Raw genomic sequence first — 140,897 nt, forward strand, 5'->3', positions numbered from 1 at the left:
AACCACAGGCACAGAATTACCCAGAGAATTCATCCACTTATGTAAAGGGAAAGGAGAAACTGCTCCTACATCGAGGAGCCAGACAGCCCAGTCAGTCTAGAGAAGGCAGCCCAGACAGTCTAGAGTAGACAGCCCAGTGGAGAGGAGGGAGGGAGGGTGCTCATCGTCAGGAGACATTGACACAAACAGTGCGAGCGGTCTGTGAATGTGAACCTTGTAGCGTGTTGTGATTCCACCGCTCGTTATGTGAGAGCTGATTGTGCACCTGTGTGCGTACATGTGTGTGGGGTGTGTGTACGTACACATGTGTGTATATGTGTGTGTGTGTTCATGTGTGTGTGTCTGGGTGTGTATATGTGTGTATATGTGTGTGTGTGTGTGTGTATCATGTGCATGTGGGGTGTGTGTACGTACACATGTGTGTGTGTGTCTGGGTGTGTAAATGTGCGCGTGTGTGTGTGTGTGTGTTCATGTGTGTGTGTGTATATGTGTGTGTACGTACACATGTGTGTGTGTGTGTGTGTGTTATATGTGTGTGTGTGTTCATGTGTTTGTGTATATGTGTGTGTGTGTTCATGTGTGTGTGTGTCTGTGTGTGTATATGTGCGTGTGTGTTCATGTGTGTTGTGTCTGGGTGTGTATATGTGTGTGTGTGTTCATGTGTGTGTGTGTCTGGTGTGTATATGTGTGTGTGTGTTCATGTGTTTGTGTGTATATGTGTGTGTGTATATGTGTGTGTGTGTTCATGTGTTTGTGTGTATATCATGTGCATGTGGGGTGTGTGTACGTACACATGTGTGTATATGTGTGTGTGTCTGGGGTGTATATGTGTGTGTGTCTGGGGTGTATATGTGTGTATTCATGTGTGTGGCAGAAACGGAGAGGGTAAAGCCATCCAAGTGTCTCCAACGGAGCAGGTCCAGTTGAGGGGGGGGTGGGGACACCAGGTCTCGGCTCAGCAAGAACCAGGTAGACTGGGTTCCATCGAGAGGTTGTGAAGGAGATGAGGCATCAGTCAATGTGTAACGAGGTCTACAGGATGTGGCTGATGTTATCTACATTACCTGTGGTTAATTGGCACAAATGCAAATTCCCCAGTGTGTGTGTGAGACCCAGACTTACAGAGTTATCAGGCCCTTCGGCCCAACCGTTCCATCCCCACCAACATCAGGCACAGTTAGTCCCATTTGCCTGCATTGGGCCCATAACCCTCTTGGGTCACTCCCCAGGGGGAGGGGGGCACCACAACCCAGGCTGTCCGCCACTGCAGTGGGTAGTGTCCCTCTGTCCCTCCCTCCTTCCTTCCCTCCCTCCCTCCCTCCCTCCCTCCCTCCCTCCCCTCCCTCCCTCCTCCCCTCCCCTCCCCCCCTCTCCACCCCTCCCCTCCTTCCATCCCCCCTCCCTCCCTCCCTCCGTCCATCCCTCCCTCCTCCCTCCCTCCCCTCCGGTCCCTCCCTCCTCCCTCCCTCCCCCTCCCTCCCTCCCTCCCTCCCTCCCTCCCTGTCCTCCCTCCACAGATCCCTCCCTGCTCCCTCCTGTCCATCCCTTCCCTCCCTCCCCCCTCCCCTCCCTCCTTCCCTCCCCTCCCTCCCTGTCCAGAGGCTGGAGCATTGAGGTCCCCTCCCTCCCCCTCCCTCCATCACTGCCCTCCTCCCTCCCTCCCTCCCTCCCTCCCCCATCCCACCCTCCCTCCCTCCCCCCCCCTCCCCTCCCTCCCTCCCTCCCCTCCCTCCCTCCCTCCTTCCCTCAAGATCCTCCCATCCTTCCCTCCCCTCCCTCCCTCCTTCCCTCCCTCCCTCCCTCCCTCCCTCCCATCCCTCCCTCCCTCCCTCCATCCCCCCCCTCCAGTGGGAGATGTTCATGTCTCTCCACAGATGCTGCTGCTCCCTCTCTGTCAATGACCTTCACACAACTGGTTCAGAGGGACAGTGAGAGGTGGAGAGGGGGTTGTCAGAGGGCTGGAGCATTTGAGGGGAGGGGGTTCATGGGGGAGGGGTATGGGGTGTGCACTAGTTTTTTGGGGCTAAACACTGGGGGGCCACCGGAACGGAGGGGAACCCCCAATGTGAAGAGCTGGAGGCTTCAAGGTGACAGCTAATGAGAAGCAAGATGGGCGTGGGGGGGGGGGGGGGGGGGGGGGGGGATGTTACATGGAGAGGTGTTGTTTACCAGGCAGCTGGTGCAATGTTACACATGGTCCCTCATCAACAGGAAGAGCTACTCTCCCACAAACAGCACATTCTGGGACCGACCCTAATCCCAACACTACTCACCTCTTACACGCCATGGATCATGTAATTCACAAACTGCCTGCTCGCTTTTACAATTTTAGGAGTAGTTGGGGTCTGATTAGTTTTTGTGTCTTGTCTGAGTTTATGACCCTGAGAGGCTGCTGCCAGCAATGTTGTCACCGTACCTGAAGCTACCTGTACCTGAAGCTCAATGTACCTGGAGCTACCTGTACCTGGAGCTACCTGTACCTGGAGCTCAATGTACCTGGAGCTGGAGCTACCTGTACCTGGAGCTACCTGTACCTGGAGCTCACCGTACCTGGAGCCACCTGTACCTGGAGCTCAATGTACCTGGAGCTACCTGGACCTGGAGCCAGGGTGGAGGGAATCGGGCTGCAGGAAGGGGAGCCGCAGATGGAGGTTGCTCAGGTGACCCCAGAACCTGCGAGCTCCGTTCCAAAGAAAATAAGGAGAATTCTCTCCGGAGAGGAGAGGAAGGGGGACAAATGGAAATTTTCCAGGGGGGAGGTGAGTACTGTGGTGGAGGAAGATTCCCGCCCTCTGGAGGGGATTCTGGGGAGGGTGGCCATTGGGACCACTCGGGTGATATGGAGTCGGGGGAGTTTCCTGTTGGGGAGGGAGTCCTGCATCAGGCACCCGATGAAGTCCAGGAGCAACGCACCCAGGATGAGGCGCAGACCATGCCCCTGGAGGTGGAGATTGTAGGTGGGGAAACAGGACCTGGCTCCAGAGGGACTCCCTGAGTCTGATGTACCAGAGTCCACTCTGGACCCAACTGGGGGAGGGATAGTCGCCCCCACTGTTGATGGTCTTGACTCTCCGTGTACACCTGGGGAAGGTCCCTCTACCACTGGCCCTAGGGTTGGGACTAAGGTGGAGGTGAGACCAGCGGGTGGGGAAGAGGTAACCGCTGCGCAGGGTGAGATGGGAATATCGAAGATGGGGATGGTGACTCCATCTATAGTGGGTGGGCGGAGGGGGGGGGGGTCCTCGGACAATGAGTCAATGAATGTTCTCGCTCCCCCCCGAACCACTCCACTCATTCCAGTGGCGGTCGGTGTTGCCTTTCGGTGAGCCCCCCTCCCCCCGTGGGGTCCCTCTACGCAGGAATCCCCCCCCCCCTCTACATCGGGGACCTGGGGTGGAAGCCACTGCACCAATGAATCCCCTGCAACCTGTTTCTCTGGCGGTTCACACTCGCCAGCCGCCTGCACTGTTGCAGGCTGGAAGAGCCTGTGTTCCACGTGTATATGGAGTGTGTGAGGCTGCAGCCACTGCCCCTGACCTTCTCACCCACCATCCTCATCTTTGGACACCCTGTGCGTAGGGGAGAGGGTAGGGCTGAAGATGTCCTGGGCCTGGCCAAGCTGGCCATCCGTGAGTCACGGCGCCAGGCGGGAGAGGGCTCTGCTCGAGCCGGCTGCCCACCTGCCCCTTGTCCGGGGTTACGTCCGCGCCCGGGTGGGGTTAGAGAGGGACTAGACGCAGTCCACGGGCACCGCGGGGTGTGGATGGGGATTGTAACATCGTTGTATAGTTCACTTAGTGTCTTTGTTTGCCTCGTGTTGTGGTGGTTTTATTGTGAACTGGAAATATTATTTTAAATAATTCGTTAAATTATTGTTGGTTAAAAAAAATCAATGCGGCGCTCCCTCACTGCCTCTCCCACAGCGCGGCGCTCCCTCATCACTGCCTCTCCCACAGCGCGGCGCTCCCTCATCACTGTCTCTGGGACCGTGCGGCGCTCCCTCACTGCCTCCCCCACAGCGCGGCGCTCCCTCACTGCCTCCCCCACAGCGCGGCGCTCCCTCATCACTGCCTCTCCCACAGCGCGGCGCTCCCTCATCACTGTCTCTGAGGCCGTGCGGCGCTCCCTCATCACTGCCTCTCCCACAGCGCGGCGGCGCTCCCTCACTGCCTCTCCCACAGCGCGGCGCTCCCTCATTACCGTCCCCGGGAAGGTGCGGCGCTCCCTCTACCCTGAGCGAGCAGGTCAGGCCCAGGTGCGGGGCCGGCAGGTCTGTGCCTGTCGCGGGGGCGGGAGGAGGAGGGAACGGGGTGGAGAGGTAAAGGGCAGGGGGGAGGGGTAGGGGCGGGGTGGGGCGGGACGGGACGGGCGGGCAACACCGGGCAAGAGCAGCGCCCGCAGCCGCCAACAGCCGCGCCATGGCCCGCCTGCCCCAGCTTGCCCTGTCGGCAGCGCTCGGCGCCCTCGGCATCCTCGGTATCGTTCTGCTCGCTGCCACCTCCCGCGACCAGCCCCAGCCGCCCGTATACAAGGTGAGGCCGCACCTGCCCGCGCCCCGAGAGGGAGAGGGAGAGGGGGAGAGAGGGAGAGAGGGGCGTGTGAGGGGGAGAGGGGGGTTTGACGGAGGGGAGAGAGAGGGATGAGGGAGAGGATGGTGAGGGGGGGGCTCCGGCTTGGCGCCACCACGGCGGAGGGTCGCGGGGCGGATGGGCGAGCATCAGTTCTCGGGAGACGGGCCGAGTGTGGTCGCAGAGCCGGGGAAGCGGCCGCGAGCACCGGGAGAATCGCTCGCGATTTCCTGTCTTTGGCGATTAATTGGGTTTGTGCAGCCGGCGCCGCGCTTCCTGCTCGCCGCTCTTCTCCTCTCCTCTACTCTCCCTCTCCTGTCCTCTCCTCTCCTATCGTCTCCTCCCATGTCCTCTCCTCTCCTCTCCTCTCCTGTCCTCTCCTCCTCTCCTCCTCTCTCTCCTGTCCTCTCCTCTCCTCTCCTCTCCTCTCCTCTCCTCTCCTCCTCTCTCTCCTCTCCTCTCCTCTTCTCTTCCCTCCTCTTCCCTCCTCTTCCCATCTCTCCTATCCCTTCTCCTCTCTACATCTGCACCCTCCGGGCCCGACCAATTCTGTTCGCGCCGATTACCCGCCCCGCCCGGACGCCCTCAGCGAGCGGCCCGATAACCCCCTCCCCCAGTGAGGGAGGTCGTTCGGCCGGCACAGCCCGCCTGGCTCTCCCTCTGGGGAACACGGTCCCTCGGCGCGCGCGCCCTGTCCACCCCCAGTAGGGGGAGGGGAGGGAAGGGGGGTGCAGAGGCGGGGGGATGTAGGCTAGAGGTGGGGTGGGGGGAGAGGGGGAGTGGGGTGGGGGGTGTGGAGGGATGTAGTGTAGTGTCTCAGTCGGAGGGGGGTGGGGCTGAAAGACACCGGGTAGACAGCGAGGCAGCGCGGTTGGAGTTTGGGGTCGGAGGGCAGTGTGGAAGGTTCGCTGTGTCGTGGGGTCCGGGGGGGGAGATCGGTGGGTCGGACGGCGGCAGCCCCGCCCGGACTGTCTGACCCACCGCCACTGGAGGAGGGGGGGGGGGGCGCGCACGGGGCGTGACAACACCCCCCTTCACCCGGACCTTGTGTCCCCCGTGGTGCCGGGTTGTTATTCACGGATAATAATATCCAGAGACAGAGCAGGTGGAGGCTGTTATGTTGAAACGGTCCCGAGAGAGAACTAACTACAGGCGGTGTTGTTGGAATAACGGGACCAGGGGCGCACGGTGAACGCCAGGCCTTGGGGAGAGGGGAGGACATGTTGCCGGGTCCCGGAGAATGACCGCCCGGGGAGGGGGGGTCGTGAGAGACAGAGAGCGGGTAAACAAGCAACAGGAATGTCAGTCGCACAGGGCCTGGGTATACGGTGAGAGGGCGGGTGTTTCAAGGACATGGCGAGGTGACGAGAGGTGGGTGCAGGGACTGTGATGAGGGGAGGGGAGGGGATGGGAGTGGAGGTGAGGTGAGGGGAGGGGAGGGGGGGTGGAGGTGAGAGGAGTGGAGGGGAGGTGGGTGCGGGGACGGTGCTGCTGTTGTGGTAGGTGCAGCATACCCAGCACCATATCAGCATTGATGTATAAGAATATCACGGTGACATATCACCCATATGCAGCCGGGTGCAATTAGCTAGGACGGCACAGACACGGTGGGCCGAAGGGCCGTTTCGCTGCTGTACTGCTCCATCTCAGATGGTGAAGATGGAAACATAGAAACATTGAAAATAAGTGCAGGGGGCCATTTGGTCCTTCCAGCGAGCACCGCCATTCATTGTGATCATGGCTGATCATCCACAATCAATAACCCGTGCCTGCCTTCTCCCCATATCCCTTGACTCCACCAGCCCCTAGAGCTCTATCTAACTCTCTCTTAAATCCATCCAGTGAACCGGTCTCTACTGCCCTCTGTGGCAGAGAATTCCACAAATTTACAACTCTGGGTGAAAACGTTTCTTTTTTCTCATCTCAATTTTAAATGGTCTCCCCTTTATTCTAAGACTGTGTGTGTGACCCCTGGTTCTGGACTCGTCCAACATGGGGAACATTTTTCCTGCATCTAGCTTGTACAGTCCTTTTATAATTTTATATGTTTCTATAAGATCCCCCTCATCCTTCTAAACTCAAGTGAATACAAGACCAGTCTTTCCATCTATGAAGCCACTGGACTAATACATGATGCATCGTTACAGCGCCAGAGCCCGAGTTCGACCCTAACCACAGGTGCTGTCTGTATGGAGTTTGCATGTTCTCCCTGTGCCGTGTCAGTTTCCACCGGGTGCTCCAATTTCCTCCCACACTCCAAAGTTGTATTTGGCCATGTTTTGGACGTCACCATGGATGGTGCTTTAGTCCTTACAGGCGGTCCCATTCTCCCTCTCTCTCCCCTCCAGTGCCGGCTTTCTCGATGTCGTTGATCAGCGCGCCAGCTCCCTGCCACTGCATCGAAATAAAGCCCAAGGCAGGCCCTTCTCATCTCCTCCAACCATCTCTGTGGAATTCTCTGCCTCAGAGGGCGGTGGAGGCCGGTTCTCTGGATGCTTTCAAGAGAGAGCTAGATAGGGCTCTTAAAGATAGCGGAATCAGGGGATATGGGGAGAAGGCAGGAACGGGGTACTGATTGGGGATGATCAGCCATGATCACATTGAATTCGAAGGGCCGAATGGCTAATCCTGCACCTATTGTCATTATCTCGGCTCCAATTCCAACTCGCTCCCCTGTCTGCCTTGCATCATTCGCAAGACTGGGGCGTTCCCGGAGGCGCTGGGGGAGAAGGCGTTGAGGGGGATGGGGGGGGGGGGGGGGGGGGGGGGGGGTGGGGATGGGGGGGGGGGTGGGGGGGGGGTTGGGGGAGGGGGGGGGGGTGGGGATGGAAAAAACACGGACTGACAAACAGTTCCCAGCAGTTGCTTTGGGCGGGCGCCAGACGAGTGTAGAATGGAGAAATGAATGAACTGAGACCCATTGTATGAACTACAGTCATTCCTTCTCTCACTGAAGGTTGAGAGCCCGGGGGCTGGAAGCGTTGACCAAGGGTGGCGTGTGACCACGAGACACAGAGACTGGGTGGGGACAATAGCCGGCTCTGCTGGGACATCATTCATACACGACATCATTGGAGCAACCCCGTGCAATCCTCCAACACAACACGCTACAGAGAACCCGCTGGCCCTGTTCCACACGGCCAGTTACACATTGCCACACTGATGTAGTTCAGTTTAGTTTGGTTTAGAAATACAGCGCGGAAACAGACCCTTCGTTCCACCGAGTCTGCGCCGATCAGCGATCCCCGCACACACACACACACTAGCACACTTACACTTATGCCAAGCCAATTAACCTACACACCTGTACGTCTTTGGAGTGTGGGAGGAAACCCGGGTCTCCGGCGCTGCAAGGCAGCAGCAGATCCGGACATGGCCCTCAGTCCATGCATCGTGTGGCCGGAACGGCATGCCCACTGCTTGCCCTCCTCCCCTCCTTTCCCACTGCCCCACCCGGACCATCACAGTGACCACTCCCCACCCCACATGACAGGTTTAGAGGGATGTGAGCCAAACACGGGCAGGTGACTAGTGTAGATGGGACATGTTGGTCAGTCTGGACAAGTTGGACCGAAGGGCCTGTTACCGTGGGACTCCTGTACTAGCCAGTTTCCGGATTGTACCAGTGACAGCGTTGCTCGTGGGTGTCATACAAATGTTGACACAAAATGCTGGAGTAACTCAGCGGGACAGGACAGGCAGCATCTGTGGAGAGAAGGAATTGGTGACGTTTCGGGTCGAGACCCCTTCAAACAGCCTTGACGTGGTCATCAGCAGGCAGGCGAAGGGACTTTGGCCTTATGTCGGAACTGTAAAAGTGAGAACATGAGCACGTTGTCAGTTATGGATGGATCTAGTGAGAGCATCGTTGCCCGGGTAACGACGACTCGCACACGAAGGTGAGGCCGGAGCTGAGAAACTGTAGGTTTCCTGACCGAGCTGCACCCGGGTAGATGGGGTTCCAGCACTGGACACTGGACTCTGGACACTGGACTCTGGACGGACACGGCAGCTGCTGCACAAATGACCAAGTGCTGGAGGAAGTCAGGAGGTCAGGCAGCATATGTGGAGGGGCTGGATGGATGATGTTTCTGGCCGGGACCTGTCGTTGGACTTTAGAAGGCGAGACATCAGTGAGAGTAGAATGAGGGCGGTAGAGTTGCTGCCTCACAGCGGCAGAGACACCGGTTCAATCCTCACCTTGAATGCTGTCTGTCCGTCGTTTGTACATTCTCCCTGTGACGGCGTGGGTTTCCTCCGGGTGCTCCGGTCCCAGCCCCCCGTTAGTGTATTCCTGTTATGTTTCTGTATCTCCCTCTCTCTCCCATAGTGGTGGTTGGGCCGGCCTGCTCTGGTCTGGTATGGTCTAGTCTGGTCTGGTCTGGTTCGGCCTGCTCTGGTCTGGTCTAGTCTAGTCTGGTCCACTCTAGTCTGGTCTGGTCCACTCTAGTCTAATCTGGTCTGGTCTACTCTAGTCTAGCCCACTCTAGTCTGGTCTGGTCCACTCTAGTCTGGTCTGGTCTAGTCTAGTCTGGTCCACTCTAGTCTGGTCTGGTCCACTCTAGTCTGCTCTGGTCTAGTCTAGTCTGGTCCACTCTAGTCTGGTCTGGTCCACTCTAGTCTGGTCTGGTCCACTCTAGTCTGGTCTGGTCCACTCTAGTCTGGTCTGGCCTGGTCCACTCTAGTCTGGTCTGGTCCACTCTAGTCCGGTCTGGTCTGGTCCACTCTAGTCTGGTCTGGTCCACTCTAGTCTGGTCCACTCTAGTCTGGTCTGGTCCACTCTAGTCTGGTCTGGTCCACTCTAGTCTAGTCTGGTCTGGTCCACTCTAGTCTGGTCCACTCTAGTCTGGTCTACTCTAGTCTGGTCTGGTCTGGTTCAGTGTTTCTCTCTCCCCCCCACAGTACGGGGTGGTGATTGACGCCGGGTCCACGCGCACCACCATCTTCACGTACAAATGGCCGTCGGGGAAGGAGAACAACACCGGCATCGTCAGCGAAACCGGCAGCTGCCAGGTGAAAGGTAACGGCCGACCCCGACCCCGACCCCGACACACCGGCCATTCGCTGACGAGGGGGAGCCCTGGAGCAAGGGGCGCTGGAGTGACCGAGCCGGGAAAGGGGGGGGGGGGGGAGCGGGGTCCCGGGTTTGGCATGGATGGACACTGACCAGGATGGTCAATGAGCCTCCGGCCAATGGCAGCTCGGCATCGGGGGGGGGGGGGGAGACGGGTGGGGGCGAGGGACGGGGGTGGGGGAGAGTCTGGAGGAGGGTCAATGGGGTGGGAGGGGTCAGGAGAGAGGCATGCGGGGAGCGGACTAGTCAGACGCCTCCTTTGGTGGCCGGGGGTGGGGGGAGGGTTCTGGTTCTGGGGGGGGGGGGGGGGGGGGGGGGGGGGGCATTGCAAGGGGAGGAGGAAAAGGAGGTCGGGGGGTGTGACGAGGTCAGGGGACGGATGTGGGGGCGGACTGATTGACCGCTGCTGCCCACAGGCCCGGGGATCTCCAGTTACGCGGCGGATCCAGCGGCGGCGGGCCGCAGCCTGAGGGCGTGTCTGGAGCAGGCTGAGCGGTCAGTGCCATCAGTGAGGCTGGGCGACACCGTGCTCTATCTGGGGGCCACCGCCGGCATGCGGCTGCTCAAGTAAGTGACCATCCTGGTCAATGCCGAGTGTCCAGCCAGGACAAACCCCGGTCCCCGCACCCGCAATCACCACACTCTCTCCGCGGAGGAAGGAACTGCAGGTGCCGCTTTAAAACCGAAGATAGACACAAAGTGCTGGAGTAACTGAGCGGGACAGGCAGCGTCTCTGGAGAGAAGGAATTGGTGACATTTCGGGTCCTGCTGAGTTACTCCAACTTTCTGTGTGGGCTGATTCACTAATTTAGTTTAGTTTAGAGATACAGCAGGGAAACAGGCCCTTCAGCCCACCGAGCCCGCGCCGAATGATCCCCGCACACGGACACTATCCTACACACACTCGGGACAATTTACAGTTTCACAGAAATCCAATTAGTGAGTGCGAGAGGCAACCGGAGAAAACCCACGCATGTCACGGGTAGAGCGTGCAAACTCCGTACAGACAGTACCCGTGGTCAGGATCGACCCCAGATCTCTGGCGCTGTGAGGCAGCAACTCTACCGCTGCACCACCGTGCCGGTAATGTCAGAGAAACTTTATTGCCAGATGTACTCAAGACGGGGAAATGCTCTGTTTTTGCACAAAACCCGTAAACTTACCTGAGCGGGACTTACCTGTCGCCATGACCCCAGCGCCCACAACGTGACGTAAAGCTCATCATCACCCCCCCCCCCCCCCCCGTGTATTCGCCCCCTCCCCCACAGGCCCACCACCCCCCCCCCCCCCCCGTGTATCCCCCCCCCCCCCCCCCGTGTATTCGCCCCTCCCCACAGGCCCACCGCCCCCGTGATCTCCCCCCCCCGTGTCTTGCAGCCTGACCCCCCCCCCTCCCCGTGTGTTGCAGCCTGACCGACCCCGGCGCCGCGCAGGACGTCCTGACCGCCGTCAACAACACGTTACGCACGACCCCTTCAACTACCGCGGGGCGGCGGTGCTGACCGGGGCCGAGGAGGGGTTGTTCGGCTGGGTCACCGCCAACTACCTGCTGGAGAACTTCATCAAGGTGAGGGGGGTGGGTGTAGAGGAGGGGGGGGGGGGGGAGGGGGAAGGAAGAGAGAGATGGGGGGATGAGAATGGGGATGGGGGGGGATGAGAATGGGAGAGAGACGGGGGGGAGAGGAAAGGGGGGAGAGTGGAGTGGGGGGGGGGGGGGGGGGTATAAATAGAGTGGAGGAGGAGAGGGAGGGGGCACGGAGCCGGTGCGGGGTCGCGGGAGTGTGATTGTTACAGTACAAGGATAGACACATAATGCTGGAGTAACTCAGCGGGACAGGCAGCATCTCTGGAGAGAAGGAATGGGCGAGGTTTCGGGTCGAGACCCTTCTTCAGACTGAGAGTCAGGGGAGAGGGGAACGAGAGGTATAGACGGCGCTTTGGAGAAATGAATGGAAGAAATGCAGAACGCAAGATGATCAAGGAAAGGCGGAGCCTACAATGGTCCATTGTTGGCTGTGGGGAAGATGGTAACGAGTTATACAGACAGTGAAACTCAACAGGCCAACTCGCGGGAGGACAGAAGGATGTGTGTGTGTATGACTAGGATGCATAGGGACTGAGAGAGAAATAGAGGGAGAGCAAGGGTTATCTGAACTTAGAGAAGCCAATATTCAGACAGCTGGGATGTAAGCTGCCCAAGCGAAATATGAGGTGCTGCTCCTCCAATTTCCGCTGGGCCTCACTCTGGCAATGGAGGAGGCACAGGACAGAAAGGTCAGATTGGGAATGGGAGGGGAAGGGACAGGTGTTGCATCTCCTGCGGTTGCAGGGGAAGGTACCAGGAGAGGAGGTTTGGGTGGGAAGGGACGAGTTTACCAGGGAGTTTCGGAGGGAGCGGTCTCTGCGGAAAGCAGAAAGGGGTGGAGATGGGAAGATGTGGCCAGTTGTGGGATCCCGTTGGAGGTGGTGAAAATGGATACATACTGCTCGTTTCCCTCTCTCCTGTCTGCATGTAGAAGGGTCTCGACCCGAAACGTCACCCATTCCTTCTCTCCAGAGATGCTGCTGACTTGCTGAATTACTCGAGTGTAGACCGGCATTTGTAGTTCCTCCATATACATGTTGTCTGTTGCAGTGGGGGGAAGAGTGTGTGTGGGGGAGATTGGGGGTGAAACGGGGCTGGGGGGGGGGGGGGAGTGGGGGGTGAAACGGGGCTGGGGTACGAAGACGAGGATGGGGGACCCGGTGTGACTGACGCCCCCTCTGTTTACAGTACGGGTGGGTGGGCCGCTGGCTCGACCCCGCCCGCAGCACGGTGGGGGCGATGGACCTCGGGGGGTCGTCGACACAGATAACCTTCGTGCCGGGCGGGGCGGCGCCGGAGAGCGGACAGCGGCTCCAGCTACAACTCTATGGACGTCGCTACTCGGTTTACACGCACAGCTACCTGTGTTACGGCCGCGACCAGGCGTTGCGGAGTCTGTTGGCCGGGGCGCTGCAGGTGGGCGCCAGGAACGCGGGTCTGACCGCTCCCTCCCTACCCCCAAGGCTCCAAACACCAGCCCTGCCCGTGGGGGGCGGGTCACTGAGAGGGGGTGAGGGGTCACTGAGAGGAGGGGGGTGAGGGGTCACTGAGAGGGGGTGAGGGGTCACTGAGAGGAGGGGGGGTGAGGGGTCACTGAGAGAGGGTGGGGTGAGGGGTCACTGAGAGGGTTGGGGTGAGGGGTCACTGAGAGCGGTGGGGGTGAGGGGGTCACTGAGAGGGGTTGGGGTGAGGGGTCACTGAGAGGGGTGGGGGGTCACTGAGAGAGGTTGGGGTGAGGGGTCACTGAGAGGGGTTGGGGTGAGGGGTCACTGAGGGGTGAGGGGTCACTGAGGGGTGGGGGTGAGGGGGTCACTGAGGGGTGGGGGTGAGGAGTCACTGAGGGGTGGGGTCACTGAGGGGTGGGGGTGAGGGGTCACTGAGAGGGGTCGGGGTGAGGGGACACTGAGGGGTGGGGGTGAGTGGTCACTGAGAGGGGTGGGGTGAGGGTGAGGGTGAGGTGTGCCCGTGGGTCTGACCTCTCTCTCCTCTACTCTCCATCAGACCCAGGACCCCAACGCCACCGTTCTCATTCCGTGCATGCCGCTGGGCTACAACGTGTCGCTGCCACAAAGCCACGTGTACGGCAGCCCATGTACCGCGGACCAACGCCCCCCCGGCTACTCCCCCGACGCCACGATCACCTTTAGAGGCTCCTCCAACGCGGCGGCCTGCCGCCTCTCCGTCCTCTCTCTGTTCGACTTCGCCTCCTGTAACCACAGCCACTGTGCCTTCAACGGCGTTTACCAGCCGCCTGTGGCCGGGAACTTCATGGTGAGTTGCGGCCGCTCCGCTCCATCCCTGGGGCGAGGGTTCTATCCCACTGTGAGGTCCGTGTAGCTACACCCTCCATCTCGGTGTCCACTCGCTCCCCACCACTGACATCCGCTTGACCCATCGTTGGTGACCACCGTCTCTCCCTCCTCCCCTCGTCCGCGAGGTCACATGTTCCCCCCGCAGTTACACCACCAACCTCGGCGTGGACAGACTTGGCAGCTTGACCTCAAGAGCAAATCACCCCTCTCCCGACAACAACCCTGACCTTTATTACCTGACCTCCCCCCCGCCTGCGCTGCCCTTTCACCAATGACCTTCGGTGCCCTTTGACCAATGGCATTCAATGACCTTTGACCAATGGCATTCAATGCCCTTTGACCAATGACCTTCACTGCCCTTTGACCAATGACTTTCACTTCCTTTTGACCAATGACCTTCACTTCGCTTTGACCAATGGCATTCAATGCCCTTTGACCTTCACTGCCCTTTGACCTATGACCCTCTGTGTGCCAGGCTTTCGCCGCTTTCTACCACACGGTCAACTTCCTGGAGAAGACCACGGGTCAGCACGTGACGTCACCGGCCGAGCTGCTGGAAGCTGCGGACAGTGTCTGCAACATGGACTACAGCACGGTAACGGCTCAGTGGGGCGGGTCAAGCCGCGGCCTCGTGTGTGTCGGTCTGGTCAACCCCGTTACAGCAAGGGTGTGGAGGCTATGGCGAGGGTGCAGAGATTGACCAGGATAATGCCCATCCTAACCCTAGCCCTAATGCCTGACCCTAACCCGAGCGCTAACCCTAATGCCTGGATTAGGGGATATTTGCGGGAAGAAGAGGTTGCAAAAAATTGGTTGATTTCCCAGAAACATAGAAATTAGGTGCAGGAGTAGAGGCCATTTGGCCCTTCGAGCCTGCACCGCCATTCAATATGATCATGGCTGATCATCCAACTCAGTATTCCGTACCTGCCTTCTCTCCATACCCCCTGATCCCCTTAGCCAGAAGGGCCACATCTAACTCCCTCTTAAATATAGCCAATGAACTGGCGTCAACTACCCTCTGTGGCAGAGAGTTCCAGAGATTCACCACTCTCTGTGTGAAAAAAGTTCTTCTCATCTCGGTTTTAAAGGATTTCCCCCTTATCCTTAAGCTGTGACCCCTTGTCCTGGACTTCCCCAACATAGGGAACAATCTTCCTGTATCTAGCCTGTCCAACCCCTTAAGAATTTTGTAAGTTTCTATAAGATCCCCCCCTCAATCTCCTAAATTCTAGAGAGTATAAACCAAGTCTATCCAGTCTTGTTCATAAGACAGTCCTGACATCCCAGGAATCAGTCTGGTTAGCCTTCTCTGCACTCCCTCTATGGCAATAATGTCCTTCCTCAGGTTTGGAGACCAAAACTGTACGCAATACTCCAGGTGTGGTCTCACCAAGACCCCGTACAACTGCATTAGAACCTCCCTGCTCCTATACTCAAATCCTTTTGCAATGAAAGCTAACATACCATTCGCTTTCTTTACTGCCTGCTGCACCTGCATGCCTACCTTCAATGACTGGTGTACCATGACACCCAGGTCTCGCTGCATCTCCCCCTTTCCCAATCTGCCACCATTTAGATAATAGTCTGTTTTCCCGTTTTTGCCACCAAAATGGATAACCTCACATTTATCCACATTATACTGCATCTGCCAAACATTTGCCCACTCACCCAGCCTATCCAAGTCACCTTGCAGTCTCCTAGCATCCTCCTCACAGCTAACACTGCCCCCAGCTTAGTGTCATTCGCAAACTTGGAGATATTGCCTTCAATTCCCTCATCCAGATCATTAATATATATTGTAAATAGCTGGGGTCCCAGCACTGAGCCTTGCGGTACCCCACTAGTCACTGCCTGCCATTGTGAAAATGACCCGTTTACTCCTACTCTTTGCTTCCTGTTTGCCAGCCAGTTCTCTATCCACATCATTACTGAACCCCCAATGCCGTGTGCTTTAAGTTTGTATACTAATCTCTTATGTGGGACCTTGTCAAAAGCCTTCTGGAAGTCCAGATACACCACATCCACTGGTTCTACCCTATCCACACTACTAGTTACATCCTCGAAAAACTCTATAAGATTCGTCAGACATGATTTACCTTTCGTAAATCCATGCTGACTTTGTCCAATGATTTCACCACTTTCCAAATGTGCTGCTATCCCATCTTAATAACTGACTCTAGCAGTTTCCCCACTACCGATGTTAGACTAACTGGTCTGTAATTCCCCGTTTTCCCTCTCTCTCTCCCCCTCCCTTCTTAAAAACTGGGGTTACGTTTGCTACCCGCCAATCCTCAGGAACTACTCCAGAATCTAAAGAGTTTTGAAAGATTATTACTAATGCATCCACTATTTCTGGAGCTACTTCCTTAAGTACTCTGGGATGCAGCCTATCTGGCCCTGGGGATTTATCGGCCTTTAATCCATTCAATTTACCCAACACCACTTCCCGGCTAACCTGGATTTCACTCAATTCCTCCAACTCCTTTGACCCGCGGTCCCCTGCTATTTCCGGCAAATTATTTATGTCTTCCTTAGTGAAGACGGAACCAAAGTAGTTATTCAATTGGTCCGCCATATCCTTGTTCCCCATGATCAACTCACCTGTTTCTGACTGCAAGGGACCTACATTTGTTTTAAATAATCTCTTTCTTTTCACATATCTGAAGCGTCAGAGGCGATGGGGAGAGCGAGATACAGAGTCACAGAGACACAGATACACAGAGTCACAGATACACAGAGTCACAGAGTCACAGAGACACAGAGTCACAGAGATAGAGTCACAGAAACATATCTGAGGAAGGATGTGCTGGCTCTGGAGAGGGTCTCGAGGAGGTTTACAAGAATAATTCCAGGAATGAGTGGGTTAACATATGATGAGCGTTTGTCGGCACTGGGCCTGTACTCGCTTGAGTTTAGAAGAATGAGGGGGGACCTAATTGAAACTTACAGAATGGTGAAAAGCATGGATAAAGTAGATGCGGAGAGGATGTTTCTACTTGTGGGAGAGTCTAGGACCAGAGGTCATAGCCTCAGAATTAATGGACACTCGTTAATGGAGACGAGGAACTTCTTTAGTCGGAGGGCAGCTAATCTGTGGAATTCATTAGCACACGGGGCTGTGGAGGCCAAGTCAGTGGATATTGTTTAAGGCAGAGATAGATAAATTCTGAATTAGAACGGATGTCAAAGGTTATGGGGAGAAGGCAGGAAAATGGGATTAGGAGGCAGAAATCAGCCATGATTGAATGGCGGAGTGGTCTCGATGGCCGAAATTCTACTCTTATAACTTGTGAACCGCATCTCCTCCCCAGCCTTCCAGGACCATTCAATCGGGACATTTAGTTTCCGGGGAGTGGGGGGGTGGGGTGAGAGGTGGGGTCAGGGTTCACTGCCCCTGGTCCGGGCTGCCTTGCAGAGTTGCCGGTTGTCAGGGTTTGTGCTTTCTCCCATTTCTTCTCTCCAGAGATGCTGCCTGAATGCTGAGTTACTCCAGCATTTTGTGTCTATCTTTGTTGCTTTCTCCAACAGCTGAAGGAGAGAGCGGCCGGGACCCCGGGGAGGTGGTTGGCAGATTATTGCGCCATGTCCCAGTACGTACACGCACTCATCACCAGTGGATACAAGTTCGACAACAAGTCCTTCAGCAACATCGCCTTCCAGAAAAAGGTAGTGTGACCTCTCACCACAGCGCCGCCTTCAATCTCCCCCTCTCCCTCTCCCCCCTCCTCTCTCCCCCCTCCTCCCCTGTCCGTCTGCCGATGCCATTTGGACCCCATAGTGCGCCCAGCGCCTGACCCACCAATCGCTGCATGTCTGGGTCGGTGCCCCGGCCAGCCGGGATGGGGGGGGGCGATCGTGTCAGCTGTGCCCGGAGAGACGATGACCACCGGTTGGTCATGAACCAGCCGCTGGTTCTTGGGTCCTCCTGCAATAGAACAGAAGCAAACTCTCCCCCCCTCTCCTCCTCTCTCTTATTTTCTTTCTCCTGGTTCTCTCTAATCCGTTTCTCTCTTTATGATGGACCATCTTGGTCGGTATGGGCTTGCTGGGCCGAAGGGCCTGTTTCCGTGATGTGTTGACTGTGGCTCTCTTCCCTTAAACCCCCCCCCCCCCCCCCCCCCCCCCGCGTGTTGTTGTGGTGCCCCCCCCCCCTACGCCGTGTTCCGTGTTACAGGTGGATGGGGCCACTGTGGGCTGGGCACTCGGCTACATGCTGAACCTGACCAACATGATCCCACCTGAGCGGCCGGATTACCGCAAGGTGCAGCTGGTGGGCGCCTGGTGGGTTGTCATCGTCATCTTCATCCTCGTCATCCTCGCCGCCGTCCTCGTCTTCGTGCTCTTCTCCGGCTCCATGAAGAACGAGTCCGGCATGTTATAGCGGGCCGAAGGGCCGCACCCTCTCCCCACCACATATCCCCCCCTCCCCCCCCACTCTCTCGTCCACCCCCCCCCCCACATACCCCCCTTCCCCACATACCCCCCTCCCCCCACATACCCCCCTCCCCCCCACATACTCCTCCTCCCCCACATACCCCCCTCCCCCACATACCCCCCTCCCCCATCCTCTCGTCCACCCCCCCCACATACTACCCCCCTTCCCCACATACCCCCCTCCCCCACATACTCCTCCCCCCACATACCCCCCTCCCCCCACATACTCCTCCCCCCACATACCCCCCTCCCCCCACATACTCCTCCCCCCACATACCCCCCTCCCCCCACATACCCCCCTTCCCCCACATACCCCCCCCCCCACCAACCCCCCTCCCCCACATACCCCCCCCCCACATACCCCCCTCCCCCCACATACTCCTCCCCCACATACTCCCCTTCCCCACATACCCCCCCCCACATACTCCTCCCCCCCATACCCCCCCCACATACCCCCCCCCCCCCATACCCCCCCCCCCCCACATACCCCCCTCCCCCACATACCCCCCCCCCACATAAACCCCCCCTCCCCCCACATACTCCTCCCCCACATACTCCCCTTTCCCCACATACCCCCCTCCCCCCCACATACCCCCCCTCCCCCCACTCCCCCCTCCCCCCACATACCCCCTCCCCCCACATACCCCCCCCACATATGCCCCCTTCCCCCCCCCCCGTATCCGTCCAACCCCCCCCCCCCCCCTCCGCTGCTTTGTGCGGTCACTCCCCCGCCCGCTCCCGCTCTTCGGCCTGTGGACGCGGGTGGGGAGGGGAGGGGAGGGGGGGTTGGAAGAGACGGGCGGCCTCCGGACCCTGTTCCGTCCACTGGGTCACGGAGGCAACGGGCGAGGCAGCCCGGGTAACTCGGCCACTGACATCCGACCGCAACATTCCCGTCCGGGGCGGAGACCCCGAGCTCACTCGCCGCGTGTCCGTGTCGCGTGTCCGTGCCGCGTGTCCGGCGTAAATAAACTAAATCCTTGTTTGGAAACGTGAGGGTCTCTGCTCTTGTTTTGAACACGAACGAGGTTTGGCGGAGCGTCACATGGCACCATATCACTGGGGGAGGAGTGATGGGGGGAGTGATGGGGGAGAGGCAGAGGAGGAGTGATGTCCAACATACCTGCGGAGTTACTCGTCTTACGAAAGTCTCTATCAGAACTGCGTAACCGCCTTCATCAGATGATGAATATCCACGATTACTACAATTCCTGCTTCAATGTCATTCGCGCATCCACGTCTCCTTGGTAACGCCTCCCCGATTAATCCCCTCCCAATATCTCAAGTGCCAATTTTCCCACGAAGAAACAGAATCAGCGCCTCCATGTTCCCTCCAGAATAATGGCCTCGCCAGCAATCCATGCCTTGAATTACACGCTCTCTTGAATAACGTTCCCATCTATTAGCTTATTCCCAAAAGATTCCCTAAATAAATAACCCACTTCCATCGCTCCTCATGGAACCCACATCCAAGACAGTCCCACTAAATAAACTTGTTTTAATCTGACAAGATAACATATTCTCATTAAATATCCCACTCCCAAACAAACTGCCTTTAAACCACCACTGTTAAATTGCCTCTCCACAAGCCACCCGTAAGAAAAGCTCCCTCGCTGAACACGCTACCACCGACATCAAGCAACTCACCCCAAGCCGCATCCTATCCCGTCCACACACGCTCCACTCCTGGAATACCCACTAGATACCCTGCCAAAGAATCCCACAACAACCATTCTCCAAACGTCCCGAAGTATCCCATTCCAGTGGTGGTGCAGCGGGTAGAGCTGCTGACTCACACAGCGCCAGAAACCCGGGTTCGATCCTGAAATCGGATTCTATCTGTGTGGAGTTTGTACGTTATCTCTGAGACTGTGTGGGTTTTCCACATCCCATAGACGTGCGGGTTTGCAGGTTAACTGGCATCTGTAAGTTGTCCCCAGTGTACAGGGAGTGGATGGGTGAACAGATGGCCTGTTTCCATGATGTTTCTTACAGTAATTAAATCAGTATTATGTCGAACAACACTCTCATGTTAAAACAACCCACAAAGTAATCCACTCTAAAGATCAGTCCACAAACCACCTCCTGGCTAAATAATTCATGCCCAGTAAAAACCTCAAGCAAAGAATCCATTTCCCGAATCTTTCCCCAACAAGTTACTTCCCACAAAAACCATTATCCCCGCGCATGTTCCTGGGACAAGCCCTTTACAATCAATAACTTGCAGCCAAACCAACCTGAAATAGCCCAACCCCCAAAACATCCCCTCACTCAATCCCTTCTCCCGAGGGCTTGAGATCCAACTGCGGCTCCACAGACGCTGGCGATGACCAGAGAGTGAGACGGACACATGTGGGGGTCGCAGCTGGTCGTTGTCCGGTGCACGGGCTGTCCAGCAGCAGCTGTCTGTCTTTTCATCTTTTTATTTTAGTTAGTTAAGTGTTTTGTTTGGAGGTCTAGACTTGTTTATGTGGGGGGCGGGGGGGGGTGGAAGGGGGGAGGGGGGCGGGGTGTGTGGGGGGGGGGAGGGGGGTATGTGTGGGGGGGAAGGGGGGAAAGGGGGGGGGAGGGGGAAGGGGGGGCGGGGGGGTGGTGTGTGGGGGAAGGGGGGGAACTACCTTCCAGGGTCCCTACCCGGTCGGAGTGGCAGCTTATCTCCGGGCTGCAGCTTCGACCCGTCCTTGCGGCCTACCAGCGGGGCCTGGAGCGGGTTTTCCTGTCGGGGACCGCCCAGAACCTCGGCTTCGGCGGCGGCCCAGCGCTGGAGCAGAATGTGTCCGAGGGTCGAGGGGCCTGACGCCGGCAGGTGGGGCTAGTAACTGGGGCATGTTGGCTAGTGCCGAAGGGCCTGTTTCCATGTTGTATCACTATGACTCTGCCGGGGTTCGATGTGTACAGAGTGCGGGGATCCCACAATGGGGTGGAGGTGACGGCCGGGCCATTCCAGGGCGGAGGGGCCGAGCGGTCTCTGCTGTCACCCCGGAATAAACGAGGCGGAACCAGGAGCTCGGATCCGGAAGCAGCCCGGACCCGCGGCCACGACGGACCGGAAACACTGCGGCGGACCGGAAACACTGCGGCGGACCGGAAACACTGCGGCGGACCGGAAACACTGCGGCGGGAGGCGGTTGAGCGGCGGAGATGGTGAGTCGGTGCGCGGCCCCCGCGGGTGGGGGCGGGGGAATGCGCGGCCCGGATCGGGGCGCGGGGGGGGGGGGGGGAATGGGCGGCCCCCCGCGGGTGTGGGGGGGGGGGGAATGCGCGGCCCCCCGCGGTATGCTCCCCGCCCGGGGACTGGGGGGTGTTGCGCGCGGCTACCGCGGCGGTGGGGGGGGGGGGAATGGCCGGGGTGGGGGGGGGGGAATGCCGGCCCCGCGGGTGGGGGGGGGGGGGGAATGCGCGGCCCCGCGGGCCCGCGGGGGGGGGGGGAGGGAATGCGGAGCGCGGTGCGGGCGCCCCGCGGGTGGGGGGGGGGGGAATGCGCGGCCCCGCGGGTGGGGGGGTGGGGGGATGCGCGGCCCCGCGGGTGGGTGGGGGGGGGGGGGGGGGGGGGATGCGGGTGTGCCGGGGCCCCCGCGCCGGTTGGGGGGGGGGGGGAATGCCGGGCGGGCCCCCTCGCGGGGGGGGGGGGGGTCCCCTGCCCGGGCCCCGCCGGTCGGGTGTGGGGGGGGTGATGGCCCAGGGGGGGGGTCCCCCGGCGGGGCGGTGGGGGGGGGGGGAACCATGCGCGGCCCGTCTACCCGGTTTGGTGGGGGGGGAATGACGCGGGTGGGCCCCCCCCGCGGGGTTGTCGGGGGGGGGAATGCGCGGCCCCGGGGGGTGGGGGGGGGGGGAATGCGCGGCCCCGCGGGGGTGTGGGGGGGGTGGGGGAATGCGCGGCCCCGCGGGGTTGGGGGGGGGGGAATGCGCGGCCCCGCGGGTGGTGGGGGGGGAGGATGCGCGGCCCCGCGGGTGTGGGGGTGGAATGCCGGCCCCGCGCGCCCTCCCCCGGGCCCGCGCACCCGGCTTGGGGGGTGGGGGGAATGGTGGGTCGCGAATGCGGGGGCCCCGCGGGTGGCAAGGGGGAAATGCGACGCGGGGTGCGCCCCGTGGTTCGCGGGTGGGCCACCGGGGGTTTCTTTAAATGCGCGGCCCCGCGGGCCCCGCGGGGGTGGTGGGGAATCCTGCCACGCGCTCACTGTCCCCTCTCTCCAGCCCGCATTGCACCGACCGTCCCGCACCGACCCTCGGGGACATCAAGGTGGAACTGTTCTGTGAACGCGCACCCCCCCACCGGTTGAGCCTGCCAGGTGAGGTTGGTCACCCCCTCAGTTCCGCCCCTCCCCGACCCCCCCCTTCACCCCCCCCCCCCTCCCCCCCGACTCCCCTCACCCCGACCCCCTCACCCCGACCCCCCTCACCCCCCCCCCCCTACCCCCCCCCCAACCCCCTCACCCCGACCCCCCCCCTCACCCCCCCTCCTCACCCCTACCCCCTCACCCCACCCCCCCCACCCTCACCCCGACCCCCTCTCACCCCCCCCCTCCTCACACCCCCCCCCCCCTCACCCCCGACCCCCTTCACCCCCCCCCCACCCACCCCGACCCCCTCACCCCCTCCCCCCCTCCTCACCCCGACCCCCTCACCCCCCCTCCTCACCCCACCCCCCTCACCCCCCCCCCCCCCTCCTCACCCCCCACCCCCCCCCCCCCCCCCCCCCCCCCCCCCCTCACCCCCTCCCTCACCCCCCCACCCGCCCACCCCAACCCCCCTCCCCCCCCCCCCCTCCCCCCCCCCCCCTCCCCCCCCCCTCCTCCCCCCCCCCCCCCCCCCCCCCTCACCCCCCCCCCCCCTCCTCCCTCCCCCCCCTCACCCCGACCCCCCTCACCCCGACCCCCCCCCCCTCACCCCCCCCCCCTCACCCCGACCCCCTCACCCCCCCCCTCCCCCCCCCTCCTCACCCCCGACCCCCTCACCCCGCACCCCTCACCCCCCCCTCCTCACCCCCGACCCCCTCACCCCCCCTCCTCACCCCAACCCCCTCACCCCGACCCCCCACCCCCCCTCCTCAACCCCCTCACCCCGACCCCCTCACCCCCCCTCCTCACCCCGACCCCCCTCACCCCGACCCCCGCACCCCGACCCCCGACCCTCGCTGCTGCCCCCCTCCACCCTCTACAGCAACACCGATACTCCTTGTGTTTCTGTTTGTAGAATTTCCTGGCCCTGTGCGCCAGTGATTACTACAATGGCTGCCTCTTTCATCGCAATGTCAAAGGGTTTATTGTGCAAACTGGAGACCCCACAGGTAACTCCCACAACTCCCGATCCTCACCTTCTGTCCTCTCCCCGACCCCCTGCCCTCTCCCCGACCCCCTGCCCTCTCCGACCTCCTCCCCATGTCTGAGTTCTCTGTTCCTCTCCGCTCTCGTCCTCAGTGATGCTACGACGTGGCTCTGGCACAAACATTCAGAAACCGCCGATAGACGCAAAAAGCTGGAGTAACTCAGCGGGACAGGACAGGCAGCATCTCTGTAGAGAAGGAATGGGTGATGTTTCGGGTCGAGACCCTTCTTCAGACTGGATCGGGATAAGGGAAACGAGAGATTTTGGGCGATGATGAAGCTTCAGTGTTGTTGATGTAAAGCTCCTTGTATATATAACCCCTGATCCTTGTACATATAACCCCTGACCCGTGTGCATATAACCCATTACCCGTGTACATATAACCCGACCCTTGTACATATAACCCCTGACTCTTGTACATATAACCCCTGACCCGTGTACATATAACCCATGACCCGTGTACATATAACCCATGACCCGTGTGCATATAACCCCTGATCCTTGTACATATAAATCCTGATCCTTGTACATATAACTCCTGACCCGTGTACATATAACTCCTGACCCATGTACATATAACCCCTGATCCTTGTACATATAACTCCTGATCCTTGTACATATAACTCATGACCCGTGTACATCTAACCCCTGACCCGTGTACATATAACCCGACCCTTGTACATATAACCCCTGACTCTTGTACATATAACCCCTGACCCTTGTAATATAACCCCTGACCTGTGTACATATAACCCCTGACCCTTGTACATATAACCCCTGACCCTTGTACCTATAACCCCTCACCCTTGTACATATAACCCCTGACCCTTGTACTGCCCCTAAATGTAGATGAGTATTAGGGAGACGGCAGGCTACTGTTTTAGCTGGAACTTTGCCACATCGAACCCAATTTCCAGTTAAAATGTTGATGTCCATTTTACTAGATCCTATCTCGAGTCACACTACTGTAGCAGCAGGAATGTTCTTTTTAAAACCGTCGATATTATTTAAAATGTTGCTGCTATAAAATATTTTGAAAGAATGTTTTTACTATCCTGAGATAGGCTTCAGAATGGCAGAATGAGATTGAAAATACTTTGTGTGGGAAGGAACTGCAGAGATTTACAAAGCTCCTCCATACTACACATTCCTCTGGGTCAGTCCAGCTCTGCCACAGTTCCCCCTTACAAACTCTTTCTGTTTGGTTTGTTTTAATCAAAAAATAATTTAACAAATTATTAAAAATAATATTTACAGTTCACAATAAAACAAAACAAAACTAACCCACCACCACAACACGAAGCAAACAAAGACACTAAATGAACTCCTACACAACTATGTTACAATCCCCATCGAGGGGTTGTGTTCCACCCCACACCGTGCCCAACGGTCCTGTAAATCCCCCAGGGTGTCTGTGGACAGCGCATAGTCCCTCTCAACCCGGGCGTAACAAGAGGCAGGCAGCCGGCTCGGGCAGAGCCCTCTTCTACTTGGCGACTGGGGGCCCCCCTCGCGATCGGAAGGCAACACCGACCGCCACTTAGTGTGCGGACCAGGGCGAGGAAGTGCAGGTTGAGGAGGAGGAGCCCGTACAGACTGTTGGAGTGATGAGCATTGTCTAGTACGGAACACTGCCTTGATCCAGGGCGGAACTGTAGAGCAAGGCAGGAACAAGGTTAGGGCTGTCCCACCCAAGTAGCACTTGCACCCCCAGTAAGGTGCAGAATCCTGCTCTCTCAGTAACGTCACTGTTCCTCCGCCATTCTACGCTGTGCTCCCACGCAGGGTGTTTGTGGGTTCACTCTGCACCCTGACTTGGGACTGGAACCATTACCTTCTGATTTGGAAACGAGCCTTAATGAGCTGTCTCAATGAGCCTAAACCGTGAAAATCAGGAGTATTCCTTCTGGATTTGGTTTAGTTTAGACAGACAGCATTAAGAGCATTAAGGTGGATAAATCCCCAGGATCTGATGACAAAGATCTTTGCATCTTCTCTAGCCACAGGTGAGGTACCAGAGGTATGGAGAGTTACCAATGTTGTTCCTTTATGTAAGATGGGAAATAAAGAGATGGAGCTGATTGTGTCGTGTTGTCACATGTTTGATGGAGCCGTGTTAGCTATGTTTCACAGTGTTTGACAGAACTGTGTTGTCACATGTTGGCACGTGTTATCAACGTGTTGTCATGTGTCATCACGGGCAGTGTTTTCCTTCTCCCACAGGTACAGGGAAGGGAGGATCCAGCATTTGGGGCAGGAAGTTTGAAGATGAGTTCAGTGAACACCTCAAGGTAAGGGAAGACTGGACCAGAGACTCTCTGTGCTGACCGATACTACTTTGTGAGCCACTCTCCCTCACTGTCCATGCTCTGTTTCAGCATAGTGTCCGAGGAGTGGTTTCCATGGCCAACAACGGCCCCAACACAAATGCCTCGCAGTTCTTTTTCACCTACGGCAAGCAGCCTCATCTGGACATGAAGTACACTGTGTTTGGCAAGTAGGTTTGTCAATCCACACCTGTGTTGTCGGTTCTTAACCAAGACTCGATCTGTAAAAAATATGTGAAATACAGACCATCTGTTAGAGAAGGAAGAGGCTTATTGGATCGGGTAAATGTCTTTCCCCTCTCCTTCCCCAAAAGAGGAATAATCGTCAGGTCTACACGGAATGTGCCACCGATCTCTGGAGATTAGAACATTGTTTCTGGCATCCTGTGTGCTGGAGGACTGGGAGGCTGATGTGGTGGCAGAACTCACAGGGAGAGGGGATTTACGGAATATGTAGAAGCCAGACCCAACTAACCAGTGGGCAGGTGTGGACTTCAGTACGGCCTTTGATAAGGATAAGGCCCCTCACATGGGAGACTCACACACCAGTGTCCATGGGATCCAGATGACATATTGGCTCAGTAATAGAAGGTTCATGGTAAAGAACATACACTGGTTACTGTTCAGGATGGATGAGAACTAACGTCTCATTATGTATAGGCTGCTGATGATGATGAGGTGGGATTCACACACAGGTTGTTGTTTTAGGCCCGAGCTTGAATACTTCCTGCCCATAACATGAGTTTTATGTCTGAGTATTATTTTGAACAGAGTATTGTTGGATACCGAGAATGATGTGTGTGCACCTCTCTCTGTCAGGGTGTGTGTCCACCTCTCTCCCCCAGGGTGATGTATTGTCCTCTATTCCCCAGGGTGATCGATGGGCTGGAGACACTTGATGAGCTGGAGAAACTTCCAGTGAATGAGAAGACATTTCGTCCCCTGACCGACGTGCGCATCAAGGAAGTTGTTATTCACGCCAACCCGTTGGCGTTCTGAGTCAGGGTCGGGAGTGAGCGGTGACAGGTCGGGGCCAGGCTGGACGGTGGGGCTGACCCTGGGAGAGTGAAGATCGGCATGCAGATACCGGTGCCACCACTATTCACCGCCAGACATCACTCCATGTTTCCCCGGCAACGTTAATGTCACTCCATGTTTCCCTGGCAACAGACACTGACCTGCCTGTTCAGGGTGAGCCCCTACATCCCCTCCCCCCTTCCCCAGGTGCCCCCATCACCTATATCTCTGTGCCCCCTCTCTCCCTCCCCCACCTTGCCAGTGCCTGGTGATTCAGAGCCAGGTTTGTGACGTCTTGGTGGAACATCAGTAGTTTGTGTAAAACATTCATCATTTTGTCAGTGGTTTTAGTTTATAAACATCTTGTCACTGATTTTACCTTTTTTTAATGTAAAAGTGAAATAAAGACGTTATTTTTGTGAAGTTTGGGTGTGGTGACGTCGACATTGCCAGTTGCATGAGTCACACTGGTGTACAGGTCATAACCTGACCGGTCAGGGGGTGGGCAGTGGCCATACACTACCCCAGGAGGGTCAAACAACCTGGCATTTGATCCAGGACAAGATTGGACACTGACCTGCCCCGTTAATGCAGCCACGTTGGGGGGTAGAGAGCTAGTGGCATTGAAAACCTCGGCACACGTGACAATAAACTAAATTAAATTAAATTGCAAAGTCTATTATGCGGTAAGTTGGGAGGAAGTTTTAGAAGGTTTTCCATATGAGGCGAATTATTTGAGCGAATGTGCGGATGTTCTCATGAGAGAGTGGATGGTGCAAGACCTAATCGCTGGGGATGGAGCTACTACATTCAGTTTAGGAGCATATCAGGGGGTTTAACCAGAATACCAATGTTGTACAGAGAAGGATAGGAAATCAAGGACCAGAATTGTGGAATTTCATTATTTATTGTAAGGCAGCAACTGGGAAAATTAGACTGGGAGCATCTACTGATAGGTTGAGGAAGAGGGGTTAAATGTTCATTCTGAGGGGCATTTCGTTGTCTCTGTACTGTACACTGACAATGACAATTAAAATTGAATCTGAATCTGAATCTGATTAGTGTGTGGCGATGATTGAATTCTACAGCACCGTAGAGTTAAAGAGGTCTTGGGTGCCCTGATTCTAAAGGTGACATTTGAAGGAGGTACAGAGACCCGGACCTTGGATGCTATCTGCGTTGAATTTGCACGTTCTCCCTGTGACCGTGTGAGTTTCCTCTGGGTGCTCGGGTTTCCTCACACATCCCAAAACGTACAGGTTTGTAGGTTAATTGTCCCTATTGTGGGGAGAGGTGAGAATGGGCAATCTATGGTTAGCATAGACTCAGTGGGCAGAAGGGTCTGTTTCCGTCTTGTCTGAACTAATATCTTCAAGATGCACATGAGGCAAGGAAGGCCATGACTAGAGAGCCAACATGGGGAGAAAGAGGGGGCACAGCAACATGGGGAGAGAGAAAGAGGGGCACAGCAACATGGGGAGAGAGAAAGAGGGGACACAGCAACATGGGGAGAAAGGGGGGCACACAGCAACATGGAGAGAGGGGGCACACAGCAACATGGGGATAGAGAAAGAGGGGACACAGCATGGGGATAGAGAAAGAGGGGCACACGGCAACATGGGGAGAGAGGGGGCACAGCAACATGGGGAGAGAGAAAGAGGGGATAGAGAAAGAGGGGCACACAGCAACATGGGGAGAGAGAAAGAGAGGGCACACAGCCGCAACAAATGGGGAGAGAGGAGCACACGGCAACAGGTGGGGGAGAGAAGAGGGGCCACAAACACGGGCAACATGGGGGAGAGAGAATAGGTGTCTCTCCTCTGATGTCCCCTGGAGGCACAAAGAAAATGGAGATGCTTTCTATCTTTATACCCTTCTTCACTGTGGTCACTACCTCAGGTCTCCCCATCGAGTTTCGTCCAATCATAACATAAAGCCCACATTCACACGAGAAAGTCCAGGAATGTCTCGGACCATTTCCTGACGTCAAGACTCCCAAGGCCTTCTGCTGAAGTTGTTATCTGTTTGCTACTTTTTATCTAGAATTTCTCTCTGTTCTGTATATTGTTACTTTATTCTACTAGCAGTCTGGCTTCTGCGGATAAGCTCATTTCTTTCTAAGTTATATTTTTCAGAGTTCTAGTATAATTCAATCATCCCTATTAACCCTTCTCTCACAATCCACCATTTTTCTTTTTGCTACGCATCTTTTGAATTATACTATATCTTCCTTTTCTAGTGCTAGCAGCAGATTCTTCGCCTCCCTATCCTCCTCTCGCTAGTCATACTGTGTTCTGAAGGCCAGCGCAGGGAATAATACAACATCCGAATAGGCACAAAGTCAATGGTTCCTTCCCTTCACGCACAGTCTACGGGCTGATATTGTCTGGTGGGGCCTCCACAGGACCCTTAAATCGGTTTGCGTGTGTCCACCCTTTTTCTTTTGTTCGTACTGCTGTCTCGGTGATTAATAACGCAAGGTAGGGTCCAGTCCACTTTGGTTGCAGCTTTTCTTCCTTCCATGATTTTACAAGATCCCAGTTCTCTGCTTTCACAGAATGGATTGGCAAGTCGAGATGGGGACTCTGTGCCAACAGCTCCTTGGTTTTTAATTCTGTAATAGAATGAGATACTGCCAGTAAACAGTTCCTTAAGAAAACATCATTACCATGGTGGGTATTCCTTCTCTTTCCCAAATAATAAAAACCTAACTTGTTCAACCTTTCTCTGTATCTTAGTTGCTGAAACCCAGTCAACATTCTAATTGATCTCCTCTGTACTCTCTATTTTAACCTTTTTCCTATAATTATGCCTACCAAAATTATGCACCATACTCCACAATTGACCTCACCAATACCTTGTACAATTTAACATTACAACCCAACTTCTATACACAATGCTCTGATTTATAAAGGCCAACACACCAAAATCTTTCTTTACCATCCTTTCTACACGAGATTCCACCTTCAGGGAATTATACACAGTTGTTCCTAGATCCCTCTGTTCAACTTCATTCCTCAATTCACAATCATTTACCATGTAAGTCTAATTTGAATTTGTCCTGCCAAGTTGTATCACCTCACACTTATCAACATTAAATCCATCTGTCATGTTTCAACCCAGTCTTCCAAATGACCTAAATCTCTCTGTACATTTTTTAAAATCTACTTAATTATTCACAACACCACGTATCTTAGTATCATCTACATACTTCTTAATCTATCTTACCACACCAACATCCATATTATTGATTCACATGACAAACAACAGTGGTCCCAACACACATCTCTGAGGTACCCCTCTAGTCATTGACCTCTAACCTGCCAAACATCCATCCACCATTACTCTCTGACATTTCCCAACAGTCACTTTTAATCCATCTTGCTATTCCTTACTAACCACTTCTTAACCAACCTTATTTCCTTTATTGAACTTTGTCAAAGGCCTTACTGAAGTTCACCACTTTAACCTCATCAATTTTCCTAATAACCTCTTTTAAGAAAAATCAAGATTAGTCAAATGTCACAATCACAAATCCATGCTAATTCTTCCTAATCCTATCCCACTTATCCAAATTCCTATAATATTGTCTTTAGTATCCTTTCCATTATTTCCCACCACTGATGTCAAACAAGTTCTTGTTAAAACTCTACTCTTCTTTGTCCTCCTGTTCAATTACCTCAGGGCTATTGTCTATTCGTACCTGTGGGCCAGCCCTCATGTAATTATTGAAATCGTACTAGGTATCTCAACCTTCTAAACGAACATCGGTCGGTGATTTAGAAAACTCATACATACACCTTGTCTTCAGGTTTAAAGGGTCCTTCTTCCTGGTCCATCTCCGACAGCTTTTACTTTACCTGTTCATAAATAGACTTGTATATCATTATTAACTGTTTCATATACTTTTTAAATTCTAATCGGTAACTGTTCCAAACTCGGTCCCTTGCAGGAACTTCTCCATTGTGTCACCTGCTGGTTAGTTTGCATGCAACATTTCTTCAGTGCCAATGGCAGAGCATTACACAAATCTTATTTATTTTAACCTTCAATGTTCCATTTATTCTTTTCATCAAATGAAAACAATCCGTTGTCAAAGCTGATTTCTGTAGGTTTACCAAACCTCTTAATTACCTTATTCAACATAAACGACACTACAGTGCTCATACCTAAATCGATTCAGACTTACCCTGGACATCTCTTCCAGATGCTGTTTCAGCTGCTTTGTCTGCATTTTAATTTAACTTCTTTGACATGTACTTTTTCCATTTCACCATACAATTTCAAAATTCCCAATCTAGTCTGAACTATATCCTACCTTTCCCAAGGTCATCATCTGCTGTCTTATATTCTGAAGTATTTCTCTCTCTTCACTTGTGGAACAAACCAACAAATTGTCCACATCAACAAATACTTTCTAAGGGTATACCATATAACCATATATCGAACCTGCCTCCACCACCTTCACTGGAAGCTCATTCCACACAGCTACCACTCTCTGAGTAAAGAAGTTCCCCCTCAACTTTCAACTCTGCCTTTCCCATCTAATTAAAAAAACCTACCTCATCCTGGCCTTTCTTGACATCCTTCCTTAAATCCCTTTCTCTCTCTTGGGGACCCCAGTCCAGTTAGGGCTTATAATCTCCAGATTAATTTCACTCCTGATAGGACTTTGAGGAAAAGTTCCCCAAGACATGTATTATTGGCATGTAATTCTCTGGCCCCGCTTGGTTCCCTCATAGGACTCACTTGTGTCAGTTCATCACTTATTTCAGTCTTTTCAACCAGGGGCTTTGTTCATTGACATTGACCGCAGAGACCAACTGTTTGCTGAATCGGGGGTTGGAAATAAATGACAATCCCACCACCTCCTTCAATTCTGCTTGACTTTAAGAAGAATGACTTCCACCACAATAGTTCATAATATAATGTCCACATGCCTTCTTTTTCTTGTTCATTTTCAACTCTCCACCTTTTCATTCCCCTTTGTTCCTTGGGGTTCACCTTAAGTGGGTAACATTTGCTGAGGGGCCTGCATACCCTCGGTCATGACGGCATCCAACCAGAAGAAGATGGCAGAAGATGGCGCTGTAGCCGGTAAGTTTGTGAGCGGCGGCCATGTTTGTAGTCTTTTGTCGGCCCGGTTGTAACAATTTACATCATCTTTATCTGACACTTAGTGGTTCCCACTACTTTTACCAATGGTGCCTTCAAATCTTTCATGGCCAATAATCGTCCCACGTTCTCCTCCTCCAAAGCCCTAATCCATTTCCTTCCCCATCAGGGATATAGGGTGAAGCATTTTTATTTATTATTTATTTTATTTTTTTTTTTTTTTTTTTTTTTTAGCCCTCTCAGTTTATGGGTGCCCCAAGGGATAATCTGTCATCCTGTCGTCTCCTACTTCTGTTTCTCTCTCTCTCTCTCTCTCTCTCTCTCTCTCTCTCTCTCTCTCTCTCTCTCTCTCTCTCTCTCTCTCTCTCTCTCTCTCTCTCTCTCTCTCTCTCTCTCTCTCTCTCTCTCTCTCTCTCTCTCTCTCTCTCTCTCTCTCTCTCTCTCTCTCTCTCTCTCTCTCTCTCTCTCTCTCTCTCTCTCTCTCTCTCTCTCTCTCTCTCTCTCTCTCTCTCTCTCTCTCTCTCTCTCTCTCTCTCTCTCTCCTCTCTCTCTCTCTCTCTCTCTCTCTCTCTCTCTCTCTCTCTCTCTCTCTCTCTCTCTCTCTCTCTCTCTCTCTCTCTCTCTCTCTCTCTCTCTCTCTCTCTCTCTCTCTCTCTCTCTCTCTCTCTCTCTCTCTCCTCTCTCTCTCTCTCTCTCTCTCTCTCTCTCTCTCTCTCTCTCTCTCTCTCTCTCTCTCTCTCTCTCTCTCTCTCTCTCTCTCTCTCTCTCTCTCTCTCTCTCCTCTCTCTCTCTCTCTCTCTCTCTCTCTCTCTCTCTCTCTCTCCCTCTCTCTCTCTCTCTCTCTCTCTCTCTCTCTCTCTCTCTCTCTCTCTCTCTCTCTCTTTCCTCTCTCTCTCTCTCTCTCTCTCTCTCTCTCTCTCTCTCCCTCTCTCCCTCTCTCTCTCTCTCTCTCTCTCTCTCTCTCTCTCCTCTCTCTCTCTTCCTCTCTCTCTCTCTCTCTCTCTCTCTCTCTCTCCTCTCTCTCTCTCTCTCTCCTCTTTCTCTCTCTCTCTTACTCTCTCTCTTTCTGACTCATAGAAACATAGAAACATAGAAATTAGGTGCAGGAGTAGGCCATTCGGCCCTGCGAGCCTGCACCGCCATCCAATATGATCATGGCTGATCATCCAACAGTATCCTGTACCTGCCTTCTCTCCATACCCTCTGATCCCCTCAGCCACAAGGGCCACATCTAACTCCCTCTTAAATATAGCCAATGAACTGGCCTCAACTACCCTCTGTGGCAGAGAGTTCCAGAGATTCACCACTCTCTGTGTGAAAAAAAGTTCTTCTCATCTCGGTTTAAAGGATTTCCCCCTTATCCTTAAGCTGTGACCCCTTGTCCTGGACTTCCCCAACATCGGGAACAATCTTCCTGCATTTAGCCTATCCAACCCCTTAAGAATTTTGTAAGTTTCTATAAGATCCCCTCTCAATCTCCTAAATTCAATCTCCTAAATTCTAGAGAGTATAAACCAAGTCTATCCAGTCTTCCTTCATAAGACAGTCCTGACATCCCAGGAATCAGTCTGGTGAACCGTCTGTATCTCTGTGCCTGGCTCTCTCTCTCTCTCTCTGTCTGTATCTCTGTGTCTCGGTGTCTGTATCTCTCTCTCTCTCTCTGTTTCTCAACTTGAATGTCTACCATAAAACAACAAACCATAAAAGCTGGTCATGTTTCATCAATTAACTTATTTCCAATTATTTCAATCCATATTCACCATTATTTTAAATGTCCAATTCCTAACACTAGATACAATTTTCCAAATTAACTTTACTGACAAGAAATCTAAAAGAACATCAAGAAACGATTAAAAGAAAATCAAAAGCTGATTTTTACAACTTCCCTTTTTCAGGTTACGAGGATACAAAGAGTTAATTGTACAGCTTGTTCGCAATCCAATTTGAACTACAGTGGAAATACTCGCTCCCGCCACTGTGTTCAATTTTACAACTTGCTCATTCCAACCTTTCATCTTACAACCATTCGTTCCAAACCGGTTTTTACATACAAATCACATTCGTTCCGTTCTTACTTCAAATAGATTATTCATTTTATATTTTCTCCTTGTCCTGCACTGTTGTCCCTGGCCTTTGCCGTCTTCTTATCTGCTAATTTCGGGAGTAACTCCCTCATCATCCTGTCTCTCTCTGTTCCTTATTTGCTGTTTTTTCTACTGCCTGCAACATAATCTTTACTACTTGTTTTTCACTTCTGTGAAAAGGAATTGATCTAACTGTTCTTGTCAGACCTAAAGAATCTTCAAGGAGGCTATTTAACAAACCCCCTTCCCCCTCAGGGTCCTCTCCTAGGTACCTCCCTCGGGGGTCTAATTTCAACCGAACTTATCTTCCCCTTCTGCCCTTTGACTCCCCGTCCTGTTGGCCGGGTGATTTTCGTCCACCCCGGCCCCTGTCTCTCTTTCCTTTGGGTATTTTGGCCCCCTCCGGCTCTGCATTTGTCCCAACGGACTATACCTTATCATTGTTGGCTTCTCCAACCCCTGGGAATTTCCTGCCCTCCAGGGTCCAGCATTTGCCCCAACGGACTATTGGGCAGAATGCGGGGATTTGGCCCACAGCCTTTTCCCCTCCCTTTTTCTAAACACCGTGTTTAATTACCTTATTTATCATCATCATATTCTTAATACCATGTTCATCATATTCTCAATACAGTGTTCATCATACCTGCCTTGCCCGTACAAGGTCTTTCCACAATCGCCCAGGAAGTACTTTATTAGTCATTGTTCCTACCTGGGTTCTGTGCACAGAAATTGCTCGATTGATTTTTCACGATTTCCAACTACTCCCACTTCTTTGCCGAGTCTCTGTGTGGTCCGGATACTACTGCTTAAACAGCTGATGGCAAGCAAGGAGTCTGAGACTGCTGAACTCAGCAGGGTGCACCTTCCCTTTGTCCGTCTACTCCCGTCAGCTGTCTAGAGTATTGGATCTCGGAACGAGCCCCCAAGTTGTGAGATTCAAAAATCACAAATGCTCTTGAGACAAATTCAGACAAAGAAGTGTTTTTATTAATTTCATATTCTGCAGAATAGGTGTCTCTCCTCTGATGTCCCCTGGAGGCACAAAGAAAATGGAGATGCTTTCTATCTTTATACCCTTCTTCACTGTGGTCACTACCTCAGGTCTCCCCATCGAGTTTCGTCCAATCATAACATAAAGCCCACATTCACACGAGAAAGTCCAGGAATGTCTCGGACCATTTCCTGACGTCAAGACTCCCAAGGCCTTCTGCTGAAGTTGTTATCTGTTTGCTAGTATAATTCAATCATCTTTTCTAGAATTTCTCTCTGTTGTATATTGTTACTTTATTCTACTAGCAGTCTGTCCCTCTCCAAAGCCCCCACATCCTGTAATGGGGGCGACCAGAACTACACGCAATAATCCAATGTGGCCTGACCAAAGTGCTATAAAGCTGCATCTTGACTTCCTGACTCTTATATTCAATGTCCCTAGCAATGAAGGCAAGCATGCTGTACGCCTTCTCTATCACCCTGTCTACGCGTGCTGCCACCTTCAGTGAGTTATGAACTTGGCTCTCAGATTGCTCCAGTGTCTGGCAATGCCCTGCACTGTTCACGTGATAGGAACAGAATTAGGCCATTCATTAATTTACAAGCCTCTAAATCACGCTGGAGACCCTCCCCAAAATGCTGTGTTCAGTTGTGTACTTTCACCAGCTTATGGATCCAATTAAAATTATGATTTGTGTTACTGGAAACAAATATCTAGAGAGGATTCAACTTTCTAGGAATGCCATAATACAAATGAACTCTGTAGACATGTGAAGAGAGTCTTTGGGCATTTACCAATGTTGTTGTGGTGTTGTCTTGCACAGATCTCTCTACCACCTCAGCCGCTTGGCTGTTCCTCACCTCATCCACAGCAAGGGCTGCATTGTTAACGTGTCCAGTGTCAATGGTCAGCGCTCGGTGAGTAGAGAGGCTGACCTGTTCATGCTTAGCTTCATAGCCCAGTAATCAGGGCAGCATTGTGGAAACAAGGGACTGCAGATCCTCCAATGCCCCAATGACAGATACTCAGTGCTCGAGTGACTGTCTGAAGAGGGTTCTCACCCGAAACATCATCCATCTTGTTTCTACAGAGATGCTGCCTGACCTGATGAGTTACACCAGCACTCTGTGTGTGATGGGAGTGCAATACCTCTCCACTGAGAGGCCCAGAGCGTTGGTGAATCTGCAGTTCCACTCTGTGCTGACAGCTCCAGCTCCAGCCTCTAACTCGATCTCCTGCTCCCTTGATCTCTGCATTCTTCAGTTATCACATGTGTCTTCCCCGAGCTGCTGGGCCGCACACACACAGCCAGTGGGGGTGAGGGCTCTAGTGGAGGAGCTGGGGGGATGCAGGGGGAGGGGTGGTGGGCAGGCCCAGTGTCCCATTGCCCCTTGTGCATGGCCACCGGCAGGGGGTAGTTGGTGGTCTGTGGGCAGGTGGGCAGTGGGTGGTCTGTGGGTGGTCTGTGGGCAGTGGGTGGTCTGTGGGCGGGTAGGCAGGTGGGCAGTGGATGGGGGGTACTCACTGCTGTATTCCTGCCCCCACAGTTCCCGGGCATGCTGGTGGGGATGGGTTAGGGTCAGGAGTAGGGTCAGTTTTGGGCTCACTGCTGTTTTCCCACCCCCACAGTTTCCGGGTGTGCTGGCCTACTGCATATCGAAGGCAGCGGTGGATCAGTTCACACGGTGCCTGGCCCTCGGTGAGTGCGGCATCACCACCCCCCCCCTCTGGGGAAAGGACAGCACCCACAGCACCCCACAAACACAGCACCCCATAAACACAGCACCCACAGCACCCCATAAACACAGCACCCCATAAACACAGCACCCACAGCACCCCATAAACACAGCACCCCATAAACACAGCACCCACAGCACCCCACAATGACAGTGGTCCCGTCCATGGTCGGTGCATCATGTACACAGACAGACACCCCACGGTCCGGCCATTTCACTCACCCATCCAGATCCATCTGTCATTCAATTTGCTAAACTCACCTCCAAGATCACCGGCCACTTTTCTGGATGAAACCTCATTTGTCAGCTTTCCCTGCCCACTCTCCATCCCATTGATAGGTCCCTGTGGCCCAACACAGATACCTACACTGCCCAGTCCTGCATCGCCTGCAGCCCTGTGATGATGCTCTAGCATGAAGCTTTCGTGGTGACTGGATGTTGGAGCGATCTAACCACCACCGCCCTCTCTAGCCAGAGGTACCTCTTTGCCCTGAGACCCACTGAGACCCACAGAGGTACCTCTCTGCCCTGGCATTGCTGAGACCAGCCAGCCCTGTGGGATCTGGGTAGTATTGCTCAGGTCCACATAGAGGACACTAAATCACCACCTCTCCCCGTGACCTGACCATGTGATGCAGACTGCAGCAGCCGTGGAATGTTCTGGCATGTTCTAGAATCCTAGGGTCAACACGGGGATGGTCAAGGGTTTCTCTGTCCCCCGGCCCCTCCCCCCGCTACCCACACACAGCGAGCTGGGATCTGGGATGCGCGGTGATACGGGAATGTGTGTGAGCCCCAGACTGACCCACGACCTCTCCCACAGACCTGGCGCCCAAGGAGGTTCGGGTGAACGCTGTCAGGTGAGTCGTGCAGAGTCATTGTCCTCCCACTTCCACCTCCCTGGACATTACTGTCCCTCGACCCACTCACTCCTGTCATCTCCTTTGGCCTCCAGTAGCCTCAGGTGTGTGAGTGTGAGCGGGAATGTACACCTGTGAGTGGGAGTGAGTGTGAGCGCACACACGTGAGTGTCAGTGAGTGTGAGCATGAGCGTACATCTGTGAGTGTGAGCGTACACATGCGGGTGAGTGTGAGCATACACCTGTGTGAGCGTACACTGTGATCCTGAACAGTGAATGCTCAGGCTATTTGACTGCAGAGGGCAGTGTGGGGCAGAATCCAGCCAGCTCCACATCAGCTGCACCTCCCCGCCCCCCCCTCCCACACCCCATCACTCTGTGTGTCACCCTTCCCGACCCCCTCTCCGTCCGTCCCCCCCTCTCCCCGCCCCCCTCTCACTGCCCCTCCTCCCCGCTCCCCCCTCTCCCCGCCCCCCCCACTCCCCCCGCCCCCCCCCTCCCCCCCCCCCCCCCCCCCCTCCCCCCCCCCCCCCACCCCCCCCCCACCCCCCCCCCTCCCCTCACCCCACCCCCCCCCCTCACCCCCCCCGCCCCCCCCCTCCCCCCCCCCCCCCTTCTCTCCCCCCCCCCCCACCATCCCACCCCCCCCCCCCCCTCTCCCCCGCCCCCCCCCTCACCCCCGCCCCCTCTCCCCCGCCCCCCCTCTCCCCTCTCCCCCCCCCCTCTCCCCGCCCCCCCACCCCCCGACCCTCTCCCGCCCTCTCCCCCCCCCCTCTCACTGCCCCCCCTCTCACGCCCCCCCTCTCACCGCCCCCTCATCACTCTGTGTGTCACTCTCTCCTCTCCAGCCCAGGAGTGATCGTCACAGATATCCACAAACGGGCTGGGCTGAACGAGGGCGACTACGCCAAGGTGAGTGACCTGCGTGTGGGGTTAGGGGTCAGTGTATGGGGTCAGGGGTCAGTGTATGGGGTCAGGGGTCAGTGTCGATGGGCCAGGGGTCAGTGTGAGGTCAGGGGTCAGTTTGTGGGGTCAGAGGTCAGTGTCGGACAGGAAGAGGGTGATCCCACTGGAGGGGTGATTTTGGATGGGAAGGCGCGATGTCAGGGGTGCTAATTCCCATGGGGGGGGGACGTTTTGACGGCAGATGGTGATTTTGGGCAGTGGGGGCGGTGTGGAAGGGGTGCTGGTTTTGACCTAGTGGGTGATTTACCATGGGGGGGGGGGAGGGGTGTTTTAGGATGGGGATGTTTTGACGGTAGAGGGTGTCGGTTCTGACTACGTCTCTCCCTGCAGTTCCTGAACAAGTGCAAGGTGACACACGCACTGGGCCGGCCGGGGCAGGTGCAGGAGGTCGCCCAGGCCATTGCCTTCCTGGCCTCCGATGCAGCCTCCTTCATCACCGGCGTCACCCTGCCTGTGGATGGAGGCCGCCACGCCATGTGTCCACGCTGAGGCCACGGCCACGCTGGCCCCGGCCCTGGTCACTCCCGGTCACTCCCGGTCACTCCGGGGCCAGTCCCAGTCACTCCCCGCCACTCTGGGGCCACTCTGGGGGACTCGGCCACTAGGGACACCGCTCCAAAGCCAGGCCGGGGAGAGAGGACAGAGACGGCATGACTACCCCATCCCCCCAACCACAATAAACTTAACACTGCCTGCTGAGACTGGTCTGCTCATTTCACTGCTGCGTAAGTGTGCACACGTGATCACATTCCTGTCCCGCCCCTTCCCCACACCCTCTACCCCCTTTACTCCCCACAGCCTCTGCTTTACCCCCATCCTCCGGGGCTCGCAGTCTGGCCCATGAGCCCTGGGTCTCTCAGCCCCACTTGCTGGTCCCGGGCCCCTGCACCCTGCTGTCTCACTCCTCACATCTATTCCATATACCTCTCTCTGACGTTGCCTCTTTGTTCCATGTTACTGACCCTGCCTCTATCGGTCTGATCCCTGGTCTATTACAATGTGCCCCTCACACCACACTCTCTTGCATGCCACACTTTGTTCTTTTGCTCCCACAACGACACATTTTACAGCGTTAGGGGTGGTATTGCTGTCACAGTGCCAGCAGTATTCACTGATCTATGTAGATGGGGCATGTTGGTCGGTGGGGACAAGTTGGGCTGAAGGGCCTGTTTTTGTGACTAGTGTAGATGGGGCATGTTGGTCGGTGGGGACAAGTTGGGCTGAAGGGCCTGTTTCTGTGCCTCTGTGACTAGTGTAGATGGGGCATGTTGGTCGGTGGGGACAAGTTGGGCTGAAGGGCCTATTTCTGTGACTCTGTGACTAGTGTAGATGGGGCATGTTGGTCGGTGGGGGCAAGTTGGGCTGAAGGGCCTGTTTCTGTGACTGTGACTAGTGTAGATGGGGCATGTTGGTCGGTGTGGGCAAGGTGGGCTGAAGGGCCAGTTTCCACGCTGCATGCCCCAACCCTAATGCTTCTATGATTGTTGGTGTACCAGCCACACAAGCAGACCAATTCTACTTGCTTCAAACCGACTGAAATCTAACCTGCACTTGTTCAAAAGCAAAAGAATAAGCAGAGGCTGGAAATGTGATCTGATAAAAGAAACTCTGGGCAGGCAATGTAATGTTTGTGGCCAGTGCCCCTTCAACAGAACTGTGAAGGTTAGAAATAAGTTTCAAGTTGCAGAGAAGGGGTGGAAGTGGAGGAAACAGGAGAGGTCTGTGATGGAGACCTTTGATAAATTGTCACATGAAATGTTAGTGGGCAGGAAAGTGGCCCTGTGGCACTCCTGGTGCAGCAACGGGTAAGGTGGTGGGGAATCCGGGACCAGTTTTTAGTTTAGTTTTGAGATACAGCGCAGAAACAGGCCCTTCGGCCCCCGAGTCCGTGCCGCCCACTGATCCCCGCACACTAACACTGTCCCACACACACTGGGGACAATTTACAGTTACACCAAGCCAATTAAGCGACAAACCCGCACGTCTTTGGAATGTGGGAGGCAACCGGAACACCCAGAGAAAAACCCACCCGTTCAGAGGGGGAGCGTGCAAACTCCACACAGACAGCGGCCGCGGCCGGGATCGAACCCTCGTCTCCGCGGTATCTCCACCGCAGCGCCACCGTGCGGCCACGAACAGCCACAGCGGGTCGCACGTCACGGGGTGGAGCCCGTGACGTCAGGCGGCGTGACGTTACTCGCAGGGCGTAATGGCGGGCGCGGTGCGGACGTTGTGGGCCCGAACTTACCCGCGCTCCGGTATGGTGAAGATCCCGGCGCCCGGCACAGGTACACGGCCCCCGGCACAGGTACACGGCCCCGGCACAGGTACACGGGCCCGCACCACACCCCCCCCCCCCCCCGGCACAGGTACACGGCCCCGGCACAGGTACACGGGCCCCGGCACAGGTACACGGGCCCGCACACACCCCCCCCCCCCCGGCACAGGTACACGGCCCCGGCACAGGTACACGGGCCCCCCCCGCACCCCCCCCCAGGCACAGGTACCGGGCCCCGGCACAGGTACACGGCGGACACAGGTACCGGGCCCCGCCACCAGGGCCCCGCACAGGTACACGGGCCCGCACACACCCCCCCCCCGGCACAGGTACACGGGCCCGGCACAGGTACACGGCCCCGGCACAGGTACACGGGCCCCGCACAGGTACACGGGCCCGCACACACCCCCCCCCCCCGGCACAGGTACACGGCCCCGGCACAGGTACACGGGCCCCGCGCCCCCCCCCCCCGCACAGGTACACGGGCCCCGCGCCCCCCCCCGGCACAGGTACACGGCCCCCGGCACCCCACACGGGTACACGGGGCCCGCACAGGTACACGGGCCCGCACACACCCCCCCCCCCGGCACAGGTACACGGCCCCGGCACAGGTACACGGGCCCCGGCACAGGTACACGGGGCCCGCACAGGTACACGGGCCCGCCACACCCCCCCCCGGCACAGGTACACCCCCCCCGGCACAGGTACACGGCCCCGCACAGGTACACGGCCCCGCACAGGTACACGGGGCCGGCACAGGTACACGGGCCCCGCCACCCACCCCCCCCCCCGGCACAGGTACACGGGCCCCCCCCCCCCCGGCCCGGTACCCCCCCCCGCCCACGGGCCCCCCCCCCCCGGCACAGGTACACGGGCCCCCGCCCCCCCCCCCCCCCGGCACAGGTACACGGGCCCCGCCCCGCCCCCCACAGGTACACGGGGCCCGCCCACGCCCGGTACAGGTACACGGGCCCCCCCCCCCCCCCCCGGCACAGGTACACGGCCCCGCCCCCCCCCCCCGGCACAGGTACACGGGCCCGGCACAGGTACACGGGCCCCCCCCCGGCCCAGGTACACGGGCCGGGCCCCCCCCCCGCACAGGTACACGGGCCCCCCCCCCCCCCCCGGCACAGGTACACGGGCCCGCCCCGCCCCCCCCGCACAGGTACACGGGCCCGCCCCGCCCCCCCCCCCGGCACAGGTACACGGCCCCACGGGCCCCGGCACAGGTACACGGGCCCGCACAGGTACACGGGCCCCCCCCCGGCACAGGTACACGGGGCCCCGCCCCCCCCCCCCCCGCACAGGTACACGGGCCCCCGCCCCCCCCCCCCGGCACAGGTACACGGGCCCCCCCGCCCCCCCGGCACAGGTACACGGGGCCCCGCCCCCCCCCCCCCAGGGTACACGGGGCCCCGCCCCCCCCCGGCACAGGTACACGGGGCCCCCCCCCCCCCCCCGGCACAGGTACACGGGCCCCGCCCCCCCCCGGCACAGGTACACGGGCCCCCCCCCCACAGGTACCACAGGTACACGGGCACAGGTACCACCGGCCCCCCCCCCCCCCGGGCACAGGTACACGGGCCCCGCCCCCCCGGCACAGGTACACGGGCCCGCCCCCCCCCCCGGCACAGGTACACGGGCCCGGCCCCGCCCCCCCCCCCGGCACAGGTACACGGCCCCGGCACAGGTACACGGGCCCCGCCACAGGTACCGGGGCCCGCACAGGTACACGGGGGCCGCCCGCCCCCCCCGGCACAGGTACACGGGCCCGCCCCGCCCCCCCCCGGCACAGGTACACGGGCCCCGCCCCCCCCCCCCCCGGCACAGGTACACGGCCCCCGGCACAGGTACACGGCCCCGGCACAGGTACACGGGCCCCGCACAGGTACACGGGGCCCGCACAGGCACAGGGCACGGGCCCGCCCCCCCCCCCCGGCACAGGTACACGGGCCCCCCCCCCCCCCCACACAGGTACACGGGGCCCCGCCCCCCCCCCCGCCACAGGTACACGGGCCCGCCCACCCCCCCCCCCCGGCACAGGTACACGGGCCCGCCCCCCCCCCGGCACAGGTACACGGGCCCGCCCCCGCCCCCCGCACAGGTACACGGGCCCGCCCCCCCCCCACAGGTACACGGGGCCCGCCCCCCCCCCCCCGGCACAGGTACACGGGCCCGCACCCCCCCCCCCCGGCACAGGTACACGGCCCCGCCCCCCCCGCACAGGTACACGGGCCCGCCCCCCCCCCCAGGCACAGGTACACGGGCCCCGCCCCCCCCCCCACAGGTACACGGGCCCAGGTACACGGGCCCCCCCCCCCCCGCACAGGTACACGGGCCCCGCCCCCCCCCCCGCACAGGTACACGGGCCCCGCCCGCCCCCCCCCCGCACAGGTACACGGGCCCGCACAGGTACACGGCCCCGCCCCCCCCCCCCCCCCCCCGCACAGGTACACGGGCCCCGCCCCCCCCGCACAGGTACACGGGCCCGCCCCCCCCCCCCGGCACAGGTACACGGGCCCCGCCCCCCCCCGCACAGGTACACGGGCCCCCCCCCCCCGCACAGGTACACGGGCCCCGCCCCCCCCGCACAGGTACACGGCCCCCGCCCCCCCCGCACAGGTACACGGGCCCCGCCCCGCACAGGTACACGGGCCCCGCCCCCGCACAGGTACACGGGCCCCGACCCCCCGGCACAGGTACACGGGCCCCCCCCCGCACAGGTACACGGGCCCCCCCCCCCGGCACAGGTACACGGCCCCCGCCCCCCGCACAGGTACACGGCCCCCCCCCCCCCCCACAGGTACACGGCCCCCCCCCCCGGCACAGGTACACGGAGGTACACGGGCCCCCCGCCCCCCCCGGCACAGGTACACGGGCCCCGCCCCCCCCCCGGCACAGGTACACGGGCCCGCCCCCCCCCCCGGCACAGGTACACGGGCCCCGCCCCCCCCCCGGCACAGGTACACGGGCCCCGCGCCCCCCCCCGGCACAGGTACACGGGCCCCCCCCCCCCGCACAGGTACACGGGCCCCGCTCCCCCCCCGGCACAGGTACACGGGCCCCGCCCCCCCGGCACAGGTACACGCCCCCCCCCCGGCACAGGTACACGGGCCCCGCCCCCCCCCGGCACAGGTACACGCCCCCCCCCCCCGGCACAGGTACGCGGGCCCCGCCTCCCCCCCCCCCCGGCACAGGTACATGGGCCCCCCCCCGGCACAGGTACACGGGCCCCCGCACCCCCCGGCACAGGTACACGGGGCCCCGCCCCCCCGTACAGGTACACGGCCCCGCACAGGTACACGGGCCCCGCCCCCCCGGTACAGGTACACGGCCCCGCCCCCCCCATGCATAAGTACACCCTCCTCTCACACAGCCCACCATCACCTGTAACTCACCCCCCTTTCACCTCGTCCATCACCGCTCTTCGCCACCTCACTCAACTCACCTTCACTCCCCCACCCTCACTTCCTTTTCTCACTCACTCACTCACCCACCCACTATCCCACTCACTCACTCACTCACTCACTCACTCACTCACTCACTCACTCACTCACTCACTCACTCACCCCACCTCACTCCTCACTGGAAGCAACCAGTGATAGACGGGTTTTTATGTGTTAAAGGCATCAGGTGACACAGGAAGTTGTACAAACAGATGGGCCATGACCTTATTAACCAAAGGATAATCCCAGCAGGCTGAATGCTGCTGATATTCACCCATCCTCAGTTTCCCCAACGCCCATCCCTCTTTGAAGCCCATATTGCTGCTTTGGTTTCTGAGCTCCCTGCATCTTGTGACAGGCACCAGTAATGCTGTGCTACAGACAGTCCGTGCGGCTAGTATGGACACGGTTACTGAAGATGGATATTGCAGCATCTACCACACACACATTCCCACCAACTCTCTGCAAAAAGCCCTGCTAGCGGCCGGCTCAGCATTCATGTCTCTGTACGACCCATACCGTCATGGTGAGTACATGCCTCTATTACTCTCATCATGCCCGCCCTTTAATGAAAGCCTCATTGCAGCTTGTATTGCCTCTCCATTGATCATTGCCTGCCTTGTTTGATGCTCATCAGCCCATGCCCAGGCTGTTTCTAGATCATGTATGTCGGCACATGCCATTGGACGGTGGTGAACGGTGTTACTCTCTCTGATTCTCCTGCTATCTGTGTCCTGTGGCTGCCATTGGCCAGCTTGACCAGCCGGGGGTATATGTGGGTACTGGTGTATATGTGGGTACTGGTGTATATGTGGGTACTGGTGTATATGTGGGTACTGGGGTATATGTGGGGGTATATGTGGGTACTGGTGTATATGTGGGTACTGGTGTATATGTGGGTACTGGGGTATATGTGGGGGTATATGTGGGTACTGGTGTATATGTGGGTACTGGTGTATATGTGGGTACTGGGGTATATGTGGGGGTATATGTGGGTAATGGGGTATATATGGATACTGGGGTATATGTGGGTACTGGGGTATATGTGGGTACTGGGTATATGTGGGTACTGGGGTATATGTGGGGGTATATGTGGATACTGGGGTATATGTGGGTACTGGGGTATATGTGGGGGGGTATATGTGGGTACTGGGGTATATGTGGGTACTGGGGTATATGTGGGGGTATATGTGGGTACTGGTGTATATGTGGGTACTGGGGTATATGTGGGTACTGGGGTATATGTGGGTACTGGGGTATATGTGGATACTGGGGTATATGTGGGTACTGGGGTATATGTGGGGGTATATGTGGATACTGGTGTATATGTGGGTACTGGGGTATATGTGGGTACTGGGGTATATGTGGGTACTGGTGTATATGTGGGTACTGGGGTATATGTGGGTACTGGTGTATATGTGGGTACTGGGGTATATGTGGGTACTGGGGTATATGTGGGTACTGGTGTATATGTGGGGGTATATGTGGATACTGGTGTATATGTCGGTACTGGGGTATATGTGGATACTGGGGTATATGTGGGTACTGGGGTATATGTGGGTACTGGGGTATATGTGGATACTGGGGTATATGTGGGGGTATATGTGGATACTGGTGTATATGTGGGGGTATATGTGGATACTGGTGTATATGTCGGTACTGGGGTATATGTGGGTACTGGTGTATATGTGGGTACTGGGGTATATGTCGGTACTGGGGTATATGTGGATACTGGGGTATATGTGGGTACTGGTGTATATGTGGTGGGTACTGGGGTATATGTGGATACTGGTGTATATGTGGGTACTGGGGTATATGTGGATACTGGTGTATATGTGGGTACTGGGGTATATGTGGGTACTGGGGTATATGTGGGTACTGGGGTATATGTGGATACTGGGGTATATGTGGGTACTGGGGTATATGTGGGTACTGGGGTATATGTGGGTACTGGGGTATATGTGGATACTGGTGTATATGTGGGTACTGGGGTATATGTGGGTACTGGTGTATATGTGGGTACTGGTGTATATGTGGGTACTGGGGTATATGTGGGCACTGGGGTATATGTGGGGGTATATGTGGGTAATTGCTCCCAATATTCCAAAAGCAGCCTGCCCAGCACCTTTTAGAGCCTCATCACCATCTTCTCACGGGCAGAGTGATGGGCAGGACATGCCAACATTGCCAGCTCTGCCCCGTCCTGAATAACCAGAAGTAATCCTCACCCTCTGTCGCTGTGTGGTAGTTGTTGACAACCCCTTTAATGGGATGTCCACTTTGTTGAGCTTAACGTGCTCTCGTGTTATAGATATGGTGGCCGTCTTGGCAGAAACGACGGGCCAGTTGGCAGTGCGTACACTCAGGGACAGGATGAGAAACGATGTGGAGGGACACCGCATCCTGCAGTAAGTGTGGTGAGTGTGAGTGTGGCTGTGCGTGTGAGTGTGGCCATGGTGTGCGTGTAAGTGTGAGTGGCTGTGCTGTAAGTGTGAGTGTGTCCGTGGTGTGAGTGCGAGTGTGGCCGTGGTGTGAGTGTGTCCGTGGTGTGAGTGTAAGTGTGAGTGGCCATGGTGTAAGTGTGAGTGTGGCTGTGCTGTAAGTGTGAGTGTGGCTGTGCTGTAAGTGTGAGTGTGTCCGTGGTGTGAGTGTGTCCGTGGTGTGAGTGTGTCCATGGTGTGAGTGGCCATGGTGTGAGTGTGTCCATGGTGTGAGTGTAAGTGTGAGTGGCCATGGTGTAAGTGTGAGTGTGGCTGTGCTGTAAGTGTGAGTGTGGCTGTGCTGTAAGTGTGAGTGTGTCCGTGGTGTGAGTGTGTCCGTGGTGTGAGTGTGAGTGGCCATGGTGTAGTGTGAGTGTGAGTGTGTCCGTGGTGTGAGTGTGTCCGTGGTGTGAGTGTGTCCATGGTGTGAGTGTAGGTGTGAGTGGCCATGGTGTAAGTGTGAGTGTGTCCGTGGTGTGAGTGTGTCCGTGGTGTGAGTGTGTCCGTGGTGTGAGTGTGTCCGTGGTGTGAGTGTGTCCGTGGTGTGAGTGTGAGTGGCCATGGTGTAAGTGTGAGTGTGTCCGTGGTGTGAGTGTGTCCGTGGTGTGAGTGTGTCCGTGGTGTGAGTGTGGCCATGGTGTGAGTGTGAGTGTGAGTGGCCATGGTGTAAGTGTGAGTGTGAGTGTGGCCATGGTGTGAGTGTGTGTGAGTGTGAGTGAGTGTGGCCGTGCTGTAAGAGAGTGTCATCTGTGTGGAACCTCTCGATGCCAATGTAGCACTTTAACAGGTTTTAGTGCCTGCTGCTATGCGTGCTGTGATTGTGCTCCTGGTGTTGGTTTTACAGGGAGAGACCACGCATCAACTCATCTACTCTGGATCTCACTGGCCTGAGGGAGCTGCCTGAGGGAACGTTTGGCAGAGAATACATCCGCTTCCTTGATGTCAACGTGAGTTTAATCCGTGTTCACCAACCACAATCATCCTGGAGCAGCAGGACTTTGACATTTTAATCCGAGCAGATTCTTGCCTTGCGCGCAAGGTGTATTTGTTGGCAAGTGTTGGAGTAACTCAGCGGGTCATCTTGAGCAGCAACATTCCTGTGCCATGGACCCAACAAACCCTGCAATTAGCTGGCAGGAAGCAGAGACCAAAGGGCACTGGGTTTGTTGGTGTGTGGGGCAGAGAGGCAGAGGTGTGTGGGGCAGAGGGGCAGGCACTAGCCTAGTCCCCCAGCTGTTGCTTAGTGATTACTGAGAGCTGGAGGCACCTGGTCATCGACATGGACAAGGGAGGTTTGTGCTGAACTTGTCGGCTGCACTAGTTGACTACTTGTGCTTGTACGTGGCTGTACTCGCCGGCTGTACATGTGCATCTTGACCGATACTGGCACTTCCCATTGCTGGGATCTTTGACAATCGTCCAGGTCTGTGTGCATTGGCCATGTGTTTCTTCATTGAAGTAGTCTCTTGTCTTGATCTGTCAACAAAAATATAGTTGCTCCAGCTGAAGTTGTCCCACCTCCAGAAATTGTGACCTTCCCCAGAACCTCAGCGTGTGATGGTGGAGAGGCCAGATGCAGGGATCTGTGCAAATGGAACTGCAGATGCTGCTTTAAACCAAAGAAAGACACAAAAAACTGGAGTAACTCAGCGGGTCAGGCAGTATCTCTGGAGAGAAGAAAGGGGTGATGTTTCAGGTTGGGACCCTTCCTCAGACTGAAGAAGGATCTCAACCTGAAAAGCCACCCATTCCTTCTCTCCAGAAATGCTGCCTGTCCCGCTGAGTTACTCCAGCATTTTGTGTCTATCTTAGGTGCAGGGGTCTCCTGGATGGTGGCGTGACCAGGTGTAGGGGTCTCTTGGGTGTTGGAGTGTCCAGGTGTTGGAGTGAACAGGTGTCGGAGTGACCAGGTGTAGGGAACTCCTGGATAAGCGATAGAGGGGTAGGTAGGGGATCATAAACATTGCTCCACCAACAACCCAAAATCAAAGTCACATGATTAAAAACTATGCATTTCCTTTATAAAACAGAGTTCATGCGCAGTTAGAATGTTTTACAATCTAACATGACCCCCTTGTGCTGGATGGGCAAGGACCAGAGACACTGCCACGTTGGGCAAGGATATCTGTTGTGCAGAGATGAATGTGGGGGTGAGGCTGCTCCCAGGTTAAGAGGAAATTTATGAATGAATTATTTTAATACTATAAGTAAAAATTGATTCCGTTTTGAGGCCGCAAATGCTGTAAGCAAAGATTTGATATCAGGATCTCGTTCCCGGGGTGAAGCACAGTGTAGAACCATGCGGTTCGTGTAATGAGTCCCAGATGCAGGAACTAGGGGAGATTGTTGAAAACATTGATGGAACAATTACAAGCTGCAGCAAAGGGTGTGTCGTGTATCTGTGTGGCCTGTGTATCTGTGTGGCCTGTGTATCTGTGTGGCCTGTGTATCTGTGTGTATCAGTGTGTATCGGTGTGACCTGTGTATCAGTGTGTATCGGTGTGACCTGTGTATCAGTATGTATCGGTGTGACCTGTGTATCAGTGTGTATCTGTGTGCATCTGTGGCCTGTGTATCTGTGTGGCCTGTGTATCTGTGTGTATCAGTGTGTATCGGTGTGACCTGTGTATCAGTATGTATCGGTGTGACCTGTGTATCTGTGTGTATCTGTGTGGCCTGTGTATCTGTGTGGCCTGTGTATCTGTGTGGCCTGTGTATCTGTGTGTATCAGTGTGTATCGGTGTGACCTGTGTATCAGTATGTATCGGTGTCACCTGTGTATCAGTGTGTATCTGTGTGCATCTGTGGCCTGTGTATCTGTGGTGCCTGTGTAGCTGTGTGGCCTGTGTAGCTGTGTGGCCTGTGTATCTGTGTGGCCTGTGTATCTGTGTGGCCTGTGTATCTGTGTGGCCTGTGTAGCTGTGTGGCCTGTGTATCTGTGTGGCCTGTGTATATGTGTGGCCTGTGTATCTGTGTGGCCTGTGTATCTGTGCGGTCTCTGTAATTAAATATGAATGACGCCTGCCCAAAGGGTGTGTCACATGAATTATCTGTGACAAATGTCACTTGGACATGTGGTGATTAGAGTTTATGTGCGGCATGCAGAGGTGACACGTGCCTGATGAGGGGGCACAGATTGATCGGTCCCTTGTGTCTACAGCGAGTTACTCCTGACAGCCGTATGCCGGTGAGGTTTGTGGATGAGGAGGAGCTGGCGTATGTGATCCAGCGGTACCGTGAAGTACACGACTTCATGCACACACTGCTGGGAATGCCCACCAACATTCTTGGTAAGTCCACTCACGGGGCAGTGTATGTGTTGGCTTGTGGATGGAATGGGTGACCTTCAGGTGAGCTACCTGTGTATACCTGTCTACCTCTCCTTGTGGGTGACCTTCAGGAGAGTGTAGGACGGAACTGCAGATGCTGGTTTAAACTGAAGATAGACACAAGATGCTGGAGTAACTCAGCGGGACAGGCAGTATCTCTGAAGAGAAGGAATGGGTCACATTTCGGGTTGAGACCCTTCTTCAGACGGAATAAAGGTCTCAACCCAAAATGTCACCCATTTCTTCTCTCCAGAGATGTTGCCTGTTCCGCTAAGTTACTCCAGCATTTTGTGTCTACCTTCAGGTGAGTTACCTGTGTATACCTCTCCTTGTGGGTCGAGTAGGTGATCTTTAGCTGAATTCATGTTAATAAGTGATAGGAGCAGAATTAGGCCATTTGGCCCATCAAGTCTACTCTACCATTCAATCATGGCTGATCTATCTTCCCCCCCATAACCCCTGACACCCGTACTAATCAAGAATCTATCTATCTCTGCCTTAAAAATATCCATGGACTTGGCAGTGCATACCTGTCCACCTCTCCTTGTGGGTGGAGTAGGTGACCTACCAATTGAATTACCTGTGTCCCTCTCTCCGTGTGGATAGATTAGGTGATGTATTTACCTGCGCATACTTGTCTCCTATCTACCTCTCCTTGCTATTTATTTGGGAAATACCAGTCTCAGACCTCTGACCCAATGACACATTTCTGCTAAGGACCAGGCTTCTGGGTTGCAATGTAGTTCAGGCAGTTGGGTACCCTCACCTCTCTACTTCCTACACCAGACGAATGTGGTTAGTTTTTGGGGGGGGGGGGTCATTCAAGGCTTCAGCCAAGGACGAGTAGAACTCCTTTTAAAGTTTGAGTGTACCAGATGGATATTGACTCCAACAAACGCACGTGGTCCACCGTGGATTAAGAAACTGTGAAAGAATATTAATAACCTCTCATCGGGCATGGTGAATTTTTGGGGGTAATTATTGAAACACAACAGGGCCAGGAGGTGTGAGAAAGATTCACAGCAGCATTAGCCTTGCAGTGCACAGGAAGCGAAAGTCAGACAAAACAAAGATGGAATGAAGTAGAATTGAAACTTGAGGTTAGGCACAGGACAGTAAATGTTCCGATAATCCAGGGAAGAACATGAGCAGCGTCATCTTCCCATGTACGTCACCAAAGTGAAACTAACAGAATCTACCGCAATGGGAATAGTTGCAGGTGATCTATCGCCAGAGACAGACAAGGTCCGGCCCAACTGATGAGTTGAGCAGGGACTCCATAGCCTTTCTGAGGTTAGTGGACATGGGCAGTAGCTGTAATAATGGACTGGAGTATTGTGGTGCTCAGCAAGGAGCTGACAACTTCAGCAACTGTGTTGCAGCCTGGAGAAGCCCATGTGAACACAACTGGGGAGCTGGCTGCCCTTTCACTGGTTGGGTGGAGGCGATGGATAACTGTGAGAGGATGAGGTGCAGGGAGTGATGTTGGGGAATGGCTGAGAGAGCTGGCATTGAGTATCAGTCATGTTGCTGCTTTATAGGTCGTCCCATTGCAGGAAGGATGTGGAGGATTTGGAGAGGTTTACCAGAATGTTACCGGGAGTAGAGGGGACAAACTTTGAACATGGAATGTACTCCTTGGCAATAAGAGAGCTGAGAACGTGACCCTCTGGTGGTAATGGGGCAGCAACAAGATAGGGCATGGTAAATCACCTTGGGGCCGACCTATCCCACTTCACAGTGGCCCAGTGCCCAAAACCCTCCAGCTCAGAGTGTAATCAGTTAGTTTGGGCAATGTAAGAAACATGGCTACATCTGTGGGGTTGGGAGGAGGCTGTGGCCAGGTGTGTTGTGGGAGCACTAACATGTGTGTTTCTCCACATTGAACAGGTGAGGTTGCTGTCAAGTGGTTTGAGGCGGTCCAGACTGGCCTGCCCATGTGTGTTCTGGGAGCGGTGTTCGGTCCACTCCGTGTGTCCACCAGGTAAACACTCCTCTCCTGCATCGCCATCCCACTGAGATCTCTAGATAGGAAATTACTTGTGAGAATCTTGCCTTCGTTTCCCTGAAGATATTCTGAATAATATGCGCAGATATACGTGGTCATTTATAATACGTGCCATTATTCACTGAAATCCCATCACAAAGGCATGATACCAGTTTTCCTTTATGTATATTTCTTGAACATAGCGTGACGTCACCTGTTCCTTCTCTCCAGAGATGCTGCCTGTCCCACTGAGTTAATCCAGCTTTTTGTGTCTATCTTTGGTTTAAACCAGCATCTGCAGTTCCTTCCTACACATTTCCCTGTGAAACATCACTGGTCACAGTGTCTATCTTGTTTCACAGGGATCAGTGTTGGTGCCTCAGCTGTTCGTGATTTATATATAAATTACTTGTAGACACAAGGAACTGCTGATTTACAAAAATAAACAAAGTGCTTGAGTAACATGTTCTCCACAGATGCTGCCTGACCTGCTGAGTTACTCCAGCACTCTGTGAAACGTCACCTATCCATGTTCTCCACAGATGCTGCCTGACCCGCTGAGTTACTCCAGCACTGTCTTTTTATAGTGCAAATGTAGGTGGGTTGGTTACTAACTTTACAGACAATGAGGAAGACTATTAAAGGACACAGCAAGTTCTGGATTGTTTGTAAAGATGGGCAGAGAAACTGCAGATGGAGTTTAATCCAAGCAATTGTGATGTTTGTTCACCATCTCTCATCCCCAGTCCTGAGGTTCCCCATTGCAAGGGGAAATGTATAGTTTGGGGGCAGGATCTTTAACAGCACGGATGTACAGAGGGATCTTGGGGTCCAAGTCCATAGCTTCCTTAAAGTAGAAACACAAGTAAATAGATTGGTAAAGGTAATGTATGGTATGTTTGCGGTGATCAGTCAGGGCATTGAGTATTGGAGTTGGGAAATCATGTTGTGTGCAATTCTGTTTGTCTCATTACAGGAAGATGTGGAGGCTTTGGAGACTGCAGAAGATATTTACCACAATGCTGCCAGTATTAGAGGGATAGAGGAGGCTGGACAAACTTGGATTGTTTTGTCTGGAGTATTGAAGGCGAAGGGGAGAACATAGAAGTTTATGTAACAATGAGAGGCAGAGATAGGGTAGACAGTCGAATCTTTTCCCATTTCGCATTGCTATGACAGCAAGGTTTGAGTACAGGATTCGAGGTAAATGTCTTGCCTGTTCGTGACGCATTCTTGTGTGTCCCTGTGGCAGGAATATCCGTGTTTTAACAAGAGACCTGATCCCATGGGCTGTGCAGTGCGGTCGAGCTGCTCACTGTGTGCTAAACATCTACTACGAGAACCGATGGGACCAGAGCTTAGAGTCACTGCGGGAGGAGATTGGAATCATCCCCTGCCCCCCTCTTCAATGCCCGACTAAGGCATAACATGGGGGCTTTGGTAAGAACGTTTGTACAATCATTTATAATAATGATAGGTTGGGCTGCAGACAGGAGTGTGCCTGGAACAGTCAGTGCCCAGTGTAAGGAGGCAACAGGTCAACTATACAACTATACTCTGGGGGGGGGGGGGGGGGGGGGGGGCAGAGGGGACACGTCCCCTCCATGTTTTGATAGCGAGTTCCGCTCTTGCATGCTGGCTACCACAATAACCTCACTGACATGCTCTCATTCTATTCTCTGGCCTTTGCAGGGTTATTTGATGCACCCTGCCCTTTGTTCAACCTGCTCACCAATGTCGGGTTTAGAAATACATTATTGATCTCAATCACAAGCTCTACATTTTCTTTTGTTATTTTACCATTTTCAGGTGTAGAGTTCTTTCTTTGAATTATTTCAATGGAAATCTTCTTTAGTGACCATGAGTGGAACTGAAGTCCAGGACTATGTCCAGTCAGGGCTCTGCCTCTGTGGGGACTGGGCATCTCTCTGGGACGGCCGTCCCCGAGAGGGCAGTGTGCCTCCAACTGTCCTCCCGCAGGGCTGCTGCCACTCGAGGCTGACTGCGCTGGACTGCACTGGAGATTTGCTGCAGTTTCCAGTCTGTTCTGATCAATGCATCGTCCAGGGTGAAAACTCCATCTCGTGTACGTCGCACACTGGTACACACCGCTGATGATTTCAGCTCCAAGCCAATCTCATGGATGATCTTGCGCAGGTACTGCTGGGTCTCGTGGACACACTGGACCTCTGTGGGAAACGGAAAACAAAGTGAGGGACTGCTGGGCAGAAGGAGCCAGGATCATCAATGAGAAACCCCCTGGACCAGTCACACCACACAGCAACACTGCGACAACCCGTATCTGACCGCTGGGATATCCAGAGTTTAGCGGACTCACTGGCTGACAGTCACAAGGGCTGACGGGGGCATTCACTACTACTGTGTAATAACTAATAAAAAAGTAAAGTAAAGGTGGTTGAGAGGATTAGTTTGGATCTGTTTTTCTGAGCACACCACATTATCATTGTCACTGCACCACAGGTGATCAGACACTAGTGTGTCAGTGCAGTACAGGTGAGCAGACACTGGTGTGTCAGTGCAGTACAGGTGAGCAGACACTGGTGTGTCAGTGCACTACAAGTGATCAGGCACGAGTGTGTCATTGCAGTACAGGTGATCAGACACTAGTGTGTCCGTGCACTACTAGTGATCAGACACAAGTATGTCAGTGCAGTACAAGTGACCAGACACGAGTGTGTCATTGCAGTACAGGTGAGCAGACACGAGTGTGTCCGTGCAGTACAAGTGACCAGACACTAGTGTGTCCGTGCAGTACAAGTGACCAGACACAAGTATGTCAGTGCAGTACAAGTGACCAGACACGAGTGTGTCATTGCAGTACAGGTGAGCAGACACGAGTGTGTCCGTGCAGTACAAGTGACCAGACACTAGTGTGTCAGTGCAGTACAGGTGATCAGACACTAGTGTGTCCGTGCACTACTAGTGATCAGACACGAGTGTGTCCGTGCGTTCACCGCAGCAGAGGCAACATGGACCTTACAGTAAGGGATGTAAATTATCTTCACTTTACCAACATACCCAGAGTGAAGTTAGGAAGGGAGAACTGGCTGCACCGAATGCCGGTGATGATGGGAGGGGACTTGTGCAGTGGCCGTAACATCCCTCGACAGGCAAGCTCATACGCCGCTTGGCTTTTCAAATCAATGCCGGAATACCTAGGGTGGGAGAGTTGACATGGTTAGCCCCACACATCCACCGCCTGACACACCTGTTCCCCACCCATGGGCTTAGACACACTCTCATACCCATCTATATGCTGAATATGGCTTTGGGACAGACTGTTCCTAAAGACTGTACTATAGATGTTCCTGACAGACTACAATAACTGGTCCTACAGACTGGACAGTGAGCTTTGAATCGAGTACTGCCCTTGCCCAGATACATACGTGATGAGAGCTTTCTGGTGACTGCCCTGGATCACAGCGATGATGCGCTCCAGTCTGTCCAGGGTGATGTGATCTGCAACAACAGTGTAGTTTTAGTACAAACATCCCCACACCCACTTCCTCAGTGGCCCAGACTGCAGTGTTACAGTACAGATGTCCCCACACTTGCATTCACACAATGGTCGTGGGGCCCAGGGCACAGCCTGCAGTGTTACAGTAAATATGTCCCCACATTTGCATTCACACAGTGCTTGTGGGGCCTGGGTCACAGCCTGCAGTGTTACAGTACATATGTCCCCACACTTGCATTCACACAGTGCTTGTGGGGCCTGGGGCACAGCCTGCAGTGTTACAGTTCAACAGTGCTGCATCCTAAGGGGCACAGCCTGCAGTGTTACAGTACAACAGTGCTGCATCCTAAGGGGCACAGCCTGCAGTGTTACAGTACAACAGGTTACAACAAACGGCATTTCGTTTGGACCTCCAGGGGTCCAAATGACAAATAAATTGACTCTTGACTCTCTTGACTCTTGACTCAACAGTGCTGCATCCTAAGGGGCACAGCCTGCAGTGTTACAGTACAACAGTGCTGCATCCTCAGGGACCCAGCCTGCAGTGTTACAGTGAAGCACCAGGAACACCGATTCCTCACTCAGCCCCATTTAGCATCGAGGGTAGAATATACAGCAGGCTGGACAGAATCAAACTAACTAGGAACTGACTCCCAAACCTAATGAGCGTGGGGAGGCACCAACAATGGTTTTTCCACAGGGGCCACACGGTCAGCCACAATGACAATGGAGCAGATGTTCTGACGTGGATGAAGTTTAAGGGATACACACACAGAGGGTGGGACTCTGGGGAGGTGTGAGGGAGGGGTGGTAGCTGGCACTGGGGAGCTGGTGCTGAGTGATTGGGGCAATGAGCTGGGGGGGGAGGGGGGGCTCCTTTCCCATATCATCTTGCTCCCACCCCATCACCCAATTTCCTACCCTTACCCCCCTCCTGCTCCACTTCTATCTGCCTTTACCTCTCCACGGGATTACCTCAGCACATTGTTTGTGGCTTATATAAAACTGGGGCATCTGGTCAATGAGTTGTGTCCACTACCCATCACTGTGTGGGGCAAGAAACATATCAATGCTGCTGAGAACACTGACCGTAGGTTGTCTTCTCAATCAGCCTGCCCGTGTCGGAGAAATCCTCTGTTGCTGTTCCGAAGCTTCCGTGTACTGTGTATTCCTGGGAAGCCAGAACACTGGACCATTAACATGAAACAGCAGCCTCAATTGCAACCTGGACAGAAAGCAGCAACTTTATCCTGCCCTTGGACAGTGAGTGGGAGGAAGCAACATCACCAGCTCCTGTTCACTGTCCAGTAAACTTGGCTGCACCAAGCTGAACATACATGGAGTTTATTACAGTGAACGGGCCACACTTCATCCCTCTCCTCCCCCACCGCCGAATACTCTGACTGAAGAAGCCTCATGTACTGAAAGCCTTCTTGACTACCCTATCTCCTGTGACATCACTGTCAAGGAACAGTGTACCTGCACTAGATCCCTCTGCTCCACAACATTCCCTGTCTATCTGTGACATCACTGTCAGGGAACTGTGTACCTGCACTAGATCCCTCTGCTCTACAACACTGCCCAGGGCCCTGCCATTCACTGTGTAGGACAGTCCTGCCATCCCAAAATGCAACACCTTGCACTTCTCTGCATTAAGCTTCCATTGATCAGCCCACTTGCCCAGCTGATCAAGTTTTTGACAACCATCGTCACTATCTACGATACCACCCACTTTAGTGTCATCTACAAACTTACTCATCATGTATTCTACATTCTCATCCAATTCATTGGAATATAGTCTGACGAAGGGTTTTGGCCCGAAACTTTGCCTATTTCCTTCGCTCCATAGATGCTGCTGCACCCGCTGAGTTTCTCCAGCACTTTTGTCTACCTTCATTGAAATATACCACAACTAGCCCGTTCCCATCCACCTCAACCGTCAGACCGCTCACATTAAAATAAATGCAGCCGTGCTCCTGCCTATTCATCACCTTCCAATCCGACGTCCAGCCTCTCACCTGCCTGTCCTGCATTGTACTCCTCCCCCCCTCCCATACCAATCTAGTTGAGGAGGTGGCTTCTGCAGAGGAGAGTGCGATGATGCTAGGGTAGGGAAGGCCACCAGCTGGGCATGCAGCTCCCTCTATTCTTACCTTGGTCAGATGACAGTCCTGCAGGTAAGACAATTGCTTGTTGCCGCTGCCAACTGCGAGCACTGTGGAGAGACAATGGGGCCGTGAGAGACTCTACCTACATGACATTCCACACAGCATATGCCAAAGCCCCCCTGAGGTACACTAGAGCTACCGAGCTGATTGTGGGGACAGCACTCGCACCCCCACCTTGCGCAAGATGCAACTTCCACAGCACCTACAGGTTGCCGTCCATCTGCCCTTCCTCACGCTGCTTCCAAAACACTCAGACCTGATGTGTGGTATCTCAGCACCACTTTTGCAGCCAGCCTCCTCACCCGTTGCCCTGCCAGGTACCAAACTCTCTGTGTCTTTCATCAGCCCCTTAGAGTGCAATATCCAAAACCAAGAGCTGGAAATGCAGGGAACACTCAGCAAGTTCAGTGACCTCTGTACAGAAAAATGAAGAATTCAGATCCAGCACAGGTCATTAGATGCATCCTCCACACACAGACTTGCCCGGTGTCGAGTGCACACTGGGTATTCACTGACTGCTGGTTTTGATACTCGATTAAAGTTAGTTTGTTCTAATCTGAAACACAACTCCCTTCAATATTTTGCATTTTTATTTATTTCTGATTCCAGCATCTGCAGTTTTTAAAATTTCTAATTTTATTTGTTATCTGTTGAGATTTTTAAAGCATTTGATAGGATGGAAAGTCCTGAACAAGCAGGCCAATTTGAAGAATTCACAGATTGGTTGGGGACCAGCTCCATCCAAGACCGCAGGAAATGGCAGAGAATTGTGGACGCAGCCCAGAACATCACACAAACCAACTTCCCTTCCATTCTCCATCTATACCTCACGCTGCCTCGGCAAGGCCAGCAGCATAATCAAGGACAAATCACACCCTGGCCACTCCCTCTTCGCCTCTCTCCCATCAGGCAAAAGGTGTAGAAGTGTGAAAACACACACCTCCAGATACTGGGCCAGTTTCTTCAGTTACTATCTGGCAACTGAACCAAGCTACCACAACTAGAGAACAGTCCTGAGCTCCTCACCACCTTATTGGGGACCCTCAGACTATCTTTGATTGGACTTTACTCGTTTTACCTGCACTAAACTTTATCATGTATCTGAACATGGTGAATGGCTCGATTGTAATCATGTATTGTCTTTCTACTGACTGGTTAGCACACAAACAAAATCTTTTCACTGTACCTCAGTAGAAGTGACAATAAACTAAAATAAATAACTGCCTGGAGCAGGGTCACTCCAAACCACTGCTGTGGCCCCAAGCACATTGCCAACGCCGGAAAAACCTTCAACATCCACCAGTATGACTAAACATACTAACATTTAAATGAATATATAAAATACAAACATTTGAGCAGATTTTAATCAGCTGAAGGGCTAGTGATGAGAGAAGCTGCAAGATTTTGCAATCTTCCTATCCAACACGACTGAACTCTAACAGCAACTGGTCATGGCAGGACTGAAGAGATGTTTAAGGAACTGCAGATGCTGGAAAAATCAAAAGTAGACAAAAAATGCTGGAGAAACTCAGCGGGTGAGGCAGCATCTACAGAGAGAAGGAATAGGCGACGTTTCGGGTCGAGACCCTTCTTCAGACTGAAGAGTTTAGTAAGTTTATTGTCATGTACAGTGAAAAGCTTTTGTTGCATGCTAACCAGTCATCAGAAGGACTATACAAGATTTCAATCAGGCCTTCCACGGTGTACAGATACAGGATAAAGATAAAGTCCAGCAAAGTCCGATCAAGGATACGCCGAGGGTCACCAATCAGGTCAATAGTAGTTCAGGACTGCTCTCTAGTATGTAGTAGAATGTTTCAGCTGCATGACCTAACCCTAACCCAGTTAGGAAGAAACTGTCCCTGAATCTGGAGGTGTGTGATTTCACACGTCTGCAACTCTTGCTGATGGGGTCCAGGTACCTTGTGCTTATGAGTGGCACTGACAGCAATCATCCCACTGTATCTTGGGGCCTGTGATAATAAAGACACTGTTGAAAATAGAGAGTGGGTCCACGTGAGGATCTTCCTGGAGATCCAGCAGCTGCTGAACAAACTCCAATGGCCACTGCTGGCTGGGGCATTGGGGCAGCTTATCCTGGGCTGGAGAGCCTGTTAGCCTGTGAACAGGATCCAACCAGACACTCGGGTGCTGGGGCTGTGATCCACACCAGTCAGACCAGCCGAGACCAACATTTCCAGCGTTAAATTGCCATTTTGCTCTTTTACAAAATCTTAAAACTTATAATTTCATCATAAACACACATGCGCTGTGATTGAATAATCGGATAAACAACAAAACGCTGAGGACACAGATTCAATGCCAGACTCACCGAACACACCAGATGATCTCCAGTCCAGGCGATGACCAGCTCCTATCCTCAAACCAACAAACTTTGGGCCTCTCACTGCAACACACAACACGGTTCATACAGTGTGGAAACAGGTAACACATCAACATATAAAACACTAAGCAGACTCCCAAACCCAGCATTAAACACTCCAATACAGCAGACTCCCAAACCCAGCAATAAACAATAAACTCCAAGGCAGACAAAAATGCTGGAGAAACTCAGCGGGTGAGGCAGCATCTATGGAGCGAAGGAAATAGGCAACATTTCGGGCCAGCATCTGTAGTTCCTTCTTAAACATTAAACACTCCAATACCGCAGACACCCAAACCTGGAATTAAACACAATACATCAGACTCCCAAAGCCAGCATTGACCAATACTGCAGTGTGTGTCCCTCTACCCAGCACTTAACTCCAACACTACAGCATATCAGTTCTCATGGACAACATTGGTTCCCCCCCCCTCCCTCTCCAGAGGCCCTCCCTTGCCCCTTACCCCGTGGGTGGTTGGCCAGGGCAGGCAGCTGTGCGACAGTCAGGTTGGTTTCTGTGCCACTTATACCCTGGCTGGTGGTCGGCAGAAAGCGGATCTGATCGTGTGGAAGTGGACATTCCGACGCGTTGAGGTCTGGCGATGGAATGAAAGGATGAGACTTGTCACTAGTTCCCACCTGGATCACGCATGAGCACGGAAGACTCATCATAGTGTGATCACCCCCAGCTAATGGAGTTACCACTTGCAGCAAACTGTGGGCTCGATCTACAGGTTCCCCCTGCATCAACATTCCTCAGCGCCGTTTACTTGACCAAGGTTGACCAAGGGAAGCAGGGCAAACAATGCAGTTACCACATACAATGTAAATATTTTATGTCTAGTGGCATAATGATCCCACAAGGGTTGGTGTGAGAGGAGGCTCCGTGTCACAGATCAGTATCCAGCGATCAGCATCGGATGCTTGGGCCCAGTAGGGACAGGATGGGGGGGGTGGGGTTATGGCGGGGGGGGGCTAGTGAAGGGGAGCGGAAGAGGGGGGGGGGCGTTGGTTTGGAGGGGGGGGGCGTTGGTTTGGAGGGGGGCTGATGGTGAGCTGGGTGATGGTTGGGGTTATATTGAGGGGGGGGGGGGGGGGGGTTATAGTGAGGGGGGGGGGGGGTTATAGGGTGATTTCACTAAAGGTCACTGGAGCGTAGATCCGCACCCACGTGACCAAAATTCTCAAGTGGAGGACACTCGAGGGTTCGGTACATGTTAGTGGATGGGAAAAAACGCATTTTCCCACCCGTTAAAAACATAGAAAACGGCGAGGTTGTGAGCTGCAATTTACTGTGCCAGTCGGGGTGACCGTGAGGCACAGCTACCTAGATTTACAGGGGGAAAAAAAGATAGCAAGTAAGGTAAATTCAAGAGGGAACTGAAGGTACCAAACCGACGGAAATGAACAGCCGACATTTGCCGTGGATATTTAAAGGTCCAAAATATCGGGAATTATCGCGTTTGCTCGCTGAATTTCATCAAAAGTAAGGCATTATTAACTTACCTTTGATAAATTCAGCGAGCAAACGCGATAATTCCCGATATTTTGGCGGGGGTTGTGGTTGGGGGTCACCAACCGAGGCACGGGAGCCGGGGGTCAGGGGGCGTGTGTCCGGGGTCAGGGCCGGAGACTCACCGCGGACCAGGCCGGTCTCCACCGTGAGCCGGGGGTCAGCGGTCAGGGCTGGGGGTCAGGGGTCGGGGACCCACCATGCACCAGGCCGGTCTCCACCGTGTGCGGGGGGGTCAGGGGTGGGGGTCAGGGACCCACCATGCACCAGGCCGGTCTCCACCGTGTGCCGGGGGGTCAGGGGGTGGGGGTCAGGGGTCGGGGACCCACCATGCACCAGGCCGGTCTCCACCGCGTGCCGGGGGTCAGGGGCCGGGGGTCAGGGGCCGGAGACCCACCGTGCACCAGGCCGGTCTCCACCGTGTGCCGGGGGGTCAGGGGTCAGGGGTCAGGGCCGGGGGGGGTCAGGGGTCGGGGACCCACCGTGCACCAGGCCGGTCTCCACCGTGTGCCGGGGGGTCAGGGGTCGGGGGTCAGGGACCCACCGTGCACCAGGCCGGTCTCCACCGTGTGCCGGGGGTCAGGGGTCAGGGGGTCGGGGCCGGGGGGGTCAGGGGTCGGGGACCCACCGTGCACCAGGCCGGTCTCCACCGCGTGCCGGGGGTCAGGGGTCGGGGTCGGGGGGCGTGTGCCGGGGCCGGGGGTCAGGGGGCGTGGGTCCGGGGCCGGGGGTCCAGGGTGCACACCGCGTGCCGGGGGTCAGGGGTCAGGGCGGGGTCAGGGCCGGGGGGGTCAGGGGTCGGGGACCCACCGTGCGTGCCGGTCCACCGGGTCCGGGGGGGGCAGGGGCCGGGGGGTCAGGGGTCGGGGACCCACCGTGCACCAGGCCGGTCTCCACCGCGTGCCGGGGGTCAGGGGACCAGGGACCCACCATGCCGGTCTCCACCGCGTGCCGGGGGTCAGGGGGCCGGGGGTCAGGGGGTCAGGGGTCGGGGCCGGGGGTCAGGGGTCGGGGACCCACCATGCACCAGGCCGGTCTCCACCGCGTGCCGGGGGGTCAGGGGTCAGGGGTCGGGGCCGGGGGGGTCAGGGGTCGGGGACCCACCGTGCACCAGGCCGGTCTCCACCGCGTGCCGGACGCTTCGCCAGTTGACGGCGGGCGGTTTGTAAACGGCGAAGATGCCGCGGAGGGAGCGCGCCGCCATCTTGCTGCCGGCGTCGTCACTTCCGGCCCTGGAGGTCCCGCCCAACTCGCCTCCCCGTTGGCCGGCGGCTGCTGATTGGACGCTGGCCCGTCACTCAGCGGGACGGGCAGCATCTGTCACCCGTTCCTTCCCACAGATGATTCAGATTCAACTTTAATTGTCATTGTCAGTGTACAGTACAGAGACAACGAAATGCATTTAGCATCTCCCTTGAAGAGCGATGAAGATGCCGCCTGACCCGCTGAGTTTCTCCAGCACTTTGTGACTTAGGCAGATGTTCTGTTTAACAAAATCGAAGGTAGACAAAAATGCTGGAGGAACTCAGCGGGCGAGGCAGCATCTATAAGCGAAGGAAATGTGGGCCGTTTCGGGTCGAAACCTTCTTTCTTCAGACGCTCTGCTCGGTTTCCCTCGGGGCAGTCCAGAATCAGGGGTCACAGTTTAAGAATAAGGGCTCGGCCATTTAGGACTGAGATGAGGGGGAAGAAAATCACCCAGAGAGTTGTGAATCTGTGGAATTCTCTGCCACAGAAGGCAGTGGAGGCCGATTCACTGGATGTTTTGAGAGTTGGCTTTAGCTCTTCGGGCTAACGGGGTCAATGGATATGGAGAGAAACAGGAACGGGGTGCTGATTGTGGATGATCAGCCGTGATCATATTGAATGGCGATGCTGGCTCCAAGGGCCGAAAGTCCTACTCCTGCACCTATTGTCTATGTTATCCAACCCGCGTAACATGGCGGCTCCAGCATCACCCATACACACAGAGTGCCGGAGTCATTCGGCCGGACAACAACCCACCTGAGCTTCCTCTGCCGGGAGGAAACTGGAGGAGCAGCGGTCGTTTACAGCCTACATCATGAATATTTGATTTCTCCACTTTCTAGTAATCTCCCTGCTCGCCGGGACAGAGATGTCCCCGTCCCCCCCTTCCGATTCTCATGTTCCACCCCGTCCCCCGACAGATGTGCTGACCCGTGTATGACAGGCCACTTTACCAATGGTCACTAAGTGAACTGCTGGTGACCTAACCCGAGCAGAGAGGTCTCGACCAGCAAACCATATAACAATCACAGCACGGAAACAGGCCATCTCGACCCTTCTTGTCCGTGCCGAACACGTATTCTCTCCTAGTCCCATATACCTGCGCACTTTCCCGTCCATATAACTATCCAATTTATTTTTAAATGATAAAACGAACCTGCCTCCACCACATCCACTTGAAGCTCATTCCACACAGCCACCACTCTCTGAGTAAAGAAGTTCCCCCTCATGTTACCCCTAAACTTATGTCCCTTAATTCTCAAGTCATGTCCTCTTGTTTGAATCTTCCCTATTCTCAATGGGAAAAGCTTATCCACGTCAACTCTGTCTATCCCTCTCATCATTTTAAAGACCTCTATCAAGTCCCCCCCCCCACCCTTAACCTTCTGCGCTCCAAAGAATAAAGCCCTAACTTGTTCAACCTTTCTCTGTAACTTAGTTGTTGAAACCCAGGCAACATTCTAGTAAATCTCCTCTGTACTCTCTCTCTCTCTCTCACACAGACCATTGTGAAGCAAGGACTCAGACGCACAGACTCTTTATCACGGAGATGTTTTATTGAAGAGCGGACATGAATCGTTCCAGCGAGGGTCACTATGGATCAGCCACACCGAAGCCCCGGACCGTCTCCACCGGCACCGTGTCCTGTGTGTGACCGACAACAGCAGCTCAGTTCCAGTCGGTGCAGAGAGGGGCGAGCGGACACTGGGACTCAGTCTGTGTACCTGCACCCCGACCGCTCACCACATCCCAGCCACACGTCCACGTGCCAACCCCACCCTCCACCACCCCTCCCTCCCTCCATCCCTCCCTCATCCATCCCTTCATCCTCTCCTCTCCTCCCCCCCCGCCTTCTTACGGCTTGGTCCCTCGCTCCTCACCCTCCCTTCCACCCCCCCCCCCCCCCCCCCCCCCCGGGCCCCGTTGTCACAGTACCTTGTTACGGTTTCGGTAGCTGATATTGTCAAAGCCGAAGGTTGCCCGAAACTCGTTCAGGCTCCGACCGAAGCCGGCGCTCCTGTTTTTGTACCAGTACATTGTGGCCACAGCGAGACCCATCAGCAGAAGCACAAGAAGGATCCCAGCAACAACGATTCCAGCAGTGTTGCCCGCACCTGTCATCACACACACACACACCAGTCAGCACAAACTCCCCAGACAGGGGACGGGGGGGGGGGGGGGGGGGGGGGGACAGTGAGAGGTGGGGGAGAGATGTTTCAGTTAGACAGACAACCACTGGTAAAGCCATGGCTCGTGAGTTCCGCGGGCGCAAGGAACAAATGACCTAAAGTTTGCGTTGAGTGAACACTGGCGTTTTGTGAGAGTGTTTGGATCCCGGGATCCAGAGAGGGGTCAACGGCCGACAGGTGAACGGCCCGCAGTAACTAGTGCCTCTGTCGCCGCTGGAAGAACTGACACCTCTACTCCCCGGGTCGGGCGCTGCCTCCTCGATCCCGCTGCTCGGCGGCGGCAGACTAGGATTCCAGAGCATCACCGATGCCTCACCTCAGCCCCTCGTCCCCCGCCTCCTGTCCGGATAACGTGACCGACGTTGGCTGAGCTGAAGTTGGGATCCACCCACTCACAAAACCCGGTGTACGGCGAGGACTCAGTTCACTCAACGCAAACTTGAGGTAATTTGTTCCTCCCCGCTCCCATCCATCCCAACCACAGCGCAAAAGTCTAATGTGTAGGAGGTGTGAAGGAGGCTTCTATCCAGAGGTCCGCGGACGGGAATGTCGGCCCCAGCTCGACTCTGCCTGTCCTGTCGAGTAACTCCAGCGTTTTGTGCCGACCTTCGCTGGTCCTGAGTTGGGCTGGAGAGGGAATGGGATGAAACACCACGTACCCCCGACAGCCTGGTCCGTGTTCACGCCGAAACAGTTGACGCCAGGCCGGTAATCCACGTCGTCAATGGCGATGTACCCCGTCTCCCTAGCATTCGATTTTATCACCAGAAACCCAACCTGAGTGGGACACAGCCGTCAACATCACACAGCCTCCCCCCATCCACCCACGCACCTCCCCTCCCCCCATCCACCTCCCCCCACCCACCCCCCCACCTCCCCTCCCCCCACGCACCTCCCCTCCCCCCCACCCACCCACCCCCCTCCCCCCCCCCCCCCCCCACCTCCCCCTCCCCCCCCCCCCCCCACCCACGCACCTCCCCTCCCCCCACCCACCTCCTCCACCTCCCCCCCATCCACTTCCCCCCCACCTCCCCACTCCCCACGCACCTCCCCTCCACCCAACCCCCTCCCCACCTCCTCTACCCCCACCCCCCCTCCTCTCCCCCCCCCCCACCCCTCACTCCCCACCCACCCCCTATCCTCCCCCTCTCCTCAGGGTCACGCCCCCCCGGAGGTGGGGTGGGGGTGAAAGGACGTGACCAGTGCTGACCTGGAAGGACTCTGCGCTCGCCACAGTTAGGTTCACTCCCCGCCACTGGTCGTTCGCTCCATGTTTGGCCTCCCACAGGGTCGTTTCCTGGTCGGCGACCAACTGGAAAAACTTCAGTGGCCCTTGCGCTGCAGGCAAAGCACACGGGACTGTCGACGCGGGTCACACACGGGACCGTCCACGCGGGTCACACACGGGACCGTCCACGCGAGACCGTTCACGCGGGTCACACACGGGACCGTCCACGCGGGTCACACACGGGACCGTCCACGCGGGACCGTTCACGCGGGTCACACACGGGACTGTCCACGCGGGTCACACACGGGACTGTCCACGCGGGTCACACACGGGACTGTCCACGCGGGTCACACATACCGCACTATCCACGCATGGTGTGGGAGGGGTCGGGGTCGGGTTAGGGGTCAGAATGGGGGGTCGGTCATTAATTGGCCTGGAGCCGGATTCAGCCCAACAGGGGCCGGTCAGGGCCGGAGAGAAGAAACTGGTCACTTGTGGTGTGACCAATCTGCTGATGGGTCAAAGGAGTGTTGGGCAGGATGACCAGTGGGAGTCCGAGCTGGGATTACGGTGCAAACTATTTGTCCAAATCCAACCAGTCCTCATCACGAGGCAGGTGAGCACATGGGAATAAATGGGAACGGTCCAAGAGCAAAACCTGCGACTCATTCACTGAGGTCAGGATTGTGTGCTGGCGGCTCGACCCCGGACAGCGCTGACCACAACCAGACTGGGCAGCGTGGCGGCCCCAAAACCACAGCCGGACCAACTACGGCCGGACCAACTTGGAGGGAGGGGGTGAGGGTGGAGGGTGAGGGTGGAGGGTGTGAGGGCGGAGGAGGGAGGGGGGTGGGGGTCTCACCGAGCTGCTGGGGTATCTTGGTGCGATAGTAGAAGGTGAGGCAGGAGCCCTTGGTGGGCGGCAGGTGTTCACTGAGGAGACGAGCGGTGTCTTCGACGCTGACCGTCGCCATGTCCACAAACACAGAGTGACCTGTAGAGAGAGGAGGTCCTTCATTCACATAGAACCCCCGTGCCCTTTGACCCCGCGCCATCCGACTGACACCACGACAGCGGTCAGAGGTTGTTCAGTCAGGCCGAGGGAACGGTGTCCGCCGGACTGGTCACTGTGTACCTCCGGCCACTGGCCACACGAAGGAGCTGGGATCCGGTGCCCCGCCTGACCCCCAGAGAGGTGGGAACAGGGGGGGGGAGATGGGGAGAGAGATACTCTCCCACTGCCCCTCCCGACCCGATCAGACTGACCCCTGACCTGGTCACAGTGGGCCAGCCCCACCTGCTTATTGCCAGTTTTTCTGCTGAGTCGGCCCGAGTTTGGCCACTGACCAGTGCGTGAGGCAGGGTGCCCACCCACCTTCAGGGGTGCCCAGGGTGTGGTCAGTGGCCGGAGTCTTGTAGTGACCGGGCACCGAGCTGCTGCTCCAGTTCCAGTCCACGGTGTCCATCTCGTTCAGAACGTTCCTCCAGCCACACAGTCCGGCCTCAAAGTCACAGGTACCTGGAGAGAGAGGGGGAGGGTCACTGACCAGTGTCTCCCCACCCATCCCCCATCCATTCATCCCCCCACCCACTCACCTGGCACCTTCCCCCCACCCATCCTCCACCCACACCTGTGTCAGGGGGTCGGAGGGTGTGGGGGTCAGTGGTTGGGGTCACTCACCCGGACGCGGACACCGCGAGGGTTCCAATACGAGGTCGTCGATCGCGATGTACGAGGAGGAAGCTCCGCCTCCGGCCGCTTCAAACACCAGCTGCAGGGACAGAGTATTGGTCAGCACTGGTGACTGGCAGTGACCCAGTGCCCCGCCCCCCCAGTGACCCCCGCCCCCAGTGACCCAGTGACCCCCGCCCCCAGTGACCCAGTGACCCCCGCCCCCCAGTGACCCAGTGACCCCCGCCCCCAGTGACCCCCGCCCCCAGTGACCCAGTGACCCCCGCCCCAGTGACCCCCGCCCCCAGTGACCCCCGCCCCCAGTGACCCCCCCCCCAGCCCCCCCCAGTGACCCAGTGACCCCCGCCCCAGTGACCCCCGCCCCCAGTGACCCCCGCCCCCAGTGACCCCCGCCCCCAGTGACCCAGTGACCCCCGCCCCAGTGACCCCCGCCCCCAGTGACCCCCGCCCCCAGTGACCCCCGCCCCCAGTGACCCAGTGACCCCCGCCCCAGTGACCCCCGCGCCCCCAGTGACCCCCGCCCCCAGTGACCCCCGCCCCCCAGTGACCCCCGCCCCCAGTGACCCAGTGACCCCCGCCCCCAGTGACCCCCGCCCCCAGTGACCCCCAGTCGGTGGAGGTGCCGGTCAGTTACCCTCCAGACATGTGCACCCCACTCTGGCCAGATCATGATGCATGGGGGTCGTGTGAAGGGGAGGGGGAGGGGCGGTGTGGCGCTACCGGTCAGTTACCCTCCAGTCGTGTGTCGTGTGCACCCCCACTCTGGCCAGGGTCCACGTCTGGAGCGGGCCAGTGTCCAGGGTCCAGACCAGACGCTTCGTCTGCAAGTCTTCCTCCATGTAGACGTCCAGCGAACCTGTTGGAGCAAGAACCGGAACATTCCGTATATGGGGAGGGGTCTGTACACAGGGGGTGGGGTCTGTACACAGGGGGAGGGGTCTGTACACAGGGGGAGGGGTCTGTACCGGGGGGGGGGGGGGGGGGGGGGGGGGGGGGGAGGAGCTTCAACCTGATCTAACCTTATCTGTGACGGGTCAGATAAGGGGGAGGTTTAGTTTCTCAAACCTGTACTCACGGTGGGGGGGGCAGAATGACCAGGGGGTTACCTGGGGACAGGTGGGTGGGGGTCAGGCCGTTACCTGGGCTGTCGGCACAGGTGTGGGCACGGACATGCAGCAGGTGGTGGGGGTGGGGGGAATAGGGAGGGTGAGGGGGGGGACAAGGGCAGTGGGGGGTTCAGGGAAACACAGAGAAACAGTTGCAGGAGCAGGCCACTCGGCCCTTCGAGCCAGCACCACCATTCAATATGATCATGGCTGGTCATCTAAAATCAATACCACGTTCCAGCTTTCTCCCCATACCCCTTGATTCCTTTAGCCCAAATAACTAAATCTAACTCCCTCTTGAAACCATCCAGTGAATTGGCCTCCACTGCCGTCTGTGGCAGAGAATTCCACAGATTCACAACTGTCTGGGTGAAAACGTTTTTCCTCATCTCGGTCCCAAATGGCCTCCCCTTTATTCCTAAACTGTGACCCCTGGTTCTCGACTCCCCCAACATGGGGAACATGTTTCCTGCATCTACCCTGTCGAATCCTTTAAGAATTTTACATGTTTCTATAAGATCACATCTCATCAATCAATCAATCAATCAGTTTTATTCGTCAACCTTCAAAATTGCCTTATCTCAAATCCTCTCACAATGAAGGTCAACATGCCATTAGCTTTCTTCACTGCTTACCGTACCTGCTTGCTTACTTTCATTGACTGGTGTACAAGCACACCCAGGTCTCATTGCACCTCCCTTTTCCTAATCTGACACCATTCAGACAATAATCTGCCTTCCTAACGTCACATTTATCCACATTATACTGCATCACCCAACCTATCCCAGTCACTCTGCAGCCTCATAGCGTCCTCATCACAGCTCACACTGCTTTGTGTCATCCGTACACTTGGAGATGTTACATTTAATTCCCTTGTTAATACAGTGCCCTCCATAATGTTTGGGACAAAGACCCATCATTTATTTGTTTGCCTCTGTACTCCACAAGTTGAGATTTGTAATAGAAAAAAATCACATGTGGTTAAAGTGCAGATTGTCAGATTTTTAATACATTTTGCTTGTCGGCGCTGGTGTGGGAGGGGCTGGGAAGGGGGGGCAGGGGGAGGGGGGTTCAGGTTGGGGGAGGGGAGGGGGGTTACCTGGGCTGTCGGCACTGGTGTGGGAGCAGCTGGGATGGGGGGGCAGGGGGAGGGGGGTTCAGGTTGGGGGAGGGGAGGGGGGTTACCTGGGCTGTCGGCGCTGGTGTGTACACGGAACTGTAGGCAGGCGATGTCCAGGGGGGGTGTTGGGTTTCTGACACCAGCTGCAGCCGCTGACTGGTGGGGAGTGGCCGGTGGCTGGTGTCGGCCAACATGTAGTGTCCTGCAGCAAATACCATCGGTCAGTCGTCTGCCCAGTGGGAACCCTGACCTCCGGGGCAATGGACCCGGCCCTGCCCCCCCCCCCCCCCCCCTAGCCCCCTCCCCCAAACCCCCCATGGCCCACCAAGGGCATGGAGTGGGGGAGCAGCAGGGAGCCACCCTCTCCCTCTACACTGCCCCAGTGAGGTGCTGCCCCCTCCACACGGACATGGTACCGCCTGAGGCCGGCATGCACAGAGGTTCCCGACGAGGCTACAGCCCCCTCCCCCTCCTACCCCACCACCCCCCTCCCCTCCCACCCCACCACCCCCTCCCCTCCCACCCCACCACCCCCTCCCCTCTCCTACCCCACCACCCCCTGCGCTGGAGTAACTCAAGCAGCATCTCTGGAGAACATGGACAGGTGACATTTCAGGTCCTGAAGCAGTTACTCCAGCACTTTGTGCCATTTTTTGTAAACCAACATCTGCAGTTTCTTGTTTGTATATATTGTGTGCAGTGTCCACAGACCAGTGTGTACAGTGTCCCAGTGTTTGAGGCCAGTGTGTGCAGCGTCGCAGTGTGTGAGGCCAGTGTGTACAGTGTCCCAGTGTGTGAGGCCAGTGTGTGCAGCGTCGCAGTGTGTGGGGCCAGTGTGTACAGTGTCCCAGTGTGTGATGCCAGTGTGTGCAGCGTCGCAGTGTGTGAGGCCAGTGTGTGCACTGTCCCAGTGTGCACAGTGTCCCAGTGTGTGTGGCCAGTGTGTGCACTGACCCAGTGTGTACAGTGTCCCAGTGTGTGCAGCGTCCCAGTGTGTGAGGCCAGTGTGTGCAGCGTCCCAGTGTGTGCAGCGTCCCAGTGTGTGAGGCCAGTGTGTGCAGCGTCCCAGTGTGTGAGGCCAGTGTGCGCAGTGTCCCAGTGTGCGAGGCCAGTGTGTGCACTGTCCCAGTGTGCGCAGTGTCCCAGTGTGCGCAGTGTCCCAGTGTGCGCAGTGTCCCAGTGTGTACAGTGGCCCAGTGTGGACAGTGGCCCAGTGTGTGCAGTGGCCCAGTGTGTGCAGTGTCCCAGTGTGTGAGGCCAGTGTGTACAGTGTCCCAGTGTGAGAGGCCAGTGTATGCAGTGTGCCAGTGTGTGCAGTGTCCCAGTGTGTACAGTGTCCCAGTGTGTGCAGTGTCACAGTGTGTGAGGCCAGTGTGTGCACTGTCCCAGTGTGTACAGTGTCCCAGTGTGTGCAGTGTCACAGTGTGTGAGGCCAGTGTGTACAGTGTCCCAGTGTGTACAGTGTCCCAGTGCGTACAGTGTCCCAGTGTGTGAGGCCAGTGTGTACAGTGTCCCAGTGTGTGCACTGTCCCAGTGTGAGAGGCCAGTGTGCTCTGTTTGTGAGGGTGGTGCAGCGGTGAGGATGGGAAGGTTATGCTGACCTTGCTCTGTCCCCAGGGTGCTGTCGATGGGCGGCCGGTTCTTGGTTCTTGTCCCTGAGTCCCCGCTCTCCCGCTGCCAGGTCCGGGCTCCCGTCGATGTGAAGGAACAAGAGTCGGCTTCAAAGCTGCAGAACTGCTGTGGTTCACAACTCCCTCCCACCACACTGATGTCATCAATGGCAATGCTCCCCCAACCGTCTGTCCTGCTCCCTTCAAATATTAGCTGCAACCAACAGAAGATGCCCATCAGTGTGGGCTGACCACTGAGTCTGGCCACGCTGGTCAGTGTGTGAGTCAGGGTTGGGAGTCGGGGTCAGGGTCGGGGTCAGGGTTGGGGGTCACGGTTGGGGGTCAGGGTCGGGGTCAGGGTTGGGGGTCAGGGTTGGGGTCAGGGTTGGGGTCAGGGTTGGGGGTCAGGGTTGGGGTCAGGGTCGGGACTGGGGGGTCAGTGTTGGGTTCGTGGTTGGGGTCGGGGTCAGGGTTGGGGGTCAGGGTTGGGGTTGGGGTCGGGGTCATGGTCAGGGTCGGGGTCAGGGTTGGGGTCAGGGTCGGGGTCAGGGTCGGGGTCGGGGTCAGGGTCGGGGTCATGGTCAGGGTCGGGGTCAGGGTCGGGGTTGGGGTCAGGGTCGGGGTCGGGGTCAGGGTCGGGGTCAGGGTGGGGGTCAGGGTGGGGTTGGGTCGGGGTACATTACCTGGAAGTATCGGAGTTGGGGGGCGATGGTCAGGTACCCACGTCTCCACTCGTTGCCCTGCGAGGCCGCTCGGCTCCACAGCAGCGCCTCCCCCTGGCCACGCTGCTGCACCTTCAGCCTCAGGTCACCTGTGGGGTCACGGCTTCACTCACAGATACTCCCCCCAGAGACACCGATCGGCGGGAGGGGGGGGGGGGGGAGGGTCTGAGGGGGGGGAGGGGATGGGGGAGGGACTGAGGGGGGGGGTATGGCCAGGGGTGCGGCCAGTGAGGGGCGTGGCTAAGAGGGCGCAGGGGGCGTCTGACCCCATCTTCTTGGACGGCCACACACGCCCAGGTCCTGGACCACAGTGACCCACACTGACCACTCTGTCACTGCATCCCAGCCCAGGCACAGGGTCGTAAGGCCATTCGGCCCATCAAGTCTACTCTGCCATTCAATCATGGCTGATCTATCTCTCCCTCCTAACCCCATTCTCCTGTCTTCTCCCCACAACCCCTGACACCCGCCCTATTCAAGAATCTATCTGTCTCTGCCTTCAATATATCCACTGACTTGGCCTCCACAGCCGTCTGTGGCATAGAAATCCACAGATTCACCACCCTCTGATTAAAGAAATTTCTCCTCATCTTCCTAAAAGAATGTCCTTTAATTTTGAGGCTGTGACCTCTAGTCCTAGACTCTCCCACTAATGGGAACATCCTCTGCACATCCAATCTACCCAGATCTGCCCAGGGGGACAGCACCGAGCAGTCCGATCCCAATGGGGGTCAGTGTGAGGGTCAGTGGAGGGTCAGTGTGAGGGTCAGTGTGTGTGTGAGGGTCAGTGTGAGGTCAGTGTGAGGGTCAGTGTGAGGGTCAGTGGGGGGTCAGTGTGAAGGTCAGTGTGAGGGTCAGTGTGAGGGTCAGTGGGGGGTCAGTGTGAGGGTCAGTGTGTGTGTGAGGGTCAGTGTGAGGGTCAGTGGGGGGTCAGTGTGAGGGTCAGTGTGTGTGTGAGGGTCAGTGTGAGGGGCAGTGGGGGGTCAGTGTGAGGGTCAGTGGAGGGTCAGTGTGAGGGTCAGTGGGGGGTCAGTGTGAGGGTCAGTGTGTGTGTGAGTGTCAGTGGGGGGTCAGTGTGAGGGTCAGTGTGAAGGTCAGTGTGAGGGTCAGTGTGAATGAACACCAGCTTGTTTCCAGGTGTGTTTGGTGGGTTGACTGCTGACTTACCGACCTTGGGGCCGTACATGTAGTACCAGAAGGCTAGGCATTGGTGACAGGCGGAGGCTGTCTGTAGCCGGGAGATGAGACCGGCAGTGGCCTGAACGTGGTTCCCTGACGTCGGACCCACGAACAGGTAGTGACCTGTGGTGAGGAAAGGAAGATGCAGGGTGAGTGCTGAGCGGCAGCGTAACGGAGACGGTGAGAACACGTTCAATGTACAAGCCTCCAATGGCATTTTGTTGGAACAATTCACATGAGACGCTAGTGGCCATCAAACAGTAACTACTTTATTTGCAATAACTTGCCAGGCAAGAACAGTCAAGGAAGAGCCTGCTCTCCTGATTCAAAACATGCAGTATTATTAAATTATGTTTGATAGCATCGAAGCAAGGTTAGCCACGCAGTTATTTACAAGGTGATCCAGAGTTCAGTAACTTTCCACTGAACTTCTTTATTTATGATTCAAGATTAGGGTGTCTGGATTTATCCTTAAGTTCATAAGTTCTTCTTTGTCCCAGGCAGACTTATTTTATTTTACCCTATGGGCTGCCTGCGCCAGGAATGTTTAGCCTTTCACTGGAGTAACGATTCCCACTGAGTGATGACAGACACCAGTTCTTCCCACAATTTATTCTAATGTTGTATCAACTCTGACCAATCCCCAGTGTACACACACACCCCAGTGTACACACACACTCACCCAGTGTACACACTCACACCCCAGTGTTCACAAACACCCCAGTGTACACACTCACACCCCAGTGTTCACAAACACCCCAGTGTACACACTCACACCCCAGTGTTCACAAACACCCCAGTGTACACACTCACACCCCAGTGTACACACTCACAGTGTACACACACACCCCAGTGTACACACACACACCCCAGTGTACACTCACCCCAGTGTACACACACACCCCAGTGTACACACACACCCCAGTGTACACTCACACATACACCCCAGTGTACACACACACACACCCCAGTGTACACACACACACACCCCAGTGTACACACACACACCCCAGTGTACACACACACACCCCAGTGTACACACACACTCACACCCCCCAGTGTACACACTCACACCCCAGTGTACACCCCCCCCCCCAGTGTACACACACACCCAGTGTACACACACACCCGTGTACACACACTCACCCCAGTGTACACACACACACCCCAGTGTACACACACACACACCCGTGTACACACACTCACCCCAGTGTACACACACACACCCCAGTCCCAGTGTACACACACACACCCCAGTGTACACACACACCCCAGTGTACACACCCACTCCTGTGTACACACTCACCCTGTACGTTAGGCCATTACGTTGTATTTCTGTAATTGAACATGGAATTCTGTCACACTATGATCACTCTGCGCCCGGACACATGACTCTGATTATATCATTTAACTGTTGGTGATTTCACATGTGGAAGGTGCAGGTGTATTTGGTCTCAGTGGGAAAGTGTTTACCACTGGGGTGCCCTTACCTCTCACGTTAATAGTGTGATCGTACATTGGGGCCTGGTCTGTTGTGTTCCCGCTGCCCACCGTCCAGTTGGGACCCAGCGCTCCATTTACTTCCCATTCACACAAATCTACTTCAAAATTGCAGGAGATTGCTGCAAGAAAACAGACAGCTTTAGCCCACAATAAGTGTAGTGTCAGTACTCCCAGTGTGTACACGCTCATCAGTGTACACACTCTCCCAGAGCGTATATTCCCGTGTACACACTCACCAGTGTACACACTCTCCCAGAGCGTATATTCCCGTGTACACACTCACCAGTGTACACACTTACACACTCACCAATGTACACTCTCCCCAGTGTACACACTCACCAATGTACACTCTGTACAATGTTCTGGTCTGACAGTAGATGGAGAAACCATCAAGACTACCTTTAGTGTAAAATCAGGCCCAATAAAAGCATGATTGCCCTGTTAGCTAATTTACTGCTGATGTCCACTCCTCCTTATCTCACTGCCCATCCCTATCTACATTCCTCACTGTCCCCTCACCACCCACTGCCATTCGGCCCATCGAGTCTGCGCTGAACGGCGATCACCCCGTACCCTAACACAATTTACAGAAGCCAATTAACCTAAAAAACCCGCACGTCTTTGGAGTGTGGGAGGAAATTGGAACACACGGAAAAGACCCAGGTGGCCATGGGGAGAAATGTGCAAACTCCGCACAGACAGGACCCGTAGTCGGGATCAAACCCGGGTCTCTGGCGCTGTGAGGCAGCAGCTCCACCCGCTGCACCACCGTGTTTTCTGGCAAGTGTAGATGAAGTGTAGAAGTTACCAAGAAGTTCAGGCCAGTCATCTATATCCCTTGACTCCGCTATATTTAAGAGCTCTATCTAACTCTCTCTAGAAAGCATCCAGAGAATCGGCCTCCACCGCCCTCTGAGGCAGAGAATTCCACAGATTCACAACTCTCTGGGTGAAAAAGTGTTTCCTCATCTCCGTTCTAAATGGCCGACCCCATATTCTTAAACTGTGGCCCCTGGTTCTGGACTCCCCCAAAATCGGGAACATGTTTCCTGCCTCTAGCGTGTCCAAACCCTTAATAGTCTTATATGTTTCACTAAGATTCCCTCTCATCCTAAATTCCAGAGAATACAAGCCCAGCCGCTCCATTGTAAAAACATTGTGGAGTGAGTGGGAGGTTGTATGTGGTGATGCTGGCAAAGTAAGATCACTAAACATGGCTGGGGGTTACACTGAAGGTTTCAGATAGATTGTCATTCACCTCCCAGACAGGCAAACCCTTCTCATTGCGTTTTCCCAGTGGCTTCACCCTCAGTTTTATCCACCCACCCTGTCACAGTCACATTGTTGATGCGATCTGTTTCAGTAACCAACTAGCCTCAGCTCTTCCCCGTCTTCTGGTACAAAATCCTGACACTTAATCCACCATCATCCCAGACCTTGGAGCTGGAAAAGACGCTTGACACCTTTAAACACCTCCATTATATCACTCTACAATTGGTGTTGTTCAAATAACACAACACACACACTATTCAAGTCCTTGTCGAGTACGTAACAAATTAAAGAATTCTAGCGTTCTAGACCATTCCTAAACCCAGCAAAAGGAAAGACGGGTTAAAAATGAGCAAGAACTCACCCCAGAGACGACATGGGAGTAGCAGCAGTAACAGACGATTGCAGAGAGACATGGGGAAGCTCTTGCTGTGTAATGACTGCGTCTCAAAGCAAGCAGGGAACGGAATGCACTTTGATAAAGGGTGAACTTTAATCATCTTTAACACCCCCTATTTCACTGTCAGCTTGGTTTTTATCAACACCTGCAGTAACTTTAACCTCAACTGCATTGCTTTGCTTAATCTATGACAGTTTTTTAAAATAATCTTTGTACATTTTTCAACATCTAGTGTCAAGGCCAAGATTTATTACCCATCCCCAATCACTGCTGATGCGGCGGTGAGCTGCTGCCTTGAAACGCTGCCGTTCCGCTGATGAAAGCATTCCCACAGGAGGGGGTTCAGGAACTTCAACCCAGCAACCCATGTGGGGGCATGTGTGCGTGTATGTGTGTGGGGGCATGTGTGTGTATACGTGTGTGGGTAGCATGTGTGCGTGGGGGCATGTGTGCTTACACGTGTGGGGGCATGTGTGCGTACACGAGTGTGGGGGCATGTGTGCATGTATGTGTGTGTGTGGCATGTGTGCATACACGTGTGTGGGGGCATGTGTGCGTACACGTGTGTGGGGGCATGTGTGCGTGTATGTGTGTGGGGGCATGTGTGTGCGTGTATGTGTGTGGGTGGCATGTGTGCGTACACGTGTGTGGGGGCATGTGTGCGTGTATGTGTGTGGGGGCATGTGTGCGTGTATGTGTGTGGGGGCATGTGTGCGTACACGTGTGTGGGGGCATGTGTGCATGTATGTGTGGGGGCATGTGTGCGTACACGTGTGTGGGGACATGTGTGCGTGTATGTGTGTGGGGGCATGTGTGCATGTATGTGTGTGGGGACATGTGTGCATGTATGTGTGTGTGCATGTGTATGTGTGCATGTATGTGTGTGGGGGCATGTGTGCATGTATGTGTGTGTGCATGTGTATGTGTGCATGTATGTGTGTGGGGACATGTGTGCGTGTATGTGTGTGTGGGGGGCCATGTGTGCATGTATGTGTGTGGGGGCATGTGTGCATGTATGTGTGTGGGGACATGTGTGCGTGTATGTGTGTGGGGGCCATGTGTGCGTGTATGTGTGTGGGGGCATGTGTGCATGTATGTGTGTGGGGACATGTGTGCGTGTATGTGTGTGGGGACATGTGTGCGTGTATGTGTGTGGGGGCATGTGTGCATGTATGTGTGGGGGCATGTGTGCGTGTATGTGTGTGGTGGTGTGCATGTGTGCGTGTATGTGTGTGGGGGCATGTGTGCGTGTATGTGTGTGGGGACATGTGTGCGTGTATGTGTGTGGGGGCATGTGTGCGTGTATGTGTGTGGGGGCATGTGTGCATGTATGTGTGTGGGGGCATGTGTGCATGTATGTGTGTGGGGGCATGTGTGCGTGTATGTGTGTGGGGGCATGTGTGCGTGTATGTGTGTGAACCAAGTTCCTCTGGCGCCTCCCAGAGAGCTGCCAATCTTTGAGCAGTACAAGATGTAGTATTGGTCTTTGACATGAGGATTTACAACATGCTGCTTTATCTCTCCTTGATATCTTGTAAACATTGTGTTGGGGATGGCTGGCCAAAGTTTAGTTGTAAAACAGGAGATAACCTGGGAGATGCGTGATCAGCAAGGCTCAGCACAGAACCAGGACACACAGCAGTGACAAACAGCCCTGTGCCCATGACCCTGGTCCTGCAGCTGAGGCACCTGTACTGGACCATCTGACACCTGTGGCCATTACAGGTAGGGGGCATGATGTCCATGGCCCTGGTACCAGAGGCATTTGTGGCCACCACTGACTGGAGGCAGAGTGCCCACGGCCTGTAGATGGGGCACGTGGTCACTACTGTCGGGGGGGGGGGGGGGGGGGTTCCCTGGTACCTGAAGGCCTGGCACTATGCCCTGGTACAACAGACTCTAGTGTGAAGGACAGCAGCATTTTCATTGCACGTTTTGTCAGCTCAGGATGCCTGTGGGGACCGTGGACAATGAAGTTCAGTGCATATGGGTCAGGGTTTGAAGCAAGGTGCCAGTGCAGAGTTGCACCCCTGCAGTACACTCTTGCAACCTTCAGCCAAGGAGGAATCCACGGAGGTGTCGTAGGAATATCATTGGTGCATTGGAACGCAGTGCTGCCTACAATGAGGACCAACCACACTGATGCTTGGCATGGCCTGTGTGGCTGATTGCCTGTGGCTAGGGTCAAAATGACCAGACACATCCAGCGACAGGTGAACTAATGCTGAATAAATAGTTGACTCTTTTCAAAAAAATGCTCCATGACAATTTTTGTTCCTTTGTAAATGCCAATTCCAATCCAACTCATAGAAACAGAAAATAGATGCAGGAGTCAGCCATTCGGCCCTTCATAAAAACATAGAAAATAGGTGCAGAGGTAGGCCATTCGGCCCTTCGAGCCTGCACCGCCATTCATTGTGATCATGGCTGATCGTCCCCAATCAATAACCCATGTCTGCCTTCTCCCCATATCCCTTGATACCACTAGCCCCTAAAGCTCTATCTAACTCTCTCTTAAATCCATCCAGTGATTTGGCCTCCACTGCCCTCTATGGCAGGGAATTCACATCTCTCTGGGTGAAAAAGTTTCCCCAGCTCCACTAGTGGACTCTACTATCTCCACTAGTGGACTCTACTATCTCCAGCTCCACCAGTAGACTCTACTATCTCCACTAGTGGACTCTACTATCTCCACTAGTAGACTCTACTATCTCCACTTGTATTTGTGCGATGACATTAAAGTTGAATTGAATTGAATAGTAGACTCCACTATCTCCACCAGTAGACTCTACTATCTCCACTAGTAGACTCTACTATCTCCACCAGTAGACTCTACTATCTCCACTAGTAGACTCTACTATCTCCACCAGTAGACTCTACTATCTCCACTAGTAGACTCTACTATCTCCACCAGTAGACTCTACTATCTCCACCAGTAGACTCTACTATCTCCACCAGTAGACTCTACTATCTCCACCAGTAGACTCCACTATCTCCACCAGTAGACTCTACTATCTCCACCAGTAGACTCTACTATCTCCACCAGTAGACTCTACTATCTCCACCAGTAGACTCTACTATCTCCACCAGTAGACTCTACTATCTCCACCAGTAGACTCCACTATCTCCACCAGTAGACTCTACTATCTCCACCAGTAGACTCTACTATCTCCACCAGTAGACTCCACTATCTCCACCAGTAGACTCTACTATCTCCACTAGTAGACTCTACTATCTCCACCAGTAGACTCTACTAGCCCCAGCTCCACCAGTAGACTCTACTATCTCCACCAGTAGACTCTACTATCTCCACTAGTAGACTCTACTATCTCCACTAGTAGACTCTACTATCTCCACTAGTAGACTCTACTATCTCCACCAGTAGACTCTACTATCTCCAGCACCACCAGTAGACTCTACTATCTCCACCAGTAGACTCTACTATCTCCACCAGTAGACTCTACTATCTCCACCAGTAGACTCCACTATCTCCACCAGTAGACTCCACTATCTCCACCAGTAGACTCTACTATCTCCACCAGTAGACTCTACTATCCCCACCAGTAGACTCTACTATCTCCACTAGTAGACTCTACTATCTCCACCAGTAGACTCTACTATCTCCACCAGTAGACTCTACTATCTCCACTAGTAGACTCTACTATCTCCACCAGTAGACTCTACTATCTCCACCAGTAGACTCTACTATCTCCACCAGTAGACTCTACTATCTCCACTAGTAGACTCCTATCTCCACCAGTAGACTCTACTATCTCCACTATCTCCACCAGTAGACTCTACTATCTCCAGCTCCACCAGTAGACTCTACTATCTCCAGCTCCACTAGTAGACTCTACTATCTCCAGCTCCACTAGTAGACTCTACTAGCCCCAGCTCCACATACCCTCCCTGCAGTGAGCTGATTGGAACTCTGTGCAGGTGATCCACTACAGCCTTTGTACAACTGCAACACAGAGTTGGATTCTATGCTTCATGGAACTAGAGAGGCTAAAAGAATGGCAGGAGCAGAATGTGGAAAATATCAGGCAACAAACATAAAAGCAGAATGTTTCTGAATTAAATGGTGCTGGTTTTCAGAAGGATCTGGGTGTCCTTGTACACATATCACAGGGCGGGTCATTAATGGAAATAACATCTCAGCCTTTTTAAGAATTTCTGTTCAAGAAAAGATACATCTTACAGCTTAAAGGGTTTATGACATATTGTGTGTTTAGCCACTTAGAAGAGGGATACATTTTTGGATTCAGTGGGAGATTAAAGCTCAGCCATTACTGACTAGTGGAGCTAGCAGAGGGGCTGAATGGCCTCCTCCTGCTCCAAGTTCTTGCCTTCTTAGACTTTTAGGATAGAATGCAATTTATTGTCATTCAAACCTAGGTTTGAACGAAATATCATTTCTACAGTTTTTTACATTACAAAACAATCCAAGACCCACACTTAACACAGTTTAAATAAACATCCATCACAATGAGTCTCCAACATCTCCTCACTGTGATGGAAGGTAAAGTCTTTATCTCTTCCCTTTGTTCCTTCTCCCGTGGTCCAGCAGTCCAACTGCAGTGTCGAGGCGAACTGGGGCTCCGATGTTAAAGCCCCGGCGGGTGATGGTAAGTCCTGAGACTGTTTAAGCCACGCCGGGTCTCTGCAGCTCCCATTGGTTATGGTGGTGCCATTTACACGTATGCCCTTGATACAATTTGGTTATTCTTACCCCAACCCATTTATAGCTCATGTTTAATCACAGTTATGGCAGCGATTATTGAACGCACTACATGGCTTTCCCTCTCGACTCTCCCTGGATGACCAGCCCTTTCCCCATTCACTGCCCGTCACATGGATGTGGGGGTTTAACAATTGTTGTCAGCCCCTGGATTCCACAGCAAACTCCAAAATATCTGTGTAATCAGAAGGAATGAATGCATTCTCTACGCTAGCTTAATCCTAAAGCACAGTCTACTGACAGCGAGCTTCATTAGGAGTGAGTTTGGTGCTATGAAGTAATGCTGTAATTGCTGATAAACACACGGGGTCACCGAGTTGAAATTGTTGTAAAACTAGACACCTGCCACCTCACCGTTCCTTCACCCTGTAGCACGCTAGAGGGAGGAGGAGGAGGAGGCCATTCAGCCCCTCGTGCGAGTAGGAGCTCGGCTCAGTACTTCCCGCCCAGTTTCTCCACAGATGCTGCCTGACCCACTGAGTTGTTCCAGCACTGTCTCAATCATTGTCAGCAAAAGCTAAGGCTGTAAAATATACGTTACCACCATCAAAATAAAACCACAACCCTCCCTATCAACACACAATAAAATGATAATTAAATATGTTAATGTTGGGTCTGGCTATGGTGGTGCCATTTACACCTGTATGCCCGATACAATTTGGTTATTCTTACCCCAATCCATTTCTTGCATTGCTCCCCCTTTGTTCTCTTTAGGTTCCCACTTGGATCTAGTTCATCTTAAAGCCTTTTCTACCTCCCTCGTTATCCAACTCACTCGAGCGCTCTCCCAGATGCTTCATCCCATTCCATTACTGACAGCAGTGTTCCTCAAATGAACACCCAGCTCTCCCACACAATGGCCTTTGAGCTACACCTTCATTTCCCTGATACCAATAATCCTGAACAAATTGCCCCCGTCCCAGGTATTCATCCAGAGATTCTGCTTTTTAATTTAATCCCCAAATGCTCAAGCTTTCACAGCAGAACCTTGTTCCAAGTCCCACCCGTATCCTTGTGTGGTCAATGACAATGGGAATCTCCGGCTCTTTCTCAAGTCCAGTGGAGATATCCCTCAAATGCTGCTGTAGCTAACTGATCCTGTGGTTCTCCAGCTCCTGATTGCAGATGGCAGCATTCTCTATACCATCCATAGAGATACACAACAAGCATGATGGGCCAAATGGCCCACTTATGTGCTGTGATCATTATATGACTTGCTTCCTCTACTTGAATAGATTCCATACACCAATGCCACAGCCAGCTTGCTCACCTTCCCCATCGGCCTCACACTAGTCCACCAGCTTTGAAGAAACTCATTTCTTCACACCAACTCCTGGATTCCTGTACCTGCCTCACTCACACTCACTTCCTCCCAGCCTGACCATGTGTCAATTCTAAAGTATTTACTCTAAAGCATGTGATTGTGTCCAGGAGGTCATTTTCTCCCTCCCTGCTCATCAATACAGAGACAAAGTTCCTCAAATATTTACCTTGAACTCCAATCTATTGCATGACCAACACAAGTCCTGTCCTCCCACTAGTTGCGGAATAGTCTCAGTGTTGGAGAGGGACTTGGTGGGAAGGCAAAGATCCAATTGTTAATGTGTAATGGTACCAATAGCAAGTAAGAGGTTCTACTGAAGGAATGTGAACAGTTAGGGTCCAAATTAAAACTCTACTGGTAATAATCTCTGGATTAATATCCGAGCAGAACTGGTAGTCAGCCAGGGGTAGAGCAGTCAGAAGATCATTTGCCTCACTTTGGGCGGAGATAAGAATCACTAAGTGGAACAAGTCACTGATGGACATGATCTAGTAGTTGTGGCTACTTCATAGGACTCAGTATAACTAAAGCTAGACTTGCAAGAATAATCATGAACAATTTCTTGATTCATATTGATCAGAGAAATCAAACTGGCAAATGGAGCCTTGAGGACAACGTGTGGAGTGTATTTAGGACAGCTTATTAAGACAATATATTGTTGAACCTACCAGGGATCAGGCTACTCAACCTCTGATGAGCATACAGGATTAATTATTGATCTCATTGATGTTCCAGAGAGTGTGAATACAACATGATAGAATTTTATACCAAAAGAGACATAAAGTGCTGGAGTAAGTCAACGGGTCAGGCAGATTGAGAAAACATAGATCTGAAATTAATGGCTTCAACCATGTTACGATGGCAGAATTGACTAACATGGATTGGGAAATTGATTATATGGTAAATGGGGAGCTAAACAGTGATAGGCATCAGAGATGTTTTAATTCATAACAAGTAATATTCTTTTAAGTAAACTTAAGTAAAATGATGCCTCCATTGCTAATGCTAAGGATAATATCAAATTGAATTTATGGTGAAGGCCAGAAGACTGGGAGTGTTTAATAAAACGCAGCATAAAATGACTAAACGAAAACGGGAGGGGGTAGAGCTCATATTAATAGTGTTACGGCCTGGTTCAGCAACTTGTTCGCCAAGGAGTGAAGATAACTGCAAAAAGTGGTGAACATTGCCCAGTCGATGATGGGCACTGACCTCCCCACCTTCAAATGGATTTACAGAAGTTGCTGCCTCAATAGCAGCTAGCATCATCAGAGACCCACACCACCCTGGCTACATGCTCAGTTCACTCATATGGTCAAAAGTGATAGGAGCAGAATTAGGCCATAGGTCTACTCTGCCATTCAATCGTGACTGATCTATCTCTCCCGCCTAACCCCATTTTCCTGCCTTCTCCCCATAACCTCTGACACCTATACTAATCAAAAATCTATCTATCCCTGCATTAAAAATATCCATTGAAGGCCTGCACAGCCTTCTGTGTCAAAGAATCCCTCAGTTTCACCACCCTCTGACTACAGAATTTCCTCCTCATCTCCTTCCTAAAGGAACGTCCTTTGATTCTGAGGCTGTGACCTCTGGTCCTAGACTCTCCCACTAGTGGCAGTTTTTCGTGCTGCTTTTGCTGTTTCCATTGTCATTATTATTTGTTACGTTGGAGCTCTGCTCGGGCAGTGCGCCTGAAATGTTGTTATAGTTATAATGACAATAAAGTATATTATTATTAGTGGAAACATCCTCTCCACATCCACTCTATCCATACCTTTCACTATTCTGTAAGTTTATTAAAACCGAGATGAGAAGAACTTTTTTCACACAGAGAGTGGTGAATCTCTGGAACTCTCTGCCACAGAGGGTAGTTGAGGCCAGTTCATTGGCTATATTTAAGAAGGAGTTAGATGTGGCCCTTGTGGCTAAGGGGATCAGGGGGTATGGAGAGAAGGCAGGTACGGGATACTGAGTTGGATGATCAGCCATGATCATATTGAATGGCGGTGCAGGCTCGAAGGGCCGAATGGCCTACTCCTGCACCTAATTTCTATGTTTCTATGTTTCAATAATGTAGTAAACCCAACATCAGTTTGGGTAAAATGCTGGCAGGGTATTGAGAAAAGCAATAGAATCAAGCAGTCAAGTGGTCCAATGTATATTAACCATGTAGCTGGAGAGAACTGTGAAAGAAAAATGTGGGGAAATGCAAGTTTACCATTTTGTTTGAATGGAGACAACAGAATATCTGTTCTGAGAGATATTGGTGTCCTTGCAGTTGGTGGATGGATAGGCAAAGAAGTCGTGGTCTTGGTGGGATCACAAGGGCAATACAGCGCATGGTATTTGTCTCCTTATACATAGTGAGACGTAGTGCATTGAAAAGCAGCCTCATTAAATGGATTTCAGAAAGATCGTCTGGTGATGAAGGTTTATGCAGATTGGGCTACAACTCGAGACCTGACAAAAACAAGAGCGATCGATTAAAATGTACGAGATGTGGAGCGGATGCTTCTCCTCATGGGGAATCTGGAAAAAGGAGGTACCTTTCCTGCCATTTTAGGTGGAGGAGCAATTTCTTCATTCAGATCATTGTGAATCTTTATAATTCTCTCATGCAGTGAGCTGTAAAGGCTGAATTATTGAATACACCCAAGGCTGGTGTGAACAGATCTTTCTACTATTGGTAAATCAAGGATTACAAGAACAGAGGGCTAAGATCACATTGAGTATTGGATCAGGCTTGCATTAGGGCAATCGGCACACTTGCCAACCTAATCCTCAGAAATTGGTTTCAATTCTTGATGTTATGAAACTGAGGACGGCCATTCATCTGGGTGTATGAACCATCAATTAGTTTCTGCCTGGATTATAACAAATGCACTTAACCAGGGGTTGAACAAATTTAGTTTTAATATTTCAAGTGAGCAAACTTCAGGGGAGAAAGTTCATCTTTCCCTTGTGCTATCCCCAATCCTACAGTTACCCAGTCTTGCCATCACAAGAGGTTTCTATTTACCCTCCTAAGCCTTTGAATCACCTGAAACACTTTGATTTTTATCATCCATTAAATCTTTCACACACAAGGAGCATTGTTAAACTCCAACTTGTTGGGTGGGTGAATGAGTACGGCACACACAGCGAGCTGTGTTGGGGGAGGAAATAAAGATGCATGAGGATCAGAAATACATAGCTGATGACAAAGTGAACCTCTCTCACCATGAAGGTTCAATGATAGTTTAACACGGATCACAGCAGACATGATCAGTTGAATGGGCAGCACAAGTCCAACAAAACTCTGGACAAATGATTTGTTACATCAGGAGGCCTCGGGCCCAGCGAGGGTAGCCCAGCTGTGCCGGCCAGAGTTGGCGTGTTCCCTTGCCCATCTCAGTAGCCCTCGTCTGCCCAGGTCACCGTGTAGTCTGGGTACTTGGCCCTCAGGATTTCTGTTGTTATTTCATGCTTAGCCCGGCCAAAGCCCTGTGGGGAAATAAACAAATGCAGTCACTAGGATAAAGGCAGCAAATGGTCAAGTGCCGATATCCCACAGCACAGACTGCATGCAAGCAAAGAGACGCCAGATGCTTTATGTTGTGGGGCAAGAGAACATCTGATTATAAGCCGAGACAGACCACAGAAGGATACATGGAAAGGTTCAGAGGGATATGGACCAAACACAGGCAGGTGGGGCACCTTGGTCAGCATGGGCCAGTAGGGCCGAAGAGCCTGTTTCCATGCTGCATGACTGAGAATACTGATACGCGATACGCTGTTCCCTAAAGACAGAAAACTAACATGCAGGAACAACTGGTGGAGAGCATGGCAGGTGAAAGCATAGCCTTTAATACACGGGATAGGGTTTAGAGACAGGGAAACCTAGTCAGAGGGTACTGGTGAAAGTGTAGCTGTAGTAGTAGGGGAGGCTTTGATCTCTGCATTTAAGGAGGTATGTATTTGCAAGGAAGCAGTTTAAAGATTCACCAGGTTGATTCCTGGGATATGACTGTTTGGGGTAAAGGTTGAACAGGGTCTGCCAAAGTGCAGTGGAAAATGAAGGATGATCTTCTGACCTTATTGAGGGGTTGACGGGAGAGATGCTAAACATCTGCCCCAGTGGGGAATCAACAATGGACGTGGTGTCAAAGTAAGTCGTCTCAAGGAGGAATTTCTTCTTTCAGGAAGTCACGGATCTTTGCCATTCTCTTCATCAGGGAGCGCTGGAGAGGCAGTCCTTGTAAACAGATGATTGGTTATGGGTAAAAAGGGCAGATAAATGGAGCTGAAGCACAGTAACACATGGCCTAGATTGGCCCAGCAGGCTTAGTGTCTTTAGCAACGTCTGATCCCAATTCTCCCGTTCAATTACTTGATGCTACCAGAATAGGGCTTTATTTTCTGATGCAAGTTGCAATGAAGTGAGAGCACACCTACTATTGCCAGTCTCAGAGGATTTGTGCAGTTAGCAGGATTGATGGAGAGGTCACTGCAAGATTCATGCTCAGACTAGTTCCTGTCTCAGGGTTAATTGAACCTACACCAGAATAAGTCCGTGATAGGAGAAGAATTAGGCCATTTGGCCCATTGAGTCTACTCTGCCATTCAATCGTGACTGCTCTCAACCCCATTCTCCTGCCTTCTCCCCATAACCTTTGGAGTTCCGCAGGGGTCTGTGCTGGGGCCGCTGCTCTTCATGTTGTGTGGTAATGATTTGGAAGAGGGGATTTAATGTTTTGTGGCGGTTTGCTGATGATACGAAAATAGGTGGAGGGGAAGGTAGTGTAGAGAAAGCAGGGACTCTGCAGAAAGACTTAGCAGGTTGAGAGTGGGCAGAGAAAGTGGCAGATGGAATATAGTGTAGCAGAATGCATTTTGGTAGTAGGAATAAAGGCGTAGACTATTTTCTAAATAGGAGAGAATCCAGAAATCGGAGGTGCAAAGGGACTTGGGATGCTGGTGCAGGATTTCCAAAAAGATAATCTGCAAGTCGAATCGGAAAACTCAATGGTAGCATTTATTTCAAGAGGGCTTGTATACAAAAACAGGGATGCAATGTTGAGGCTCTATAAAGCACTGGTAAGGCCGCATTTAGAATATTGTGAGCAATTTTCAAGTCAAGTCAACTTTATTTGTCACATACACATACAAGATGTGCAGTGAAATGAAAGTGGCAATGCCTGCGGATTGTGCAAAATCTACAGAACAGAATCAGTATTTACATGTTAGAATTTTTTTTTTAAAGACACAACACAACAGTAAATTAGTCCCTGGTGAGATAAGAGTTTACAGTCCTGATGGCCTGTGGGAAGAAACTCCGTCTCATCCTCTCTGTTTTCACAGCATGACAGCGGAGGCGTTTGCCTGACCGTAGCAGCTGGAACAGTCCGTTGCTGGGGTGGTGGGAGTTCCCCATAATGTTGCTGGCTCTGGATCTGCACCTCCTGGTGTATAGGTCCTGCAGGGGGGAGACTGTAGTTCCCATAGTGCGTTCGGCCAAACGCACTACTCTCTGCAGAGCCTTCCTGTCCTGGGCAGAGCTGTTCCCAAACCAGATTGTGATATTGCCGGACAAGATGCTTTCCACAGCCCCAGAGTAGAAGCACTGAAGGATCCTCAGAGAGACTCTGATTTCCTCAGCTGCCTGAGGTGATAAAGGCGCTGCCTTGCCTTACTCACCAGTGCGGCAGTGTGTGTTGTCCATGTCAGATCCTCTGTGATGTGGACCCCCAGGTATTTAAAGCAGCTCACCCTGTCCACAGTGGTCCCATTTATCTCCAGTGGCGTGTACGTCCTCGGATGTTGAGCCCTTCTAAAGTCCACAATCAGCTCCTTAGTTTTTGTGACATTCAAGAGGAGGCTGTTGTCCTGATACCAGAGGGCCAGATCAGCCACCTCCTCCCGGTTAGGCCTTCTCATCATTATCGGAGATCAGGCACACCACCACAGTGTCATCACAGTTTGGGCACCATATCCGAGGAAAGATGTGCTGGCTCTGGAGAAGGTCCAGAGCCAGTTTACAAGAGTGATCTCTGGAATGAGTAGGTTAACCTATGATGAGCATTCGTTGGCACTGGGCATGTACTCGCTGGAGTTTAGAAGAATGAGGGGGGACCTCATTGAAACATACAGAATAGTGAAAGGCTTAGATAGAGTGGATGTGGAGAGGATGTTTCCACTAGAGTGAGAATCTGGGGCTAGAGGTCACAGCCTCAGAATTAAAGTTTTTTTTAGGAAGGAGATGAGGAGAAATGTCTTTAGTTAGAGGGTGGGGAAACTGTGGAATACTTTTCCACAGAAGGCTGTGGAGGCCAAGTCAGTGGATATTTTAAGGCAGAGATAGATTCTTCATTAGTGCAGGTGTCAGGGGTTATGGGGAGAAGGCAGGAGAATGGGGTTAGGAGGGAGAGATAGATTAGCCATGATTGAATGTCAGAGTAGACTTGAATGGCCGAATGGCCTAATTCTACTCCTGTTCCTTATAACGCTGCCACTTATCACAAACCTGTCAATCTTTGCTTTAGAAATACTCGATGATTTGGCCTCCACAGCCGTGTGTGGCAATGGCATTTATCCGCATCTTTCTAAATGCATATCCTTTTATTCTGAGGCTGGTCCCCATGGTTCTAGATTCTCCCACTTGTGGACACATTCACACAATGAGGTCCCTCCTCATTCTGCTAAATACCAACAGCATTACTCTTACCAGACTGAGCAATCTGTCACAACACACCTTCACAGGAAGCTCCACACAGACGAGATGTCCCTGCCATTCCTCAGCTGTTAATTAGGGCAAAAGGCTAAAGAGGAGAAAGGTGAAATGCTCTGATGGTTTATGCAAGGGCAGTGTGTGCGGCCCCGTGTTATCCTCTGGCCCATAGAGACTTCAGAAACTTCCAGAAGATTCTTCCCATGAACAGCACCACCTCCTAGCAAGAGTGCTCCACTGTGAAGAGAGGAGCCTGTCTGATTTCACCAAGGCCCTGTTGCGATCAAACCTGCTAGTCATGCATGTTGAGGATGGGGCACAACAGCTGCATGGCGGTGGGATGGGGGTGAACGAGGCTGGACACACTTGCCGGAGATCGAGTCAGAGCCATCCCAGTATATTTGGACCGGTTCAGCATCAGTTACAGCCCACACTCACCATGGAGTATCCGTACACGTGTATATTCTTCTCTTGCTTATCGTGCCTGATGCGGCCCCCACCCTGGCACTCACAGTACAGACCTTGCTGCTCAATCTCTGCCGACACCTGGTCGTAGATATCAGCTGTGACAGGAAGAAATACAACTACTTCAGCAATAAGGATATCTGATCACCCAGTACACCGAAAACATGCCTAATACTAATCACAAGGCCCGTCACAGTATCCCCCCTCCCTCACTATCCCCTCCCTCCCCTCTCCCTCCCCACCCCCTCACTCCCCACCCCCACCCCCCCCCCACCCCTCCCCTCACTCCCCTCACCCCCCCCCCCCCCCCACCCACCCCCACCCCCCTCCTCCCCCCCTCACTCCGCTCCCTCCTCCCTCCCTCCCTCACTCCCTCTCCCCTCACTCCCTCCCCCCCACCCCCCACCCCTCACTCCCCCCTCACTCCCCTCCCCCCCTCACTCCCTCCCTCACCCCTCCTCCCACTCCTCCCCCTCACTCCCCACCCCGCCCACTCCCTCACTCCCTCCCCCACACTCCCCCGTCTCCCTCACCTCCCCACCCCACCCTCCCCACCCGGTTACCATGGTAATCGGCGGACGCCCACCCCCCCACCACGTCTATCTCGGGGCCACCGTCCTGCCCGACCCGGATCAGAATGTATTTGAAGACGCCCGTTCGGGTCGATCACAACCGCGGGAACCCGCGCCAACCGCCGCCGCCATCTCTGGGGCCGGCGTGCGCGGCCCGACCCGGTCCTGCGTCAGCGTGCGCGGCCCGGGTCGTCCTGCGTCAGGGTGCGCGTCCCCCGCCATCTTCCTGCGTCAGCGTGCGCGTCCCCGCCCGGTCCTGCGTCAGCGTGCGCGGCCCCGCGTCAGCGTGCGCGTCCCCGCCCGGTCCTGCGTCAGCGTGCGCGTCACCGCCCGGTCCTGCGTCAGCGTGCGCGTCCCCGCCCGGTCCTGCGTCAGCGCGCGCGGCCCCGCCCGGTCCTGCGTCAGCATGCGCGGCCCCGCCAGCCCCAGTCCAACGTGCGCGTCCCCGGTCATTTGACGCCAACTCTCCCCATTGAATGGCAGCGTAGACTTGATGGGCCGAATGGCCTTATTCTGCTCCTAGACCAACAGCCACCTCCTTATACAACGTGGCCGGTGAAGTATTTAGATTGTATCCATGCATTAAGTGACGGCTAATCACAAGTCTGTGGGAGAGCAAGGGTTTGTCTTGTTTATCTGCAGGATGGTGAACAAACTCTTTAACTTGTTTACTAAAGAACTGCAGATTCAGGCTTAAACCGAAGATAGATACAACATTTGGGTCGAGACCCCGAAATGTCACCCACTCCTTCTCTTCAGAGATGCTGCCTGTCCCGCTGAGTTACTCCAGCACTTGGTGTCTAAACTCTTTAACGTGTTTATTATCATCTTAGGTGGATGAAGGTATTTAAGTTATTTAATAGTTATAAATCTATGGAGTGTTGGTAATTTATTTAACTCCATTGCTTATGTTCCATCAAGTCTCTCTGCATCTCCCCACTGGAACCTGTGTGTGCAGACTATACACCGGTCTACTCCATGGGCAAGAAAGAACGAGCATAGAGATGGAGAGAGTGATGTGAATGTGTGCAGAGAAAGAGCGATAGATTGAGACAAAGATGAAGAGAGGAGAGTGAGAGAGAACGAGATATTTAGACTCTCAGACCTGCCTGCTGTTGGATGAGATCGTGCCTGATCCATGTATCTGTGTTTTTCTCATGTCATTCAACCATTCGGCCCATCAAGAGTTCCCCAGACTAATGGTAGTCCCCCACTGGGCCTGCCCAATACTCTCCCACTTACCCGTGACTGAGGGTTCTGCCTCTGGGGCAGTGAATTCAACACCATCCACCCACATTCCCTCATCTCCCGCGAATCCACCCATCAACTGTTGTACACAGGGCAGCACCTGTCAGAGGTCCCGGCTTATCGCAGCAGTGCCTGGGCACGCCAGCCACAAAATGTCACCCTTCTTCAGTCTGAAGGGTCTCAACCCGAAATGTCACCCATTCCTTCTCCCCAAAGATGCTGTCTGTCCCGCTGAGTTACTCCAGCATTTTGTGTCTATGATCGATGTAAACTAGCATCTGCAGTTCCTTCCTCACACAATAACCTCACCCCACTCAGCTGCCAGTCTGCATAGTTTGGCACATTGCCAGCTATTTGATGATGTTTTAAGGGTCTATCGAGATGGACCAAGTCTCCCTGGAGTCGCACTCTTCCTTCATTCAACCCATACTCTAAGGATGACCTCTCATTTGTCTGGGCAGAAATCCAGTTTCTGAAGTGGTTCCTTTCAGTATCACTTAGTTTCCATTATATAATGACCACAATTGCTACACTGAGCTTTTATCAGCTGTTGGTTAGAAGATGTGTCTATTGCTGCCCCAGGAAAGACAAGGGAGAAATAACCAGGGAAATATATGGAGAGATAATGGAGAAAGAGAGAGGGAGAAGAGAGTCAGAAAGAAAGAGATACATAGGAGAGAAGGGCACAGAGGGTAGAGAGATAGATGGATACACACAAAAATGGAGAGCAAACTCAGAGAGCGAGGTAGATTGAAGGAGAGAGAGAGAGGCAGCAATAGATTGAAGGAGAGAGAGGAGATGGTGAAATCTGGAACTGGTAACACAGTGGGCAAATATACAGACAGGAAGAGCCAGTGAGTAAAAGACCAACAAGCATGGAGGCAGAGATATGGAAACAAGATGAGACCAAGAGAGATTGCCAGAGACCGAGAAATACAGATGGAGAGTGTGAGAGGGAGAGGAGGTGAGGTGGGGGAGAAAGTGTGTGAGAATGTGAGAACGTGTGTGGGAGAGTATGTGTGAATGAGTGTATGCGTGTGTGTGAGTGAGTGTATGTGTGTGTGTGAGTGAATGAGTGTGTGTGTGAGTGTGTGAGTGTGATTGTGCCAACCTTTGTGGACCGGCATCTGAGTGCGGGGAGGTTATTTTGTGAGGAAGGATCGGCAGATGCGAGTTTACATTGATCATAGACATAAAAAGCTGGAGTAACTCAGCGGGACGGGCAGCATATCTGGAGAGAAGGAATGGGTGACATTTCGAGTCGAGACCCTTCTTCAGACTGAAAGTCGTGGGAAAGGGAAACGAGAGATGATGTAGAGAACAAATGAATTAAAGATATGTAACAAAGTAACAATGATAAAGGAAATAGACTGATGTTAGCTGTGGCTAGGAGTGAACGAGAAGCTCGTGTGTGACTATGGTGGGGGAGGGATGGAGAGGAATGCACGGATTATTCGAAGTTAGGGATATCAACATTCATACTGTTATTCATACGAATAGTGAGTTCTCCAACCAAATAATGCCTGCGCTCCCCTCCACATCCTAAGTCCTCCCACCTCCCCTCCCCCACCCTCAGTCCTCCCCACCCCCACCCCACCCCTGTCGGTGCAGGGTTTCCCACTGTGCACACTTACAGGTGCACACACGCGCGTGCACACTCCACACAGGCAGGCTGACAGATCCAACAATCAGAAGTGTCGTTTATTTAAATCTCTGCTCTCACAATAACCACAAACTACAGTGATCCTGAAAGACAAGAAGCGCCCACGATCAGACCTGGAACGGATTGAGGACCAGAATCAGGGCTGGGCCGGGCCGGGACAAAACCAGACCAGCCACCCACAGAGTATTCACTTCATCCCTGGAGGTGCTGATATTACATTCATGATCACAGGCTGATTTCACCAGAACTGTTAATTGCTGGAGACTGGTCTCTAATCTGGGAGACAAAGGTCATTGAGAGACAGCTCCAGCTGAGATTCTGGAACATTCCGCCAGGTCTGCGATACATTGGGTACATCCCAAGAGGCAGCATTTGCAGTCATTTATACCAGCCGTCTGACACAACATCACGAGAACAGCCCATAAACATCTGAAGCGGAAGATTAAGAAGTTAAAAAGTTTGGGGGGTGGGGAGGTTGGGGGATGGGGGGTGGGGGGATGGGGAGGTTGGTTGGGGGATGGGGAGGTTGGGGGGAGGTTGGGGGAGGTTGGGGGGATGGGGAGGTTGGGTTGGGGGATGGGGAGAGTTTTGGGGGATGGGGAGGTTGGGGGATGGGGGGGGGGGGGGGGAGGGGGAGGTGGGGGGAGGGGAGGTGGGGGATGGGGAGGTTGGGGGGAGGGGGAGGTTGGGGGAGGTTGGAGGTTGGGGGGGGGGATGGGGAGGTTGGGGGGAGGGGGAGGTTGGGGGGAGGGGAGGTTGGGGAGGGGAGGTGGGGGGATGGGGAGGTGGGGGGAGGGGGAGGTTGGGGGATGGGGAGGTTGGGGGAGGGGGAGGTTGGGGGGATGGGGGGGTGGGGGGAGGTTGGGGGGAGGGGGAGGAGAGATGGGGGAGGGAAACACTGGGGGATGGGGAGAATGGGGAGGTGGGGGATGGGGATATGGGGAGGTGAGGTGATATTGAGAGAGTTGGGGGGATGGGAGGGTAGGAAGCTGGGAAGGAGGAGGGTGGAGGGGAGAGGGGAGGTTGGGGGATAGGTTGGGGGTGGATGAGGAGATAGAGGAACACTGGAAAGAATTGGGAGATATGGAGGGTGAGAGATATTGAGAGCTGGAAATATGAAGCTGGGAAGGAGGTGGAGGAGAGTGATAGGGAGGATGTACAGAGCGGGAGAGAGGTGGAAAGAGACGGAGTGCGGTGCAGAGGTGCAACAGGCTGAGCTTTACATCAGACCACTGACTGTTGTTGATTATTGCAGAGCCTTCTGGTCAGGGTCATCATTCCCTACTCCAGACAGAGTGCAGCTCCCTCTACACTGTCCCATCACACATTCCCAGGGACAGTGCGGGGTAGACAGAGCAAATCTCCCAGAATTTCCATGACCCTTTTCACGTTGACAGGAGTTTCTAAAGCTCCTTCCATCCTCCCAAAGCCCTCTGGGATAGAAACATGTTATAGTTTAATAGGGAACGTGGATAGGTGACATTTCACAGAGTCTGCGGGTCAGGCAGCATCTCTGGAGAACATGGATAGTGACGTTTTGGGTCCTGACCCGACCTGCTGAGTTACAAAAGCACTTTGTGTCCTCGGGGAATTTCTGTGCTCTCTTTGAAATCATGAAATCGGTGTCATTGAGGGCCTTCAGCCCTTTGATGTTGCTCCACCAGTTAATACCATCGTGGCAGAGTTGTAAACTCACTGCTGATTCCGTTCTACTCCAGGTATCTTTCCTCCCGTGGATCTATCTGCCTCTATCATGTTAATATTCAGGGATTACCTTCTCACTGCCCATTGGGAACCAGTTACAGAGGCATCTCCTTTTTTAAACACTGACCCCTTGTCCTAGGACCCACACCCACCCTGCCAATGCCCCTCTCACTCTAATAAACTCCAGTGGGTACAGATTCATCCTGGTCCAACCTTTCCTCAACAGATGAGATGTGGATCATGCGCAGTCACAGGTTGGTTAACTCTGACATGATGTTGTGCTCAAACATTGTAGGCTGAACAACCTGTTTCAGGACTGTACTATTCTGTGTTATATAACCTAACATCCCAGGGACTGGTCTAGTAAAAAAGCTGTTGGCTTGGGCAGGTCAGGCAGCATCTGTGGAGGAACTGGACAGGTGACTTGTGACCCAAGACGAGGTGTGTCCACTTCCCTCCACAGAAGCTGCCTGACCCATTGAGTTACTCCAGCAGTTTGTTTATTGCTCAAGACTCCAGCACCTGCAGTCTCTTGTCTCCACCCTTCTAATAAACCTTTTTTGAACTGTTTGCAAAGCATTACCACGCTTCAATGCCCATTGTAGCATAATTATAAGCTCCCTACTTTTGTACTCAATTCCCCTGATAATATTCAACTACATTGTGAAGCTTTCCTAATTGGTGCTGTAACCACTCACTGGCCATGTGTGAATAGCGTAGCAGTACATCCACCGGTCTCTCTCCTTTAGCTAAAATACTTTGCTACAATTCCTGCTTCCAAATAGGCTCATGGGAATATGGATGGTCCAGACCAAATCTAGTATCTTTGGTCCAGACTTAATGTATTATCTAAAATATGTCGCAGTCAGTGAAGCGCAATATGCACTGCAGGAGATTTAGTTTAAAGTCTCGACTAAGCATTCAAATAATTCCAGTTAGGCACAAAGTGAAGTTCCCTCTACACTGTCCAGTCACACACTCACAGGGCAGGGACAGCACCAGCTAGTTATTCTACCTGCCTGTCGTTTCACACATTTACTACCACAAAGGCCTCATATTCTGAAACAACCTTTCATAGGCACTTTTATCACATGGATATTGACATCCATACATGTTGATAATTTGACCAGCTTCACCCTGCCTCCCCACCTCCCACATCTCTGTGTTCCTTTTTCATGGCTTAGAACACGGCACCAGGTTTGTTAAAACAGAGCTAGGGTGAGCAGTCCACAGTTCCAGACTTTCTCTCGCCTCCTTACAGCAGTCATGCTGCAAGAACAGAATCGATCAACTATCAATTTCTTCTTACAAATCTATCTATGGATCCACTATCGGTGGAGGTGACAATTGTTTCTACAATGTTTCATTCCTGACTCACTTTGGCAACACTTTAAACATCTATAACCGTTTTAATGTGCCTGTCTGCTAGTCCATCACTGACCACTGCCCAGGGTCAGTCACTGTCCGCTAGACCATCACTGACCACTGCCCACTGCCCAGGGTCACTCACTGCCCACTGTCACTCACTGACCAAGGTCACACACTGGCCACAGGGAGGTTTCTTCTGGCAGAATTAACTGGTGATATCCACACATCCCTGTAAATGATTGCCACTGCTTGTCGACTTTCTAACATTTTAATTTGCTTTTGTACCAACATTAAGCAGGACAGACGCCCACGATATCCTCCTGACGCCTTGTTATTTAGGTTTAGCTTCAGCACACTGGACAATACAGAGACCAGGTTTGAAAGTTATAGGTGATAAGTGTCTACTCCGCCATTCAATCATGGCTGATCTGAAGAAGGGTTTCGGCCCGAAATGTCACCTATTTCCTTCGCTCCATAGATGCTGCTGCGCCCGCTGAGTTTCTCCAGCATTTTTGTGTACCTATGGCTGATCTATCTCTCCCTCCGAACCCCATTCTCCTGCCTTCTCCCCATAACTTCTGACACCCTGTACTAATCACGAATCTATCTGTCTCTGCCTTAAAAATATCCATTGACTTGGCCTCCACAGCCTTCTGTGGCAAAGAATTTCATAGATTCACCAACCTCTGACTAAAGAAATTCCTTCTAATTTCCTTCCTAAAGGAAAGTCCTTTAATTCAGAGGCTATGACCTCTAGTCCTAGACTCTCCCACTAGTGGAAACCTCCTCTCCACATCCACTGTATCCAAGGCTTTCATTAATCTGTAAGTTTCAATGCATTCCCCCTCATTCTTCTAAACTCCAGCAAGTACAGGCCCGGTGCTGATAAACGCTGATCCAATGCTATCACCATGACTGTTCCTGGACAACAGGTTATTTACTGTTTACAAATATTATCCAGTCTCATAATTAACATGATCTCAAACAGCCTCATCTTTGATTGTTCCACATCTGGTTGGTTGAACCTGTCTGGTAAAGATGGGCCAGACACCGAGAGGTCACTCTTTTATATATTTACCTTCTTAAATTTTTGTAGTGCTTTAAATTTTGCTAAAATAAATGATCTGTTTTCTCTCTGTAATAGTATTTCCCCATCCCTGATATTCAACACTTGGGATTATCCAGGTATGGGTGACATTCTAGTTTACAATTTGATTCTTTGATCAGCATTTCCCTATGAACATGAGCTAACGTTTGATCACCATATCAATACATAGACGGGGTGTGGGGGACTGGACAATAGCACTGGCTTCAATTACTAAAATCAACGTTGGCAAATTCAGATCCAGCTGACAGACCACCACTCTGCTGAACTCACTACAACTCCACACAGGTCCGCCCCTCCCCCCCCCCTCCCCCTACACAGCTCTGGGTCAATCAGGAATGGGTGATAAATCAACAATAATAGGTCAATGTGTGACCCACTGCCCCAGAGGGTGAAAGGTCAACATCTCTTTACGTGATCATTCTTGAGTCACATCAAGCGACCCCAACCCCTCCCATTGAAGCCCTGACCTAGAATAATTACCCCCCCCCCCCCCCCCCCCCCCTGTGTACTCTCACCTCCCTTGTCCCCCCCCCCCTGGGCTGTGTACTCTCACCCCTTGTCCCCCCCCCCCCCTTGGCTGTGTACTCTCACCCCCCCCCCCCCCCCTTGGCTGTGTACTCTCACCTCCCTCCCCCCCCCCCCCCTGGCTGTGTACTCTCACCTCCCTTGTCCCCACCCCCTCACTCGCTCTCTCCTGCTCCTTGGCCCCATCCCATAACTTCCCCTCACCTTCCCCCCCTCCTGTCTGCCCACCGTCTGACCCTTCTCTCCTGCCCTCTGACCCTTCACCCCTGCCCTCTGACCCTCCTGTTGAACATTCAGGGGCGTTTGCAGAAGGGTGAGAGGGAAATGGAACCCCCATGTTCCCTCCACCCAGGAATTCTCCAGTCAATCGTGAGCGGCTCCACAGACGCCCCCCCCCCCCCCCCCCGCACAGATCCCCATGTTCAGACTGTGGCCAGGGGTCAGTAGGGGGAGGGGCCACCGCCCCAACACCCCCCCCCCCCCCCCCCCACAATCAGGCCGCCCTCCTAAAGCCTCAGTTTCGATGGCCTCTGGTTATAAAATACCTGGTCTACAAAGATATGAAAAACACTTGAAAATACCTGCCGCCGGAGAGGAGGGGGAAGAGATGGGGGGGCGAGGGGAAAAGAGAGGGGGGTCGGGGGAGGAGTGGGGGCGGGGGGGGGGGGAGTCAGGTCGGGGAGGAGTGGGGGCAGGGGGTCGGGGAGGAGTGGGGGCGGGGGGGGGGGGCAGGTCGGCGAGGAGTGGGGGGTCGGGTAGGAGTGGGATGGGGGGTGTGGTGGGGCGGGGGGGGTGTGTGGGGGGGGGGAGGAGGGTCGGGGAGGAGTGGGATGGGGGGTGTGTGTGGGGCGGGGGGGGGAGTGGGGTGGTTGTGTGGTGTGTGTGTGGGGGGCAGGGGGGGGGGGTGGGTGGGTGTTGCAGGGAGGGGGCGGCGCGGTCACATCATGTCGTCCAACACGTTGGGTCCACGAACCCAGTCGAGTGTGAGCGGCTCTGATGCGGCCATGATCATGCACATGAACTGTCGACCGGAACGCTTGTCTACAGGGTAGATGGTTGTGGGTGTGAAGCGCTCGTTGTTCTCCACGAAGCGGCAAAGATCGTGGTAAACGTGCGGGTACTCGTGGCGCAGGAAGACTCCACGGAGACGTAGCTCTCTCTGCACGTTGATGAAACAAACCTCCCGGGCTTTGCGACCTTCTTCTCCCGCCTGCGCCATGTCGGCCGTGCCCGGCGGCGGGGTCAAGATCAGAGTCTCCATCTCATCGTCCCGCGGCGCCGGCGCCTTCCCGTCGGGGCTGCCCGAGGCCAGGGCGATCTTGGCGAAGCGGCGGACGGTGGGAGTTTGGAGCCGCGGCTCCGGCTGTTCCGGCGCCTTCTGTCCCAACGCCACCGACACGTTGAGCAAGAAACACTCGTCCGGATTGTAGGCGGCGCCAGCGTCGCGCACCTCAGCCAGGTAACGGCCCAGGTGAGGCGCGTAGCCCTGCAGCTCCCGTAGAGACAGGTAGGTTGGGGCGAGAGACAAGCTGCTCAGGCCGCGATCCACAAAGCTGTCGGCAGCACCGGGGTTTGGGAATCCGAGGAACAACACTCCGCGGCCGCGGGACAGGTAACCCATGCGGGCGATACGGGAGAAGGCGCGGTGAGACGCCGGATCCTCTCGACAGCATCGTAGAAGCCGCTTACAGGCGCTCGCCACCCGGCCGTAAACACAGGCCTCTTTATGCGCCTCCCAGTCATCCTTCCGACAGCCACGGCTGCAATAATATGTGAAGCAACTGTGGCAGGACTTGAAGTACAAGCGGGCGTGGAACAGACTCTCTGCAAGGCCGCAGCGTGGGTTTGAGCATAACATTGTGTCCAGCTCATCCGAGCAGCGCTCAGGCGGCGACACGCCGCACGGGCTGGGGTAGGTGGGGCTGAGGGGCCGATTGGCCGCCAGGCGGGGCTCGGCCTCGGGGCCCAGCAGTTCCCCTGTCAAGTCGTCGCCACCGATCAGTTTACGGAGCTGCTCCAGGAGGCTGTGAGCGGGTTCGGGGCCGGTGGTGGGACCGCGCGGTGCCGGGGTCTTGCATGTATCGATCACCAGGTCGGCCAACACATCGTCCAGTTGCTGTTTACCGGGGCCGGAGCCGGGGCTGCCACCCGCCTCGCCCTGACATGATAGCAGGTCATTGAAGGAAGCGCTGAGGCCATTGGCTCCGTCTGCCGGTTGCCGGCCCCCGGCCCGGGTCGCTGCCGCCTCGCCGCCAGCCCGCAGGTCATTGTCGGTGATGGTGATCTCGGGTGTGAGATACCAGGAGCGGCCGGGCCCCGCGCCTCCCTCTCCCTGCAGCCGCTCCAGCAGTGACCCCTCGGACAGAGAGAGCGCGGCATAGCGCTGCGGTGACCGTGACAGGTTGACCACGGTCGGTTGGCGGCGGCCCCGCTCCAACAGCGGTAACGTCTCGTAGCTGCGACAATCATGTCCGCGCTCGGGCTGGCGGCCCGGTGACAACATGTCATCCCAGGAGCGGGAGTGGTGGCGGCGAGCGGTGGCCAGGGACCCATGCGGGGAGAGCGGAGCCCAGGGCGCGGGTTGTGGACCCCACCAGTCGTGGTAGTGCATGGGCGAGGCCCGGGCCCGGCGCCAGGGGCTGCTGTCACCCAGGGCCCGCGAGTGGCTCCGGGCATCGGGCCCCGGTAGCGTCTGAGCGAAGGCCCGGCCGCGGCACATCTGCGGCGAGCAGCCGTGCGTGGCGAGCGTCCAGTACTCGCCCGCCTGGGACAGGCCGGGGGAACGGGTCCAGTGTGGCCGCCGGCTGCTGGGCACCGTCAGGCAACGGCCCGGCTCGGTGGGGCCCGGGGCCACTCGCCAGGCCCGGGGGCCGGGCGGCGCGACTTCCTCGGGCGGCCGCATATCCATCCGGTAGCGAACGTGGACGCCGGCGGTGACGGCGGCGGAGCGGGGGCCCGGGGCCTCGGTGCACGGCTCGACAAGGTCGCTGACCGAGAGGGGCGGCGGGTGCGGGTAAAATCCGGCGTCGGCCCGTTGTGGCTGCAGTTTGATCGGGTGAACGTCGTCCATGCGTCCGCGGCTCGGTAACCGCCGGGGCGACCCGTCCACCCTCCTCACCGCCTCCCGCCCTCTCCGCTCCGGCTCCGGCTCCGGCTCGGGCGAGCCCAGCTCCACTGGCACCGGTCGGTATGTGGTCTTGACCCGCGGCGCGCTCTTGGACCGACCCCTCTTCCGGCCCTCGGGCCGGGCGGCATCGCGGGGATCGGTGACAGCGGCGGGGCCGAGCCGGCTGGACACCAGGTCTGGTGCTGACGAGCGAACATAGACCTGGCGCCCCAGCGAATCCCAGGCCAGGTCCGGGCTGGCGACTCCACGTTCTGCGGGTCCCTGGCTTTCCGGCGACTGCACCCGGTCGAAGCTGCGGCAGTGACGTTTTCCCGCGTCCCGCCGTGCGGAGCCCGGCTGCGCTCGGTACGTCTTGGGCTCGCCTGGCATCGGGCTGACTCTGATCTCTCGGTACACGGTAGATACCAGTATATCCGGAGGGTCTGTCCGTGTCATCTTAAAGGAGCAGTAACCGTTGCTGGAATTCTTCACACCCGTTCACAGCGAAGACGCCCTGAAACAAGAGAGAGCCCGTTAGAGCAGCGAGTCCGGGGGGGGGGGGGGTAGGAGAGGGGGGAAGGGAGGGGGGAGGAGAGGGGGAGGGAGGGGGGGGGGGAGGGGGAGGGGGGAGGGGGGGGGGGGGGGAGATGCCGCGCTGACCTCCCCCCAGCGTGGAAACAGGCCCTTTGGCCCACCGAGTCCGCACTGACCAGCAACTATCCGACAATTTTCTGGGAGGAAACCTTTCTTCACAGATGCTGCCAGACCCGCTGTTACTCCAACACTCTGTGATTTGTAGACCACTTTCTGGCAACCACTTGGATACAGTGGCCTCCATAATGTTTGGGACAAAGACCCATCATTTATTTGTTTGCCTCTGTAATCCACAATTTGAGATTTGTAATAGAAAAAAAATCACATGTGGTTAAAGTGCACATTGTCATAGAAACATAGACATAGAAAATAAGTGCAGGAGGAGGCCATTCGGCCCTTTGAGCCAGCACCGCCATTCATTGTGATCATGGCTGATCATCCCCAATCAATAACCCGTGCCTACCTTCTCCCCATATCCCTTGATTCCACTAGCCCCTAGAGCTCTATCTAGCTCTCTCTTAAATCCATCCAGTGGTTTGGCCTCCACTGCCCTCTGTGGCAGTGAATTCCACAAATTCACAACTCTCTGGGTGAAATCGTTTTTTCTCACCTCAGTCTTAAATGACCTTCCCCTTTATTCTAAGACTGTGGCCCCTGGTTCTGGACTCGCCCAACATAGGGAACATTTTTCTTGCATCTAGCTTGTCCAGCCCTTTTATAAATTTATATGTTTCTATAAGATTCCCCCTCATCCTTCTAAACTCCAGTGAATACAAGCCTAGTCTTTTCAATCTTTCCTCATATGACAGTCCCGCCATCCCAGGGATCAATCTCGTGAACCTATGCTGCACTGCCTCAATCACAAGGATGTCCTTCCTCAAATTAGGAGACCAAAACTGTCCACAATACTCCAGATGTGGTCGCACCAGAGCCCTATACAACTGCAGAAGAACCTCTCTACTCCTATACTGAAATCCTCTTGTCTCACTGCACCTCCTCCTTACCTAACCTAACCCCATTGAGATAATAATCTGCCCCCTTGTTTTTGCCACCAAAGTGGATAACCTCACATTTATCAATATTATACTGCATCTGCCACGCTTCTGCCCACTCACTCAACCTGTCCAGGTCACCCTGCAGTCTCCTAACATCATCTTCACAGTTCACACTGCCACCCAGCTTTGTGCCATCTGCAAACTTGCTAGTGTTGCTCCTAATTCCCTCTTCCAAATCATTAATATATATGGTAAACAGTTGCGGCCCCTACACTGAGCCTTGCGGCACTCCACTCACCACTGCCTGCCATTCTGAAAAGGACCCGTTCATAGAAACATAAAAAATAGGTGCAGGAGTAGGCCATTTGGCCCTTCGAGCCTGCACCGCCATTCAATATGATCATGGCTGATCATCCAACTCAGTATCCTGTACCTGCCTTCTCTCCATACCCCCTGATACCTTTAGCCATAAGGACCACACTTAACTCCCTCTTAAATATAGCCAATGAACTGGCCTCAACTACCTTCTGTGGCAGAGAATTCCAGAGATTCACCACTCTCTGTGTGAAAAATGTTTTTCTTATCTCAGTCCTAAAAGATTTCCCCCTTATCCTTAAACTGTTACCCCTTGTTCTGGACTTCCCCAACATCGGAAACAAAAATCTTCCTGCATCTAGCCTGAACAACCCCTTAAGAATTTTGTAAGTTTCTATAAGATCCCGCCTCAATCTTCTAAATTCTAGCGAGTACAAACCGAGTCTATCCAGTCTTTTTTCTCCTACATTCACTCCTGCTCTTTGCTTCCTGTCTGCCAACCAATTTTCTATCCACGTCAACACCCTACCCCCAATGTCAGATTTTAATAAAGGCCATTTTTATACATTCTGGTTTCACCATGTAGAAATTACAGCTGTGTTTATACATCGTCCCCCCATTTCAGGGCACCATAATGTTTGGGACACATGCCTTCACAGGTGTTTGTAATTGCTCAGGTGTGTTTAAATGCCTCCTTAATGCAGGTATAAGAGGGCTCTCAGCACCTAGTCCTTCCACCAGTCTTTCTATCACCTTTGGAAACTTCTATTGCTGTTTATCAACATGAGGAACAAAGTTGTGCTGTTGAAGGACAAAGAACCCATTATGAGACTGAGAAACAAGAATAAAACTGTTCGAGACATCAGCCAAAGCTTAGGCTTACCAAAATTAACCACATGTGATTTTGTTCTATTACAAACCTCACATTGTGGAGTACAGAGGCAAATAAATAAATGATGAGTCTTTATCCCAAACATTATGGAGGGCACTGTAATTGTCTACAACTCCCAAGTCCTTACATTCTGCAAACTATATTTAAATTTGGAGCACATCAATAACTGATATCCTACTAGTTACTTGAGTTTTGTTTAGAGATACAGCATGGAAACAGGCCCTTCGGCCCACCGATTCCATGCTGACCATCCTATGTTCTACATTATCCCACTTTCTTATCTCTCCCCACACATTTGGGGCAATTTAGCACATTGACCTACGGCATCACTTCCTGGTTCAGGAGCTGCAAGGCGTACGAACGGCACCAACTAGACAGGATTGTGAAGACCGCCAGCAGGATTATTGGTGCTCCACTCCCTTTCCTGCTGGACATATACAGGAAGAGATGTATCAGCAGAGCCATCTCCATCATCAAAGACCCCTACCACCCATCGCATCACATATTCTCCATCCTACCATCTGGGAAGAGGTACAGGAGCATTAGCTGCAAAACCAGCAGGATGCTCCTCAGCTTCTTCCCACAGGCTATAAGACTGCTAAACGGACTTTGCCCCCTGCCAAAGTATCGCGCACCAACCACCAACCTGGACACACTGCAGCAGAGCCACTGTCGTGCCGCTGCCGATCGGAACGCCTGTTGAATGTTTAGTAGAGTGTTAAATTTGTTCATGATATATGTGTTTTTATTTCTATTTATTTTTAATGCACACTGAATGGACACTGGTTGAGCAACGTTTTTTTGTTTCCTCTGGGTATGTGAATACTCAGGAAATGACAATAAAGATATACAATACAATACAATACAATTTACAGAAGTCAATTAACCTACAAATCTGCACGTCTTTGTGATGTGGGAGGAAAAGGAGCACCTGGAAGAAACCCACGCAGTCACAGAGAGAACGTGCAAACTCCACACAGACAGCACCTGAGGTCATGATTGATTCCAGGTCTCTTGCACTGTGAGACAGCAGCTCTACCCGCTGCGCAACTATCATGTCCTTAGTAACATCTATTATATATTAAACATGATTTTTTTCACACAAATCGCTGCAGACTGACTAATTCCATCACGTTTTCCAGTTAGACACAAAGTGTTATTCCTTGTTTCGACATCGGCTTTTCCAGAGTTTTCACAGGAACTGACATTAGCCTTTCTGCTCTCTCTCCCAGTTATCTTTTCTTTTCATTGTTGCAAATATTGGGATTATATACATCCTCCTTCACTCTACAGAAACAGCCTCAGTTTATCGACCTGCATCACCATCATGAACGTTTCCCCAAGAAGTGGAGCTGAGATTCCAGCAGGTGCTGATATGATATGCCCTGGTCCCTCACGGCTGGGCTGACTAATACATCTACTCCTGTCTATAGTTATATCACCCACAACAGTCACACACAGTGAGGGAGACAGTGTGTGTTTATGTCAGTGTGTCAGTCAGCGTCAGATTTGTGGGACTGTGATGTGAATCATTGTGGGGGAATTGTAATTTTCATCTCTGCCCAGCTGCTTCCCATTCTCTCTACATCTCACTTCCTCTCTCGATCTCTTATTCCTCCAGTTACAACATTTCTGTCTCTCACTCTCAGGCCCTCACCCTGTCACTTTATTGCACTTAGTGGTCTGGTGCTGTGGGTTCTCTCCCCTCTCTGCTCTCTCACTATCACTCTCTCTCTCTTCCCCCTCATTATCTCTATCTCCACACTCTCCCCACCTCTCATCTTCCGTTGCCTCGTTCCAGCTCTGCCTCTTTCACGACCCATGTCAGTCACTCGGTGCCCATCTCCTCCTCCGTTGCTTTTCTCTGACGTTGTGCCTGATTCTTTCTCCATCAGTCTCCCCTCTCTCACCATTCCCCTTCCACCTCCCTCGCTTACTGCCCCTCATTGACACTCTCTCTCTCTCTCTCTGCCACTCCCATTCCCATTCTGCCAGGCTGTGATCATTGGAGTGTGTCCTGATGCCGCCAGGCTGTGAACCAGCACCCAGCGACACCACGGCAGCAGCTCACAGAAGTGGTGCTGCACCTGTTACTGCTGATTCCTGCTCCGACAACTGTAGCTGTGTTGTTTATGAATCATGTCCACCGTGTACACGGCTCGCACTTGTGTACGCGGCTCGCACTGTGTACAGCCCCCACCGTGTACACGGCTCCCACCGTGTACAGCCCCCACCGTGTACACGGCTCCCACCGTGTACAGCCCCCACCGTGTACACGGCTCGCACTTGTGTACGCGGCTCGCACTTGTGTACAGCCCCCATTGTGTACTCGGCACCCATCGTGTACAGCCCCCATCGTGTACGCGGCACGCACTTGTGTACGCGGCACGCACTTGTGTATGTGGCCCCCATTGTGTATGTGGCTCCCATCGTGTACACGGCTCCCACTGCATACGCTGCCCCCACCGTGTACGCGGCACGCACTTGTGTATGTGGCTCACACGTGTACACGGCACGCACTGTGTATGTGGTGTATGTGGCCACCATTGTGTACACGGCTCCCACTGTGTACAGCCCCCACCGTGTACACGGCTCCCACTGTGTACAGCCCCCATTGTGTACGCGGCACGCACTTGTGTATGTGGCCACCATCGTGTACACGGCTCCCACTGCATACGCTGCCCCATTGTGTACGATGCTCCCACTTTACAAGGATGTTGCCAGGACTCGAGGGCCTGAGCTCTAGGGAGAGGTTGGGCAGGCTAGGACTTTATTCCTTGGTGTGCAGGAGGGTGAAGAGTGATCATATGGTGGTGTGAAAGTTGATGACGGGAATAGATATGGTGAATGCACAGAATCTTTTACCTAGAGTAGGGGAATCAAAAACCAGAGGACAGAGATAGACGGTGAAAGATAACAGGAATGTGATGGACAACTTTTACACCCATAGGGAACAAGTTGTTAAAGGAGGTAGCTGAGGCATGTACTATAACAATATTTAAAAGACATGTGGAGAGGTTTAGAGGGATATGGGACAAACACAGGCAGGCTTCGCATCTTGGTCAGCCTGGGGAAGTTGGGCCTGTTTCCACGCTGCATGATTCTATTGTCTATCTAAATGTATATACATGTTATTCACCAGAATCCTGTCCAGTAACATCTACTAAAGACTCTGGTCTATAATTCCCAGCCATTTCCTTGTAGCCCTTATTAAATAGAGGCACCACATTAGTCACCCTCCTCACTTGTACCTAAATCTCAGCCAGGGCACCTGCAATTTCTTCACCAGCTTCCCACAATGTCCTCAGATATATCTGACCAGACCCAGGAGATTTATCTATCTCCATATGTCCTGGAGCATTCAGCACCTCCTCGACTGTAATACCGACCGATTGTTCTCAAGACATTCACTGTCCCAAGTTCCCCAGTCTACATCTTTCTCCACGGTAAAAACGCATTGACAAACATGTTCTATATATAATTTTCTAATCCTGGCAACAAAGTGATCAATTTTCTCTGCACTCTCTCCAGTAACGTGATGGTCAGAACTGAGAGTGGCAGGTGTGGGTGTTCAGAGGGAAACCAATCACTGATTGTTGCAGAATCAGCTGTCGTTAGGATGGTGAAAGTAGGGTTAGGATTAGGACCCTTATCATGAGAGGACCTTGGACATTTATATGGGGTGTGGGTGAGATGTGTGAGATTGTGCAGTGATCTGGCTGAGAGACTGGGGACACTATAATTGTGAAGGAACGCAGCACAGATTCGCCAAGTTGATTATCAGATGTGGGTTTGTTATAGGTGGAGGTTAAACATACAACTCTTTAGTTTGATATGCATTTGGATCTGAAGAAGGGTCTTGACCTGAAACATCACCATTCCTTCCATCCAGAGTTGCTGACTGGCCCACTGTGTTATTCCAGCACTTGTGTCTATCTCATGCATTTGGGTAGAAAATCTGAGCAGAGTGTTTGAGATACACAGAGTCTTGAACCTAAGGTCCCAGTTAGAAACCCAAAAGCAGCAACTCATCAGCCAAAGGAATTCTAAAGACATCTGTGCCTCATGCCAGAAAATAACCACATCAATAGTAGACGACATGTCCCAAAGCTCTCAATATCCTGGTGTTACCATTGCCCAGAAACTGGGACAGCCAAACATACAATGCGACTGTAAGGTCAGCCCCGAGGCTGGGAACCCTCTCCCACATCCCCAAAACCTGTCCACCGTCTACAAGACGCGGGTGAGGGGTGGTGACGTCATCATGAGTGTGGCTTCACCAATACTCGCCTGCTCACTCCCATCTCACACCTAGTGCCCCACTCCTCCCCCTCCCCTCTCCATCCACACCTCTGTAGATCAGTGTCACTCATGTTATGTCATACTTTGTAGCTCCACCCACTAGTTTAACAGAAACCTTTCTCCCTTAATCTTAAATTACCTATTAAGATGAAGTTACCTAATAAAGTAACGTTAATAAAGTCTTTGAATCTGAATCACTGTGACCTAAGTTATTCCAACAGCAGAAGCTCGACCTTGTGTCAGAAGTGGGATTTGAACCCACGCCACCAATTGGAGTCCAGATCCTAAACGACCGGTCACACTGACTTGTGGCTTCACAACACGGACTTGGCGCAGCATGTCTTCAAAATGATGATAGCGGCAATAAGCCAGTTGCCTTTGCCTCGTGCACTATGACCGACACAAAACAACTTTGCCCAAATTGAGAAAGACCTACTGTAACGACTTTATCTTCGGACATACGGTCACAATTGAAACTGACCACCAACCTCTGGTCAGCATCTTTAACAAACAGATTCATGCCTCTCCAGCACCGTTAGAGCAGATGTTGCTGCAACTTCAAAAATATGACATTGTTCTGACCTACAAACGTGGTAAAGATATACACGTCTGACACCTCTCGCCCGCATCCTGGAATATCTGCGGGTCCGTCCTCACCGGATAATGACTGTGTCCTTTATCCCCTCATCCTGTGTGGAGGACCTGGTTGCAGTACTCACACCTAGTACAGTACTTTACAATCGCTCACCTCCATCATTAAACGCGGCTGGCCAGACAAACACTACAATGTTCCACTGCCAGTCCGGCCTTTCTTTGCCGTCCTTGATGAGCTAGTGCTGCAGGATGGCATTATTGTAAAAGGACACGAGACTGTGATGGACATTATTGTACAAGGACACAAGGGTGTGATGGACATTATTGTAGGACACAAGGGTGTGATGGACATTATTGTACAAGGACACAAGACTGTGATGGACATTATTGTACAAGGACACAAGACTGTGATGGACATTATTGTACAAGGACACAAGGCTGTGATGGACATTATTGTACAAGGACACAAGACTGTGATGGACATTATTGTACAAGGACACAAGACTGTGATGGCATTATTGTAAAAGGACACGAGACTGTGATGGACATTATTGTACAAGGACACAAGGGTGTGATGGGCATTATTGTAGGACACAAGGCTGTGATGGACATTATTGTAGGACACAAGGGTGTGATGGACATTATTGTACAAGGACACAAGGCTGTGATGGACATTATTGTACAAGGACACAAGGGTGTGATGGACATTATTGTAGGATACAAGGGTGTGATGGACATTATTGTACAAGGACACAAGACTGTGATGGACATTATTGTACAAGGACACAAGGCTGTGATGGACATTATTGTACAAGGACACAAGGGTGTGATGGACATTATTGTAGGACACAAGGGTGTGATGGACATTATTGTACAAGGACACAAGGGTGTGATGGACATTATTGTACAAGGACACAAGGCTGTGATGGACATTATTGTACAAGGACACAAGACTGTGATGGACATTATTGTACAAGGACACAAGGCTGTGATGGACATTATTGTACAAGGACACAAGGCTGTGATGGACATTATTGTACAAGGACACAAGACTGTGATGGACATTATTGTAGGACACGAGGCTGTGATGGACATTATTGTAGGACACGAGGGTGTGATGGACATTATTGTACAAGGACACAAGGGTGTGATGGACATTATTGTACAAGGACACAAGACTGTGATGGACGTTATTGTACAAGGACACAAGACTGTGGTCCCTGCTTCACTGCACAGCAAGTATTTTAACGCAGTCCATGCAGGGCACCAGGCGCTGAAGCCACTGTCCTACGGACAAGGAACATGTTTTACTGGCCTGGCATGGTCGAATATATCAGCAAGAATGTGGCATCCTGTGAAGTGTGCAACAGCTTGGCACCTCATCAACAAAAGCAACCACTTCTTTCACATCCGGTTCCTGTCCTCCCGTGGTCTACAGTGGCAACTGACATATTTGAATCGCTTGGCAGGCAGTACCTGGTACTTGTCGATTCGTATTCTGGATAGTTTGACATCGATTTTCTTAGCACTTCTCGTGGGGTAGTTCCGCAGCATGCTCGTCAGTTTACAGATGACGGAGCTCCATGCATACTGTTAACTGATAACGGCAACAAATTTACCAGCCAACACTTCAAGGAGTTTGCTGCACGCTGGGATTTTCGCCACATCACCAGCGGCCCTGAATATCCACAGTCGAATGGACTGGCTGAGCGGGCCGTCAAGAGTGCCAAACAGCTCATGGAACGATCGTACAGAGATAATTCCAAAGTGTACCTGGATCTGTTCAACCAATGCAACATCTCCCGTGACCCCATTTTGGATTGACCTGTTCAACATTTATTGTTGAGGCCACGGTGCCTGTGGTGGATCAGGACCTGCAGGTGGTTCTACCATCGGAAGTCCAGTCCCGGTTACAACAAAAGGGTGACATTCAGAAACTGGTATGATAAAGCAAGTAGGCCACTGCCACCATTAACCAAGGGGCAGGTGGTTTGTTTGCAAACTGACAAAGGCCATGACCGTATCGGTGTAATTTCTGGAACTGCTTCTGAGTCACACTCATATCTCTGGTCAGTGCCGATGGTGGCACCTACAGTTGTAACAGACAACATATCCTGCCTGTGAATGAGCCGGCTCCACCTCCGTATTATCCAGACCATACAAGTGTACCGTACCCGTGCCCAGCGGCATTGATCTTATTGTGCTTACACCAGCGCAACAACCCACTTCGGGAGCGGCTGCTTTGCCAGAGGCGACGCCTGCTCTACAGTCTCTTTTCATCACCAGGAATGTTGGTTCAATCTCTGTCACCTGTGAATGAGCCGACTCCACCTTCGTTAATCCCAACCGTACAAGTGTACTGCTGCCCATGCCCAACCTACACCAGCACAACAACCCGCCTCTACAACGGCTGCATTGCCAGTGCAATGCCCTCTCCACCACAGTCTCCTGTTTCATCACCGGTGTAGATTGATGATGTGTGAACCCACTGTCTCTGGCACTTGTTTACAAGCAGGAATGTTGTTTCAATCTCCGTCGCCCATGAAGCCACTGGATCTGTCCCCGGTGGGGAAACACGGAGATGGTTTATATCGCACACGTGCTGCTTGTGTTTGCAAGTCCACCGTGAAATACCAGGGCTATGTTTGACTTTCCTGCAGCTTATTATCAACTGCTATGCATTGCCTTATTTAGTCAATGATTTTGTGCTGACATTTAATTCTTGAAGAGGGAGGATGTAGATCAGTGTCACTCATGTTACGAGTCATGCTTTGTAGCTCCGCCCACTAGTTTAACAGAAACCATTCTCCCTCAGTCTTGAGTTACCTATTACGAGGAAGTTACCTAATAAAGTCTTTGAATCTTAATCACTATGTGACCTAAGTTATTCCAACAGCAGAAGCTCGACAACCTCCCCCCTCTCCTCACACTCACTCACTCCTTACATCATTACAGAGATGTAATACTAAGGATCTATAAGGCACCGGCCAGGCCGGATGTGCTGACTCTGCAGAGGTTCCAGAGGAGGTTTACAAGAATGATCCCAGGAATGTGTAGGTTAACCTACAATAAGCGTTTATCGGCGCTGGGCCTGTACTTGCTGGAGTTTAGAAGAATGAGGGAGACATCATTGAAATGTACAGATTAGTGAAAGGTCTGGCGAGAGTTGACATGGGGAGGATGTTTCCATTAGTGAGAGAGTCCAGGACTAGAGGTCATAGCCTCATATTTAAAGAACGTTATTTTAGGAAGGATATGAGGAGAAATGTCTAGTCAGAGGGTGGTGAATCTGTGAAATTCTTTGCCACATAAGTCTGTGGAGGCCAAGTCACTGGATTTTTGAGGCAGAGAGAGATAAATTCTTGATTAGTACAGGTGTCAGAGTTTATGGGTAGAAAACAGGAGAATGGGGTTAGGAGAGAGAAATAGATCAGCCATGATTGAATGGCAGAGTAGACTTGATGGGCCGAATGGCCCAATTCTACTCCTATCACTTATGACCTTATAACCCTCCCCTCCACTCACACCTCTGCTCCTCACCCTGCCCTTACTCACTTCCCTAAACTCCCCCTCCTCCTCTCACTCCCCTCTGGATCATGGGAGCCTGTGATGTGTATCTACAACCATCCACCCTCTGAAGGCCAGCACAGACTGCTCCAGCCACAGGGACCTGGTGTTTAATTGCCCGTCTCTAGTTGGCCCTCTCTAGTTGGCCCTGGGAATGAGGGGGAACTCCCCACGACTCCTCAGACAGCTACTCGGGAGGGAGGGGAGAGAGGGTGTGAACAAGAGTCCTGTGGACAAGAGGAGTGAAGGAATGTCACCTGGTATAGACGTGGAAACATAACTGTTGATCGGTCACAACCCATGAAGTTGCCCCTGGCAGCAGAGTGGGACCCCCCCCACTGCCCACAGACAACTAGACATGGGCAGAGGACCTGAATGAATGAGGCCAGTGGAGTCCATCACTGACCATGTCAGTGTATGCAGGTGTTGGGGACTAGCAGCACTGAGGCACAAGATCATCCTCGACCTCACTGAATAATCTAGCAGATCCAGAGGGGCTGAATGGCCTCTGCTGTTCCTGGTGTTGGTGCTCAGGTTGTGGCCCAACTACTGTACATGTAAAAACGCGCCTTACCCTACACATAAGTATCAAAAGGAGGCATGTTCCTCTCTACCGACTCGAGTGACCATAATATGGTAGAATTCTGCATTAAGATCCTGTACCTATTGTCCATGTTTCTGACACGTCTGTGACCCCCACAGTACACATGATGCTGCAAGGGCGTGGAGGTGAGAGAGAGAGAGGGGGGAGGGGAGGGAGGGGGATAGAGAGCGTGAACAAGAGACATTTGGACAGGTACATGAGGGGAGTGGCGGAGTGAAGTGGAGAATGTGGGCGGGGGTAGGAATGGAGGGATGGCAATGAGGGAGAGAGGGAGGGGGAGAGTTGGAGATGGAGGGAGAGATATGTGATGGGGAGGGTGGAAAGGATGTAGGAGTATACAGGGAGGCCGTGAGGAGGAGGAGGAGGAGGGGGAGGGGTGGAGGGGTGAGTGTGGGAGGAGGAGGAGGAGGGGAGGGGGTGAGTGGGGGGGAGGGGGAGGGGGGAGGGGGAGGAGGAGGAGGGGGAGGAGGGGGGGGGGGTGGGGGTGGAGGGAGGGGAAGGGGGAGAGGAGGGAGGGGTGAGGAGGGGGAGGGGGAGGGGGGGACACCCGCACCGGGTGAGTGTGGGAGGGGGCGCCGGCCCAAAGCACTGGAGGGGAGGCGGAGTGTGGGAGGAGGAGGAGGAGGAGGGGGGAAGGGAAGGGGGTGAGGAGGGGGGGGGGGGGGGGAGAGCGGACCGGTCCCCGCTGTCGCTATAACCCGCGCTCTCGCCTCTCACCTGCCCGCCGCCCCGTCATTCCCCGCTCGTTCCCCGACACCCGCACCGTCTCCTCGCTCCCTCCGCTCGGCCGCTTCGAACCGGGCGCCAGCCCAGCCCAAAGCACTCGCCCCCGCAGGCTCCACGGAGGCGGAGGTGGGGGGGGGGGGGGGGGGGCAGGGGGGGGGGGGGCAGAGGGGGGAGAGAGAGATGGGGGGGGGGGGGGAGAGAGGAGGGAGAAGGGGGAGAGGGGGGGGGGGGAGAGGGAGAGAGGGGGGGGGGGGGAGATGGGGGAGAGGGGGGATGATGATGGGGGGGGGGGGGGGGGATGAATTGGAGAATTTCGCGCGACGCGGATGAGCGGCGACAATATTCAGGCCGCTTTACCTGCCGATGACTCCAGCCCCGCTCGAGGTTGCAGTAAGTCTCCAGTTTGGATTAACATAGAATCTTGCCAGCGCTGATAAAATGAACGATCATCTCCCCGCTACAGCGGTAAACAGCTCGTCCTCCACCTTCAACCGGGAGGAATTCCGATCGCCGAATAAAACTGTTCAGAATATTATATTCAGGATTAATCTGTTAAAATATCCCAAAACCCGTGCTCAGGCTCGGCTCCAACATCAAATTGGGAAAAAAATACATTCCCGTGTCTCACTGTGAATGTATTAACATAAAATCATGTGATGCTCAGATACACCAGTAAAATCCCACCCCCACATTAAACGGCAACACATCTGATCTCTGGATTCAATGTTAAAGATTCCACTGTAAAAATAACCAGTGGATTAACCTGTAAAAAGTCCTTGAGATTTTTAAAACAATTCTAATGACCAGATACAAAAATCCCAAGAACACGGGAAAATAGGCTCTTCAGACGCATAGACCTCAATTCCTAATCCCCGATGCACCCATCCCCTCCTTCTAAACTCCAAAATATATAGTCACACAGCCTGCCCATGCTGACCAAGGCGCCCAATCTACACCAGTCCCACCTGCCCACATTTGGCCACATCCCTCTAAACCTTTCCTTTCCATGTACCTGTCCAAATATATTTTGAATTTTAATGTATTGGCCTAAATTAGCTCCTCGTTTCAAACACCCACCACCCTCCCCTGTGAAAAGCATTGTTTCTCTTCAATTCGTCCCCCTTACGTCATTCTTTAACCGCTAATGAAAGGTCATCCCTACCATCCCAGGATTGAGTCTCGAGAACCTGTCCCAGACTTCCTTCGCTGAAAGCGTATTGTTCCTTTCACACGGAGACCAGAGCTGGGCGGGTCCTCACTGTGTCCCCACTGTGTGACTGGGCCCTCACTGTGTGACTGGGCCCTCACTGTGTCCCCACTGTGTGACTGGGCCATCACTGTGCGACTGGGCCCTCACTGTGTGACTGGGCCCTCACTGTGCGACTGGGCCCTCACTGTGCGACTGGGCCCTCACTGTGCGACTGGGCCCTCACTGTGCGACTGGGCCCTCACTGTGCGACTGGGCCCTTCACTGTGCCCTCACTGGGCGACTGGGTCACTGTGCGACTGGGCCCTCACTGTGTGACTGCGACCTCCCGGGCCCTCACTGTGCGACTGGGCCCTCACTGTGTGACTGGGCCCTCACTGTGTGACTGGGCCCTCACTGTGTGACTGGGCCCTCACTGTGTGACTGGGCCTTCACTGTGCGACTGGGTCCTCACTGTGCGACTGGGCCCTCCCCACTGTGTGACTGGGCCCTCAATATGTGACTGGGCTCACTGTGTGACTGGGCCCTCACTGTGTGACTGGGCCCTCACTGTGTGACTGGGCCCTCACTGTGTGACTGGGCCCTCACTGTGTGCGACTCACTGGGCCCTCACTGTGCCCTCACTGGGCCCTGGGCACTCACTGTGTGGGGCCCTGGGCCCTCACTGTGCGACTGGGCCCTCCTCACTGTGCGACTGGGCCCTTACTGTGTCCCCACTGTGTGACTGGGCCCTCACTGTGTGACTGGGCCCTCACTGTGTGACTGGGCCCTCACTGTGTGACTGGGCCCTCACTGTGTGACTGGGCCCTCACTGTGTGACTGGGCCCTCACTGTGTGACTGGGCCCTCACTGTGTGACTGGGCCCTCACTGTGTGACTGGGCCCTCACTGTGTGACTGGGCCCTCACTGTGTGACTGGGCCCTGGCTGTGTGACTGGGCCCTCACTGTGCGACTGGGCCCTCACTGTGCGACTGGGCCCTCACTGTGCGTGTGCTACTGGGCCCTCACTGTGCGACTGGGCCCTCACTGTGCGACTGGGCCCTCACTGTGCGACTGGGCCCTCACTGTGCGACTGGGCCCTCACTGTGCGACTGGGCCCTCACTGTGTGACTGGGCCCTCACTGTGTGACTGGGCCCTCACTGTGTGACTGGGCCCTCACTGTGTGACTGGGCCCTCACTGTGTGACTGGGCCCTCACTGTGTGACTGGGCCCTCACTGTGCGACTGGGCCCTCACTGTGTGACTGGGCCCTCACTGGGCCCTCACTGTGCGACTGGGCCCTCACTGTGTGACCTCTCACTGTGTGACTGGGCCCTCACTGGGCCCTCACTGTGCGACTGGGCCCTCACTGTGTGACTGGGCCCTCACTGTGTGACTGGGCCCTCACTGTGTGACTGGGCCCTCACTGTGTGACTGGGCCCCCCTACCATGGTTACACTTCCTTGTTTCTGAACCCTCACACAATGATCATCTTATCCCCCACCCTTCATTCCCATCCCAACCCTCACCCTTCCCCACCCTAAACCCCACCCTCATCCTCCCAGACAGGCGGGCCCACAAGTTGCTGCCTTACGGCGCCAGAGACCTGGGTTCAATCCTGACTACTGTCAGGTGCTGTCTATATGGAGCTTGTATGTTCTCCCCGTGACTGTGTGGGATTTCTCAGAGTGCTCCAGTTTCCTCTCACACTCCAAAGGTGGGCAGTTTGTAGATTAATTGGCTTTGGTAAGAATTGTAAATTGTCCCTCGTGCTGGTGTACCTGGACTGTGTGGAAGCCTCAGAACCCAACACACTAAGGGGGATTATAGTTTTGCACTCTCCTCATAGAGCAGGGAGTTAACCCTGGTCAGAGTTTACCTGAAGAGTCCCCCCCACCTGAGTGCTACAGTTGCAACCGAACAATCTGAGCATGGGAATGCCTCTGCCCAGCATAGACATCAATGAGTACTGAGACTAGTGCAAGGGGCCTATGAAATCTACCCATATATGTTTGTCAATAAGCAGTACACACTCTACCATTTTGCTTATCAACTAACTGATACTGCCCTTAACTCCCCTGCTCTAAGGCTCGCACTGTTCTGTGGGGACAGTGGAAAGCTATAGTCGCCCTTACTGTGTTATGTTGTCTGACATACACTGCCCACGTCACAGTCAAGTGCTTAAGCACATCAGTGCAGCCCAGCTACCACTGGACTTTGCCTAGTTGAATAGTATGCAACTGGCCTCATTCCGTCTCCATGGTTTTGTGATACAACTGCTGTATAATGTCCTCTTTCATTAGCACAGTACAAACGGAAGGATTTAGTCAACTCTGGGAGTCCCAGAGGTGGGGAGGAGGTCAGGGCTTGCTGGAATTTTGCATATCCCCAGGTTTGTTTACCCTTCCAAGTCTAATTTCTTGAATGTTTGCCTCTTTTGGTGATTATTTCTAAAAAAACTTTTTTTGTAAGAAATAATCTGACCTAATCAGTATTGCATGGTACCAGACACATGCTGAACTTCAAGCACCTATACATTTGCATTTGAGGAGACAGGAATCCTAGTTACACTGATTACATCAAAACAAGCTTTCCCAAAAGAACTAAAATACTGAAAATCAGTAATCAGAGCAATATCTTTAAATCTGTTGGTATTGCATTGTTGTTAAAAGAAAAATCAATATTTAAGATTACTCCAAATTGTTCCAATCTATCTCCCAAAATACCAAATTAAATTCCCAGTATAAATGTATAGTATAATTCCCCAAATGCCAGTATATTTCTGAAGTTTTGGCATCTCATGTCTGGAAAAGAGACACTCACATTCCTAACATCCAACCTCCGCAGTTTTGGGGACAGAGCCTTCTCCAGGGCAGCTCCCAGGCTTTGGAAATCCCTCCCCCAACTGATCCGCAATTCCGTGTCCCTCACCATCTTCCAGTCCCGCCTCAAGACCCATCTCTTCACCTCTGCCTATCCTTAGCCCCACGTCCCCCTCCCTTTTCATCTGTGCATGAATTGCCTCATATTGTGTTTTGAATTGAATTCTCTTTACTTTGTGTACTAGTCATGTCTCTACTATTTATTTAATTCCCCTTACATGTTTTTCCTCTACCTGCTAAATTTTTGTAAGGTGTCCTTGAGACTCTTGAAAGGCGCCCATAAATAAAATGTATTATTATTATTATTATTATTATTAACATGGATTCCATGTGGAATCAGGCTCTCTCTTTGAAATCAATTCAAAAGGAAAGAAATAGAAAAAGAAAACAAAACCAAGTGAAAACCATGGATCGGACAAAATAAACTGAATGCTTCCACATCTCCATCATTAAAATCTTTGCAAAAATAAATGTTGGCAGTTAATTTCAGAAATGAAACAGTTAATTTCTACACTGAAAGCTTCGAACAATAAAGATAAATAGGGTAGAGCTCCCTCCACCTCCCACAACTCTTAAAGCAACACTGCCTCTTTAATCACTGGTGTTACTGCCAATTTATTGCACATGCATGGTCAGAATTATTCAGTCCATTGGTTTATCCATCTATTCCATTCTCCCAGAAACGATATAACAAACAAGTAACATTGTTTTTGCTCACTTCATGTTTCTTTCATTTCTTGTACAAATCACAAGTTGCCACAAGTCTGAATCTCACAGACCATTCACTGACCTCAAATGCAAGATAACTTTCACTCAAAAATCCAAAGAGTAAAATACAATCACACATACAAGAATGCATTCAAACCCTTCAGGCTTTGATATTTCAAAATATTGCAAGATATTGTTTATGCAAACATACATTTAAACTGCCCCACCAGCTTCCAACAAGGCACACCGACACCTCTACATCCTGTGGAGACTCTCCAGTGACCCCTACAATGCTACCCGCCTTTACTTTGTAGCCCGTTATAACATGCAAGCTTTGCCACAATCTATGGGTATCCGTGTCATTACCTAACATCTCCTGTTTGGTCCAGAATTGCCTCTTGACATTCTTAATGGCTCTGCAAAGGTTGTAGATAGATTTATTGTATTCCTTGGGATAGTTTGAGTTGAATGCTGCAGACTTGGACTCCACCTCAGAGTGGAACTGGCGGTATATCCATGGTTTCCAATGGGGGGAATACATATAGAGGCTGGAGATGGAAGATAGATAATTGTAGATAGGTCAAGGGTGGGTCGTAGATAGGTCATGGATAGAAAGGTGGTAGATACATCTCTTATACAACTTAGGATGGTTTGAGTTAAATGCTGCAGACATGGACTTCCCCTCAGTGGACCTCGCGAACCATGCGTGGTTTTCAATTGAGGAATACATTTTTTTGGCGTTCATTAGTCAGGGTATTGAGTAAAAACGTTGGGACATTATGTTACCATCGTGCAAGGTGTTGGTGTACCATCCCGAACTGTTAACTTACACACATGCAACATACGTGTAATAGCACGGCATCTTAAACACATGCATCTTATAGACAACAGAGAATAGGTGCAGGAGTAGAGGCCATTCGGCCCTTCTTCAATGTGATCATGGCTGATCATCCACAATCAGTTCCCCGTTCCTGCCTTCTCCCCATATCCTTTGACTCCATTATCTTTAAGAGCTCTGTCTAGCTCTCTCTTGAAAGTGTCCAGAGAACCTGCCTCCACCGCCCTCTGAGGCAGAGAATTCCACAGACTCACCACTCTCTGTGAGAAAAAGTGTTTCCTCCTCTCCATTCTAAATGGCTTACTCCTTATTCTTAAACTGTGGTTCCTGGTTCTGGACTCCCCCACCATCGGGAACATGTTTCCTGCCTCTATCGTGTCCAAACCCTTTACAATCTTATATGTTTCAATAAGACGCCCTCTCATCCTTCTAAACTGCCAGAGTGTACAAGCCCAGCCGCTCCATTCTCTCAGCATATGACAGTCCTGCCATCCCGGGAATTAACCTTGTAAACCTACGCTGCACTCCCTCAATAGCAAGAATGCCCTTCCTCAAATTTGGGGACCAAAATTGCATACAATACTCCAGGTGTGGTCTCACTGGGGCCCCATACAACTGCAAAGGATCTATTTGCTCCTATACTCTTGTTATAAAGGCCAACATGTAATTGGCTTTCTTCACTGCCTGCTGTACCTGCATGCTTACTTTCATTGACTGATGTACAAGGACCCCCAGATCCCTTTGTACTTCCCCTTTTCCCAACTCGATACCATTTAGATATATTAATCTGCCTTCCTTGAATGGGGAGCTGTTTCTCTGGCATTGTACCCGATTCCTGTTGCCCGCGGTGACCATGGCTGGCAGATAGTACCTATCGCAGTTGCCAGGGTAAACATTCAACATTGGGAGGGTGGGCCATCGGTCTCGAGTCACCACATCCGGGTGGCCCAGTTGGTTTGGTTCCCTAAATGCATTCATCCCTTCCAATAGGACATTGGTCTGTTAAATGCTCAGATCCTCCCGAACAGGATAGACACAAAATGCTGGAGTAACTCAGCAGGACAGGCGGCATCTGTGGAGAGAAGGAATGGGTAAGGTTGCGGGTCCAAACCACATGCTAAATGCACGCATCCCCTGTAACTGACCCAGCATTGACAGAACCTTGTCAGTCAGATGAAGAGTCTCGATCCAATATGTCACCCATTCCTCCTCCAGAGATGTTGCCTGACCTGCTGAATTACTCCAACATTTTGTGCATCTTACTCTGTGAACTGTGTGAGTAAAATCGTATTTACTGCAAATCTGTGGATTTGAACGCAGAATAACTATGTTTCATCAACTGCCATTAAGTAAAAAGAACTTTGAAATAACTAGTTGTAAAACACTTTAATATAATGCAAGGCATGCTCTTGAATCAATTGGAAATATTTATTTGATTTCAGTGAGACAGGCGACTCTCATGGTCTCTTAGTCTGTGCCAACATTCCTGGCCTTTGGGTGCTTTTGAATGAGCTGTCTGTCAGGCTGACAAAAAAGAACAATTCATTTAGTCAATTTTCACTCGACTTGATTTAGTTCAGAGTCATTTTTCTTGCTGTAGTGTTCGAGCAAAGACAAATGCTAAAAATTAGGCTTGAAATTGAGATTATTTGAGCTAATCTAAATCTAAATAGTGTAAAATGCATTTTTATGTCAGTATTTTGTTGGCGTAGCCAAATATTGCAAATAAAAGGAATCCAATCAGCACTTTAACCCAAATTGAATGACATTATTTTCCAATTAAATATTTCCAAATTCCCACGTGGTTTTCCCTACAATGCTGGATGTTGCTCAATTATAATCTCACTATTTTAGAATTTACTGAAAAGTGAAAAATAACTGAAATGGTTTCCTAATCTCCAGTTAGTGACTACTTAGTGGGTGCAACATTACATTGAGAGACTAACATGGACAGGCTATTGTGTCCAGGCACAGATCACGTTCCATGGGCTCAGCAGCAAATGTACACCACTTTTAAGGAGGTTAACATTTAAAAAATCTAATCATGATAATATAAAATGTAATATATTTAAGGACATGGCAAGGCCATAGATGTCTACACACTTCAGCAAGGCCTTGGTTCTGGTTCTACATGTTCGGCTACCCATGGGATCCAGGGAGAGCCAGCCAACTGGATTGAGAAACAAGGAACTGCAGATGCAGGTTTACAAAAACAGATGCAGGTTTTTTGTTTTCAGATTTTTTAAATAAGAATGCGTCTGCGTGCGTCTTGTGCAAATGATCAAAGAACAAGCTGAGGTAGATCGCAGGGCGAATGGGGAAATTAAAGAGGTGAGAAGGTTCCTAGTTTAAGACTGGGTTGAATGAATTTGAATGGAAAATCAAAACTGATATCTGGAACTTTGAAATAATATCAGCCTACTCAGAAAGCCAGCACGTCACCTCTGCTGAAACACCCTTGGGATTAGTGGTACAGCTGTCTGCAGGCTGGCGTTCAGCTTTGATCTTGCACATTCAACAACCTTGCTGGCCATGATCTCATCCATTGATTTTCCAGGAAATAGGTGCGTTAGAAGAGGAATAATCTAAATAGGAAATAGAGAGCAGACCATAAGTTTCCTTCCAGGTCACCACATCAACCCTGTCATGACCCCTCGGGATTCTAGATCCTTCTCTCTCTTGTAAACAGCAGCTTGTCTAACTTTCCCTCATAAGACAACTCATCCATCCCAGGATTCAGTCTAGTGAACTTCCCTGAATCGCTTCAATGCTTCTATGTCCTTTGAATAAGTCTCAATACTATGGGTCTGCTGTTCATTCTTGGGAATCACAGTCAGGACCATTCCTTCATACTATACCAGAGTGTCCACTGTGTCTGTTCCCTGGTTCAGTTGTAAGGCTGGGGCCCCTAACACACTGACTCAGAGTTGATGACATTCAAGGACAAGAAAGGTCCCCTGAAACAAGGTGGCAATATTAAATGCCTCAATCAACCTAATTTGGGCAGAGTGGCGCAGCGGTAGAGTTACTGCTCCATAACGCCAGAGACCTGGTTTAAATCCTGGCTATGGGTACTGTCTGTACAGAGTATGCACATTCTCCCTGTGACCACACAGGGTTTATCCGGGTGCTCCAGTTTCCTCCCACACGCCAAAGACTTGTGGGTTTGTAGGTTAATTGGTTTCTGTAAATTGCCCCCAGTGTGTAGGATAGGACTAGGTCAGCATGGACTCAGTGGGCTGAAGGGCCTGTTTCCAGGTTCCACCTTTAGCTGGCTAGCAGATTGTGATTTGTCAGCAGTCCTTCTGTGCCACACTCCCATTACAACATTGTCCACTCTTCATAACAAAACATACACCGTGGACTGACTTTGAAGACATCCTCGACATGAACATTAAGGGACATCCAAGGCATGAATAACAAGCTATTTAATGATCTAATTTAGAACAATGGATGTATTAGATCTGACCTGTTTGTTTTTTATGTCCAACAACAATGAGGTGACTGCATCTTCCTGGGACCCAGTGACCTGCATCAGTACCTCCCGTGTTTTTGCCCGGTGAAGATAGTACTGTGACATGTATGGGTTTCCTTCAATGGCTGTTGTAAATCGTTTCTCTGCCTGCTGATATTTCCTGGGAAAAGTAAACAAAAGGAGATCCAATCAGTATAAAACAAGATGCCTGCCCCACTGATCATTATTCTTGTTTTCAAGTACAATGGAAAGACAGAAATTTCAACATTTGTTTAGTGTAAAATGTGATTTCCCATAAATTTGTAGTTTGCAGATCTAAATGTGGCAGAGGTTGGGATTTCTGCTTTTCTACCATGAGTGTTCTAAACGTCAGGTCACCTGTGGGGCCTCAGGATCCTTATTACAGTTTGTTTCTGCAGTACAGTTAGTTACAGTTCTGCTGACTGAGCAGAGTGCAAGTTCAAGTCTGACCCAATGCCCATGTGCTACTGAGGGAATGCCATCATTTGGATGAGAATTAAAATTGAGGCTACTGTGGATGTAAAAGATCCTGTACTTTTATTATGAAAGAACAGCAGAGCAGTTATTCCCAGAGTCTCTTGTGGTACCAATATCCCACCTGTTGTGATGGTCCAAAAGCCCCTTCTCATTGTTGATTGCTGCAATGCGAATCTGTATGTGCCAGTCATCAGGATCTAAGTCCTGCGCTTGTTCGTAGTCCAACAGTGCAAAGTCCAGATGACATTGCCTGAGGAAACAATCTGAATCAAATGGAACCGGACACCTCATTTAAAAAAATAATTTGACATAATCGAATAGCATTTACATTTAAATGCATGTATTAATATTAATGAATGTTCTGAACATAGAACATAACAGTGCAGGAACAGGCCCTTTGGCTCATAATGTTTGTGCTGAACATGATGTTAAGTTAAACTGATCTCACCTGCGTGGATCACTCTACTTCCTGCTAATCCATGTGCCTATCTAAAAGCTTAAATATCACTATAGTATCTGCCTCGTCCACTACCCCGGCAATGTGTTCCAGGCACGCACCACACATCTCTATTAAACTTTCCCCCTCTCACCTCACACCTCTAGTGTTGGACATTTGCACCCTTGGCTGTCTACCCCATCTATGCCTCTACTGAACTTTTTTTAGTCTCCACTCAGCCTCCGACATTCACACATTCCTTGTATTGGCCTTGCTCTGTTCAACTGCGCAACACATGCTGTGGGGAGAACTCCTCAATCTGCTGGCAGTGGTGATGTCATTAGAGCAAGTCACCATTAGCCTGCCCATGGCTGGTGTCACCATTTGGTGTTGCCAGAGATTTATGATCAATGGTTACATGTGTGTTTATCAGTTTATTACGCATCATATTACTCCATATGGGCATACCCAATCACCTGAGATTAATGGATAGCCTTTATCATGGACGTGATGGGCAACTCTTTAATCATTTTACTCTCATGAAAGAATTATCAAAATAACACATACTTCAAAACCCGCTGAGCATGACGCTCAAGGCCTTTACTGTGTCTTCAGACCTTTTGAATGAAACATAGGGGGAGGAATGTATCTTTGGTTCCCATTGCCAAAACCATCCCCTTACCTCCCACCTTCAGATCAATAGGACCAAGACTCAGGAGGTACATGCAATTGGCAGTCTTTGGAATTATGCTAATTGCCTGAGATATCTCTTGATGTTTGAAATGACCAATTTATATCATAACATTAGGCAGCGCAGAGCTGAGCATGGATGTGTTAATGTCATGCAGATGGTTTTGTCCCACCCACTTTGTGACTTTACATTGTTCTAACATCCAAATAATATTGTTTTCTTTACTTTAGAAACAGAGACATAGGTGCAGGAGTAGAGGCCATTCGGCCCTTCACCGCCATTCAATATGATCATGGCTGATCATCCAACTCAGTATCCTGTTCCTGCCTTCTCTCCATACACCCTGATCCCTTTAGCCACAAGGGCCACATCTACCCCCTCTTAAATATAGCCAATGAACTGGCCTCAACTACCTTCTGTGGCAGGGAGTTCCAGAGATTCACCACTCTCTGTGTGAAAAATGTTTTCCTCATCTCGGTCCTAAAAGATTTCCCCTTATCCTTAAACTGTGACCCCTTGTTCTGGACTTCCCCAACATCAGGAACAATCTACCTGCATCTAGCCTGTCCAACCCCTTAAGAATTTTGTAAGTTTCTATAAGATCCCCTCTCAATCTTCTAAATTCTAGCGAGTACAAACCGAATCTATCCAGTCTTTCCTCATATGAAAGTCCTGACATCTCAATCAGTCTGGTGAACCTTCTCTGTACTCCCTCTATGGCAATAATGTCTTTCCTCAGATTAGGAGACCAAAACTGTATGCAAGACTCCAGGTGTGGTCTCACCAAGACCCTGTACAACTGCAGTAGAACCTCCGTGCTCCTATACTCAACTCCTTTTGCTATGAATGCTAACATACCATTCGCCTTCTTCACTGCCTGCTGCACCTGCATGCCTACTTTTAATGACTGGTGTACCATGACACCCACGTCTCGTTGCATCTCCCCCTTTCCTAATCGGCCACCATTCAGATAATAGTCTACTTTCCTGTTTTTGCCACCAAAGTGGATAACCTCACATTTATCCACATTATACTGCATCTGCCATGCATTTGCCCACTCACCCAACCTATCCAAGTCACCTTGCAGCCTCCGAGCATCCTCCTCACAGCGAACACTGCCCCCCAGCTTCGTGTCATCCGCAAACTTGGAGATGTTGCATTCAATTCCCTCATCCAAATCACACCATTAATATATATCGTAAATAGCTGGGGTCCCAGAACTGAGCCTTGCGGTACCCCACTAGTCACTGCCTGCCATTGTGAAAAGGACCCGTTTACTCCTACTCTTTGCTTCCTGTCTGCCAGCCAGTTCTCTATCCACATCAATACTTAAGTACTCTGGGATGCCCAATACCGTGTGCTTTAAGTTCAATTTACCCAACACCACTTCCCGGCTAACCTGGATTTCACTCAGTTCCTCCATCTCATTTGACCCCCGACCCCTGCTATTTCCGGCAGATTATTTATGTCTTCCTTAGTGAAGACAGAACCAAAGTAGTTATTCAATTGGTCTGCCATGTCCTTGTTCCCCATGATCAATTCACCTGTTTCTAACTGCAAGGGACCTACATTTGTTTTAACTAATCTTTTTCTCTTCACATATCAATAAAAGCTTTTGCAGTCAGTTTTTATGTTCCCTGCCAGTTTTCTTTCATAATCTATTTTCCCTTTCCTAATTAATCCTCCTCTGCTGGACTCTGAATTTCTCCCAGTCCTCTGTTAGGCTGCTTTTTCTGGCTAATTTGTACGCTTCATCCAGTTATAATGGGTGACTTCAATCTACATATAGATTGGGTGAATCAAATTGGCAAGGGTGCTGAGGAAGAGGATTTCTTGCAATGTATGCAGGATAGTTTTCTAAACCAACATGTAGAGGAACCAACGAGAGAGTAGGCTATTCTAGATTGGGTATTGAGTAATGAGGAAGGGTTAGTTAGCAATCTTGTTGTACGTGGCCCCTTGGGCAAGAGTGACCATAATATGGTTGAGTTCTTCATTAGGATGGAGAGTGTAGCAGTGGCAAACCTGCCTGCCAGAATGCTGGTCCCCCACCTGTTAAGATGCAACCCGTCCCTTTTGTACAGTTCCCCCTTACTCCAAAACAGATCCCAGTGATCTAAGAATCTAAATCCCTGCCCCGTGTACCAGTTCTCACCCTCAGCCACACATTCAGGTCCCGTATCTCCCTGTTCCTGCTCTCGCCAGCACGAGGAACTGGAAGCAAACCGGAGATAACAACCCTGCAGGTCCTGCCTTTCAGCATTTTTCCAAGCTCCCTAAAGTCACTTTTCAGAATATTCATCCACTTCTTTCCGACATCGTTTGTGCCGACATGCACTACCACTTCCGGCTGTTCACCTTCGCCCTTGAGGATTTTCTGCACTCTGTCCGTGACATCCTGGATCCTGGCACCAGGAAGGCAGCACACCATCCTCGCATCCCGTCTGTTGCCGCAGAAACCCCTGTCCGTACCTCTCACAATGGAGTCTCCCTCTACAATGGCATTGCCTGACGTTGGCCTTTTTGGTTTTGGCTCAACAGCCCTATTCGCATCGCAAGCCAGTTCACCGCTCAGTGTAAACACGTCTTCTGTCCCAACAGCTTCTAAGCGGATGAACCTGTTTACAAGAGGTACACCACCCGGGGACGTTGGCATTCCATGCTTCCCTCCCTTTCTCACTGTCTCCCACCTTCTCTCTTCCAGTACCTTAGGTGTAACAATCTTACTGTAGGACTTGTCGAGGAACGACTCCGTTTCTCAGACGACCCTGAGGTCATCCACTTGCTTCTCCAGTTCCCCAACACGATCCTTCAGGAGCTCTACCTGGATGCACTTGTCACATTTGTAGCAGCCAGAGGCACCAGCGGTGTCCTTGACCTCCCACATACTGCAAGCATCATTCTGAATCAGCTTGCCTGACATCTCCTTCTTTCGTCTCTCCCTCTGCAGTGTTTTGCGTAGCCTCCTCTCCGAAGACTCTCGAGCCAAAGACTCACTTTACGCATAGGGCACTTCCCTCACAAGGCCGCTCCCTCACTGCCGTTCCCTAAGAGCAGTCTTGCTTATATTGACTGATAAATTGCCTACCAATTGACAATCCAAATTCCTCAGTTTTCAACTGTTTTCCTCGCTTTGACTCGTTTCTCTCCTCCAATGGGCTTGCTAATCTTCTCCTGCTATTGCTTCCAAATCTACAGCAGCTCTGAGTAAATCTGCCTGTGCTTTTTTTACAACTCTGAACTTTTCTAGTAAATCTCCCCTAATTTTGTGCAATCTAATGTAAGGAACCCCACCTCACAATGATATCATCAACTCAATCACTACTGGGCTCCCTGGATGGAGGTGAGGGAGGAGGTAGAGGAGCAGGTGTTACATCACCTCCAGTTCCAGGTGAGACAGAGGTTCATGTGCACCTTCTCTAACCTCATCTGCTGAAACTGGTGTTCCCAATGTGGCTGCCTATATATATCGATGAGACACCATTGTCAGAGTGAGGCCACATGCCAACTGGAGGAACCACCTCATATTGCAGTTTGGTAGTTTACAACCCAATGGTATGAATATTAAATATGCTGTTCAGCCAATCCATGCTTGTATCTTGCCTCAAATACCGTCTCCTATCCTGTTTAACAACCTCAAATGCAGGAACATTAAAGGTTTTCTGAAAAATCTAACAACATCCACTGACCCTCATTTGTCTATCTTGCTACTTATATCCTTAAAAACGGCAACAAATTTGTCTGCAAGGTTACCCTTTCACAAAACCATGCTGACTTTGGCCAATTTTATCATCTGTTTCCAAATACCCCAAAATCTCATCCTTAATAATGAACTCTTCCCTCCAACAGGAACATGCATCATTCCTTTAAAAGTATCCCACTTTCCAGACTTCCTTTGCCCATTTGCTATTTGACCTGTTGAGTATTCCCAGCATTGTCTTTAAAAAAAAAAAAATCAAATTACTTGCAAGTGGATAAGAAAAGTTTTACACATAAATGTCAGGTTCAATCCTGATCTCTGGTTCTGTCTGTGTGGAGTTTGTACGTTCTTCTTGTGACTGCCCACATCCCAAAACTGGAGTTGTGAATTGATACAGTGTTTTCCTTCTGTGTAACTACATGATGAAAGCCACATTCTTTCCTTGACCCGATAACGCAGGCACAACCCTGGCACAAACACGTACCCTTAACACAAATGTTAGAAATAAATGTACTCTTACCCCCTCGGTTAATGTACAACCCTTTTTCCTGCTTCTCTTCCTTAATACTCTGGTTTAAGAGAAGGATTGCCTCCTCATAAAAACCTTTGTGGTAGCAGTGCACTGCAAAGTCATTGTAGGTGAGAAGGAGCTGCCTCTGAGTCTCCAGGTAGGTCTCGCTTTGCTTCATGTTGCTGACTTTATTTAAGACATGGAGGTAGTCATCAATGGCTGCATTAAAATTCTTGAGTCTTCTGAATACGGTTCCCCTGAAAATGTGGAGGAAAATTAAGACTAAGTGAAGGTACTAAAATGTAAAAGAATAAATAATCAACAATGAGTGTTCAGATTAAAGTGGCATTGGGATTTGCAGGATCTTGCTCACTATTCTATTTTACAAGAATTAATTGGGTCAGCATGGGCAAGATAGGCTAAAGGGCCTGTTTCCATGCTGTATGGCTCTAACTGAAGTCTTGAATATGCTATGCTGAAAAATGTTGCTTGTGCCACATAGATATAGGCTTTGATTTGATGTCCATTAATTAACGATTCACTGTGGAATGGATCAGGAAGGGTGTGTGTGTGTGTGTGTGTGTGTGTGTGTGTGTGTGTGTGTGTGTATGTGTGTGTGTGTGTGTGTGTGCGTGTGTGTGTGCTCAAAAAACATATTAGAATTAGAATGCCATTTATTGTCATTTAAACATACAATGTTCAAACAAAATTACGTTCCTGCAGTCATAACAGCAAAAATCCAAAACACACAATTAACACAATTCCACACAAACATCCATCACAGTGAATCGCCAAACACCTCCTCACTGTGATGGAAGGAAAAAGTCTTATCTCTTCCCTGTTCTCTGTTCTTTATTCTTCTTCTCCCTCATCAAGCAGTTAAACTGCTGCATTGAGCTGATTGAGGCTTTTGATATTAGAGCTCCCGGTGGGCGATGGTAAGTCCAGCGGCCGTGTGTGTGCGTGTTCCGGTTTGATTGAGATAGATAGATAGATAGATAGATAGATATATAGATATATATATAAATAAATATAAATATATATATATAAAAAAATATATATATTCAGATACTCAAAAACATATATGTGTGTGCACCGGTGTGTGTGTGTGTGTGTGTGTGTGTGTGTGTGTGTGTGTGTGTGTGTGTGTGTGTGTGTGTGTACTCCTGTGATTATGTGTTTATGTATATATACACATATACTCAAAAAACATATATGTGTGTGTACCTGTGAGTGTGTGTGCATGTATATATACATATACTCAAATAACATGTGTATGTATATATACACATATACTCAAAAACATATGCGTGTGTACCTGTGAGTATGTGTATATATACACACACACTGAACTGTCTCTCGTTTATCATATTGTTTACAGTGTACTGCGTTTACATATTCTGTTGTGCTGCAGCAAGTAAGAATTCCATTGTTCTATCTGGGGCAATATCACCGGTTGCTTCCTAATGTGGAGAACTTTTACACCCCTGATTCCCATTCCCTCACCCTGCTTCAAGTTGTGATGAGTTAGAAGAATGAAAGTTATGATTAATTATGAATAATTATTAAGCTGCAAGCACTGTGGGTTGTCCTTTACATGCAGAGAAACAGAGAATTGTAGAGGGGAAAAAAGATTTGAGAAAAAGGAATCTGAGCACACAATCATTCAATACCAGCTGACGGGATCAAAAGGTCAAATGAAGTGTCCGTCTTCATCTCTACAGAGGGGAAGGCAGTAGGGGTAAATAAAACATAGAAGGAAGCTAGACTTCAATTGTGCAGACGTTACACAAAATCTGACATTTGATTCCTCAACACAAGTTACATTAACTAGCTCTTGTGTATGAATTACAGCAGATGGTCGATTGTCAGTTAGAATCCCATCAGCTAAACGGGATTGAAATGGAGCAAAACTGTGTGAATCAAGAGTGTAGGGGATATACGTGATCAGGAGGATATTCAGCTTCTCAAACTCTGCCTCTCATCAGAATTGTGGCTGATGCATTCACCAACGACTCTAGATCAGGGATGCCCTGGTGCGCCGAATGAACAAAAAGCTCAGTCTCAATCGATGTGCAGATTGCTCTGTCACTACTGCCCTTAATGAGAATTACAGATTTCCTTTACATGAAAAATTGTTCCCTGATTTCCCTTCTTTAGTTGCAAGTGCAGAAGTCAAACGGTGGTAGTTTTTGAAGCATCCATCCTTTGTCCATTGGTCACTGCTGTTGTGTTGCCAAGTAATGTAGCATTATATTACAATCACTAAGTGATACCTGCAAAAAAATGTGTTAGAGAAATAACACCCTTCAATCATTGGACATCATGACCCAAATCATCACCAGCCATTAGATTAATCACATGGATAAAGCCACAGGAGGCTGCTTCACCAAAGTGGACACAGTAGTGCTTGACCTAAAAATTGTTAGTTAGTTGAAAGTGTCAAATTAGGACAAGAAAGCAAATTACAGTAATTGAAGGAAAATGGCTTTGCCTTCATCATAACATGTATAGTAGACAAAATGATGTAGTTAATGCACATGTAAGCAGTGGATCATAGGGAAACTAATGATTTGGACGGGGGAATTGAATGCAACATCTCCAAGTTTGCGGATTCAGATTCAGATTCAATTTTAATTGTCATTGTCAGTGTACAGTACAGAGACAACGAAATGCATTTAGACAACAAAATGACATGAAGCTGGGGGTCAGTGTTAGCTGTGAGGAAGATGCTAGGAGGCTGCAAGGTGACTTGGATAGGCTGGGTGAGTGGGCAAATAAATGGCAGATGCAGTATGTGGATAAATGTGAGGTTATCCACTTTGGTGGCAAAAACAGGATAGCAGACTATTATCAGTATTTTTATTTGTAACAGAAAATTAAATTAGGAAATAAATATTTATCTTCAAGCCACTTAAATGCTTCACCTACTTGGTATTTATCTAATTGACCTCTTATGATGGATGCAATAGTTTATCGTTAAATCTGAGGGAACTGTAGATGATGGTTTACCAAGGAAAGACACAAGATACTGGAGTAACTTAGCAGATCACACAGCATTTCTGGAAAACATAGATAGATGATGTTTTGGGTCAGGACCCTTCTTCAGTTTAAACTTCAGCATGCAACAAATTATTTATGCTAGAAATAATGGCTTGACATAACCTGAACATTAACTCTGATGTTCTGAAACATGAACTCTGTTCTCCTCTCCACTGCTAGAATTCTTGATCCTGTTTCAGACTTACAGCATCTGCAGCATTTGGATTTTATCTTATCTGTAGTTTGTTGACTTTACCTGAAGATGTAATAGCCAAGTTCAATGGGATTGTTGTTTATTGCCTGATTAATGCAATGGAGTGCACCATTCATATTGCCTTGCAGAGCCTTATTCACTGCACCAGCCTTAGCCTCTTCAGCTCTCTGCACCAGTGTCTGCATTAACAAAACAGCCTCTTGATGGGAGGGATCCATGGTCAGAGCACGACTGACATCCTGGTAACAACTAACTACCTGTTGATTAGACGGTGAGAAATAAAATGAACAAATATAGCACATGCCCCATGCTCAGAATCACCTCAGGAATTGGTTTGCTTTGGGAAACCCCTCCATTCACCTATCCTGCCTCCACATGGCTTCATATCCTTGGCAAGCAAAATAAATTAATCTTAAATTTTTAATAATTAATTGAGCTAATATCAATTGCTTTATGTGAGAGAAAGCCACATTTCTACCAGTAACATGCCAGAGGCTGAGTCTTTGTGATTCTGAACTTAAAGAAAAGTAACTTTGAGGGTATGAGACGTGAATTGGCCAAGATAGACTGGCAATTGATTCTTAAAGGGTTGGTGGTGGATATGCAATGGAAGGCATTTAAAGACTGCATGGATGAACTACAACAATTGGTCATCCCAGTTTGGCAAAATAATAAATCAGGGAAGGTAGTGCATCTGTGGATAACAAGGGAAATCAGGGATAGTATCAAAACAAAAGATGAAGCGTACAAATTAGCCAGAAAAAGCAGCCTACCAGAGGACTGAGAGAAATTCAGAGTCCAGCAGAGGAGGACAAAGGGCTTAATTAGGAAAGGGAAAATAGATTATGAAAGAAAACTGGCAGGGAACATAAAAACTGACTGCAAATGTTTTTATAGATATGTGAAAAGAAAGAGATTAGTTAAAACAAATGTAGGTCCCTTGCAGTCAGAAACAGGCAAATTGATCATGGGGAACAAGGACATGGCAGACCAATTGAATAACTACTTTGGTTCTGTCTTCACTGAGGAAGACATAAATAATCTGCCGGAAATAACAGGGGACCGGGGGTCAAATGAGATGGAGGAACTGAGTGAAATCCAGTTTAGCCGGGAAGTGGTAGGTAAATTGAATGGATTAAAGGCCGATAAATCCCCAGGACCAGATAGGCTGCATCCCAGAGTACTTAAGGAAGTAGCCGCAGAAATAGTGGATGCATCAGTGATAATTTTCAAAACTCTTTAGATTCTGGAGTAGTTCCTGAGGATTGGAGGGTAGCTAATGTAACCCCATTTTTTAAAAAGGGAGATTGAGGGAAAAAAATTCAACAGATAACATTCAAAATCTATATGAATTGGGGAATCCTACAGATTCTTGATATGAGTTTCAATGAAATAACAGTAACCATCCAATCGCACAACTTATTTCTTTAGAGCAAAAAATTAAATGTTATAACCACAAAACACAAAGATATGATCCATGAAGAAGTAATGAGCTGTACTTACATTTGAAAAGTGGTCATGCAGTCTTGCTCGTAGGATGTAGAGCTCTGGATTAGAAGTCACAACCTCAAGTTGCTTGGTGACATATTGGAGGCAATCTTCAAGCCTTCCCAATGCGAGCAAGGTGGCAATGCTGGGAAACAATTTCCAACTTGCAATTAATAACATTTGCTGTGCTTGTTTTTTGGTCTACTTCAACACATGGCTAGCATTGAGCTTGGGAACTGTACTCATCGAGGTTTGTGGAGGACATTTAATCACAGTGTATCTTGTAGATTATTGAATGGTATTGCAGATGTGAATATCAATCTACATCTGTTGATTTATGGATTTCTCTCCTGCAAATCAGTAGATATTGAAACGTGAAAGGTCGATGTACTTTGGCCAGCCAAGGTTATTGAGAGTTTTGGAATACCATCAATGCTACAGTACCTTATTGTGAAAAATTTCTGTCTGAAGATTGGGACATATAAGATGAGGAGGACATTTCAGAGAGAATATTGTGTGTTTGAGGCCACGTGTTCAATGGGAAAAACCTGCAATCTCCTCAAGGCAGGTAAGTCTTGACAGTAAGCATTCAGGAAGTGTGTGGTGTAGTCTGAACCTTGTTATACTGAAAGCTCAACACTGTACCTCTGTACACATGAAAATGATAAACTAAACTAGCCTGGCCATGACAACAACATATTAACATACATTACAGCAATATCTTTGACTCTTAGCTGCCCTCTGAAGTAGCTAGCAAGCTACAGTGTGTGAGTAAGAGGGTCTTGGCATCAAATTCTGACCTGCCAGCACTAACCACCAGCTTTCTGCTCCTGCCAAAAGCAAGTAGCAAATCATGTTCATAACTTCATGTCACAGGAGATGCATGAGGCCATTCGGCCCATCAAGTCTACTCCACCATTTAATCATGGCTGATCAATCTGTCCCTCTCAGTCTATTTTCCTGCCATCTCCCCATAACCCTTGACACCTGTACTAATCAAGAACCTGTCAATCTCCACCTTAAAAAGACCCATTGACATGGCCTCCACAGCCAACTGTGTCAATGAATTCCACAGATTCACCATGCTCTGACTAAAGAAATTCCCCCTCATTTCCTTTCTAAATGTACATTCTTTTATTCTGAGTCCTCTAGTCCTTTATGTCTTCTGGTCCTAGACTCTCCCACTAGTGGAAACATCCTCTTGACATCCACTCTATCCAGGCCTTTCACTATTCGGTAAGCTTCAATGAGGCCCCACCTCATCCTTTCAACTATAGTTCTGACTATCGTTGCTAATTACAGGAACGTGTTGAGAAATGGCTACAATGTAATTCTCAAATATTAGTCTTTCATCTTTAGATACCTACTCACCTTCACATTCTTCCATAATCTGCTGATCGCAATATTAATTAATATTTATCTAGTTACAATAGTAGCTTTGGCATTAACAGTCATTTTAAAGCTGTGACAGTGATTCACGTTATTAGATTCACGGTGATAAAGCAGGTTGGTGTCTATGTCATGTCCATATGGAAATTACAGTAACATCATAATGGCTCGTATTTTGACCAGTTCTAGCTTGAATCAGGGCACTCTGACCATGTTCATGGGAAGAGGGTGAAGATGTGAATGATAGGGCTCTGGGGAATGTTGTAGAGCAGAGGGACCTCATAGTGCAGGTACATAGTTCCTTGAAGGTAGTCACATGTAGATAGGGTGGTCAAAAATACTTTTGGCACATTGGCCTTCATCAGTCAGAGAATTGAGTATCAAGGTTGGGAGGTTATGTTGCAATTGTATAAGATGTTAGTGAGGCCGCATTTAGAATGTTGTGTTCAGTTCTGGGTATCGTGTTATAGCAAAAATGTTGTCAAGCTGGAAATGTTATAGAGAAGATTTATGAGGATGGTGCCAGGACTCAAGTGTCTGAGCTATAGGGAAAGGTTGAGTCAGCTGGGACTATTCCTTGGAGCGCAGGAGGATGAGGGGTGATTTTATATAGTGGTGTATAAAATCATGAGAGGAATAGATCGGGTAGCCACACAGAGTCTCTTGCCCAGAGTATGGGAATCGAGGACCAGAGGATATAGATTCAAGGTGAAGGGGAAAAAGATTTAATAGGAATCTGAGGGGTAACTTTTTCACACAAAGGTGGTGGTTGTATGGAATGTGCTGCCAGATGAGATAGTTGAAGCAGGGACTATGCAAATGTTTAAGAAACAGGCAGATACATGGATTGGACAGGTTTGGAGGGATATGGGCCAAACACAGGCAGGTGGGACAAGTGTAGCAGGGACATGTTAGGCCATAGGGCCTGTTTCCACTCATTCCACTGTATGACTGTATAATGAATCACCTGCGCATGTGGTAATGTTGATTTGCAGGTCTCAGTTCTGAAGCTAGTGCAAAGATTTCCAAGGCCTCGCCATACATGTTGACTTCAAACAGGTACTGACCCTAAAGAACAAAATCCCATCACAGCTGGTTAGTGAACCTTGTACACAAAGTGGACAGAAAATTATGCATTTACTTCAGCGTTCCATGCCAACAATGACATTACAACAAAGACTTGCAAAGTTGATTGCAGCAGATTGTTTACGGGTAAAGAGACATCCAGAAAGTGAGAAGCTTTGAAATGTGTGGTAGTGAGAATTTAAGACATACTTGCTCCCGTTAGAATGAAGGGCAAGGCAGGTAAGGAAATGAGGGTCTGGTCAGGAAATAGGACTCAGAGGCGGTGGAGGCCGGTTCTCTGGATACTTTCAAGAGAGAGCTAGATAGGGCTCTTAAAGATAGCAGAGTCGGGGGATATGTGGAGAAGGCAGGAACGGGGTACTCATTGGGGATGATCAGCCATGATCACATTGAATGGCGGTGCTGGCTCAAAGGGCCGAATGGCTTGCTCCTGCACCTATTGTCTATTGACATGTGTCAGGTATAGGCCATAGCAATTGTGTATCCCTGGAGGACTTTGGAGGGTTGTGGGGGAAGGTGATAGATCTGGAGATAAGATTATCGAAAATCCAAATATATTCTATGTATATTAAAAGACAAAGGTAACTAGAGAGAAAATAACAGCCTCAGAAACCGAAGTGGTCATCTATGTGTGGAACCACAGGAGATGGGCAAGGCCCTTGATGAATATTTCTCCTGGTTATACCACTGAGAAAGATATGAAGAGTTATCTGGGTGGCACGGTGGTGTTGCAGCAGGGTTGCTGCCTTAAAGCACTTGCAGTGCCGGAGACCCAGGTGCTGTCTGTACGGAGCTTGTACATTCTTCCTGTGACCGCGTGGGTTGTTTTTTTTTCCAAGATCTTCAGTTTCCTCCCACATTCCAAAGATGTACAGGTTTGTAGGTTCATTGGCTTTGGTTTGAATACTTGGTATAAGTGTAAATTGTTCCTAGTGTGTGTAGGCTTGTGTTAATGTGGGGGTTGCTGGTCGGTGCAGATTCAATATGCCGAAGGGCCTGTTTCTGCGCTATATCTCTAAACTAAACTAAAACTGAACTAGGGAACTGTGGACAGTTAATGGCAATGTCTTGAGGACATTCCTCATGCATAACGTTGTAAAACATGAAGGAAGATAAATATCCTGGGTCTGATGAGATGTATCCAAGGATACCGTGGGAAGCTGGATAAGAAATTGCAGGAGCCTAGCTGAGATATATGAATCATCATTAGACAAGGGGGAGGTGCTGGAAGACTGGAGGGATGACAGGTGGCGCAATGGGCTAAGTGTTCGGCTGGCGACCGGAAGGTAGCCGGTTCGAATCCCGCTTGGAGTGCATACTGTCATTGGGGCCTTGGGCAAGACACTTCACCCACCTTTGCCTGTGTGTGAATGTGTGTGAATGATTGGTGGTGGTCGGAGGGGCCGTAAGCGCAGATTAGCAGCCATGCTTCCGTCAGTCTGCCCCAGGGCAGCTGCGGCTACAGAAGTAGCTCACCACCACCGAGTGTGACTGAGGAGTGAATGAATAATGCGATGTAAAGTGCCTTGAGTATCTAGAAAGGCGCTATATAAATCCCATCCATTATTATATTATTATTATTGCTTGTGCTTCTCTTTAAGAAGGGCTAAAAAGGAAAACCTGGGAACTGTAAGTTAGCCTAATATCTTCGGTAGGAAAGTTACTGGAGATGATTCTCAGAGAGAAGATATACATGCATTTAGATAGACAGAGGTTGATTATGCATAGTCAGATGGTTTTGTATGTGGGAAATTTTATAATGTTTTTTGAATAAGAAACCAAGAAAGCTGATATAGGCAGGGTTGTAGACATAGTCTATTTGCATTTCAGCAAGTGTTTTGATAAGTTTTCACACATTAGGCTAGTCTGGATTGCAAGGGATCCTGAGAGAGCTAGCCGACTGGATATGGAATTCATATCAGTGAAGAAAGTGAATGGCATGTTGACCTTCATAACAAGGAGAGTTGAGTATAGGAGCAAAGAGGTCCTTCTGCAGTTGTACAGGGCCCTAGTGAGACTACACCTGGAGTATTGTGTGCAGTTTTAGTCTCCAAATTTGAGGAAGGACATTCTTGCTATTGAGGGAGTGCAGCGTAGGTTTACAAGGTTAATTCCCTGGATAGCGAGACTGTCATATGCTGAGAGAATGGAGCGGCTGGGCTTGTACACTCTGGAGTTTAGAAGGATGAGAGGGAATTTTATTGAGACATGTAAGATTATTAAGGGTTTGGACACATTAGAGGCAGGAAATATGTTCCCGATGTTGGGAGAGTCCATAACCTGGGGCCACAATTTAAATATAAGTGGCAAGCCATTTAAGGGGGTATGTTATAGAATTCCATTAGGTCTTCCTCCAGCCTTGACTTTTCCAAGGAAAACAGCCCCAACCTCTCCAACCTGTTCATATAACCGAGGTTTCTGAGCCTAGGAATCATTCTTGCAAATCATGTCCACAGACGCTCATTCGCAAATTGTATAAAAATCAAAAACTTCTGGACTGACATTTTCAGAATAATATAATATCTATAGTTGTCAACAATCAATTGGATCCCGATTTAAAACTAATAATACTAGGAATATCAGAACAAAGCCTAACATTTACAGCAACCAAAGAAACTTTATCGACTATAGTATAATAACTGGGAAAAAATTTATATTTCAATTTTGGAAAGGTCCTATAACCCCCACAATTAAAATGTGGATTATGGAAATGTCGGAGACCTTACGTTTGTAAAGAATCAGACTTGTCTTAATGTACAAACAAGAATTATTTATCAGAATATAATCTCCACTCATTGACTACTTGAAGGAGCAGACTGGTTCGGCACGGGAACCTGACTGAAACTCAAATTAAGGATTAGATGAAAAGTTATATTTTATAATTTACGAACTTATCTCCAATGTATTTTTAGTAAATTATTCCATTCTTCTTTATCATGCTTTTTCCTTTTTTAAATTTCTTTCTTATTTTCCATCTATATAAAAAAAACTAGAAGCAGAGTTAATATCAATCGATAATATTAGTAATGTAGGAATGATATCCATGAAATGTTTTTAATATGATATGTATATGGCTCTAATAAAAAGATTATTAAAAAAAGAAAAAAAAAACCCTCCACATCCTTTTGATCATAAGGGCAGGAATTGAACACAATAATTCAGTTGAAGCTGGGGCAGGACTGAATCCTAACATGTAGCACTGATTAGATTATAGTGTGTTCAAAAAGTCCATTCAAATGAACACATCTATGCTCGCGTGATAGAATTTTCTTTCATCCTATTCCATCTAATTTCTACTCTAATTTAAACAGAGCATACACAAAAGAAAGATGAACATACTTGGATGTACAAGGTGTGGCCTATCTGGGTCACAATTGCATCATCTGAAGGGTCCAAGTTGCTGGCCAACCTGTGGTTGAGGACAGAAGACTGGAAATCGCCAAACATCAGATATGCCTCGGCCCTTCTCAGATAAAACTCTTTCTGCAATGTAAGGCAATTAAAACACGATTTTCTTCAACCAATCAGCATTTTGCCAGACCTACAATGAACATTATATGTATTTAGTTTAGTTTATGGATACAGCATGGAAACAGGCTCTTCGGCCCACTGAGTCTGTGTGACCAGTGATCCCTGCACACTAGCACTATCCTACACACACCAGGGACAATTTACAATTTTACTGAAGCCAATTGACCTACAAACCTGCACGTCTTCGGCGTGTGGGAGGAAACTGGAGCAGCTGGAGAAAACCCACAGTCACATTAATAACGTATAAACTCCCTACAGACAGCATTCGTAATCAGGATGGAACCCGCGTCTCTGGCACAAAGGCAGCAACTCCACTGCTGTATCACTCCATGTATGTCAAATCAAAATAAGGAAAATACAGACAAATATATCTGTACTGCAGTTATTCATGCAAGTCCATAACTCCAATGAAAAACTCATTGGTCGGGGCATTGAGTATAACAATTAGGAATTCATGATGAAGCTTTACAAGACTTTGGTTAGGACACATTTGGAGTATTGCGTGCAGTTCTGGTCATCCCTTTACAGGAAGGATGTGAAGGCTTTGGAAAGGAGGTTTACCAGAGTGATGACTACAGGGAGAGGTTGGAAAGAGCTGGATTGTTTTCTCTGTAATTCTGGAGTGTGAGGGGAGATCTGATAAAAGCATATACATTTATGAGAGGCATTGATAAGGTAGACAGTCTGAACCTTTGTCCTAGGAAGGAAATAACAAATACTAGAGGGCATAGCTTTAAGGTGAGAGCCTGGAAGGGGTGGTGGAGGAGGCAGCTAAAATCGTGGCATTTAGGAGGCTTTTAGATAGACACATGAAGGCACAGTTGGAGTATTATGTCCAGTTTTGGTCACCCCGTTATAGGAGAGATGTTATTAAGCTGGAAAGTGTGCAGAAAATATTTACGAGGATGTTGCCAGGACCTGAGCTATAGGGAAAAGTTGGGCAAGTTTGGACTATTTCCTGGAGCATAGGAGGATGAGAGGTTCAGTTCAGAGGGAAATGGGCCAAACGTAAGCAGGTGGGTTAAGTGTAGATGGGGCACCTTTCCCGGCAAGGGCAAGCTGGGCCGAAGGGCCTGTTTGGGCTGCACGACTATGACTCTGACTCCATGAACAGGTTCTTTGTATTGGAATGAAGCCTGTGTCCTTGGCTGCCACTGCACCAAGGAGAAACTAATCTTACCTGCTGAGGATCCAGAGTAAGGGCTTTATTGAATGAAATTACTGCTTCCTCCAAAAGGCCCCTGCTCAGGAGAATCTTGCCTCGTTCATAGCTGTAGAAAAGATGTGAACAGTAAATCAATGTCTGAGATATAGGACCTTAACTATAGTGTGTGTATTTGTGTAAACTATATCACAGTATGGTGGTATTTG

At 51.9% G+C, this 140,897-nt stretch overlaps 9 protein-coding genes and 1 long non-coding RNA gene across 17 annotated transcripts in view; 4 read left to right on the plus strand and 6 right to left on the minus strand.

The window, feature by feature from the left end:
• Positions 1-4,361: 4,361 nt before the first annotated feature.
• Positions 4,362-17,974, plus strand: LOC129712186 (ectonucleoside triphosphate diphosphohydrolase 2-like). The gene is given in 10 exon segments (XM_055660448.1): positions 4,362-4,532; positions 9,471-9,588; positions 10,059-10,209; positions 11,051-11,109; positions 11,112-11,209; positions 12,416-12,643; positions 13,229-13,498; positions 14,015-14,134; positions 17,071-17,208; positions 17,717-17,974. Coding segments are annotated over 10 exon segments (1,503 nt in total). The 5' UTR covers positions 4,362-4,418; the 3' UTR covers positions 17,924-17,974.
• Positions 17,975-20,845: 2,871 nt separating this feature from the next.
• On the plus strand, positions 20,846-27,068 carry ppil3 (peptidylprolyl isomerase (cyclophilin)-like 3). The gene is made up of 6 exons (XM_055659739.1): positions 20,846-21,120; positions 22,171-22,270; positions 23,170-23,263; positions 25,525-25,592; positions 25,680-25,798; positions 26,501-27,068. Exons 1-6 carry the CDS (start codon positions 20,846-20,848, stop codon positions 26,625-26,627), a joined length of 783 nt encoding a protein of 260 aa, XP_055515714.1. The 3' UTR covers positions 26,628-27,068.
• Positions 27,069-28,780: 1,712 nt separating this feature from the next.
• Positions 28,781-31,709, minus strand: LOC129712187 (uncharacterized). The gene is made up of 2 exons (XR_008726005.1): positions 31,208-31,709; positions 28,781-29,259 (listed from the first exon to the last, which is right to left on the minus strand). It is a non-coding gene; the product is annotated as an uncharacterized LOC129712187 (long non-coding RNA).
• An 8-nt stretch (positions 31,710-31,717) lies between these two features.
• Positions 31,718-39,094, plus strand: zgc:101858 (uncharacterized protein LOC449555 homolog). The gene is made up of 6 exons (XM_055659740.1): positions 31,718-31,742; positions 35,607-35,752; positions 36,465-36,534; positions 37,395-37,431; positions 38,280-38,343; positions 38,728-39,094. The coding sequence occupies exons 1-6, from the start codon at positions 31,718-31,720 to the stop codon at positions 38,884-38,886; spliced, it is 501 nt and encodes a 166-aa protein (XP_055515715.1). The 3' UTR covers positions 38,887-39,094.
• A 1,439-nt stretch (positions 39,095-40,533) lies between these two features.
• On the plus strand, positions 40,534-54,343 carry coq4 (coenzyme Q4 homolog (S. cerevisiae)). Of its 6 annotated transcripts, none has more exons than XM_055660452.1 (9): positions 40,592-40,685; positions 41,905-41,922; positions 44,480-44,647; positions 46,433-46,529; positions 47,446-47,548; positions 49,762-49,891; positions 51,821-51,914; positions 53,170-53,357; positions 53,727-54,343. In XM_055660452.1, exons 1-8 carry the CDS (start codon positions 40,607-40,609, stop codon positions 53,342-53,344), a joined length of 864 nt encoding a protein of 287 aa, XP_055516427.1. In that variant the 5' UTR covers positions 40,592-40,606; the 3' UTR covers positions 53,345-53,357; positions 53,727-54,343. The 6 variants fall into 6 exon arrangements, with proteins under 6 accessions (XP_055516428.1, XP_055516429.1, XP_055516427.1 ...); XM_055660451.1 differs by having other exon boundaries at positions 54,075-54,343; XM_055660453.1 differs by lacking the exon at positions 41,905-41,922 and having other exon boundaries at positions 40,534-40,685; positions 54,075-54,343.
• On the minus strand, positions 53,696-62,705 carry trub2 (TruB pseudouridine (psi) synthase family member 2). The gene is made up of 8 exons (XM_055660450.1): positions 62,564-62,705; positions 60,411-60,542; positions 59,896-59,970; positions 57,549-57,610; positions 56,485-56,566; positions 55,325-55,397; positions 54,957-55,093; positions 53,696-54,106 (listed from the first exon to the last, which is right to left on the minus strand). Exons 1-8 carry the CDS (start codon positions 62,661-62,663, stop codon positions 53,811-53,813), a joined length of 957 nt encoding a protein of 318 aa, XP_055516425.1. The 5' UTR covers positions 62,664-62,705; the 3' UTR covers positions 53,696-53,810.
• A 1,536-nt stretch (positions 62,706-64,241) lies between these two features.
• On the minus strand, positions 64,242-86,186 carry mamdc4 (MAM domain containing 4). The gene is made up of 15 exons (XM_055659741.1): positions 86,116-86,186; positions 78,590-78,678; positions 75,045-75,176; positions 73,543-73,677; positions 72,337-72,464; positions 71,650-71,867; positions 70,109-70,245; positions 68,549-68,673; positions 67,806-67,896; positions 67,500-67,643; positions 66,987-67,118; positions 66,107-66,234; positions 65,556-65,673; positions 64,643-64,821; positions 64,242-64,351 (listed from the first exon to the last, which is right to left on the minus strand). Exons 1-15 carry the CDS (start codon positions 86,184-86,186, stop codon positions 64,301-64,303), a joined length of 1,878 nt encoding a protein of 625 aa, XP_055515716.1. The 3' UTR covers positions 64,242-64,300.
• phpt1 (phosphohistidine phosphatase 1) lies at positions 85,693-90,993 on the minus strand. Its single transcript, XM_055659742.1, is given in 5 exon segments — positions 85,693-86,280; positions 89,942-90,066; positions 90,532-90,625; positions 90,627-90,705; positions 90,821-90,993. Coding segments are annotated over 5 exon segments (564 nt in total). The 3' UTR covers positions 85,693-86,187.
• An 8,063-nt stretch (positions 90,994-99,056) lies between these two features.
• LOC129712190 (apical junction component 1 homolog) lies at positions 99,057-114,520 on the minus strand. The gene is made up of 2 exons (XM_055660457.1): positions 114,209-114,520; positions 99,057-101,776 (listed from the first exon to the last, which is right to left on the minus strand). Exon 2 carries the CDS (start codon positions 101,716-101,718, stop codon positions 99,094-99,096), a length of 2,625 nt encoding a protein of 874 aa, XP_055516432.1. The 5' UTR covers positions 101,719-101,776; positions 114,209-114,520; the 3' UTR covers positions 99,057-99,093.
• Positions 114,521-120,836: 6,316 nt separating this feature from the next.
• Positions 120,837-140,897, minus strand: part of LOC129712192 (tetratricopeptide repeat protein 16-like) — a 22,291-nt gene continuing 2,230 nt past the window's right edge. For 2 of the 3 annotated variants that reach the window (XM_055660458.1, XM_055660459.1), the window contains exons 4-13: positions 140,707-140,797; positions 139,335-139,478; positions 135,877-135,977; positions 133,536-133,665; positions 132,075-132,289; positions 128,786-129,033; positions 123,560-123,701; positions 122,935-123,100; positions 121,908-122,050; positions 120,837-120,989 (exon numbers count right to left, since the gene is read on the minus strand). In XM_055660458.1, the coding sequence (XP_055516433.1) occupies positions 120,923-120,989; positions 121,908-122,050; positions 122,935-123,100; positions 123,560-123,701; positions 128,786-129,033; positions 132,075-132,289; positions 133,536-133,665; positions 135,877-135,977; positions 139,335-139,478; positions 140,707-140,797 (1,447 nt within the window). In that variant the 3' untranslated portion in view covers positions 120,837-120,922. The remainder of the gene's footprint in view (positions 120,990-121,907; positions 122,051-122,934; positions 123,101-123,559; positions 123,702-128,785; positions 129,034-132,074; positions 132,290-133,535; positions 133,666-135,876; positions 135,978-139,334; positions 139,479-140,706; positions 140,798-140,897) is intronic. The other variant, XM_055660460.1, reaches the window with a different exon arrangement.

The sequence above is a fragment of the Leucoraja erinacea genome, chromosome 31, assembly GCF_028641065.1.
Source record: "Leucoraja erinacea ecotype New England chromosome 31, Leri_hhj_1, whole genome shotgun sequence".
Classification (NCBI taxonomy): domain Eukaryota; kingdom Metazoa; phylum Chordata; class Chondrichthyes; order Rajiformes; family Rajidae; genus Leucoraja; species Leucoraja erinaceus.

Coding starts and splice junctions, on each gene's coding strand:
- ppil3 (XM_055659739.1), top strand. CDS start 20,846: ATGACTCTGCCGGGGTTCGATGTGTACAGAGTGCGGGGATCCCACAAT. Junction 21,121..22,170: donor GCGGTTGAGCGGCGGAGATG/GTGAGTCGGTGC, acceptor CCCTCTCTCCAG/CCCGCATTGCACCGACCGTC. Junction 25,799..26,500: donor AAGTACACTGTGTTTGGCAA/GTAGGTTTGTCA, acceptor TCTATTCCCCAG/GGTGATCGATGGGCTGGAGA.
- zgc:101858 (XM_055659740.1), top strand. CDS start 31,718: ATGGCAGAAGATGGCGCTGTAGCCG. Junction 31,743..35,606: donor AGAAGATGGCGCTGTAGCCG/GTAAGTTTGTGA, acceptor CTGTAGACATGT/GAAGAGAGTCTTTGGGCATT. Junction 38,344..38,727: donor ACGAGGGCGACTACGCCAAG/GTGAGTGACCTG, acceptor CTCTCCCTGCAG/TTCCTGAACAAGTGCAAGGT.
- coq4 (XM_055660452.1), top strand. CDS start 40,607: ATGGCGGGCGCGGTGCGGACGTTGTGGGCCCGAACTTACCCGCGCTCC. Junction 46,530..47,445: donor GAGGGACACCGCATCCTGCA/GTAAGTGTGGTG, acceptor TTGGTTTTACAG/GGAGAGACCACGCATCAACT. Junction 51,915..53,169: donor CCACTCCGTGTGTCCACCAG/GTAAACACTCCT, acceptor TCCCTGTGGCAG/GAATATCCGTGTTTTAACAA.
- trub2 (XM_055660450.1), bottom strand. CDS start 62,663: ATGGCGGCGCGCTCCCTCCGCGGCATCTTCGCCGTTTACAAACCGCCC. Junction 60,543..62,563: donor GGAGACCGGCCTGGTGCACG/GTGGGTCCCCGA, acceptor TTCCATCGCCAG/ACCTCAACGCGTCGGAATGT. Junction 54,107..54,956: donor CCTTCCTAACTTCACTCTGG/GTATGTTGGTAA, acceptor CGTTTCCCACAG/AGGTCCAGTGTGTCCACGAG.
- mamdc4 (XM_055659741.1), bottom strand. CDS start 86,186: ATGGGCAAGGGAACACGCCAACTCTGGCCGGCACAGCTGGGCTACCCT. Junction 65,674..66,106: donor CGAGCGCAGAGTCCTTCCAG/GTCAGCACTGGT, acceptor TGTCCCACTCAG/GTTGGGTTTCTGGTGATAAA. Junction 64,822..65,555: donor CACGGACCAGGCTGTCGGGG/GTACGTGGTGTT, acceptor GTGTGATGACAG/GTGCGGGCAACACTGCTGGA.
- LOC129712190 (XM_055660457.1), bottom strand. CDS start 101,718: ATGACACGGACAGACCCTCCGGATATACTGGTATCTACCGTGTACCGA.